This window comes from Ambystoma mexicanum, chromosome 6p (assembly GCF_040938575.1).
Source record: "Ambystoma mexicanum isolate Mex_15411 chromosome 6p, UKY_AmexF1_1, whole genome shotgun sequence".
Classification (NCBI taxonomy): domain Eukaryota; kingdom Metazoa; phylum Chordata; class Amphibia; order Caudata; family Ambystomatidae; genus Ambystoma; species Ambystoma mexicanum.
The window spans coordinates 643,743,332-643,887,510 of NC_090935.1; the positions used below are offsets into that span (position 1 = coordinate 643,743,332).

General features: G+C 44.9%; 1 protein-coding gene across 1 annotated transcript; it reads right to left on the reverse strand.

The window, feature by feature from the left end:
- Positions 1 to 8,872: 8,872 nt before the first annotated feature.
- On the reverse strand, positions 8,873 to 111,328 carry TMEM174 (transmembrane protein 174). Its single transcript, XM_069627503.1, has 2 exons — positions 110,670 to 111,328; positions 8,873 to 14,957 (listed from the first exon to the last, which is right to left on the reverse strand). Exons 1-2 carry the CDS (start codon positions 111,302 to 111,304, stop codon positions 14,846 to 14,848), a joined length of 747 nt encoding a protein of 248 aa, XP_069483604.1. The 5' UTR covers positions 111,305 to 111,328; the 3' UTR covers positions 8,873 to 14,845.
- Positions 111,329 to 144,179: the final 32,851 nt, after the last annotated feature.

Consider the following 144,179-nt stretch of genomic DNA (forward strand, 5'->3'; position numbering starts at 1 on the left):
TATTTAGGGAAACATGTGGCAATGATAGATCCATGCACCGTGCTGGACGCAGTCAACAGGATGCACCAAAACTGTAACTGCGGCCAAGGCGCTGCGCCAAAACGCTGGCACCCAAACATGTGCGCCTAGATGTCCTGCTCCATCTGCAGGCACTTGTAGGAGACACCTACTCGTTAAATAATAGACCTCCTAGCATGAGCTGGTGCAAATGTAGTTAAAATATTAATGATTAGAATATTTTTTCATCTCAAATAATACAATGTGGAGGCGACTATGTGATCAAAAAGCTTTCTGGCTAGAAATTTCAAATGGATTTCAGGCATCATTGACAATAGCTGACTTGAGGTGTACTGAGGAAATGTGTGTGCACTATTGTAATCTTTCCTTTTTTATAATAGCATTTATTGTTATAAAGATAACACAAAGAAGCAATAAAAGATCATTTACATCTTAACACCTAAGTGTAAAACATACATGAATTCATCTCAGCGAACATGTTTATGAAAGGAAAGAAGGGAAAGAGGAGAGGAGAGGAGAAGAGAGGAGAGGAGAGGAGAGAAGAGGAGAATAGAGGAGAGGAGAGGAGGGTGAGAATAGGAGAGGAGAGGAGAGGAGAGGAGAGGAGAGGAGAGGAGAGGAGAGGAGAGGAGAGGAGAGGAGAGGAGAGGAGAGGAGAGAGAAAAATACAAAAAGGGGATGTAATAAAAAGGGGGGGACAAATCGTTATTGTATGTACTGATGTATTACTGAAATATGTTTCGCAAGTCTTTTGCATGGATCAATTTATCAATTTTACTTTGAATATGTTACACATTTTATAATTATGTACCTGTTATAAATAACTAATGTGTACGGTTATTTGTTAACCAAAAAAACCAATACAAATAAATGGGAGCGGAGAGTGGACGAAAAGTGATCTGCCGTGAAGCCGTGATCTGCCTAATCTGCTTGCTGCTATTACTGCCTGGAGGCGTGCCTGGAGGTGTGCCCTGTCCCTCTGCTTGCAGTTGTGAACTCTTAAAACGTCAATTCCGCCGCAGAACGCGGACGAAAAGTGATCTGCCGTGAAGTCGTGATCTGCCTAATCTGCTTGCTGCTATTACTGCCTGGAGGCATGCCTGGAGGTGTGCCCTGTCCCTCTGCTTGCAGTTGTGAACTCTTAAAACGTCCATTCCGCCGCAGAACGGAAAGTGGACGAAAAGTGATCTGCCGTGATCTCAACGTGATCATGACGTGTGAGCGCTGTTGGTGTCGGCGCAGCTGATAGCAGATTTGTCCAAACTCACACAGAGCGGATACCTGAGTCTGGATTCATCCACTCCTCTGGCCGTATAAGGTGAGCTGAACAGTGCCTCAAAGCAAGCCGTATCCTTGGATCCTTGGATACTGCCAATGGTGAATGGCAAACTGTGAATTTTGACCATAGTGTAATACTGCAACAGCCGGGTCCGGGAGACTGCGGGGGCTTGACGCCTTTGATCCCTTTGAGCCCGGTGAGTGCAGTGGGCCTAGCCGAGCCAATAGGATTAAACTATCGATCAGAACCGAACAACTGAGCACATCTGAGCTCTCACGCCTGGAAAGGGTAGGCGTGGGATGTCTGTAATACATTGGAAAACCAAATGCTGAACAGTCAGCACGCGGCAAACAGGTGCCAAATGCACGACTACAAACTGAAAATCAAATATCAAATACACCCACAAACAAGATTACAGTTGCACCGTTGGAATTCGCTAGTTCCTTCTAGCAAATCCTTACGCGCCCCTTTAAGTAAGTCAGACTGCGATTGTAAGGGTGAGAGAAATAGCTTAACACCTGCCTGTGCTTTCGAGCATGGACTATTTACAGTTTCAGATCAGGTGCAAATTGGGAGAAAACACTCAAAACAGGTGATGACATCCTCACGAGTGAAAAGGAGGCTGACACCCTAACCAACACTAATCAGCAGGGCAATACTCAACCACATGCTGCAAGCACAAATCAGATGGTGAGTTGCCCTGCCGACTTGTGTCCCGTCAGCATAAATCCTGAAGGAGCCCTCGAAGGAGACTTACCTTGTGAGTGTGAGAGCCAATGCGATTGTGATCGTGAGCTAGGTCCTCTTGGGTCCATCTGCAGGTTGCCTCCTGAAGTCGGAGGAGGGGCGAGTTTGGCCCCTAATGAAAGTGGATCCGTGTCTCCAGACTGTCAGATCGAGGAGCCTACACGAAGCTCGCCCATGACGGTAGACAGCCTCACACAAACAATTCCAAAGAGCCTCCTGGCAAGTGGAGTGGAGGCTCTCTGTATAAATCCCAAACATGGACATGGCGTTGAACGGCCTGTCCCAGCTTCTATGCTCGCGAGGTTACCCCTGCGCTCCTTTGATCAAACTTAGTTGCAAAGAAACAGCACTCTCCGATGCATCGCCAGAGAACAAGAGTCTATCTTGTGAAGCTACACCAAATGACGACAAAGTATTTCTCCAAGCTCATCACTCCACAATAGAGACTTTATGTTGTAAGGAGCCTACTACTACGGGAATAAACAGAAGGAACTCGTTGGAGGTTGTTAATAAAATACTAAACGACATCTCTTCTATAAACAAATTACGCAGTTCTGCCATTAAAGAAAATGTGGAAGCCTAGTGTCAAAGAGGCTATTGAAAACATTACAGAGGTAATGCAGGAGTCTTTGGGTGCATCGCCTCTGCTGGAATGGAAAAACGCCTATGGGAAACACAGGCGTATTGATCACAGTGAATCCCCTACCTTGCCGTGCTCACAGAGGAAAGGCACGAAACCACCTGACCTGCCACTAAAGAGAACCTCAATACATTTTCAAAAGCAAAGAGGCGTCCATAATGTGAGAAAATCATCTATCTCATCGTCTCGAATGCAGCAGCTTTCCCGTTTGAACAAATAGTATGCATGTCAAGCCGAAACTACGATGAGTCTGACACAACGCTACCTCCTATAGACCTAACCAAAGATGAACCCATCCAGCGGGAAAAAACACAAGAGGAAAAAAGTCTGGAAACTCAAAAGAGAAATTAAGTACTGGATAATCCAATGGAAACCAATCCACCATGCACCATTGCACCTGAGTCCGTTAGAAGAGAGGCTTCCGAACAAAAAAAATGTCTTGTTTTGTAAGTATGCTGGAAAAAACGAGATTGTCAGTTAATCCAGCTTCTCTGGATCCACAAACACCAACTACCTCATCTGACACGAGTAAAAGTGGAATCCATCAAGTCAGTGAATCAATGAACCTTGAAATAGAAGAGGAAAGGAACAATGACATCTTTCCAATCTTCAAAGGAAACACCAATCAATTGACTGAAACACCTAAAAACCAAGTTAAAAAACCGCCACAAGTAAAAAAGTCTAAAAATCAATACAGCAAGAATTTTCAACGCTGTAACAATTCTAGAAAGTTGTTACGCAACATAAAGACAGTAAATGTTACTGTAAACCAAAACTTAAGAGCGGAAAATCAAAACCTAAGAGCGGAAAACCAAATCCAGAAAAAGAAGATCTCTGAAACGGCTATGGCAGTTGAGCTCTTAGAAAAAAGATCTGCGGAAGTCAACAAGGACGTTGAGCAAATTAATGATTTATTGAACCTGTCCACTTATGAGGAAGTTGATGATTCGGAAGCACTGGAATCTGAGTTGTTAACTGGGACATCGACATGTCACAATGTTCCTCTCCAAGAGAAGGAAACAACAAATATCAAATCGAAAACTATGACCCCAACGATGGCTCCTATTGAACTACTTTTCCAAAGAATATGCTCGTTTATACCAAAGTTTATAAAGGCGGTAGAAGACACGCATTTGGAGGCAAGCCCGATCTTTCTCACAATGAAAGAAAGAAGAGAAAAGCTAATCATGAAAAATGCTGACATAGAAAGAAGGGCGACGGACGCAATTAAAAACATTCCTCAACCGGAATGTACGACGGAAACCCGAGGGGTGCTCCACGAAGTTCGAAAGTTTGTCCCCAATAAGTACAATGGGAAGGGGCCCTTTGCGAGCAAGGAATCTGCTCCTAAACAGATGTTCATGGAGCTAAAAGCACAAGCAACACATCAAACAGAAAAAAAGGTGGTCAAAATTCTGTTTTACTTTACAAAGTGAAACTGGAAAGAATCGAAAGCCAAGACGACCTGATCATGAACCGCAACAATGTCCTACACCTTTTGCAGTGTGTACCATGTATTATACAATCGTACGACATTCAAACAGTGGGATTTCCTCAGGAAGGCCAGAATGACTATGTGATTCTACATCTGAAGTCAAAAATGATATTTAATATTATCTTAGAGGCAACGCCTGAGTTGATGTCACTAGGGTTTGACATCTCGGAAATAACTAACAGAGACAATTACAACAAATATACTCATAAGCCTCCAGAAGTTTGGTCAGCTTCGTCTGACTGGAAGAAATCAACCGAGGCTCGGACAGCGGAGTTTACGTGACAGGCCCCCTCGCACCAGCAGAATCGGGACTCCGAAAGTGAACATGATTAAAACAATGTGGCATATGATGCCAGCGACCTGGGGGAGCAAATTCAAATAACATTTGCTAGTAATCAAGCCACCAACGTGAAAATGAGTACAAGTGAAGAGAGAAACATCGAGAAGGAACTACCTGATAATTGGGGGTGGCTTGCCAAGGCTCTGAATAAGACAACTCAAAGATAATGCCAACCTGAGCTCAGGATCCCAACGGTTAAGTTCGGATCCTGGAATACCAGAGGATTCTCGCATCTGTTCCAAGAGAGTTGGCTTCTTGGGCTGGATGTTGTTTGTCTACAAGAGACATGGTTGGACAACTGCCCTATTTCTGGTGACTATGAGATTGCATTTAATCCAGCAATCAAACAAACGCTGGGTAGACCCATGGCAGGCCTTTTAACCCTGGTGAAAAAAATTTCTGGATATTATACCATCAAATCCGAGAATGTGTCCCATTACATTCAGACAACGATAATTGCACAAAAGAACGCAGGAAACAGGAAAATGCATATTCTAAATCTATACTGGAACCATAAAACAACAAGTGGCATTAGTTACATAGATGAAGTCACATCGGTCACAGACGAATGGTTAGAGGCAGACGCTGCTGCCGATATTGTGATATGTGGAGACCTGAATATGAACTGCCTAACAGTAAATAACAACCTAAAAGTGACTAATTCTAACAAAATACAACTTGTTAGACAATGGTCGTTAGAGATGGAGTTAAGAAATCTGGTGTTGATGAACGGAAACATTGCAGGTGACATTCCGGCTAAACCAACGTGGTCCAGAGGCAACCAGTGTTCTATGCTAGATTACTTCTATGTCAGCGAGAAAGTACACCAAAAGTCGATCTCACTTGTGGTGCATCCCACGACCCTTAGTGATCGTGACTTAATCATATTGTCACTTGCCACAACTAATGGACCCAAATCTCCAGCATGGAATTTTCCTCTAATGATTGAATCTAACAGAGTTAGATTGAGGCTAAAGAAGACGGACGTCAAACATATCATAACCTCATACGTGGAAGAGCAAAAAGAAATCGAGTATACCCATCTGCTAGCCTCTTTCAAAGAGAAACAACAGGGCTCTAAGGCTTGTGGTTTTGTTGCAAAACATAAGTTTGATGTAGAGGTGAGAAAAAGGAAGAGAGAAATGAGAGCGCAAATAAGACATCTGCCAAAAATGGATCACAACTCCTACCTAACCGCGAAAAAGAGTATGCAATCAAAAATATAAACGTTGGCTTTGAACTCACAAAGTAGTCATGCTACAAAAAGACTCAGAGCTAATAATAGAAAAACTGCAAAATAAAAATCCCTCGGAATTCTGAAAGTTAATTAATAATGAAGGAGCTCCGCCAAATGGCATTGCTGGCCAATGTAATAACTGAAGCTGAATGGGTAAAACACTTCTCGGAACTATACAGCAAAAGAACAACCGTAAGAGAGAGATCACTACTCAAACTTGAAAATTGGAAACTAAACTTTGAAAAAAGTGACATTGAGGAGGTAATAAAAAAAGCTAGCTCCTCTAGAGCTCCAGGACCTGATGTCCTAACAAACCACACCATCAAAGAAAGCCCGGAGATGTGGACAGAACTATGCTACGCTTTGTTTAATAGAATATCGGCCAACTGTAGAAGTCTTGAATCGTGGAAATGCGCGATAATTATTCCAATTTTCAAGAGAGGGAACCGCGCTGATCCAAAGGACTATCGACCAATTGCGCTCTTAGATGTGTTGGGTAAAGTGTATGCGACCCTGCTACAGAAACAACTAGCGAAATGGGCAGCCGAATCAAAACATCTCGACCCACGTCAGACTGGTTTCGTCAAGGGAATAGGATGCGCCTTGAATCTACTTTTGATAAACCTACTCAAAATGGAATACATAAGAACAGGAACCAAGGTGTATCTAGCCCTAATAGACTTCTCCCACGCCTTCGACAGCATAAATTGAGATCTATTATGGGACAAATTGAAGACGTGGGAGTGTCCCGAAAACCTGATAGCGGCCATCCGAGAGCTCCACACTGGTACAAGTATCAAAATTCGCCTAGATCAAAAGGGCACCTTGTCCGAAGCGATAAACACCTTTTGTGGGGTTAAGCAAGGCTGCCCTTTGGCCGCCATTATATTCAATCTATTTCTATCGGATATGGGAGCAGCGATTGATAGTGTTCAATCTTTCTCTCCGAGAATACATGGCTCCCCAATAAGCTGGATGTTGTAGGCAGACGACCTTATATTACTGGATGTCACACCAATAAGTCTGCAGCGAAAGATGGACGCCGTGGACCAGTATGTAAGAGCTAACGGTCTACAGATTAACAAAAAAAAGTGCGAGGTGCTAACACTGCAAAATCTGAAAACATCAAAGCAGAAAAAATTTGAATGGCATCTGGGGAAAGAGTGCCTAAGTAATATAACAAACACAAGATATTTGGGCATGCAAATTAATGCAAATCTGAATGATAGTCCCTGGGAAGAGGTTGCCAAAACCAAATGCCAGCAATTTGCATGTCAAGGAAGCGTCTTACATAAGAAGTACGGAAAATGTTCTATAAAACCTGTAAGGAACTTCTACTGCCAAAAGGTAGTGCCTGCACTCATATTCGGCGCAGAAAATGCATTTGGATGCTCCTCTGACGTTCGGTCTACCTTAGAAAATATCTTCTGGGTACGAGTCCTGCAATTACCGAAGGGAACATCAACTGCTTGTATCAGATATGAACTAAATCTAATATCAAGTAATGCACGAGTCAGTTGGAACCTGCTGAGTCTCTTTCGGAAGGTGACCATGAAAGAACTGGCCCTGCAGTTTGAGATACTCCATAATCCAAGCAAGGGAAACCCTGAGTGTCTTCTGTCATTATGGAACAAACGTTGCGAAGAAATTTTGGCTTTTTATGATATAGACCTAAAAACTCTACAGAATAACCCGAATTCAGCAAAAAGCAAGGTCTGGCGCTTAGATTGGATTCTGACTGGGGATCTAAGGTCTTCTAATAAGCTAATGAAAGACGTCCCGAATGAAGCCAGAAATTTAAACATGCTGCAGAATCATGTTGAAATGTATCCAGATAATGGTACCAGATCTTTGTACATAAAGTTTCGACTAAACGTTTTTAAAACCAAAGAGTGGTTAAGAGAGCTACGCAAAACAGAAGACAGCAATGCAAAGTGTAGATTCTGCAATCAGATGGAAGAAACTTTAAAACATCTGACACTCTTCTGCAAGGGACTGTACCGGCAAAGATCATTGACATTGGGGCCACAGCTAACAAAATATCAAACGCCAAGTGCGGAGGCGTGGTGGCAAGCCCTGTTTGATAGCTGGGAGAAGCAATTGAACTATGCCTTAATCCGCTTTTTGACACTGTTGGAGAAACTGCTGACGTAACAACTAAATGAAGAAAAAGTGTCGACAGGGCACATAAGAAGGGGATAGTGGATTAAGGTTAGAACATGGACTGTGAGCTATTGACGACAAGGCTAGGACGGCGGAGGGACACATGACGAACATATGAGGAAAATGTGAATACCTGTAATGTGTATTTGTTTTTTTTAAAGGCTAATTTTTGCCAATACAAATAAATAAAAAATATATATATTTATCGTGTTTACTGCGACTATTTCTAGGCAATGTGATAACAGGTGTTATAATCACCTAGTTGTATGGAACTTAATGGATCAACCTCAGAAGGATGGAGAGCTGCGTAGGACCCGCCACAGGATTCCAGCTTTTAGGGTGCAGCCCAGCCGCATATATGAGGCAAGCTCTTAACGTGTGAGCTATCCAAAAGATAATGAGGCCCCGGGTTTTGCTGCCTTTGTTCAAACTCAGTTTATGAGTGTCTTAGTAAGGGTCAAGAAAACATTGGCGGTGAGGGTTTAGTTAATGTCTTATCAGCGGGCTTTTGTAAAGAGTGCGCTGCCAGCAGGACATAATACCATATGGCAGTACAGCAGGTATATTGATGTTACTCTGGTAAATGATGGAGATCAACAAGCATTGACACCATACGCTATTTCCCCAACAATGAGAACTAAAGGCCTGCAATGCAAAATGTATCAATTTTTCTAGACCTAAAACTTCATGTGTAAAGCGCAAAATGTATCAATATTTTGACATAAAACCCTATTCAGGAGATAAACTCCACTCCCCTGTTAAGTGAAAGGAGACTGCAATACATCTGATATGACATTTATCCGAGCATAATGATACAGAGCATTCCTTGTGGAGAATGCTGTCGTATGAATTAATTTTTAATTGAATTTGAAGTGTGTAAACAAAGGCCAGTGCTAGGTTCAAGTACAATGAATACTGACAATGCATTAAAGGATCTACTAAGAAAACACAAACTGAGACATGGCACCGTTTATTGGCAATCAATACCAAGAACAAGCATTCAAATAAATTCAACACCACTCAGTTTGCCAGACATTGCAATAACCTAAGCCCCCAAGTATTTCGGCAATATTGGCATGCCCCGGGGGTAAATAGTGATTTGGCTGAACACATCACAGATACAACCTCAGTTATATGCAGGAAAGTGCAGACCTTGAAGAAAATAACCAGTGCAGGTATTTTAGCTGGGCAAGGAGGAGGGCATTGAAATGTGGTCATCTGCTCCATTCTTTACACATGCATCATATGCCAGGCTTGCTCGTATGACATGATTTCAGCTTCAGATCATCCATAATGCAACACTAGTTTGTTTTTGAACAGCTGCTGAACTTTAGTTGTTCATGCAATATACGAAGAAAGCACCATCCGATTCTCTGATGGATGGGATCTTAGAGTATGTTCCGGCCCTTACCATGCCTGATCCCAGATCAAAACTTGCAATGCATTGTGGGTCAGCACATCAGAACCAGGATCTGAAACAATTCAAATTCCTATGCATGGCAAACGTACCCATGATCCTAAGAGCTGAGGATGGAACAACAGCACCTGTGGGAACATGTGGGGCACTGGATAGTCCAGCTTCGAGCAGTAAGAGCTGGCTTGATCCATAGCAGAACATGGAAATCTTTCTGAAATATTTTGCAAGGACCTCCGACTCAGCCACGTGGCTGAATGAGTTTCTCACACAAAAGTCAACAATGCTTTATTGCTGAAAGGCTGAGCGTTTACACCGTGCATGTTTAAGAATGTCAGAGCTACAACATGAAACTATTCTTCTCAAGCATGAGCCTTGCATTTTTTTTATATAGAGATTTTAGCCTAAGTGTGATAGAGAGATGATATATGTATGCTTATCGATTTGAAGGGCACCTGTATCATGAGGCAGCTAAGTTTGAGAGTCTTTCACTTTAAAGGAAAATGATGGCTTGAACTTAGTCATTACATTCTTTCCAATGAGAATGCTAACATAGGTACTTTGATGAGTGGTGAACACAGCTGTGTCGTTGTATGCCCCGTAGAATCCTCTCCCAGGGAAAGACGCGATTGCAGCAAAAAGAAGCTTTCAGGTACTCCAAAGGTCCCCAGTGATACAGCAAACCATGCCTCAACACACAAGTGGCAGCCTGCAAATGAATCTTGTAGATTTAAAAGGGGAGATCTCCCAGCATGCAGTGTCCATGTTGAGTGGCCCTTTCCAGTAAACATGCTGTCCATTGTCTTTTCGGAAGTGTATCATTATGTGGCCGATTTCTGTGTAATGTGTCGTTGTGGACTCACTACCAGTTTGAAGGTAATAACATGTGTTCCCTCAACAGAAAACACTGGTCATGTGTGCTTTGAGAACACACGAGTTACAGAAGGCCGCTATCTGTTCGCGCTCAATTCAAATTCGTGCTCACATGTTCTCCAGCTCAAAAGTGTTTTGGCACAACATCATATGTTGTCTTTTTTCATATATCACTACATAGCAACAAAGATCGCAGATGTGTTTGAACATTCAATACTAAGTTAAACCAAGAATTAAGACCTAGTCATTTAACAATGAAAGCAAGTATTAAAAACGTGTCACCTTACCCACTGTATTGTGGAATCATCTAGAAGGATTGCTTAGGTGTGTAATCATTGATGTTAAACCGCAGCCTCAAATGGCCGCTTCTGCACTGCTTTTCTCAGATCGGGGTTGAAAGACCGTGATGGAAATGTTTGAGAGAGAAAAGACGGAAGATTGGTCTTTTATCCCCTGAACATTTCCGACTTGGACCCCGCTCCCAGCCTCATCCCCCTACTTACCTACTTACCTTGTGGCGGCTGCCGACTAGCTGTGTCCCTGCAACCCCTGTTCCCTTTAACTTCCGTGATCGGGAACAGACGCCGTAGGGTCCTTTCCTTTTTTGGGGGGGGGTTTGGCTGCGGGGGACCACACGCAATCCTTGCTCACAATATAGTGAGCACGGGTGCGGGAGACACCCTCACAGCCCCCGGCACCGAATGCGTGATTTGGTCGAACTTTTCGGCAGTGGTGGAAATGGAAATAATTTGGATGGGATCCCACAAGGGTCGTGTGGGGGCAGTGTTTGGAGGAGGGGGGCAGAGTTCAGAAGGGGCGCAATTTTAAATTTTATTTTAAAAATTGTGCAATTTCTTTAATTGCTTGAAAAGTACACAAACCATAGTAAGCGTACCTTGCTATGGTGTGTGTACTTTTCAAGCCAGCATCGACCGTGTCAAATGAATTTTGACATCCTAAATTACAAATACCAGAATTAATTTGGGAAAGGCAACGATCACCAACCCACGAAGCTGGGGCCTCGGTAATCATTGTGTTGTCCAAATGGATTCTGTTTTCTGCTAAATCACAGGGTCTTTGACCCCGGCGAGCCTGGATGCTCGCCTCAGTGATGTAATCTGCTCTGTGTGAGCACACTGTGCACAGTGCGCTCGCACAGAGCAGATTAGGTCAGAGAGGCAAGCCCCCAGGTTTGCTGAGGGTCTGCCTTGGCTCCTGCTGCCAGTGACATGGGTGATGGGGTGGAGCCAGAATGGCGCTTGCCAATGTGCTGTGTGCGGCTCCATCCCCCACACCCTACCATAGGGCGGAAAGCATTTTTTAAAATTGTTTTAAAAGCCCTTTATTTTGTTATGGGCTATCTGGCGTTGAGGCTGGCCAGATCCCGAGATCTGGGTACACATCTGGTTCCGAATCTCGGATCCGGCGAGAGCCGACCCATTGACCAGCGCTGCTTTTGGGCCATTGGGAATTTTCGAATGGCCGAAATTCGGCCAAATCACGCACTCAGCCTTTTATTATCAGTCATTTTGGATGTTTTCCTTTTCTCAGTTTCTCCACTAAACCAGGGGTCTGCCACCTTTGGGGAGGGATCATGGGAGATGCAGTACTGAACATCTGAACAGCTGCAGGTTGCAGGCCCCTGCACTAGAGGCAAGAGTGTGTTAATTTGAGCATACTTGACAGTAGAAGCCACAATTTGGAGAAGGCTGCGGAGAAGGCCTTCTGTGTTCCCTTTTTTTCTAATAGTAGTTTCTTATTAGATCTTTTATGCATAGTTCAACCAACATGTCGGTACCACCGTGCTCCAAGCTCGTTCTGCCAAGTGCTGAAATGCAAGTAGTGCGTGCAGGTGACTGCTGGGAACGAGCACGCGGGCCGTGCAAACGCAGTGGCAGCCGCGACACACAGGTGCCTGTTGATTACTTCATTCCGAATGATTCACAGGTACAGGAAGGAGAGGGCTCCTCACCACTCTTAACCTCAGCACACTCAAGCACCTACAGCTCGCAATTGTGAATAAATCCAGATCTGCACAGCAGAAGGCCGTACATGTATCTTTTATTTACAGGCACACTGGAATGCAAGTCACAGGGTCCGGACATAGAGAGCATACGTGGCAATTAAGCGGGCAGTCCTGAAAGAAATGGCGTGCTGAATATTACGTGACAAGGGGTGGAGCGCAGGGATTGGGCAGCTACTCAAAATGGCAATGGATATCCAGGATGCTTGAATATAGGAGCTGCCGGGGGTGAGGATGTGCTGGCCTGGGTGGTGTAGTTCCTGCTGAAGGGGATACATTTTGTCAGTGAGGAATGGGGGATTTACTCTCTCTGCAGAGGCCCCTCTGAATGGTACTGCTGTATTACAATTGCTGATGGGACCGGCGGTGTTGGTGCTTCCGGTGCGTGGGACCAGCTTTTTGACTGGTGGTGATTTTGAAGAGTACACGGATAAGCAGAACAGAAGAGTACATGCCACTCCTGGGGCTTTTCTTGTAGATAGACCTCTGTTGCATGGGGAAAATCAGAGGCGGAAAACTAGCCTTGAAAATGCGTTGATATTTTACAGGTCAGTTAGTAACTACTCTGGTTTGCTGTCATTACAATGTATCTGGTTGATTGGCATCAGTGTCTGGATGAAGTTGATGCAGTCAAGAATTTGCAGAAACATCAGCGTGGTGGTTGCATACTGTATGCTCAAGCAGGCATTGGCTTGAGCTAGAGTCTTTGCAGGTCCAGTGCTGGGCTCCTGTGTTCAAGGAAGGTTCTCACCCAGTTAAGTACTTTTTCTGACAAAGGAAGTAGATTATTCAGGACTTGCAGTAACTGGGCTTGCCCTAGAGATCAAGGAAGGACAATAGGTCGAGGAGGATAAGCGCCACAATCGTTCCCAAGACACAAGCACTGAAGGCGTGTCTAGGACAGCCTGAGAGACGGTACCTTTGCTGTAGAGTAGAAAAACAGTCAGCAAGGTACTTATGGTTGCGGTGTCAGTGTGATGCCCTTCTACAGTATTTACCAAGGAGATGTGTGTTAAACCTGTGCACGACTTGTTGACTTGAGAAGGATAAAGTGGTTGTTTTTTTAAAACTGTGTTTTACCAGTTTGCCAGTGGAGGGGCAGTTGTTTAGGTTTGCAGCGATGTGTGGGCCACGCGTGAGAAGGGAGCTCTTGGAGTGGTGGGAAATGCATGCTCCAAAGCAGAGGGGGTAGCTTTCATAAACTAGATGGGTTTACTCTATGCCAGTGTACAGGAGGAGGGCCATGGAAGAGGTAAGTAGTTTACTGTTGGCGTTAGGTGGGTCTGGCAGCAAGGGCTGGTGAGGGCTGGTTTGCTGTCATGTTTTTGAGGTTGGTTGTGCCTATTGGTGGGTTTGAACGAGATCGTGGAAGAGATAAGCAAACATTGTTGGTGGCATGGTGTTGGAAAGAACAAGCCAGGTGTGGGTTGGGTTTGGCACATTGTGCATTTTCTTTATTGAATAGACGTCTTTGGGTACAACTTTCATCCGGATGCATCTTTTATTTAAAGATGTTATATTGCATATGGTGCATGCCCAGTTTTGTGGACTGCTAGCTTGATGGCCTTAAGGCCAGTAGTGGACATGGGAGACCAACTACTGAGTTTGACGCTGAGTTGTTGCTAGTTTATGAAGTGCAAGAACAAGCTTGTGGTTGTAATGATAGCCTGTGCTCTTCTAGTACTTAGGGATGGGGAGGGGTGGGGTGATCAAGGGCAGGTTCATTTAATGAACTAGAGTTAATGAAGCATGGTAGTTTCTTTGGCTGGGTGGCAAACGCCTCTTGCTGTTGATGGCTTGAATACTAAGGGAAGTCATCTTTGATAAGAAGTTATGTATTGCTGGTATTTATATCTGAGTATGTTGTGGGAACAGTACTTGGGAAAGAATGAACAGAGTGTGAGAATTATTCAAAAGCGGATGTTCTATTGTAGTTATACAACTATTTAGACGTACAGTGTGCTTGTCTTTTTTGGTCAGCTGCAATGGTGGACTATGATGTTTGTTGGTACAAGGCAGGGTCTGTCATGAAGTGACCACAGAAACTATCCCTGGCGTGAGTTAGGCACTTTAGTCGTTGTGCATGAGCTGAACCACAATTGCCTTGGTTCTGTTTTCTCGTACAAAGCCGTACATCACCGGTGACCTGGACTCAGGGAACAGAAGCAGCTTTACTGGGTTGCTCCTTGAATACGCGTACGGCAAGTACTGGTTAAGTGCAGCATCTGTGTTCTGGTTGCACAAAGCAGGCCACTCTTCGCTGAGTGAGATCGGTCTTGGGAGGCTGGTCAATCTCCACGGAGCCCTTCATTTTGGAATCTCCTAGTGCACCTGCTACCAGACAATCAGGCAGCAATGATTCAGTACAGGTCATGCGTATGGCTTGACAGGGCCCTGAGTGTGGTGTGGGTCCCTTCTGGAGCAAGTGGATAAGGGCCCTTCTACTCTGTGTCGAGCTGAGCCGGTGCCACTCCCAGGAAAGCAAATCTTTTCATGTACTCAATGTATGGTTCAGTTCAATATTATTGCTGACAGCACAAGTGCCTCCATGGGAATAATTCTTACAAAGCGTCTAACGCGTCACTGGAAACACATACATAAATGTCAGCCTTGTTTTTAAGCCAACACCACTGGATAGATTGCCTCATATGGTGGCGGGGGGCAAAAGTCGTAGGTATCTTCGTCCAGCAAATCTTCTGGTGGCTCAAGAGTCTCCACTGTACTGAGGCTGTGGAAATAAAAAGAAGGGGGTTAGTGAAGCGGGTCTGCGTGTGACGCACATGCTAAAATCCAGACAGGGCTCGGAGAGCCTGGGAAATAAAGACATGTATTCAAAGAAGCGGGGCAAACGGGGCAAGACTGGCTGCAACCCTTCCCATCACACACGGTTAGAAGGCTCCTGGTCAATGCTTTATGGAAGCGTGATCAACAACCAAACACATGCATCACACATGGCCCGCTCTTTATCGGATCCAATGACTTACTATGTCTTTGATAGACTTGACCATCACATTAATCACGCCTTGGGCCGGTCCTTACTTTAAAATACCTGTGCAAGTGTTAGACCACACAAAGAACAGCATCTCTCAGACAATAAAAACACAAACAGTATGAAGACAGGACTCTTTATATTGTAACTAAATAGTATTACTAAAACGCTCTCTGGACAATCTTCTAACCCTGCACCATAGCTCAAAATGAACATTGTACTGTGAGGATAGCTCAGGGCCAACGACAAAAAACAACACAGGTTCGATCCCCGGGTCAGCGCTTATAAACCGCTGGGTAATAAGCATGTTATAAATAACCAGTTACAATTAAGGGGGTGTCGCCCCTGCGTTGGAATCGTTAACGCCATAAGAGACCGTTTTTAACATTTTATTTAAACACATCAGGTCAAATAGAATGCAAACGAGCTATACAACGACCAAGATAATGCATTTGGAGTTCAAGCACCGCAGATTTGCACCGTCTTTTCGTCATAACCTGTCTTTCGTGTGATGTGGGGCCACTGGGCTGCGAGCTATGCAGGACCTGATAGGCGGGACGCGCGTGGGGATTGCGCGCAATGAATGACACTGGCACGTTAGCTCTGGGGTCAGAGCGACACTGCCTTTCGTTGGCTTTATTCCTTCGCTCACGTGTTCCATGTCACGTGGACATCACATCTCGTGTCTTAAAATTACATCACATAGAGCTGTTTGGTATGGTAGGTGTGGTGTGTTTTCACTCAAGAATGGAAGTGTGTTTTCTATGTTCCCATGAACAAATTACTATCTGAAAACTCAGGGCAAGATGTATTTTGAAAGTACAAACAGCAATCACGGGTTGACTCAATTTGGAGTTCGGCAGTGAAGGCAAAAACATGGGATTACGAATGCCTCATGCTTTTACTGTCTGCATAGTTATGAGGGTCAGCTTCACCTCACAGAGGAGGCCTCAATAATCCCAAACAGGCGCCTGGGGTTGCTGATGGTTCGCAGGAGATTTGCCAGAATGCTGGTGCTGGACTGCCCGTGTGGGTGCAACAAGGCAGATATACAAATGGGTATTTCTCCTCTGTGAAGGGTGCACCACGCAATCTCACATCCACTCTAGGTGGATACATTAAACCCAAATGGACGTGTAACAACAGGCCACTGTTTAATGCTGTGCTCCCAACCCTCCTCCCATCCATGGACGATGCCCCTATCATTCAACGTCATGTGTCCCACCATCCAACAATAATGGCATGTAATATTCACAAGGCATCAACATAGGCCTAAGGCCAATCTCAATTGATTATTTTGCTCCACAACAATGAAGTTACAAATGGATTGGAATTCTGCTTCTATGTTGCATTTTAATCAGCCTGCTTAATATTAGCAGGATGTTCAAGAATCTCCATTACAGCATTTGCTAATTGTGGAGCTTTTAAGACTTTTTAAAAATAATTATGAACGTGCACAGGATCGGGATTCGAACCAGTGCTGCGCTGCGTTGTCTTGTTTCCAAGACAAACGCATTGCCCCTGAGCTATCATCCCACTCCATGTTTTTCCAACAATGCTTTAATGGAGTAACATTCAGATTATTACTCAAGGGCTTACCTGCCTATATATTCTTTTCTATTCTCATTGACATCTCTCAGCAGTCTGTGATGCCTGCATGTCGCCCCTTCTTTCCCAATGTTCTCCTTATTTCCCTCTATCATTTTCTTTTTTAAATTTCCTTATAATCTCTGTTGTGACACCACCTAAAATGCTTTTATTTCACATCCGATTACAATAAAAAAAGAAAAAAAGTACTCTGTGTATTTTGGGTGAATTGTTGCTGGAGTGGTATGGTACTGGTTTGCTTGATAGTTGTACTTGGTGCAGTATATCTGATGTGACCCTGTGAATGCTGCCCATTGCTGGGTGTGTGACACCCCCAACCACCCTCTCCCCTTTTCATGTTGCAAGCTCCTCTGTGTGCATTCCCACACCGGCTGTCCCTTCCCACTACCTAGGATCCCACTTTTCACCTGACCCTGGAAGGCTGCAGGCTTCACTGCCTGCCCCCACAATCCTCCACCTGCATCATCCTATTTTAGAACCCTGATGCCTTGATTGCCTGCTCCCCTCACCTGGGTGCACTGCCACTCAGCAGCTCAGCCATTTGCGTGACATTCTTCAGACACATGGCCTTCAATTGCTATCTAATTTAGCCACCCATATTGGTGGACATTGTCTCGATCCGGTTATCTATCGAGACTCAGTTCTGGTTGTCGGAACTATAAAGTCGGTCAGCTGGTCCGATCATTCACTGGTGAGCTTTGTTTTATGGACCACCTGTCATTCCAAGCTACAAAATATTGTCCCAAATGTGCCACTATGTCGTAGGAAAAGGTATTTGGACCGCATATCCGACAGTGATCTCGTTCAGAGTCGTCCACCTATACCACCCACTATGGATTGCTCAGATTATTATTCCAATTTGATGTCGGGGCTGCAAACAAATTGTAATTGCATTGCCCCGTTAAAAGCTATTGAAGAAAATAGGAGGAAGAACAACCAATGGTATAATGAGAATCTCAAAAGTCTACAATTATATAGAAAAAAGGAAAACATCTGGCATAAAGCCAGAGATGAAATTTCTCATCGGGCAGTCAAGACAGCTTTGGCCACATGAAAGAAAGACATTTTGTTGGCCAAATCACTTCTATCAATCTAAGGCTCTGTTCCTAAGAATGTGAACCCTCAATCTGTAGCCTCTGTCTCCTCGGCTAACAAATTAAATCGTTTTTCCAGGAGAAAGTCAATTTAATCAGAAAAAATATGCCTGTATGTTCACTACTTATGGAGGCCTATGTAAGTATTTCCAATCCTATATCATACTCCGGTCCTAGTTTCTTCTTTTCCAGTGATGGGTCTGACGAAATTCTCAGATATTTGGAAAAATTTAAACCTACAAACATTGCCTAATACCCAATTCCGGCGTACTTGGCTAATCAACATGACTCGGCTCTTAGTAAACCTTTGTCGTCCTTCATAAATGCCTCTCTACCACAAGGCAGCGTTCCCCTGGAGCTAAAAAACATAATTTCTTACACCCTTGTTAAAAAAGCCAACATTGGACCATAAAGTTTTGGCTCGCCCAATATCTGGCTTGTTATGGCCTGCAAAAATTCTAGAAAAGGTAGTGACAAACCAACTCCAGACATTTATAGATAAATATAAAATTATTGACTGCTTTCAGTCATACTTTAGACCGGCCCATGGAACCGAGACTGCCCTGGTGATGGTCTGGGATGATCTGCTGAGGGCCACCGACTAAGGTACTGTTAGCATGCTTATTATGCTGGACCTGTCGGCGGCCTTCAATACAGTAGACTTTGACATTCTCATTACCAGACTGTCATCAGTGGCATTTGTCTCGGACGAGGCCATGAGATGGTTTGTGTCTTTTCTTCTAGATCGTACTTAGCAGGTAAAAATGGGCGACTGCCTCTCTGAAACTGTGTTGGTTGAGTGTGGGGTAGCCCAAGGGTGCTCACTGTCACCTCTATTATTTAACATCTACATTCTCCTTTTGCTGAATATTCTAGCAAAATTTTGTTTGTCATACCATTCGTATGAATGACACCCAAATTTACGTGCGACTAAACCAGCCAGCTGAGGCAGTAAACACCATGTCATCCTGCGCTACCAGGATCAAGGAATGGATGCTGGAAAATAAATTGCAGTTGAATCCAGCAAAAACTGAGGTCATAGTACTGGGCGCAAGGAGGAAGGTACGGAACATGACTGACATTGTCCTGTGTTCATCTATTTTTGACACTCCCACCAAGTATGTAGAGGTTGTAAAAAACCTTGCCTATATTTGGCAGCACAGTATGGACAGCAACCTACAAGTCAATCAGATGGTGAAATCTGTATATTTCCAACTAAGTCTGCTAAAACCAGTGATGCCCCTGATTGCGGTAAAAGATCGTTTGGCTGTGGTTGGAACACTAACCAAAGCCAGGTTGGAATATTGCAATTCCCTGCTTATGGGGGTGCAAATATTTCAGATCAAGAGGCTACAGGTAGCTCAAAATTCAGCTATTAGGCTGATTTTTCTCACTGAGCAGAAAAAACCCAATCTCTCAGTTTCGAAGACATTTACACTGGCTTCCGGTAACTCAAAGGATTCTCTTTAAGGTCCTGTGCCTGGTATTTCGGTGTATCCATGGGACAGCACCAGTTTATCTGAGTGCTAAGATTCAGCTGTACCAACCTCGGAGACAGCTGCGCTCTCTGGACCAGCGACTCCTGCATATTTCAAGGATTACAATGGCTATTTGGGCGAGCGACGGTTCTCCGTCTTCAGCCCTCGAATGTGGAATGCTCTTCCATTGAACCGTCGAATCCTTGAATCGTTAATAATTTTCAGGAAACAACTAAAATCGTACCTACTCGTTTAATACAGAATCTACGAGTAGCTCACCACACGCTTGCAACACTGTGATAAATCACTGAAGAACATCCTGCGCCTAGATGCATTTGTGCTCGGTCCCATCAAGGGTATGCACGGTATAAATATACAAATCAAATCAAACTCCCCTGTCCCCGTCCACACCCTACCCTTTCTGTAGAACTGAGATCTTACCACCCTCCTTCAAAATGGCAACGTAGCTTGTAGCAGTCATGTATTTCTATTCTTTATGCATGGCCATACTCAGTGAAACTTAGACTCCTCAGTATGTAAATGATTTAATTAAGATATGTTCTGATTCACTCTCGCCCCACTTCATCCTTTTATACTAGCGATTCGTTGAGGCCTGGATGAGTACTCTTCCTGATTGGGACCTGATCCACTAATTATACAAGCTTAAAAACATGTTACTTCCTTTGCAAGTTGTGTGAACAATTCAGGGCTGTTTCTGTTCTTTGTCCCTACATGGCGCTAGCCTCCGACCTCTCTTGACAAAGCCTGTTGAGTTTTCAATGACGTTGTATTTCTAAATATGTTGTGTTCACCTTTTTGTATCATATCAGCATTACATGTGCACGGATGTGATGCCACTGCCCTATGAAACCACTATAATGTTCACTCTCCCTCCTCGCCCCCTAGAAGAGACCCTTTCTTCCCTGCCAGTGCTGCCACACAACCCTCTCTCTACCCCTTCCAATATCCCACACTCTCTTGCACTCCTGTCCCCCTTGCTTGCCGCCAAGCAGCCCGGCATCCACTTCCTCAGGCACCCCTATCAGGCATAGCGGGTCCGATTCATGGACTTTTTAGCACGGTGCAAAGTGACTTTGCGCTGCCAACAAACACCCTGATTCACAGAGCGGTGCAAAGTCACGTTGCACTGCGCTAAATATTCCATGGAACATGCATCACATCCCCATGTCTTCACAGAGTCTTGTTTGTGTTACTCTCTGAGCATTCAGGAGTGTACATATTCTCAAACCGCCAACCCTGCATTTCGGCATCTGACGCATCATCCTGATGACTGCAGTGGTGGGCAGGTGCCTATCCTCTGTGCATTATGTGTCTGCTCTATCAGTTGACATAAACATGGGAATGTGTATGATGGATCTTATATGGTTATGGTTATGTCCCTTATGTTGGGAATTTCATAGAATGCAAGTAAGTCCTCTTGAGTGGTGTGCACGCAGTCCCGTGTGTGGGATGCACACACTGGCACACTGCATTTGAGTGATTGTCTATAGCACCTTCAAGCTAGCTGGGATATGCCTACACGCTGGACAACTGTGCTCTGGACACTGCCAGCGGCTAATATCTGGAGTGCAAATAAGACTGGTAGTGCCTGACCCATCTCGATTATGACTAGTATCTCTTGCTATAGCTCACCCAGTATGCAGTATCTCTTGAAACAGCTCTCCCAGTATTTAGTAGCTCTTGCTATAGCTCTCCCAGCATGCAGTATCTCTTGCTATAGCTCACCCAGTATGTAGTATCTCTTGCTATAGCTCACCTAGCATGCAGTATCTCTTGCTATAGCTCACCCAGCACGCAGTATCTCTTGCTATAGCTCACCTAGTATGCAGTATCTCTTGCTATAGCTCACCCAGTTTGCAGTATCTCTTGAAATAGCTCACCCAGTATGTAGCATCTCTTGCTGTAGCCCACCCAGCATGCAGTATCTCTTGCTATAGCTCACCCAGCACGCAGTATCTCTTGCTATAGCTCACCTAGTATGCAGTATCTCTTGAAACAGCTCTCCCAGTATGTAGTATCTCTTGCTATAGCTCACTCAGAATGCAGTATCTCTTGCTATAGCTCACCCAGTATTTAGTAGCTCTTGCTATAGCTCTCCCAGCATGCAGTATCTCTTGCTATAGCTCACCCAGTATGTAGTATCTCTTGCTATAGCTCACCTAGCATGCAGTATCTCTTGCTATAGCTCACCTAGCATCCAGTATCTCTTGCTATAGCTGACCCAGTATGTAATATCCCTTGAAATAGCTCACCCAGTATATAGTATCTCTTGCTATAGCTCACCCAACATGCAGTATCTCTTGAAATAGCTCACCCAGTATGTAGTATCTCTTTCTATAGCTCACCCAATATGTAGTATCTCTTGCTATAGCTGACCCAGTATGCAGTATCTCTTGCTATAGCTCAACCAGTATGTAGTATCTCTTGCTATAGCTCACCCAGTACGTCCCCAGAGATGTAAATATGTACAGGGTTTACACACATGTTCTGTAGAGTCCCAAATATGTTTGTCCCCACCCTGCGCTGCCCCCTTGTGAATTTGGAGTTGAGATTTACATAATTGCATAATTGCCCACTATTTCTTGCCCTCTCTCTTACTGTCTCTTGCACGCTCCTACTGCCTATTTCTATTTCTAATTCCTCTCTTTGTCTTTCGCTGTTACTTTCTTTTGCTCTCTCTCCTTATCCCTGTCTCTTCCTCTCTGTCTCTCTCTCCCTCGTCTCTCTGGCAACCCCTAACCTTCTCTGTCTTCCTCTATGTCTCTCTCTCTCTCTCTCTCTCTCTCTATCCACTGCCCTCCTTTTCTTTGTTTCTTTCCCTCTTTCTATCCTCCATCTCCTCTGGGACCAAATGTCAATCGGTACAAAATATGATATACATATTATGGCCAATTCTCATTTCATTTTTGTGTTTTTCAAGTACATGGCCATTTACAGACCCTGCCTGTATTGTAATGGAAGCTTGAGGGAAGAGTGTGTGTCAGTCACTGGTATGGGTATTATTCTTTTCAGTATGTTGGTCCAGATCGTTCTTCTGTTCAGTTTCTGGGGTCACTGGGTTTTTCTAGGGGAGTGGCAACAGTTTATTTTGTCATGGCCTCTTTTAAGATTAACTTAACAGTGTGGTAATTATCATTCATGTCCAGCAGCTTATTTTATGCAATTGCCTTCCTAGCATTGTCTCTTTTGCACCAGTTGGGGCTTTTCCTGCTGGGCGTTCTGTAAAAATGTGGGACTTGTTTTATGCCCCATAACTTGTGGATTTCATCTTATAATTAGACTGATTGTAAGGCTAGCATTGTTCAACTTATTTTACTGCAGTGGTGGTTGGTGAATTGTTTAATTGGACGGCTTAAACGTTTTCTACAAATATGTCAGAGCAACCGAGCATAGTGTGGGAGCCTGAACCAACCAAGGAGCAGTTCGGGGAGTGTCGTCCTGCTGAGAACATTTGTTCAATAGTAAGTAAATTTGGTGCATTATAGAGCACACTTTCTGTGAAAAAGTGGGTAAAAAGCCAGACAATTTGTAATCGGTTATGTTGGGTAACTTATGAAAAAATTCAATAGATGAAAGTCACAAACAGTACACCTTTTCAAGATGCCTTTGCCCACAATATATTCCAGTATATAAACGTTTTCACACTTGCTGTGCCCATGCATTTCCATGCTGGCTGCACCAATATATGCCGGTATTCCTATATAAGAACATACGCATAATGCCAGTAATGATACTATACGACAACATGCGCAACCTGGCTGTGCCAATATATGCCAGTATCCCCAATTAAGAACATACTCATGTTGGCTTTGCAATTAAAAATGTTACACCACAGTAAGAAAGCATGTCCAAACTCGTTGTACCGATGTAGGCTTCTAGACAGGTAATAATATTTGCTTTACCCTTGAAGCCCAGTAAAAAATGCCATGGCACAGTAGAAAATGATATCTATTCTAACTGCAAAAGCATGTGCCACTCTAGCCAAGTAAGAACACTTATCATGCTTGATTTATATTTGATTCCCAGTACAAAATGCATTGCTCTGGTAAGACATTGTAGCCATACTAGCTGTAAAAATATATGCCTGTCTAGCCACATAATAACACTTATCATGCTGTTTTATCACAGATGCTGAGTAAAAAGTACCATGCCACAGTAAAACATTATAGCTAGGTTTGTTGCATCAACATATGTCATGCTAACCATGTAGTAACACTTATAATGGTTACTTTATCATAGATACCCAGTAAAAAAAAACACATGCCCCAATAAGAAATTGTACCAAAACTGGCTGCACCAAAATATGCCTGTCTTGCCACTTAAACAAACACACGCCCCAATAAGAAATTGTAGCAAAACTGGCTGCACCTAAATATTCCTGTCTTGCCACTTAATAGCACTTATCAGGCTTGCTTTATCAGAGATGCCCAGTATAAAATGGCATGCCATAGTAAGAAATTATGGCTAGACTGGCAGCACCAAAATATGCCATTCTAGACACTTATAGACACTTAGCATGTTTGCTTTCACTTAAATGGGCAGTAAAAAATATGAATCCACAGTTTGAAATTATAGCTAGACTGGCTGCACCAAGATATGCCTGTCTAGCCACTTAATAATATGTATCAAGCTTGCTTTATCAGAGATGCCCAGTAACAATTGCCATACTACAGTTAGAAATTATAGCTGAACCAAAGTATACTAGTCTGGCCATTTATTGACACATCATTTTTGCTTCATCATAGATGCCCAGTAAAAAAATGCCATGCCTAGTATCCTCCACTCCCACTCGCTTTACTCCCTTCCCCAGCCAAAATCTGCACACCACTGAGACTGTACAAACACAAGCACACACCCATTGACACAACATTTACTCTGTAATTCACACACAGCATTCACTTGCTCATTCACATGCGCACCCATCCACCCATTCATCATACTGTCACTCATTCACACACGCATACATGCATAAATACACATAAAACATGCATTAAAGTATTTTTTACCTTCAGGCCAGTCCAGAGTCTGCTCCTCGCAGCCAGCACATCCCATTAAAGCCCTCCAGCTCCCACACAGCACGAACAGGAGTCAGAAAGCAAAGAAGGATTCCTGGTTTCTGCAAATATGCAGGGGAGCAGGAGTGCTATAAACACACTAGGCCATCTGAATGTGTGAGGAGGTGAAGGAGCACCCCCTGTGCACATTCAGTGCTGTAGTTCCCCAGCCTGCATCCCTAATGGGTTATGCAAGCCTGGGGATCAAAACTCCCCCTACCTTGCATAGTCCTTTAGACATGTGCGCTGGGGAACATAAACTATCAAAGGGAAACCAGATTTCCCTTTGACAGTTATAGCCTGCCCAAATGTTTTTACTGGGCTTGTGCAGCTCTTTCAGAATGGTTGGTCATTTTGGCCAGTCGGTGCCCCGACGCCCATTATTGATAAGCCGCACCTGTTTTACTGCCTTTTCGTTAATATGGGCCAAAGTATTTAACATAAAAGATTTTAAGTAGAAAGATCAACAAGGATCTCATCCATTATATCATATGTTTCCTAGTGAAAATGTACTTAAAATATTTTGGATAGTCACATTTGGAGTCTTATTGTAAACAAGAAACAATGCAGTATTGGTCCACCTTTAAATCAAAAAGGTGCACTCAATTTGCAGATAAAAAGCAGGCTGCGTTTTAAAAATGCATGAAATGCAGCAAAATTTGAGCACTGAACAAAGTCAAGCAAGCTGCCTCCTCATTACCCAATGTGCATGGTTCCTTACTGTGCACTAGACACCGCTTATACTACCCTGCTCCTGATGGTCTGCACAGTGGTGCCTGTAATCCATCATAGAATGAGCAGCTTAGTCTGCTGTGCGGGCACACACTATGAAACTATGCAGCACACCACCTTGCAGAACCACTCAGATCCACCTTATCTATGTAGCTCTGGCAGTGCTGCCCAGATCTCCGCCCAATGTGACAAAGTCCCAGGGTGGAAGATGGGTGCTGGGGTGGACCGGCGGCTGTGTGCATCCACTCGCTGCAGGAAGCAGACCCCAGAGAATCTTCACAAAGGACACTGCAACCTGCCCAGCCAATCATCAGACTCAATGAAAGGTTTGAAAGCAGGACTCCTCAACCCCTCCAGGATAAGGAAAATCTAAAATCTGCATAACCAAAAGGGCAGGGGATGGGGGTCACAAAGAAACCACAGGTGTCCTTAATGGTTTCCTGGCATTCAGGAAAAAGTAAAACGAAGCCTGTATTGCACTCATCCCACAAAGAGAAAGTGACTCCAAAAATACAAATTGCAAAAGGCTTAACAGATACAGCACTGCCAGCCCTGGTCAGGACCCAGTGGGCCTCATTCCGAGTACGGCGCTAACCAATGGCGCTATTAACGCCTTGGTTGACGCCGTACCCGGACCGGCAGCGCCTTGGTGGTTGGCGGAATTACCGCCCCATTCCAAGGTTGGCGGGGCGGTAATTCCCCAATCCCCATTTACCCTTCCCCATTCCCATTCTTGCCCCATAGGGCATAATGGGAGTGGGGAAGGCGTCAATTACGCCACCGTAAATTACGGTGGCGTAATTAACATCAAGGTCCCTTAGCGCCATGGTATTTAACGCCTGCTAAAAGCAGGTGTTAAAAGCACCATGGCGCTAAGGGAACTCGGAGTATGGCGGTAAGGGATTACCGCCACCGCTCTCGTTAGCGGTGGCCGCTATCCCTTAACGCCATACTCGGAATGAGGCCCAGTGTATTGTGTACAGATCTCTACAACCCAGCTGGGAATCGATATTTTATCTAAAGGCCACTGGGGCCTCCCCAGAGTACACTGGACCCTGTTGGTTGTATGTTGAAACCCCAATTTATTATTTTATGTAAGGCGCTTGTTTCAAAGCGCCACAGGACAGAGAGAGGGAGCACGTTATAAAGGCAATAGAATACAATAATGAACAGTGTAGAGGTGGTACTACTAGGCCTTGTGAGCATTCGGATTGTGCAAGTGCAGAGAGAGAGGGGGGGAATGAAGGGGAGTAAGTACTAAGGAGATTCCCCGGGTGTGCCAGGGACTAAGTTGCCGGTTACCGATTAAGTGCTAGGCAGAGGTCGCATAGAACATTATGGCATCTGCCGATACAAAATGCAATCCTGTGAGGGAACACATTCCAGGGGGTGCCCAAGGAAGTGCTGGGAGCGGGAGGGGCTGCAGGCGATTGGAAGGACGGCCATGACCCAGGCGGACACATAAGGGCCAAGACCACTAATCTCAGCCACTGAGGAGGTGGGCACGTGAGGGGGAGGAGGAAGGAGGAGATGACGAGGAAATGGAAGGGTGCGATCCCGGCAAGTAAACACAGTGGTTTATCGCTTCTATCTGCCCATGAAATCTCTGGCACCAGTGTGCACAAACAGCTCTAGACAAATGAAGACTCTTGTTTCACCTGGAGAGAGTGTGTGTTATCTGTGCCAACGTGGGCAGCTACTCTCCAGCTTGCCTCACAGAGTCCTATTGAGCGCAGGTTCGAGCAAAGAAGTGGTTGTGTGACAAGGAAGATGATGGGCTGCCAGCAGCAACAAAACAACCTGGTCCACGGACACAACCAAATGATTCCAAGCTGGTGGACCCCAAAGTTAATACCTTGGGCCACAGACCTGTGCTCGAGGAAACAGCAACAGCTGCGGGTTTTGCCATCATACAGTCAATCTGAAGACCTACCTGCAAAGGAACCCCTGCTGAATGTAATTAGACCATTAGATCCTCGTCAGTTGGCAAGTGTTTTGGCATGGAGTGGGAGTTAGATGTCTAGAGGGTAGGAGTGGGAGTAACAGTGAAGCAAGGAGTGAGGGAGAGAGAGTGAGAGATTGAAGACAGTGACGAGAAGCAGAGAGGAGGTGGCGGAGAGCAACAAAGGTAGAGAGAGTTTGGAGCAGAGTTAGAGGAGAGAAGATGATGGGGTGAGGAAGAAAGGGGTAGAGAAGGCAGAGAAAACCAGGATGTGCTATTAAGGTAGTATGAGGAAATAACTCAGGAGATGATGGCGGACAGGAACAGATTAAAGCGGACGAGGAAGAGGAGAAACCCGAGAGGAAAGGAGGAAAGAACTGCAAAGCATGGGGTAGGGAGTATTGATGGAGGGTTGATGGAGGGTGTGAGGAGCAACAGGAAAATGAGGCTGTCAGAAACCGGAAAAGGAGGATAGGAGCTGGCCCAGTGGTGATTAAGGAGGTAAGTGAGGAGAAGACAAATGAGAAGAGAAGACCTCGACAGGAGGAGAGTGGCACAGCATGGCAGAGCTTCTAGGAGGAGGAGAAGCTTATAGGTGAGGAGAGAGAGGAGAAGGAGACTAGATCCCCATAAAGGGAGAGAGCAATAAGGAGGAGAAGATGCTGAAGCCAGGGGGCAAACCATTGACCGGTAGTGGTGGCCAACATTCTAGAAGAAACTGTGGCAGGATCTATGACCAGCAACTTGGGGTTAAGTCTTATAATCCCAGGACCCAACACACTCAAGAAAAAGATACACAGGATTCTGACAACTAGCTCGTGTGCAGACGTCCAAGGCCACCATGGCTGGTGTTGTTGGTTACAGCACAAGGAGAGAATGGCATCCTAACAATTTGTCCGAAAGCCAAGCAACCAATCACAAGAGTTAAGAAAAGAGCACTTAATCCCCAAAAGATCACAAGTGATATTTTGACTAACATTAGGCAGAGAGTAAGAGAGAGGGGGGGGGGAGGCTGACTAAAATCCGCTGCATACTTGGAGTCTCTTGTGTCATTGTTGTTCATCCGGCATATTGTTTAAGTTCCAGTAAACCCCTTAAGGTTTCTGTTGTTACAATAACTCTGGAACCTTGAAAACCTTGGCTCCGAGCTGTCTGTTGATTCCTCGACTGTGGCACAAATGTAATTGGTCTCCAAGAGGACCTGCATTGTGTGAGTTATCTACAGTATCCCTCTGGGCCAGTGTAAGCATAGTGAATAAGGAGTGAAAGGGGAAAATACTTTTTTGTGGGAAATAGTATGAGTGCCCTGACCTATGGTGCAACTGAAGTGAGGTAAACAGAAGTGGGCCTGCTAATTGGGAAATGTAAGGGCTTGCTGATAGGAATGGCAGGCCAATGTTACATGCCATGCCAGGTGAGTTTGAGCCCTTTCCATACTGCCCTTTTTATGGAAAGTGTCCATTGGGAGGTGAGATTGGCTGAGAGATGAGGCGACTCTCTGGGTCAAAGAGAAAAATAAAGCCCTATATCAGCTGGCGCGGTGGAGGAGAGGTACAAAAGTGAGCTAATTAGAAAGAGCAATAGACACCTTCATCGTGGTAAGTGATGCTGAGATGGGGATGGGGTGTAAACACAGGTGTGCTGTCCGATGGTGAATGAGAAAGTTGTCACAGCAGACAGATGCCTCCTTAAAGCCGACAAAGCAGAGGTGGAGTCTGTCGCGCGTCAGCGTGACTCATTGCTGACACCGCTGAAGCTCTATCAGACTCTCATGAGAACCTGCCCGTTTGGAAATGTCTAGCTCCACCTGGAAGGCCATTGTGCTGCAAGGGGCAAAGAGAGAGAATTGATGGGACTTTGTCATTGTGGCATAGAGGGTCCATCTTCAGCCAACCACACGACTATTCAGCCAAATGCAAGATGGTAGGTAGGACTCTCTTTTCCACAATAGTAAGTAAATAAGAATGGGGCACCCAAATTCAATTAGCTCTATGCTTGAGATCTGATAAAACAAAATGTCAACATTTCGGACACCTTTATAGCATAAATCTAGCAACGTATTTCCATAAGCAAGACTCTAAAGGTAAACCCATCTGTAGGTATTGGCATTAAGCAATAACAGCATATAGCCAACCCACCCAAAATAAGCATATGCATGTGCACTGGCAAGAACGAGAAAAGAACCTACTAGGGGATAGCGCGTAGCAATGGTCAATCAGATGCCAAATTCCCGCACATTACTGAGAAAACTACAAGCATCAAAATATCAAATCACACTACCGTGAATACAGTCATTCTAATCAACACATACATGTGGATGTAATGACACCTGGAAAACGACGGGGGAAAGGCAGACACACAGTGCTCTACATAGCATATATGCACAGAAAAGTAGCCAAACAGATCACACAACCATGTAACAGTGTGTCACGTGCGGGGATATGCAGCTCCGAGGCAAAGACAAATGGAAGACCAGAGAGGAGAGATCCGACCAGAGCACAAGAGGATCTTTGGTGAGATTTACATACTGAAAGGCAAGGGGGAGATTTGTGAAGAAGCACCATGCGGGAGATACAAAAGGTGCCATATCCAGCAAGGTGGCTGGAAATTCCTGGGGTGAATTGTCACCTGATGTCTGCCTTTGAAGCCTTAAGCAATGGTAGCTAGCTAGAGCCAGCGAAGCAGAGGCAGCACCAAGGGGTGGCAAACGGGGGCCACACCCAGCGTTATAAAAACGCAGGCCCGTCTGCCTCTTATGAATGCAACTTTGTGTGCCACCCCAAGATTTCCATCAGTGTAAACATAAGGAGATCAGAACTACCCCTTTCTCAAGCCATCCTTTTACCGAGACTTAGGTGAGGTATTAAATCTGTTCCACATGAATTATAAAGAGAGATGAGATTTCCATGGCACTAAATAGTATTCAATCACATATATTTTTATTGACTCAAAAACAGTCTAAAAAAGATTTAAAAAAAACAGATGGAAGAACAACCATCTTCAAATAGTACAAATTCATTTCATAACAACAAATGTTTTTTTGTGAGGTTAGTAGGTGACAGAACCACTGTTTTTTCTTCAACAATTGGTTTTTCTAGTTTATATATTATTATAATATAAACTATTTTTTAAGATACGTCTATATATGTATATACACATATGTTTCGGCCTTTCTCAAAAACACTTTAGAAACCATCTCTGGCGTCATAGTTTGAACTTTTGGCCATCTTCAGGACAGGAATAGGTTTAGTTTTCAGCTGCCATCTCACGAAAACTATGATATCGGAATCGTGTGATCAGATTTCAGAACTTCAATTATTTTTCTTTTCGACAAACTTTACTTCTTGTCTTCAAGCCACTTCTAGTTCTCCAGATAACAAATTTTGGATTTTACTCAATGTTTCAATCTGTCTTCTTTTGTTGGTCTGGTTGTGTATGTCTTCCTAATTCTTTGGTAGGTTCTTGTTTTTTAACATTCCATATCGTAACGTCCTTGTTTCACTCGGCGTCTATATACGATCTCCTCCTTGATCTCCTCATCAGGTCACCCCTATGAAAAAATGTCTGGGGGCACCACTGCAGCGAAGAAAAAGGGAGTAGAAAAACAACAGACACCTGAAAAGGGGGATGGTGGTGGTGTGTCACACAATGAAGGAAGGAAAAGAAGACCACTGACTTGCTCATAACAGCAGTGAAGGGTTTCAAACCTGTATAATAATGGAGAAAAAGAACAAAAGGCCCACTGTATCGGGAACCCCACTGGGGGAGGGGGGTAGAAAGAAGGAAGAAAGAAAGAAAGAAATAAAGAAAGAAAGAAAGAAAGAAAGAGAGAGATAGAGAGATAGAGAGGAAGAGAGAGAGAGAGAGAGAGAGAGAGAGAGAGAAGACAGTGGCGAGGAGCAGAGAGGAGGTGGCGGAGAGCAACAAAGGTAGAGAGAGGGTGGAGCAGAGTTAGAGGAGAGAAGATGATGGGGTGAGCAAGAAAGGGGTAGAGGAGGCAGAGAAAAGCGGGATATGCTATCAAGGGAGGATGAAAAAATAACTCATAAGGTGATGGAGGACAGGAGAGAGAGAGACACAATTGTGCTATATCCAGGAACCTGGCTGGGAAGATTATCAAACATCTCCTATGTAATTGAATACACAAAGAGAGAGAAGGAGAAACCCGGGTGCCTGTTGGAACTTGTAGTTTGAGAAACTGTGACCACCCTATGAACTTAAATTCCCGTTTTAATCTAGTTTTCAAATCTGGCATCATTATTATTGGCATGAGATTGCAACACAACACTGCATCCTGGACGATACCTTATATGGAAGTCACACACTGTCACAAGCATGTAAACAGACAAGACAGGCAAGGCAGAGGTTTGAACTGGTGGGGCATATATGTTTTCCTCAGATTGGGGCCAGCGAGACCAAACTCACCTCAGAGTTTTTTGAGGGAGGTGCCTACCCCATAGGAACATTCCTATATAACAGATGTCAATTTCAAACTGCAACACTTAATCACATATTGTGAATGTTATGTAATGATACGTTACGTTATGTTACGCTACGTTATGAGGATTTGTACAGGTCACTGCTGCCGTTTGCATGTCATGCCAATTGTCACTCTTGCCCTAGTGAAACAAATCATGCTGGTTTCTGCATTGCCACAGAAAATTGGGATGCCAGTCTCAGCAATACTATGATTGTGTGACCCTGAAATGCATATTCAGGGCTTGAAATCCGCCACTGCAAAAAGGAAAGGACCACAAACCAAGCCTTCTCTGCCTACGCCCCAAGACTATGGAACCTCCTCCCTGTCAGCATCAAACTTGCTCCTAAAATTCAGAAAAGAACTCAAGACCCTCCTCTTCAAGGAGTCTCTCCTCCTCAACACCTGGGCCATAACATCACCCCCGTGCCACCTCACTCACTAGATGCCGCCCTCCCCTCTGCTCCCTGCCACCCTGTACAGCTGTACCCCGCCTCTGTGCCCCTCTGTATCCTGCCCCCGCTATATATCTGTTCTGTTGTTACCTCTGTAAAGCGCTCCGTTGCTTCCGAAGCTAGGGCCACGCTCAATAAATACCATTATAATAATAATAATTACCCATTGCTAAAACGACTCTATCACGGGGTAATGGAGAAATGAAATCTCTGCAGGCCACGGTAAAATGATACATGCCTAATTTTTATAGTGCTTGATAACCTGCTTTGCAGGACATGTGTAATTAGCACTTTAACTGTACACAGTTTAACCACCAGAAAAAATGACTTTGCCCTTCTGGGAGTTGAACATTTGACCTGCAGCGTGAACAGAGATCTGCACAACATAGTCCTCATTGACTACAAACAATGTCATGCTTTGCAGTGTGGTCCCTGAAAGTACATTCTCAGGCCTGCTTCTAGGATGCCCCAAGAAACGTATTCCATTCCTAACAAAGCCATCATGCCAGTATCGCCGAAAGAACAAACCTTCTTACACTGATGTCTATTCTACATGTGTTCCATAAAACGCTCATGACAGCCCCAACATTTTAATCAGTGTTGCCCTTGGTTAGAAAAATGCTGTTACTTACACAGAGCCCCTACCAAATCACCCCCTTCTATTTGCACCTGCTGCAGTCCTCGACATATGTTAGGTAGAGCCATCGCTGCCAAGCCACACCTCTCACACACTACCAAGCATGTGGGTGTGTGGGGTTCCTGAAGGTCCGCTAAAGCCCCCCAACCCTCAAAGCAACTTGATATGCCTTTGGTTGTGAGTGTGCTTCTGAGCGTCCTGTTAAGGTTGTGCTTCAGGTATTATAGTCCATTATTCTCACAGCGGTCACACTCTGGCAACCGACAGTGTTAAACTCAAACTCGCGAGAGGAACTAACAGTAGTTACACTTTTACAGCAGACATTGTAAACTCCCTGACCCCCTACTGTTGATGAAAGGCTGCCTTATTCAAGGCACGTCTGCTTTACAAATTAACATCATCTAACTTCATTTAGAAAGCGCCTTTGTGTTTTTCAACTGATCTTTTTCTTCTCCCCTCTCCTTTCATTTACGGCCCCCCTTTCCTTGCACCTATTCCTTTTTTCATCCAGGATGTTTTGTTCTCCCCATTTTGTCTCTCCATGTTCTTTCTCCTTTCCTTCTGTTTTCCCTCTTTCTCTTGATCATGCCTACCACTGTAGGACCAAATCCATTTCTTCTTCTCTCTTGTTTTCCCAAACATCTCTATTCTCTTTTCATAACCTTCAAAACTCCAACTGTGTTAACCTTTTCTTTGACGTATTTGCTCCCTGTTCTCTGTTCCAGCACCTTGCTTTAGCGACACCTATACCCCTGTACCATCCCCACAACAAGGACACAATAACCATCAGCAATAGTTATGTATGGGTACGGCCCGTGCCTTGTGTCAAGACACCCCTCACCTCAAACATACCCTCCCCCTTCTTTCTATCTCAGGGTGGCAGGAGGGCTATTGTGGCCTCTCCTTTACTGCTCTGCCAATTCCCACGGCCCGGTGTTGCACATCTCCGCATCTTACCTCCTCTTTTTCCCACAATGACCCTGTGGGCAGGATTGTTCCTTCCCACCCATGGGGCCCTCTTTGTGGAAGGTTGTTTCACATAAAAGTCCCTGGCCCCTGTAAATGTGGCCCGCCCTGAAAAGTCCCAGGGTTAGCGAAAGAGATAGACCGGGAAGTCCTGCACCCAATAACTGAAATACTCAAGGTAAATGTCAAAGGCCTGTTTTATTAATAGAAATCAAAAATACATCACGATTAATGTCACATCATAACCTTGTTTACAAAAACCTACAGGGATTTTGGATTGGCATGGGGAATTGTCTACATATGGCATGCATAAGTGTTCGTATTTTAATTGGCTATGATTATCTGATAGCCCCACCTCGGACCACCTCTAAACTGATAAAGGTAAAAGAGACATCATCATAACAACCCATAATTGGCTGTTGCAACAATTGCAAACGACATCACTATGAGAGTTGTGATTGGTTGGCACTGGTCTCACCCACCTTGGAAATGTTGGCAGGTCATCAGCACATGAACAAAAATAGTGGTAGGGGGGAGACAACAAGAAGCTGCTTCTTCGATTTTAAATGACACTATCCCTGGTTTCCTAGGCCACAATCCAGGACCTTTGGCTTTGCACTTGTCCTTGTCTGTCATCTTTGTTCTGAGAACTCGAGGGGAGTGAAGGCATGTGCCTATCTATGTCCGAAGATGATGAATAGGCACTGTTTTCTAATTATAAGTCACGTGTGAGGAGACCACGTTTTGAATTATTCAGCTGGACTTGCATTAGGATTTTAGCCCTTATTAATGCAGGTGTATTTACCCTCTTTGGCCACTGGAGGCTTGTTCGAGCTATTCTTCATCCAGTATTAAGCCGTGATTAATGGACACCTGGCTTTCAAAGGTTGGTTGTTCTTTAACCTAATCTAAGATAAATATTCTTAATGCTTGGGAATTATTATTTTCAATTTTTGTCAGAGCTATAAAAACCTTCCTGTTCACAGTAACCTTGAAGGGGGCTGTGTGTCATGATCTCTGCTTCCAAAAGATCAGGACTTGCCCGACTCCCTTGGAAGCAGACCCATAACCCCGGTTCCGAGTGCCAGCCAGTCCCAATTGGGACCTTTTGGACCCTGTCCTGGCGCCAGTGGCACCAGGCTCATAAAGATGCCCAGTCCCAGCGCTGGAAGCGCCGGGCTCATAATGCTTGGGTGGACTTACCTGCAGCAGACCATGCTGCTTACTTACCTGCCAGTGGAACCCCTGATCCTCTTCTGTTTGGGACTACTTTTCCTTTTGGGTGGGGCAGGAGCCACTCCCTAGGTTCAGAACACTGGAACTCTTCTGGAAAGCAGGAACTCTTGTCTTACCTAGGCGTGGCTGTGGAAGGAGACACCTAAGCACTACAGGAGGCTATTTAAACCACACCCGATGGATGAATCTTGCTTTGTGTTATTCTGCATTCTCTGCAGCAGAACGCTCATCGTGTCTTCTGCTTCTGATCCTGGGCCTAAGGGAACAAAGGCTTACCATCCTGGAATCCAGTCTTCAGCAGCACCTGTAAAGACAAAGAAAGAACAGGTTAGCACTACGGTCTTCAGTGGCAGCACATCTCTTACCTGGTCCATCGGCTGTCACCAACGCCTCGCGCTGCATTCCGGCATCTGAAAGACAAAGGCTTACCTACTCTTCGCATGCTCCGGAGGTCTTTGCACTGCATTCCGGCATCTGAAAGACAAAAGCTTACCAGCTCTTCGCACGCTCCGGAGGCCTTCGGCGCTGCATCCCGCATCTGAAAGACAAAAGAAGGTGCGTTTAAAGACATTGGGCAACTTTATTACTCACGTGCCATTCCTCCTTCCCACGCCGAATCCAGTGGGTATTCCAGCACCCTTCAGCTTCTCTAAAGCTCCGAACTTGTACCTGCAAGATAAAAGGGACAGTTAGTGCGCATCGTGAAGCAGGCTACAAGCGCTTACTTACGTGCTTCCAGGCGCTTCTATTCCCCACACGGGTTCGATCCTCAACTCTCATCAGCCCGCCATCCTCCATCGCCGGAACCCTGCAAAACAAGAGATATCATTACAAAAGACTTTTAAGACATTTGAAGTGCCCAGAACTTACCGTTCGTGCAGTTAACGACGGACAGCAGTCCTCTGAGGTCAAGAGGCCTGCACCCTTATCCAGGGAAGAAACTGGTTACGGCACCCTGCCCCGAGGCAGATGGAGAGCTCGGCGTTCACTTACCTAAGGTGAGGGCGTTAACCTTTGGGGTTCTACAGGAGAAGAGAAAGGGAAGAGGAGAGAGGCACCCAATAACCCCAGTTCATTAATCCCATATTTTCTATCTGCAGACATCTTACTCTTCGAGTCAGACATACAGTGCACAGAGGTCCAGCCCAAAGAGCCAACCGTGTGTTACACATCACCTTTGAAGATACGGCATTCACCCAGTCAAGATCGGCGCCTCTGCGGGAATCAGGTGAGCGTTACACTGTGCAGCTACTGTTTGGTTTGCACAGGTCTGTCTCAGCAATTCGAACCTGTCTGCGGCTTTGGGGCTTCTTTGAGATTTTCAATTCACTTTTTAACGTGGCGTTGCATTTCTGCGTGTAGAAAGCTTTATATGTATTCTCATGTGTCTTGCGTTTCAGCGTGTACATTGATTATGATATGTTTTTAGTGTCTATTGGTGCAGGTAACTTTCTTCATGTCTCAATGCAAGTTTGACCTACTGTCTGAGTTTCTTCATGGTGAGTGCAAATCTCCTTCATGTCTAGTGCATTTACGTTTGTCAATTTGGCAGTGATGTCACTCTCGCCTTCTTTAAATACAGCATGTTAATTTCTTCCAGAGTTTGAAGATTAATCTCTTCTTTGATTGTTCCAGGATAAGATCGGTAGGGTTGTCTTAGGAAGTAGCATCTCTCACAGTTGCAGTATAGCGGCGGGGAAGGGGCAGACACCATAAATGATGTACGTCTCTCGTTTCTGCGATATAGCGGCAGGGAGGGGTCAACGCCATGAATGATGCATTAATTTGCCTCTCGACAGCCCCATTCTATTGATGAAAGGCTGCTTTATTTTAGGTAAATCTGCTTTACAGATTAACATCTTCATCCTTTTTATCTCCCCTATCCTTTAATTTACACTCCCCTTTCCTTGCACCTCTTCCTTTATTCTCCCTTGCTGGTGTTTACTGCCCACCTTGTCCATCCTTGTTCTTTCTCCTCTACTTCTGTTTTTCCTGCTTTGTCTTGATCATCCATTACGGTTGTGCTTTTCTTTTGTTTTCTGAAACCCCTCTATTCTATTGTTGTAAGCTTTTAAAACTCCAGATTTGTTAACCATTTCTTCGATTTATCTGCTCTCTATTCTCTCTTCCGCCACTCAGCAAGACCATCCTAAGCTGGTGTCCCGATGCCCCCCAAGGTATCACCCTTCATATTGCTTGAAATCCATTAAGTTCATTAGGTATATTCCCATCCCCAAAAATAACTAATGTACTCCATCCTGTCTAAAGTACACTGGTTTCTCTAATCTAATGCCATCATGCCCGACCAATCCATGCCCCTGCAAAGATCTGTCACTGCCCTGTTTATTTACCTCCTGGCTTTGTCAATAGCCACTGGTTTCTTTAGACCAATCCATATTCTCCTTATTAACAACTGTGTTCACACCACCTTAGTCCCTTAGTCCCTGTCGTTATGATACCCAAATTCTTTTTTCATAAGCTTTGTTATTTACAGCTCAGTTCACTGCACCAAGTCGTCCTTCCTGAATGGATGATGACCAAGTCCTCTGCCCGTCTCTTGACCCCCCCCGTTCGAATAGCATGGATAGCATCTGCCCCTAGCTCATAGCCCCCAGCCCAGACTGTACCAGTTCTGCATTGCTGTAGGCTATTTCAGGTTATGCACTTGTCTCCTCCTGCCATCCGGTCCGCTTTACAAATGAGTCCATAAATCTGCATTTCTTTTGGGATCTTCAGCACTAAATTGGTGAAAAGAGACAGTAAGCTCTCATTACTTTTTCCTTTCTCTATGCCCTGACTATCCTCAGAATCTTTGAGACTTACATCTACCCAGCATTAATCCCCTTTCCCGCCAAAAAACCTAACCCAGTCCCTTCTGTTGCAGCTCCAACATAAAAAGAGTGGGTGCCAAATTGGGCCCGTTCTAGATCTGCCGACCTCACCCTTTTTCTCAACATCACCAGCACATGCCACTATTTCACAACCTCGCCAGTCTCATGCATAAAGAATGGTTCCCCTTCTATCTCGGCCCTTCTCCTTCCAAAATGTTGTAGGGCTACCACTTGGCAAATTCTGTGTGTCCCTGACCTGTGCAGCTGCATGGCCACCCATCTAAACATATGGTCAGTTTTACTCCTCATTATCGATAGCCAAACACCATCTTCTATCCAATTCAATGGAAGTGGCAGACCTTGGGTTTACCCTCTGACAAACTGGCCTGCCACCATCCGCTCCAAGAAGTGGGCCCATATTCAAGCCTGCATCTCTGGAGCCACTGACAACACGGCCAAACTTTTCAAAATCTGCAAGGAACTCGTCAATCCAACTGCAGTCTCCACCTCTCTCCTTCCTTCCCAGGCTCTCTGCACCACTCTGGCCTCCCATTTCACATCAAAAACTCAGGACATCTAGTCCTCTTTCTCCTCCACCCCCATCCCCAGTGGTCAAAGTGGGCGGGAGCCGTTGGGAGCGATGCTCCTCTACTTTAAACATTTTTACTGTATTTATACTTATATTTTATATAGAAACTTTTCCGGAAGGTATTAGCATATGTGACCCTAAAACATTTGACCTAAAACATTTGCTCATTTTTTTTTAGCCTTTTCTTCAGGTAAATTTAATTAAATATATATATGGGGGTGGGTACCGGTATAGATTAGGTTGAGGGAAAGTGGGCAGGCGGTTGTTGGGGGTCTCCCCCTGCATTTTAGACCAAAAAAAAAAAGGTGGAATAAAATCGACTTAATGTCATTAGGTCAAATGTTTTAGGTCAAATAGACCAGAACCTTCTTGAATGGTTTACTTTTAAAACGTACGTGTAGGAAGAAGTTTAAACTTGCACTTCAGTGTTCTGCAATTAATATTAACTTAAACAGCAGGTGTCTTTATTTGGGGGTTTGGATTGTGTGTGGGAGTGGGTGTGGCAATGTTTTCTTTTTTTAACAGCAGGGGCAGGCCAGCAGGGAACATAGTTCCACTACTTCTGCCCGACAAACTATCGGCTGATCTCCACTGCCCACTTCCTGGGTAAACTCTTGTAGAAGCTCGTCCTTCCCCAACTGGCCCTCCACACTGAACTTGTTGGTTGCCTAAATGACCATTAATCTGGATTCCGGGCATCTAGATGCACAGAAACGGCCCTTCCCAGCTGCAACTGTGCCCTTTCTCCTCCACCACCACACTCTCTGCCTGTGGTGTCCCCCAGGGCTCTATCCTATTGCCATGGCTCTTCAATATCTATCTTGGCCCTCTTGCTCACCTGATCTCTGCCTTCGCTCCTCATTTCCTTTGTTATGCTGATGACACACAGCTTTCCTTCAAACTTCCATCTACTACCTCCTCTTTCTCATCTCTCATCCCTGACTGTCTGTCCGCCATTCAGGCATGGTGTGCAGCAAACAATCTCTTTCTTAATGCCAGTAAGACAGAGATCCTTCTCATTGGGACAACTGGGCCCTCTTTTCCTCCTACCCTCTGGACCCTCTACTCCCACCATCCTGTGAGGCCAAAAACCTTGGGGTCATCCTCGACTCTGCTCTCTCCTTCACCCCTCACATCATAGACCTTACCAAGAAGTCCCACTTCCAGCTTTACCTCCTCAGAGGCATTATCCTTTTCCTCACCTTCCCAGAGAATCTCAATGTCTCCAGAGCCCTAGTCCTCTCTAAGCTGGACTACTGCAACAGCCTTTTGCCTCAATCTCCCTCTCCCCTCCTGAGGCACCATCCAGCTAATCCAGAATAGGGCTGCAAGACTTATCCTCGGCCTCAAGACCAGGGACTGTATCTCTCCAGCCCTTAAATCTCTACAATGGCTCCCGGTGGCTGCAAGGATCAAATTCAAGACCCTCTGTATCATTCACAAGGCTTTCTGTGGCGTGGGACCACGCTATCTCCAACCTTTCCTCCCTAAATACTATCCTACTAGAGCCCTATGCTCTTCTAACTCCAATTCTTTACTGTCAGTGGGGGAAGGTCTCTCTCCTCGGCTGGTGCCTCTCCTTGGAACAGCCTCCTTCCCTTCTCAGACTTGAACCGGACCTCCTTAAGTACCGGAAACAGTTCAACACTCTGCTTTTCTCTACATCTTTCCCTTCCCTTTTAATTAACCCACTGCCACTGTGACCGGCAGCCTGATCCTCATGAATCTCACAGGAGACCAGGCCCTTCTTCCCAGTCAATACCAGCACCGCTCTCCACACCCCTACTGCACAGCCCTTGGCTCTGCATCCCACCTGCACTGGCACTTAGCCTGAGGCCTCCTCCCTGGATCCCCTTGGCACTAACCTCCCGGGCCCTCCACCAGCACTTGTCCACTCCCCTCTTCCCATCCATATCTCCTGCACTTCTCTTCACTGCACTTGCACAGCCGAATGCCAAAAGTCCTAGTAGGACCACAACTGTATATGTACTGTTTTTGCCAATGTTATTCTTTCCCTTGTTCCCTTCCCATTTAGCCTTGTGGTGCTTTGAAACACAATTCTGCTGCAATAGGTGCCTAACAAATGCTCAATAAAATAAAACATTTAAATTGCCCCCATCCAACTCAGAAACCCTAAAGGCCCCAGAAAGGCTGAAAACATGGCCAGGAACAAATAAGTTTCCCAACTTGAATCACATACAACTCCAAGTGCTGCAATCAACAATTTTAGCATAGCCTTTCAGGGCTTATCGCCACTGCCCAATGACTTGGTCACTATGATAATGTTGGTGTCTCCGACTCCACACACAACATGGCGGGCGACGCTGCATCACGTAATGCGTAACGGCACCTATAGGGTTACGTCACTGCCAACCTCGGAAGCAAGGAACACTGAGACTCCTTCAGTACTTATACCATGAAATCCAGGTGCATCACTACGTCGCACCGATTCGATTGCCATGACGCTGCCCAAACTTTGTGTCCTTGCCCTGCGCTCCTTGTTCCTTCATTCTTCTCAAGTGTCCTGCTTGCTGCTTGCCCTTCTCGCTTGCTCTTCTCCGATCCTCCTCTTGCCTTCCTGCTGCAGGTCCATGTGTTCTCCTTGGTTCTTTGTCCTCCTTGCTGCCCCCCCCCCCTCTTTGGACTTCTCATCACGCTATGCTGCAGGCAGGGATTTTCCCCCTGACAAGGTTTTTTTCCTGCAATTTAGGTCTACATACCCTGGGGTAGAGTAGATGTCTAGTATCAACCTTTAGGCCGCAGTGGCTAACTAGGGGGAGGGAAGCAATTTGCGCCCACACTTTGCCTCCTCCATCGCTCAGGTAAGGAGTGATTCTGACAAAGCCACTGAAAATGGTTTACGGAGATCAGTACCTACTTCTCTCTTTCTAACCCATCCTTTCAACATCTTCCTGCCGATTTCACCAGCTGTGGGCTCACACCGTGGTGACAGCCCTTTTTCTTTACTAGTCCCATTATAAAGAACACTACATCATCTTACCTCTCTATTTCTGTCCTGATCCCCTTCCAACATCTTGCCTTTGCCCCACTTTCCTGAAATTCCTCCCACTCCCTCTTTTATAATGCCATTGTGGATGTTGCCAATGAGTTTTCTATTATCTCAAGTACCATTTCCATTGGCACTGCTTCTGGCCAAGCATCTGCAGCAGGTGCCAGCCCATAGAATCTCAAACCATTGTGAATGAGTCAGTCAGTCAGTAAAGCTATATTCTGCAAATTTACCTTTAACACACACATTCAAATACAACATTATTAAATACGTTGATTACATACAAAAAATAAGTAATTCACAATAATGATAAAATATACAGTTCATACAATTACACTAAGAAAACCTACTAAAAAAGTAAAAGCCAAGAAAGAGTAATCAGTGAGACCGGGGGTGGCATCCTACGGAGCCAAGCGCAGTGAATAAATTTGGCAACAATGTATACATCATTCACTGCAGCAATGGATTTGCATACATTAATGGCTTCTACAGTGGTTTTGACACATGCTTTTCTAAACAGTGGCCTCAGTATATTTTACTCAGGTCGCTATAGCACACACAAAAAAGCAAGAAATGGGTGACAGACTCAGGATCCAGGCCACACATCGGGCATGTTTCAGATTTGCGAGTAAGGGTTGCGACCTGCAGGGTGCCAATCCTGAACTCCAAAAATAGGGTGCACTGACGGACTGTTGCTATTAGGTCCAAATATCTCTCTCCTCTTAATACTGATTCCGAGGACAGATAAGCTAGTCCTAATTTCAGGTTTAGGCATGTAGTTATAAGGCGTTCTTGGGTGTCATGTTTGGCAATTAACTTAATGCCTCTTTTAAGACTACAAGGCAGGTTGTGAGCGTTCTGCCATATTTCGTCCAAACCTGCCAGTTTGAGTTGTTGCCTAAGGTGAACCGACCATTGCCTGGAACATCCACCGGGCTGGTTCAAGAGATCTAAATATGCTTGCTGGTACTTTGCAAGCTAAGGAGACCCCAAAGCCTAGTCCAGTAAAAGACAGGTTTCCAAACCAACTGATAAGTAATAGGATCAAGCCCACATTCCATTAATAGTGGAGCACTTGAAAAGCTACACAGTAGTCTAAGTAGCTTCTTCAGAAATGTGTTCTCCGCTACTCCCAAATTCAAACAGTTGTTACGGCCCCATATCTTAGCTCCATAAAGTACTCCAGATGTGGTCTGAATGGAGTAGATGTTAATAGCGGAGGAAACACCTTGCTCTGCATGGGAAACAAAACATTTCTTTAGGCCCCCACTATTTCTTTCCAGGATGGTCTGGGACCTACTGGACTGGGCTACCCATGAGCCTGTATCAGTAAACCTCACTCCCAGGTAGTCATAGTAAATAACTTGTTCCAGTACAGTACCATCGACCTCCAAGCGGAGTACCACAGGCTTAGATCTCCTGGCCTGAACACTAAGGCATTAGTCTTGCTAGTGTTGAGGGTCAGGCCTAACTGCGAACACTTGGAGACAAAACGCTTCAAGACGCGCTTGATCCCCATGGGAGATGTAGCCAACAAAACAGAGTCATCAGCAACAAATTGTGCCGGGTAGACATTGGCAAATAGTTTTGGAGGGTCCAGCTCTCCCCTAGAGCATTCTGCCACCAGATCCAAGATGATCTCGCTGATATAGAGACAGAACAGATGTGGGGCAAGGACACAACCATTCCGCACACCTTTGTCAACTGGAAACTGCTTGGTAGATTCCTCTCCCGGGCCCCACCTCACTGCCACCGTGTTGTTAGAGTAGAGCTCAGCAATTGCAGACACCAATTGAGCCCACGCCTCAGAAGAACCTACCATAGCTGGGTCCTTGGTACACTGTCAAAAGCAGTCTGTAGATCGAGTAACACAGCGTAAACCTGCATACGTTTTAGCAAAGTACATTTCTGCAAGATAGTAGACAAGCGGAAACACTGGTCTACTGTGCTCAGCCCTTGATGGAACCCAGCCTGTAAATGGGAAATGAGCCCCTTCCTAGTCACCCAGTCCTGCAATTGTTGGAGGACCAGTTTAGCAAATATTTTCCCTGTGGCGTCAAGTAGTGAGATGGGCCTATAGTTGCCCGGTTCTTCTCTCTCCCCTTTTTTGTATATGGGGACTATCTCCACGCAATGCCATGATTCTGGCATACCATTGCGGCTGACCACTGTTTGAAATTGCCTTACTAATAACAAGGCCGAAATATCAGTCTCGTCCTTCAAGAGGTCAACTGGAATTTTGTCTGGGTCTGAGGCCTTCGATAAGACTCTTTTACAGCCGCCATGGTGAAAATAATGGGCGGGCTAGTATAGTCGAATAACATCGGTCCTTTCTCGGCTAAACCCACTGAATCAGTACCTTCAGGGAGAGCCTCGTCTTTATATAAACCGCAGAAATGAGAAAACCATTCTGCTTCAGTGATCATGCAGTGCAGCCTGTTGTCATTGGATTCCTTCTGGTCGGCTACAAGAGGCCAGAAAGCCTTGCTATCCTTGTTAAGGGCAGCTTCACTAAGGGCTTCGCATTTAGATTTCCAGAATTTAATTTTCCTGGTCTTCACTGTGTTTTCTATAGTTGCTCCTCTTGGAGCGGAACACCTCCTTATTCATCTTTGCATCAGTTGCAAGGTAGAGCATGAGGTCCTTCTTAGCCTGTCTGCGAACATTATCAAACTATATGGATTTCTACCCACTTGTCCGCTTAGGAAGGGTTACTGCGCTGGTAAACCAGGAACAAGCTCAGAGATCAAATGGTCATTCGGCCAATACATCTGCATCCCTATTGCTGTAATTACATAAATGCTTAATAAAAGGGAGGACTGAGTGGTAAATTGAGTGTTTTAACCCTGCCATTAGGATGTTATCCCATTTGATGACTCATCTGGTATTCCCACATATCTCGATCGGCACGGTAGCCACCTTACCCACGTCTGGCTTACCCTGCCACCTGAATTTTAGGGAGAGGGGTTTGTGATTGCTGTCCATATTATCAGAAATAAAAAAACTCTTCCACTTCTCCACAGTCACCCATCGCAAGCAGAGTGTAATCTATCCTGGAGGAACATTCAAACCCCAAAAAGTTGTCTTTCCCTGGCCTATCTTCAGTGCACCTTCCATTGCATGCCCTTAAATTTAAGCCATATCGGGGGGGGTGCTATTGCGTGGCTGTTGAAATGGCCACGGCCTGAGATGACTCAGTCGGAGGCAGAATATCCTCCAGTCCTATCCAGCCCTTCTATCAGAGATTTCTAAGCTACATTACTTGAACCGGAGCATCCTGTGCCCACCTTGGTATCATTTCGGGGAGAAAGACACCTTCCAGGAGGCGTCCCATGCTGCACTCTCAGCGGCCTGCACGACTGTGGCACAGACAAATCACGCAGTGCCTTGGCGGGCTCCTCAGCAGGGCTAGAGCCCCATCTGCACATTTCCTTCTGGTGACAATAGCGGGAACTCCCTCCTTGACACCCGCCCTCAGTCACTGCTGGCACCACTGGCACTCACGGACCCCAGCGACCCCAGAGGGGCTTGTGAAGTGCATTCTTTGCAAGGCCGGGACGAGTGAACTGCCCTGTACCCCGACATACTTACTGGAGCACAACACGGCCGCAGAGATAACCACTGTGGGGACAACCCGTTTCACGGGTCGGCACATCCACTCCTGCCTGCTGGAGATCAGTGCCATGCTGAGCTGGCACCGAATGTGGAGGGATTGCGTCCCTGTTGCGGCTCATCCACGCCTGACTGCCCGAGATCAAGGCCATGCCGAGCTGGCAACCAATGTGGAGGGATCGGGTCTCCGGTGAGGACGGCTAGGCCCCCTCCTCCCCTCGCCAGCTGATCCTGGGGGGCCTGCGGCAGGCCGTGAAGATCGCTGCCACCACTGCATATTCGTGGGGGTGCTCCTGGGGGTGCCACCCTTGCCCCGACATACGTGGAGTTGATGCCGGATTCTGCCGGAACTGGAGCTGTGGGCCGGTGGGCCCAGGGGTGAGTCTACACTGTGGGGCAGAGTCGGGGGGTACACAGTGTCCACTCCCCCACAGCGGGTGACCTATAGGGTGACCTAGCACAAATGCAGTGGCCCCAGCCTCCTGCGACAAATGTACTTTGTGGGATGTCCCAATAACACTGCCACAATAAATGCGCCCCATAGCAGCCTGCCCACGCCTTTAAGCCAAGAGAGTTCCACACATTGAAGCTAAAGGACTGCACCAGAAAACAGGAAAGCACTCAGAACTCCAGTGGACCACAACCTGCTATGGCTGTCCTGCCCCCTGGACCAAAAAGATTAGTAGAGGCACCACATCCATGGCACAGGCCTGGCTCCTTTCCCTGTCAAACTAAATCTCTCAGCTGCTGGACACGAATCGGGGAAAAGCAGGTCATACCTATCGCCTCAAGGGGAAGGTGCCCATAACAAAAGACTGCTCCGATCCTTCTGAAGATGCTGGGATCAACTGGGTAGCTGCCCCTAACGCTCCCCCGTCACGGATGAATGGTGACACACGAGGACCAGCGGTAACGGGTGCCCCCTGTGCCCAAGCAGGGGGGGGGGCAGCTGCTCTATCTTCCCGCTCACCCGGATGTAAGGAAAACTTGTCAAGACTACAAAATATTACTTACATAAAGCTTCTGTGATGCGGAATTGGGCATTATACCTGGGGATGGGCCTCGGTTCTACATAGGTCTGGAGTGAGGGACTCAAGACCTTCACACACGTGACTTAAACACCTCTGGAGGTCACCCTCTCCATCAGACGTCCCGCAGCAACATATCCCTCAAGTCCCTGAGGCCTGACTATAACCAAGGTGGACCCCCAGGGAACGTGGAGGATAAATGAGTATCCACGAAACCTTAAACTAGAACTCCACCGTCCTCGTGCTCCTTCGGCCGGCCTGTCCTGTGGGTGCTGTGGGTCCGTGGATTTGACTAGCAGGTGGTCCTGGTGCCCAAGCACGTACAGACTGTCCACCAAACCACCCCTGATCCCGGTACGGAGGGTGCTTCCGCGGACCAACTTTGTGACAATAGACCACTGCCGTCAGAATATGGGTAACCCCAAGAAACCAGCGAAGATGGATCAGTTCGCTAGGGCCGACCAGGGACCCGCAACACCGGGGGAATGCGCCAGGCCCATCCCACCTTGACGTCTCAGCCTTGAACCAGACACTGTTGGCCCTGAAGAGCACCACAGACAATCTAGGGGCAAAAATGGATGCCCTGACCTGCAAAATCGACGTATCCGCGATCCAAATTGATAAGTTGTGTGGAAGAATGACAGAGGCCGAGCAAAGGATTGGTGAGGGGGAAGATAAAGTCACAGTGCTTCAATGCGAGGTCGCCTCCCTCCAACAAACAATCAAGAAGGTAGTGGCAGAGAACGATGATGTTGAGGGGAGATCCAGAAGGAACAATATCCGTATAACTGGAGTGGTGGAATCCACCCCCATAGACAATATGGAGGAGTTTGTGGAGAAACTGCTTAAGGAGGTCCTTGATAACCCACCTGTTACAAGTATGTTCATGGTAGAGCATGCACACCACTCCCTGACCCCTAAGCCAGGTGCCCCGGAGAGGGCTATAATCGCATGAATTTTTAACTACAGGGATAGAGACATACTACTCCAAGCAGTCAGAGAAAAGAGAGATTTACAATGGTGATCATTGACCATACATCTATTTCCGGATTTCAGTCAGCAGGTACATGATCAAAGAAAGACCTTCCATGCAGTGAAGAACATTCTGAGAAGAAAATAGATACGCTATTCAATGCTATTCCCCGCCAAGCTCAGGGTGGTGTACAATGGCAATGACAAGCCACTTTCTTCACATCTCTGGAGGCGGTTGAGCACTTCGCCATGGATATCCCAGAGCCGAGAGCCTCCCCCCATGGGTCCCCATGATGCCAGCGTGACATGCTTAATGGCCAGTGTTGTGGGATGGAACGTATCAACGCTGCAATAAGATGTGTTTTCTTGTCAGGGCACAATGTGGTAAGCCCCCTGTTTAGCTTGATTATTGTGCAAGAAATTTGGTATTAGGTCCTCCAACGCCATGGAGTCGAATCAGCCACCGGCAGCCCCCCAAGCCCAGTGGCATTAGAAAGTTTTGAGTGGGTAGTTGACTCTTTGGCAAGGGTGGGGGGTGGGAGAGTTTTGCCGGTAGGTTTGAGTTTCTGGCATGGGTGGGGGGGCATGAGGGGCATGCGGTGTTCACAATAAGTTGTGTTGTGAGATTCGGGATGGGGAGGGAGGTGTTACCCAGGGAAGCATGAGTGTACTGACTCACCTGTCACGAAACGCTTTAGGAGCAATTAGAATACCACATAGATTTGGCCGGGCTGGCTCAGTGATAGAACTCAGGCATAGCAGATACCGAAATTGGCGTTCTCACCTGAACGCAACAACCAAGGGGTATGACACATTTCCAAGTATGGATGGACCCCGGAACAATGACATTACACTTCTGACCTGGAATATACGTGGTTTTACAACGGAAAGAAGGCACACTTAATTGCTAACTTTGCCAGAAACCATAAAGTTAATGTATTGTGCCAAGAGCAGACACATCTGGATAAGGGGGGTAGGCACCCCAACCTCTCGGGATGGGGAGTTCTCAAATACTGCTCATCATTCTCCAACCACTGCTGGGGAGTTGCCATTTACATTCATAGCACACTGGAGGGGAGGGACGGTTCCTGCTGGTGGCTGGTGAGGTTGCGGGCTGGCGAGTCCTCTTCATCACGGTGTATGCCCCCAACCTTGATGACCCTGACTTCTTTCAGAGATGTGCAGACCACCAGCGCACTTTCCCAAACTATGAGGTGGTATGGGTGGGGGATTGCAACATGGCTCTCTCCCTAGACCTGGACAGGTCCACCTCTGCCCAGGCCACCCTTACAAGAGCCACCCAGAAATGGGCGGCCATAGTGGACTATCACGACCTTATTGATGCATGACGTTTTCCCAACCCTACCAGTAGAGAGTACACTTTTTACTCAAGGGCTCATGGTAGCGCCTCCAGAATTGATTACGTAATGCTGTCACCTGAGCTGGCCCAGCGTGGCCCAGCGGGCCCAGATTCTCCCCAGGACCCTATCTGACCATTCACCAGTACTGGTGAGCTTTGCAGGCCTCTCCCAGGCAACTTAGGTGGTGATTTAAAACATGTACCCTCAAGGACATTGTCTTTCACTAGGCAATACTCCAAGATATCGCCACTTTCTTCCAGATGAATGTGGGTTCAGCCCCAGATCCTGGGGTTGTATGGGAATCCTTCAAAGTGTACCTTCGGGGTTGCTGTATCTCCAAGGAGGGGGTCCTAAAGTGTATCTGTAGGTCCATCTCCTCTCTGGAAACAGAATGTAGGCAGCTTGAGACCCAACAGGGGGTCCGGGACACCCCGAGATACAGACCCGATTGAGGGAAAAGCGGGAGGAAATGAGTGTATTTACCGACAGGGAGGAGCACTTTTTGGGAGACCCAATAGCCTCTATAGCACACGGTGAAGGTGACCGCCCAAGTAGGACACTATCATGGGCCATAAAGCGAGAATGTCAATTGTAGTGTAGTGGAAATCGAAGGGGACAATAGGGAACCAGTTTGAGATAATAGTGAGATCAATGGGGTTTTCCGGGACCTCTACGATAGGCTTCATACCACCCAATCTGTCGCGAGTCATGAATCAATTACACAATACCCAGACAGAATAGTCCTGGGCTGGTTGGAACCGGAACAGGGGACAATACAGAATGCCCCCCCGACAAAGAATTCCTTAAGGTGATCCGGTCGCTCCCCAACAGGAAGGTCCTGGGCACGCAGGGCATCACCGCTGAACTATACAAGGCATTTCCCGATGTATTGATCCCCCAACTACAAGAGATGTATGAGGCTGCCCGGTCCTCTGGATACTCCCGAAGTCCACTAGAACCGCTTTGGCCTCCTATAGACCACTCTCCTTAATCAACACTGAGAATACGATTCTAGTCAAACTTCTAGCCGATAGGCTCTTCCCAAACATGTCAAGTCTAATCCTCCCGGACCAGGCTGGCTTTATACCCGGGCGCTCCACCCAAAACAATCTTCGCAGATTGTTTATGCTGATGCATAATGTGAACCCAGAGATACTGATAGTAGTAGCTGCACTCGACGCCGAAAAGGCGTTTGACTCAGTGGAGTGGCCGTTCCTTTTCGAGGTTCTGTGTTCTGCTTCCCCTAAAGCCCTTCTATACACCAACCGCATGGAATCAGAGGCGATCTATCCCACGCCGGGCACCCGACAGGGATGCCCCTTCTCCTCTATACTATTTGCTCTAGCAATCGAGTCCCTTGCATGTGCGCTGCGGGAATACCAAGCCCATACAGCGGTGAAGATTCACTCCTACAACTCAGTGGTTTCCCTTTACGCAGACGACATGCTGCTGTATGTTAAACACACCAAGACGAATCTGCATCCTATGGTAGAGGAGATCTCACGCTTCGGAGAGCTCTCGGGCCTGGGCATTAACTGGGGCAAGTCTGAGATCCTTCATCTGACTCACTGTGTCGCCCAGGGCAATATTGATGACGCCTTCAAAGTTTCCACATCCCCGGGTTCGCTGTATAGGGATAATTATATTGCTGCCTTGGAGGGCCTGGAGCATAAAGTGGATGCGTGGGTCCACCTACCCATTTCACAAGCAGCCAGGATTTCACTGGCTAAAATGGTGATCCTTCCAAAATTGTTGTACATCTTCAATAACGTCCCGATCTGGACCCCCTTGAGATGTTGGGTGCGGTTCAGGGTTCTGATGAATAAACTTATATGGGCGGGTGGTCAGGTCTGAGTGTCTCTTGATACTATGTGCCGCCCATGCACGCAGGGGGATTGGATTTCCCAGATCTGTACCTATATTTCCTGGCTGCACAGCTCCAGTACTCAGTGTGGTGGTGGTCCCCTACGACTGATCTCCCGCATACCCACGTTGAATGGCAGTCACTTCTTCCCAATGATGTGAGAGGGTTTTTGTGGGGTGCCCCAGAGAGGCAGGAGAGATCCGAAGTACAACCCGTGGAGGTGGCACTTAGGGCCTGGGACGACCTGGCTCACCTGGTGCGGCAGCATCAGTGGTACTCCCCTCACTGAGCGATATATGGAGTCAGGGGTATCCCCCTCACGATTGAGAAAGTATTCAAAGAACACTTCCTTTAATTAAACATTCGTACTCTGGGAGACATGGCACCAGGTGGCAGGTTTATCTTGTGGCTGGAACTGAAGGACAGGGGTGAATGGACTCCTAAAACTATGCTCCTTTATTACCGACTTTGCAGGGTAATACGCTCCAAACGGCCAGACTTCCCTACCGCCCCGCCCACCTCCCCAATACTGCAGGATATTACCTCTCCTCAAGCCATTGGTCTCATCTCTATATAAAGTTTTCAGATCAAACAATCCCACTACTACAAGTAGTTCAGGGATAAGTGGGAAAATACATTAGGGGAGACACTATCCGGGGAGCGATGGGACATTGTGTGCGCGCAAACCAGATCTATATCGATTAATAACCGGTTCCGCTTACTACACTTTAAGTTCTTGCACCAAGCATACTATTCCCCTGCCCGGCTGCACAAATACTACCCTGACAGATCCCCGAACTGCCAGAAATGCGGTCGGCAGCCTGCCGACTTTCTTCACATAGCTTGGTCCTGGCCCCGGGTTCAGACCCTTTGGAATAAGGTGGCGGCTGCCGTCTCTGAGATGCTAGGTCTACAACAGAGCTTCTCCCCGGAATTGTGGCTCAGGCCCTGATGGAGGAGGGCCTCTGACTAGAGAAGCGTCTTACGGCAATGGCTTCCACAGTCGCAAGGTCACTTGTTGCGAAAACCTGTGGTTCAAACAGGAACCCTACGTTTCACGAATGGCTTAATAATATGTCAAGTTGTGAGAGGAGAGAGTCACAGTACGTACAGACACTTCCAATTAACAGCAGACCATTAGATTTCTGGGCCCCCTTTAAATAATATATGCTGTTGAGAGCAGGAACACCCTTGGCCTCGCCCTGTGCACGGGGCGAGGCCCCGGAGTGACAGAGAGGCTGTAGACGGTAGAGAACTCGCACGGGAGGGGTTAATCTTATCTCTGACTGCTCATGGTCCACCCTCCCGAGTCGGAGTTGGGGGCTGGGAGGTCAACCTTCATAAGCCTTACCGTCTGGTTATAGCGTCCCGGGCTGAATTGTGTTTATGTGGCCATTTTGTACCTCACTTCTTGACAGTTATGATAACATTGCATAAGAAAGTATGCCCGCATGGTTTTGTATCTGCTCAGGCTCCTAAAGGTATTCACAGGAAGGGTGGGAGGAAGGGATTTGGGGGGTAGGGCCTGTTGCCCTTTTTCTTATTGCGGATTAGTTGTTGTTGTCTAAGAAAATGCCATAAAAAAACAGTTTAAAATTTAGGCCATACAATATTCGTGCTGTCTCCAGGGCATGTTTATGTGTCCGAACTGGGAAAATGGGCTCCAGGGAAGGGATCTCCCAAGCCACGTCCACGTCCTCCTATAGTCCCTCCAATTCTCAGAGGAGCTCAAACTGGAGATTAAAGTCTCCTCCAACAATAATGTGAAGTTGGCCAGGCACCCTAGACTTCCAGCTGGTCCGAGGTACTTTCACCACTCATTTTTGTTTCCCAGCCTGATCCTACTTCCACCAAAGTCCACAACCCCCACCCCCACGGTTTTCCTGAGGGACCTTTAACCACTGAGAGATTAAGCGCCTTGAACCCCTACAACTCAATGGGTGCCACAGCCCATGTTTCCTGGATGCATATTATCTCATTTGGGGTTACAAAGGCTAATCAATTGGGGTCCGTCAGGTGTCTAGCAATCCCAGCAATGTTCCAGAAAAGCACCTGCATGCCTCCAGGCCCGGCTGGGCTTGCTGGTGGGGGAGGGGAAAGATGTTAATCCACCTCATCCATTCCTTCACACTTTTCTGGGAAAACCCGGCCAGCATTTACTAATGTTAGACCTAGGGGACGATTGTGCCATACAATAGGTGGAGAAGGTCTCAGGGAGATTAATGAGACCCGTGGGGGGTAAATTCTTGACTCTATTGCCTGTAACCCCTCTACCAGCTTGGGGTCCCTCAAGTCCAGTTTTATGTAATCGCCCTGCTTGAGGGCCATGTTCCCTCGGCCAGCCTGTACAATGCCTTCTCTAATAACGGATGTACAACCACTCACATGACAAATTCAGTGGATGCTCTTGTTGATGTGGGTGTCCTCACTTTCATAAGCACAGGCTCTTAGTTTGGGAACATTACAAAAAAGATTGAATTGTAATTATGTGAAGTTTGACAAGGGGTTTGCCCACCGTGACCTTTTGTGTTTGTGGCGGGAGGGGGTGGGGGGACCACATGCTTACTGATGATGCCAGTTTCAGGTTTGGCCCACTGGGGGTCCTTCATAGTTCTACTTTTTATGGTTAACGAGAAAACCCCACTTTCCTTGGGGCTACTGTTCCCACCCTGGTGCTGCTGCTCTGAGGCCCCTCAACCTCTGTTTGTGGCAGCAGTTACACTGCAATCAATCTGAGGGTTACATAGAACGGGAGGATATCCTTTCTGGGCTTGTAGGAGCTGGTTCCCCTGTTCTGCAACCGTTTTGGTTAAGCTGGAGACCAGATCCTTGAGTTTGCCAACATCCATTGTTAATTCGCTAAGAGTGCTTATACAGTGGCATTTACACTCAGTACATGGGGTGTGGCATTGGGATTGAATTTGTGGGTGCAATTATACTCTTATGCACTTTTGGGGAAACCATGCTGTCCTCTGGATGCCCTAACTTTTGGCTTGGTCTTTTACTCGCCTATAGGGTGTGGGAGTGAGAGCCCCCTCTCATCGCAACCAACGCTCTGCTCAGATTTTCATGCTCCAGCAGTGGTGCAACCACCAGGGCTGAAAATCTATTGTGGAGAATGACTTCTGGGGGAAATAATTGGGATACCAAAGGCATCCATGTCTGTCCGACGATTGTCTGAACTCGTACTGGGTACCTTTGCCACCTCTGGAATACGAGACTGTAACTAGCTCAGGATTCTGGTCAGTGTTATTCACGAGGTAAGCAGAGCTGTTAGGGGGTGCTACGAGGGAATGCACATTCATCATACTACTCGTTTGACAGCCTACGCGGCCCGATTGACTGGGGCAATGGACCGGTAGACGATAACATTTCATTTCCCTCCTTCCTTATCAGTGGTGTTGTCTATTATGAACTTAGCTAGTGGGTCCACTTTAGCTTGCCTCCTTAAGCCACTGGATACTTATGTCTTGTTCTTATCTTTTGTACAAGCAGTCCCACTCTCATCCCACAGCTCTATTTCACCTGTGACGTTACAATCCTCATCCTGGATTGCACAGTTAGTGTTGACCTTTGTTTGAACCGGAGCATCCACAGCCCCCCACCCAAGTCATACAAAAACCCTTTAATTTCAGATATCAAGACATTAACTTCCTGAATAGGCTCAACAAGTTTATAAACTCTCTTGGGGCCCATGCCTGGTGAAATAGTAGAGTTTGCCTTACGTTTCACCATCCTCCTTCCTGGGTGATCCCAAGGCTAACAAGGATTTATAAACCCTGGAGAATATACAAGTGGGCGGCAAAAACAAAAACACAGGGGGAAAGGGCCCGATTAGGAGTTGGGGGCTAATTGCACCGGGATACCGCCCAACGCAATTTGCGTTACTGCAACTCGGTCCGGCGCAATTTGCACTAGATTGTGAGTAGTGGTAAGGCTGTAAATCCCTATTTCCCAATGGGTCCACTGGACCCAATGGGGTTGGGGTGGCGCTATTAGTGCCGCCGCTAATAGTGCTGCGCTAATAGCACTGGAAACACCCCGAAAATGAAGATTTTTACCTCCAGCAAAGGCTGGAGGTAAAACTCACATTTTTCACCAGAGTCATGATTGGGCCAAACCTTAAATGCGGCAGTTATAGCGTGATGAGGCCCACAGTACTAGTTAAAACCAAGTCGGGCAAATATGCACTTATCAGTTCAGATAGCGAGTACAAGAAGTGTGCAAATGCTTCAATTCGGTGCAAACTACAAGAGCAAAATGCAAGAAGATTTGAACAATGCTGAAAAATAAAAAGCAGACCATCCAATGTCAGAGAATAAAGATAAAATTCCCAAAAAACTGTTTAAGAGTTCAAAAAAGCTATTTAAAATGATTTAGAAACTGAGAGCAGCTAAAATAATAGCCGCCCCTGTTATAAAAAGAAAGTGGCCAAAAAGCAACCAGAGGGGCCCTGTGAGCCTTGATAACCAATAAATTCAGGCTAACAGTCACAGTTAACCTTCATTAGTATGTGGACTCAAAGGCATAGTAACCTTGCCGAGAGAATCAGCGGGTGGGCAGGGAACGTCCGGCGGCTGAGGGAGCTGTCATAGTCCTACTCTCCCCCTCTTCCCCACCTGGGAATCAAGTGCTTTTGGGCCTGGCTTGTGGTTGCTTGTAGGGTGGAGCCCAATGATCCCGGGTTGGACCTTAGCCACTTGCGGTGGCGGCAATACGTCGAGCCACACCTCCAAGACACAGGACCCAAGGCAACCAGCGTGTGCAAGCAACGTCGGCCAGACACAGCCAGTTCAGCTCCAGTAGGGCCGGGAGTAAAAACCAAACACCCCCGCCTCAAAACGCCATCCAAGCTGGTCACTCCACCGCATAACTGCACAGGGCAAATGTTCAAGCCATCAGGCAGTACACAGAAACCTTCAGAGTTGCGGCGTCCACCTCTCTCCTCATGCAGGTGAGCAAAGCAGGGGGCTGGGGCACTCTTAGTCTTAGTCTTGCTGTGGATAATCTGTGTAACTTGGGGCTGGAGTTTCCCTAGACCAAAACGACCAGTAGTCAGATAAGGCTGGGATACAGAGGTGTCCACGAAAATCACAAAGCTCAGGTCAAAGATGTAATCATGGCCACATTAGCAGGGAGCTGGATTTTTTACCACACTCTTGGGACACACAAGCTTACCGGTTGGCCGCATGGTCAGAGGACCCTCTGTCTCATCCCCAGCCATCCCACCGCGAACCACCAATCACCACTTCTGGGCCACTTCTTGTCTGCGCCATTTTCCGCGCCGGACTGGCCTCTTTATAGGGAAAGCAGCAAAACAGGTCACAGGGCTCCTCCTCCCCTCGATGGAAGTGGCAAACAGACTGCAGTAGCCCACCAATAACCACTTCTGTGCCACTTCTTGTCCATGCCACGCTACGCGCTGGACTGGCCCCTTTGTAGGGAAAGCTGCAAAACAGGTCACAGGGCTCCTCCTCCCCTCGATGGAAGTGGGAAACAGACGGCAGTGGCCCACCAATAACCACGTATGGGCCACTTCTTGTCCGTGCCACACTACGCGCTGGACTGGCCCCTTTGTAGGGAAAGCAGCAAAGCAGGTCACAGGGCTCCTCCTCCCCTCGATGGAAGTGGGAAACAGACGGCAGTGGCCCACCAATCACCACTTCTGGGCAACTTCTTGTCTGTGCATCAGCAATACTATTGTCTGACCCAGTTCTATGGCTTGTTCTAAACATAATATTCCACTTCTGGCATAACAGCCCCAATCTCCACAGCAGCCTTAACACCAGCATGTCTCTAGACCATCTATTCATTCATTATCCACCCTGAACTCTGCCCTCTATCTTGTTAATTGGGATTCTTGGTGCGTTTATGAAGACAACCAACTGGTATACAACCCCTCTCAAAAAGAGTGTTGGAATAACTCTGTTATCAAAATCCATCTAAATGAACCTACGCATCGAACGCAGAGTTCTTCTAAGACTCACAGTTATTCTCATAATGTGGAAATAGATCAGTATAAACTTGTCAAGAATCGAAGTCTTAGATCATTACCCTCCTTGAACTTGAGCTACTCAAAGTATAATTAACTTAAACATAGTACGTCAGGAGTACAGAAACCATCTGAAATGTATTAAATATCAGCTTCATCTTAATGATAACCAGAGGATGATGTATTTATTGTGAAAAAGAGACACTTGTAGTATATTGTTATTGTTATTGTTATTTTGCATTTATATAGCGCCTTATATACCATTGGTATGGTCTGAAGGCGCTGGTAGGTTGAACGCCCTTGGGAACCGAGGTTCGGGTCATTGGAGAGATTAGAGAGGGTCAAGGGTGCGTGTGCGCACCAGGTATGTGTGCAGCTGGTGCGGAATTTCTGTGGTAGCTGCTTCCTAGCGATAGGTGTGGTGGTTGAGGAATCAGGAGTATGTGTTCGGTCTGGCAGGATTATCCAGTCCGAGTGCAGCAGCGTTAGGCCTGACGAGAACGCTTATGGTCGATACTAAGAGGAAACCTCTATACTGAGCAGTGTAACTTAACTTCTTCCATTTCTTCTAATAGCTGGCAAACTTTCATTGGTGTGAAATTCCACTTACCTGCTCTTTATCAATCCTGTGACTCTGGGATTTTGCATTCAAGAATCTCAGAGCATATTAAATTCTCTGTGGAAGACATCCTCTGAGCTATTGAGAGGCTGAAAACATTGAAAGCGGCAGGGCCGGACTGAATCCCCTCCTGCATCCTAACCTTAGATCCTCAATTTTGGGCAGCAATCCTATTTACTAAATTTTTATTACATTCTTCAATTTAATAAAATCGCTGCTTCTTGTCTAAATGCTATTATAATCTCCATTCACAAGAAGTGTGATCCGCACGATCCTGCCAACTTTCGACCAATAGTCCTCATGGATGTGGCTGCAAAGGTTTTTGCAATTTTACTTCTGAAACATCTAGAAAGCTTCATTTCTAATCATGATATTTATTTAAAGTATTATGTGAGCTTTCGTAAAGAAATGGGAACATCTCTTAATGCCACCATTGTTACCCATGTGTTGGCAAAGTCGAAATTAACCACTCAGGCCCTATTTGTATTTTGGCTTTAGACTTGACTTCTGCTTTTGATTTTGTTATCAGGGAATTGCTATGGCAAAATATGTAGATGCTGGGTTTCCCACGACATCTTGTGCAGTTAGTAGCAATGCTTCATACAAACACCACATTTCAAGTCTGTGTCACTCAAGACGGTGTTCTCACTCCTCCTATTCGAACTATGATAGGAGTAAAGCAGGGGTGCAATCTTGCTGCTACATTATTTAACCTTTATATATGCGACATGGATATTTTGTGGACAGATCCTTTTATGTATTTAGCGAGATTGGGCAAGTTACATTTTCATTGGATGTGTTTCGCAGACGACATTATCCTCTTTGATAGGACCCCGTATGGTCTTCAGTGCAAGTTAAATGAATTTCATGAACATGCCAATAGACATAACTTGCAGGAAAACGCTTTGAAATCCAAAATTATTATTTTTACCAACAAAAAGAAGATAAAGTGATACCAATGCAACATAGCTGGCTCTATAATCCACGGTGTGAAGTCTGCGATACTTAGGCTACTCTTTATCTGACCTAAATTCAGTCAAATCTTCGACTAAAAACCAAAGATCACCCTCTGATCTCCAAGATGAGAATTGTGTTTAAAAAAACACTGTAAGTTCTCACTGTGCCTATTATTGATTTTTACCTAATGAAGGTGGAGCCCATCCTTTTGTTTGGTTTGGATACTTGTCTTCTGGACTTGGACACAGTCTTGAACAGTATCCAGGCCCAAATTTGGAAACAAACCTTAGGACTGCCATATGTCGTTCCTAACGCAATTAAACGGCATGAAATGGGACTTTTATCTCTGTCATCGAGATTTGCATGGCGTAAATTAGCTAGTTATGCCAAAATGTTGGTCCCTCCTCATAACTCACTCTATCAAGACCATAATGGTCCCATGTTAGATGGCAATCCTTCTTCAATTGTACTGTTTGAGGATCAAATGAATCAAATTGTAGCGAATATAAACACTACCGTTGAAGATCTTATTCAAGGTTTCCCTAGTGTCAAACGCAAACTTTATGAATTAAATTAAAACAATTGATTCCAATAACACTTATAAAATTATACTGAGTATGCATCATTCCCTAGAAAAAGAGAAGCATGTTCACCCTATATAGTAAAGTTTCCTTGCAAAAAAGCCAGAAGAACGTAAATATGGTTCAAACTAAATCAATTCTCTACGCTTGCATGTTCCAAACATGGGTATAATTTACCACTAACCAATGCTGGGAACAGCTGTCACTTTTGTGTAATTAGGGACCAGTATGAAATGCTTAAACATCTTGTATTATACTGTTCTCATTTTGAACAGGACAGATGAATCTATTGGGTACTTACTATCCAAAGTCTACTGAATTAGCGCAACAATCTTTCTGGGAAAGATGCATAAGGGGAGAAAACACCCGCCTCCTTTTAGCACTAACCAAATTATTGTGTAAAGTCGAAGATTCATTGACTAAGGTAAACATTATAACAAACTAAAGATTGTTTTTTTGTTTTTTGCTGGGGCAAAAAAAGTGAAAGAATTCGAAGTCTTGTAAATAGCTTGAGTCTCGTAAGAAATCTAAAGGCTGAAACTCATTGAACATAAGATTAACTTCTGTTCTCTGTAGCACTAAATGGATTGTTTCAATGCTGCAGTAGTTTTACGGATGATCTGTGAGGTTCTGGGATGAGGTAGTCTTCATGGTTACCTTATCTCAATGTTACGTGAAGTAGATTTGTAGTTTCTCTGATGCTAATGCTATTTGAATTGTCGGTCTGTTCAAAATGTGATGATCTAATGTTTCTGAACAGTGAGTTCTCCATGGTTTCCTTATTTCAATGTCACGCAAAGAGGTTTCATATTTTGTTTGATTTAATGCTACTTTAATTGTTGTTCTGTCGAAAATGTGATGATTTATTATTTTTGAATAGTGATGTTAGGCTAAATTACTTATGCAATGTCAAGTACCTTGGAATGGTTCATTCTAAGTCATTTTTTATCTTGCTTTTATATGTTGAGATTACATATGAATGTACCCCGTTACTGTATTGCATTTTAATGTCATTTTGATAAGTATTTGTAAAGGTTTCATTTGTAAACCCAAAAAATAAATATATATATTTTTTTAAACTCTGTCCTCTTGTTCTTCCAACGTTGTCTGAAATGTTCAATTGCCACAATTCCCAGGGAAAAATTCTAAAATCATAATGCTACGTTTCTCAGTCCACCAGCCACTTTAATGTCCCATTGAACCCTATCAAAAAACACCTCCACCCTTCCAGGTCCCTGTGTATCCTAGCTGTCACTCTGATCCTTTGGTGTGGCCTTTTTCAAGTAGAGCCAATGCCATCGGTCTGCACATGTCTGAACAGCTGTTGTATTTTTCACCTCAGATGTTTCTCTTGAGAGCACCTCTGAAATCCTTCCTCTTTATCTCTGAATTTTATCTCTGGGCAACCTCGATTCCATCCACACTGCATCCAATTTGATTGCCAAGAAAATCAGAGCCAACGCCAGCAATTCCATGTTGTCAGGGGTCAAAACGACACCAAGGTCCTTTGCCAGCCATTAAACCTCTGCCAGTAGTTAGGCACATTTCTCCTCACTCCTCGCCACCAGCAAGAAATCATCTAAATAGTGTACCATATGCTGCAATCCTGTGCACTGCGTGAATGACCATTACATTCTTACCGTGATCCATTAGCCCTACCAACAGCAATGGAGTTGTTCACATCAAAGTAAGTCACTGTACAATCAGCTGGGTCTATATAATCATTAATGGACAACCCTTCTGACCAGGACAGGTGGCATATCCTTTCTCCTTTTTGGGTACAATGCCGATTAGTTATATGATCAGGTTTGGAATTGGTATTTCATTAAATGGACCTGACATCCTCCCTTCCTGCATTTCCTTTCTTAACTTCTCCTCCATCAAATGTGTGTGTTCCTTTATAGACCTTAAGTTCTCTGCTCACCTGCCAACCCTCGAGCCCTTGCAAGAGACCCTAAAGCCTTCCTCAAACCTGCCGCGCATTAAAAGAGCCACAGCTCTATATGGGTACAACTTTAGCCAGTCTGTCAGCTTGAGGAAGAGAACGTACCTTTTCCCAAGAAGCCCCTGTTTCCATCAGATCCTCTACCTCTCCAGCTTTGTGTGGCAGGATGCCTCATAGTGCATTTTGGGCCTTTATGTTTATAGATACATGCCGCCCTGGGTCATGTGCCCCTGTTGTATGCCCAGCATGCTCCTCCATTTCAATACCCTCCTCTCTGCTGACAATACAATGGCCGTGTGTATGCCAGCCACTGGCCTGGTGGGGGCCATCCACTGCAGCCATAATTGCGTGTCATTTTCTCCCCGTTCTCCCCCTTCATCGTCCACCATTCCTGACCTAAACTTTCTTCATATCAAAGCCAATGCGAGTCAACACAAAACAAATGACGCTGTTCTGATTACAGCAATATGTTTGAGAAAGGCCATGCTCTGCTCTGGGACCCTCTCGCAGCACATATATGAGCACACATGAGAAAAGCTGATCCCCAATTCTCGATCGTCGTCGGCACTCTAGGACTCCTGGCTAAATGGCTACAATTCATTCCTCCTCCTTCTAACCCTCCTTACATCTCACCCAATACTCACCGCTGTAATTACCAAATACCTCTATGAACGCTTTCTTTCCTTGCTAATGTTAGGTGTGAGCCCCAATGGTTCAGCCACTCCCATATATCACAGTCACACATTTTTCCTTTCTTTTCTCTTCTTTTCTCCCTTTCTGCCCCACTTCCCTTCCCCCTCCACTTCCCTTCCCCCTCCTTCATCTGCTTTCTTGTCCCGCTCCAGCCTCTTTGACTCAACTCTGTCTGTCCCCGTTCCTATTTTCTCCCCCCCACCCTGCCCAACATCCTCCTTTTCTCCTCCCTTCTCTGTAGCTCTTTTTCTTTTGTTCTTCCTCATCAGTATTCCACCCTATTCGTTTTCTCTTTTCTTTCAAAATCCATCCCATGACCCGCACCATCTTTCTTGCCTTTCCCATTTTCTCCTCTCCCCTCCCGTTTTCTGTGCCATGATAATTATTCCTTTTCACTCTCATCCTTGTATTCTTCTTGGTTCATACCAGCAGTTTACATGCCTACCGTACCAGGACTGCACCACGTGTGTGCTTTGCATGCTGTCTTACCCTCATCGAGGCCACCTTTCTTCAAATCTCTTCTATCACCACATGTAGAGTTGCTCCTGTCCTGCCCATTGTTGTCTTGCCATTTTCCATTACCCAGAGCGTTACTCCACACTCTGTCCTCCCCCTCCTTCCACATTGATCCCATTGGGGACCACGCTCCCCCTCCTCTGATGTATCGCAGTGCAGTCCCTTCCCCCTGCCCGTTCTCGCTTGTTCCTAGCAGATCCCATGCCCCTGTCACTCTGTTCCCTTCCCTCCAGCAGTTATCCTCTTCCCTATCACGCCCCCGCCCCCACCCCCATCCCCGCATTTACACTCCATCATTGCCCATCTTCGCACCAGGCCCACTTGTCTTTTGGAGCTGCCACACATCCACATTGCTGCCGCCATGCCTGCCGACGCAGCACATTTTTTGAAGCCTCCTGCTCTTTTCTTCCCTTTGTCCCTTCTCCCCTTCTTCCCCCCATCCAACCCGAAGCCAGCAGACGCAACTGCCCATGCTACTATTGCTGCATCTATTTAGTTGTCCATTGTCTTGAAATAGGACATGGGTTCTTCTCTTTCCTGCCACAACAGCCTGCAAATTATGCTCTCTCCTTCCTCCCACAATGCCCCCATGGGCGGGATTGTTCCTTCCCACCCACGGGGCCATCTTTCTTTCACATCTGATGATTCAAGCAATAGAACCTGGGGGGGGGGTGACCGGGCATTACCGGCCGGTAATGCCTGATGCCCCTGGCTGAGGGTTCGATTGCTATTACTACCTCGGCACGTCGTACCGAGGTAATAATAGCATTTTTTCATGAGTTGACAAACGTCATTGAAACCGTTTCTCCGTTTCTCAACTCGAGAATAAAAGGAAAATAAATTGCTGCCAGGGATCAGGAAGAAGGGACTACATGTAGTCCCTTCTCCCTTGCCATGGGGGCCAGGATGTGGACACAACCGGCAAGAACAAAGGCTTTGTCTGGCTGGCTTCGACCCAGCGAGGACCAATGAGCTTGCTTGTTACAAGCTCATTGACCCTCGCTCGGTACTAATTATGGCATCAAAATCAAGACGAAGGATGTAGACTCTAGTCATTATTTCCACGTAGGCACCTGTCACAGAGGAGATTCTCTAATAACACACATTCGTTTTTCAAGAGGAAAATAAGCAATTGATAGTAAATAAGTGTAATGTTATACTTCTTTGCCCCAGCTGTTTTCTACTGGGTCCTATTTGACCATGAGCTGAAAGCTCCCTCAATGAGTCAAGCAATTGTTGAAATTGTCCCCTTTTCCAATTTACATTTGGCAAAAGTAGGTTATTTATTTTAACTGTCCAGTATGGAGTATCCAAGTCATGTGTGCACTGATGCTCGGGTATAAGAGGAATTTAAACCCCATAGGTACCTTTCTGTTACCATAAGGCTTGTTCACATTTGTGCTTCCGTAATGGTGTTTTTTTTTTCTCCCCTTCTCTTCAATATGTGTGTTGGGATACTGGGGATAACGCTCAAAGGTATGTTGTGAGATGCCACCAGCCTGTAGCACTTTGATTCAGGGTACTTTATTTAGTACTCTTGAGACAAGGTTCCTACATCTGCCTGCCGATTTCTTAATGGGTGGTGTGAAAGGGTGGGTGAGGTTAGATTGATGTGGGCGGGTGGGTGGGTGGTGATAGAAAGGGGTGTGGATTGGGCGTTGTGAGGGGTGTTGAAGGGTTGGTTTTATGCAGTGGTGGAGCCAGGGAGACGGGTAGGGGGTGGCCACCCGCTCTTGCTAACCCTGGTGGCCAGTGCACCCCCAGACTTCCACTAATGCCCTATTATCCACATCCCCTCCAGCACCAAAACATGCCTACGCTACTGGTTTGGTAGGGGTAGAAAGGGGTGTGAAAGGGTGGGTGGATGGGGGAAGAGAGTGGAGTGGAAGGGTGTGTGGGTGGGGTAGAAATGGGAGTCGAAGGGTGGGTGGGGTAGTGAGGGGAGTCAAAGGGTGGGTGGGGTAGAGAGGGGAGTCGAAGGGTGAGTACTGAATGAGGGTACAGCATGGAATAAAAGGGAGCATGGGCGGGTTGAGTAGAGTGGGGCAAGGATGGGTGGGGTAAAGAGGGGAGTGGAACTGGGTAGAGAGTGGAAGGGTGGGTGAGTGTGGTAGAGAGGGGAGTAGAAGGGTGGTGGGAGGTTGGTGGTAGAGAGGGACAGTGGAAATATGGGTGTGTGAGGATACAGATGGGGTGGAATTGAGGGTACAGAGAGAAGTGGAAGGATGGGTGGGTAGGGGTACAGAGGGGAGTGGAAGGATGGGTTGGGGTAGTGAGTGGAGTGGGTGGGGGTAGAGAGTTGTGTGGAAGGACGGGTGAGGGAAGAGAGGTGTGTGAAAGGGTGGGTGAATGGGGGTAAAGAGGGTTTGTGGAAGGGTGGGAAGTGTGAGAAACCAGAAGGTATCTCACCCACTAGTCCCATAGCATCTGTCATCCAGGTAGCCAGGGCACGGCCATCGCTTTAGGATACAGTTCCTGGGGTTGGAACAGTGCGGTAGGATCACCTGGGTGAGGGGTATTCGGGGAGTGTGAGTGGGTCACTGGATGGTGAGATGCATTATCCCCTTACTTGTACACCTTTATCCAATCTTACCATGTAGGATAATTAGGGACTCTACCTCCCCCACTTTACAACACAGACACTTTCTCACGGACAGCCCGCTATGAGTGAAAACAGACAAACAACCAAGCAGTATACCTGACGTGTCAAAATAGAATGGTACGGCAAGGTCAGGCTTAGTGCAGCAGTTTTGAGACAGCAGCTGAGCAAGAGAGGAAAGACGGCAGAACCGAAGGGGATCGCAAGGTGGGAAATTCCCGTGACCTTTTCGACAATCAACTGTTACTTTCCAGGGACCCCGAAGATAGAAAGTGTAAGACCAGTAAACCAGGCTGAAGAATCCTGCATTGTGTGTCAGAGATACCCAGGGCCCACCTGGGCCAATAATCAAGGTGGGGAGAATTACCAACCGCTGTGGTACCGTCCTTGCCTCCAAGTACAAAGCCGCTTCAGTGAAATCAACACAGCCAGTGAGTTGGGGAGACCGATACAAGGCCTGTCTGTGTTGAAGGCAAGGTTGCAAGTAGCAACATTGTATGGCGAGCACTAGAACAAACATTGTTAAAACGCGTGTGATAAGAGAGGCAAGTGAAGTTGAACTGCTGATGAGTGATTGAACTTTAAAGCAAGCTACAATACCTTTGACAGAGTGGTCCGGCACTGTGTCAGTGCACAACTGAAGGTCTCTGTAAGGTATCCAGCTGAGAAGTGACAAACGTAGCTAAGTTTGGTCCGAACCCCGCAGAGGGAGACCAAGTGAAAGAAAACAAATAAATGTGAATCAAAGTGGTCTTGCGATGGGTCAAGCTAAATCCTGCGCACAATCCAAAGTCTTCGATTTTGATGAAATAGAGAAAGTTTGGAAATGTACCTGAATTTGGTCCGAGCCTGGAAGAGGGAGAGCAATTGAAGATTTTGTGTTAAAGGGGGTCTGAGCCCGGCAGAGGGGGACCTAGGGTGAACGGTAAATCACCCGAGAAGTTGTATTTGGAAAGAGACTTTGAATGGCAAAGAGACTTTGGCACAGAAGGCCATGATTTTGAAGTCTTGAACTGCATCCTCCTGCTAGAGAAGCAGAAGAGTGTGCTAAGTTCGAGTGTGCTGCCTTGTCCAGTGCTGAAAACGCAGGGAACAGAAGCCAACGGCTCAAATATCCTGACATATTATTTCATTAACACTTTTCTTTTGTACAACATTGTTTCCCACACTATTTGTATTTAGAAGTAAGGATTGGCAATAGGTTTATTAATATAGGCCCTTTTATTTTGACAGACTCAACTAGGACTGTGTTATTATTATTTGTTGGTCATAGCTTGCTCCCATCTTTAGATTTAGGATTAGATTGACGTTTTTCAAACCCAATTGAAGTTCAATAAATACCCTTGAACTGTGATCACTTGTGTCTGTTTTACTGTTTGAGAGGTAGAGAGGGGTGTGGAACAGTGGGTGGGGGCAGAGAGGGGTGTGGAATGGTGTGTGGGTTGGTGGGGCAGAGAGTGATGTGAACGGGTCGATGGGATAGAGACATGTGGTGTGGGTGGGTATGGTAGAGATGGGTGTGGGTGGGTAGGTATTGTAAAGATGGGTGTGGAAGGGTGGTTGGGTGTGGTAGGGAGAGATGTTGAAGGGTGGGTGGGTCTAATAGAGAGGGGTGGCGTGGAGAGGGGAGTGGAAAGGTCAGTGGGTTGGTTAATTAAGGTAGTACAAGGGTGGGAAGGTGGCCTAGAGAAGCGTGTGGATCTCTAGAGAAGGCTATGGATTGGGCCAGCTAGAGAGGGGAGTGGAAGAGTGGGTGTGTGATGTAGCGTGGGGAGTGGTAGTGTGGGTGAGTGAGGAATATAGGGGAGTGGTAGGGTGGCTTGGGGGTCAACAGATGGGAGTGTAAGGTGGGTGGGTGGGGTAGAGAGGGGTGTAGATTGGGGTAGAGAGGGGTGTGGTTGTGTGTGTGGGCAAGGGAGGGGCATGGAAGAGTGGGTGGGGTACAGAGGGGAGTGAAAGAGTGGGTGAGCGGTGTACGCAGGGGAGTGGAAGGGTGGGTGGAGTAAAGAAGGTAGTGGAAGGGTGGGTGGGCTAGATGAGGCAGTGGACATTTAGAGAAGAGAGTGGAAGATTTGGGCTACATATTGGAGTGGAAGGGTGGGTGGTTGGTGTAGAGAGTGGAGTGGTAGCTTGAGTCAGTGGGGTATAAAGGGGAGTGGTAGGGTGGGGTAGAGAGCACAGTGGTAGTGTGGCTGGTTATGTAGATGGGGCTTGGAAGAGTGGGTGGGGTGGTGAGGTGAGGAATGGTGGGTGGGTTTTGTAGAGTAGGGTGTGGATGGGTGGGTGAGTTGGGTAGAGGGTGATGTGGAAGGATGGGAACGTAGGGAAGAGAGGTGGTGGTAGGGCAGTGGAAGGGTGGGAGGGTTTTACAAAGCGGGGTGTGGAAGGGTGAGTGAGGTAGAGAGGCATGTTTAGAGGGGTGTGGAAATGTGGGTGGGGTAGAGGAGCGTGAAAGGGGTGTTAGATGTAGAGGAAGGTGAAGAAGGATGGGTGGGGTAGGGTGCAAGGGGCGAGGAAGGGCAGGTGGGTGTGGGTAAAGGGATTAGGAAAGAATGGTGGGTTAAAAGGGGTGAGGAAGTGTGAATGTGTGTGAGGGATGAGGAAAGTTAGGTGGGAGTAGATGGGTGAGAAAGGGTTGGGGTAAAGGGGCGAAGAAGGTTGTGTGGTGGGTGGATAGGGGTGAGGAAGGGTGGGTGTAGTAGAGTGGGGGCAGGGGATGACAGGAGTGGGAGTAGATCGGGATGGGGTAGAGATGGACAGGTGTGGGGGTAGTGTGGGTGTGGGGATAGAATATGGGCAAATGTTTGAGTGTGAACATTGGAAGAGTGGGGGCATGAGGTTAATTAAAGTGGTGGGTTGAGAGTGAGGGTGATAGCTAGAGTGGTGTGGAGGATTAAGTGTTGAGGTGGGGTGACGTGGTGCAGTGGGCTAGTGTGGTTAGGTGGGGTGCAGTGACAGAGTTGTGTGGTGTAGTGGAGTGATAGCATTGAGTTGTGTTAAGGTGTGGTGTCGAGTGGAGCTGTGTATTGGGATGTGGAGTGGAGTGTAGAGTGATGTGGGTATGTGGTGTGGTTTAAGATTTGTTATTGAGGTGTGTAGTCGGGTTGTGGTGGTATGGTGGTGGTGTGAATGTGTAAAGTGGAGTGTAATGGTGTAGAGTAGTGTGGAGTGCTGTGGGGGGTTGATGATCTGAAGTGAGGGTGGTGTGTAGTTGGAACATGGAGTGTTAATGGGCAGTGGTGGAGTGGAGTAGGGTTGTGAAGTGGCAGTGTTAAGTGGTGTGGTGGGGTCATGGAGTGGGGTGTGGGGTGGTGATTTGGAACGGTGGGGTGGTGTGTGGAGTGTTGGTTTCGCAGTGTGCAGTGGTTGGGTGGAGTGCTGGTGAAGTAGTGTCAGGGTGGGGCAGAGGGGTGGTGGTGTGGAGTGTTTTTGTGGCATGGTGGTGTGCTGTGTTGGTGGTGTGAAGCTGTGTGTTGGTGTGGCATACTGGTGTGGTGAAGTGGTGTCTTGGTGTGGAGTGGTTTAGTGATGTGTTGGCTTGCAGTGTTAGTGCTGTGGTGGTTTGGAGTGGTGGAGTCTAGTGAGGTGGGGAGCAGGGTGAGATGGTGGAGCGGTGGTGGAGTCAGGGTGTGGGGTGGGGTGGAGTGCTGGTGTAGTGGTCTGGATGTGGTGTAAAAGGGGTGTCAGGGTGTGATGGAGTTGTGTGGTGGAATGGCAGTGAGATATGGGTGTGTGGTATTGTAGGGTTGTGGTGTTGTAGAGTGGTGTGTAATGGTGGGTGGGTCATGTGCCTCTGCTGGCCCAGACCATGCCGCAGCATGCCTATAATTAGAGGAGCCAGGCATTTTAGAAACATAAGAAGTTACTTCCAATTTTATATTTTAAATATGTCTGTGATAGTGATTCAATCATTAAACCCTTCTGAGAACGTAATGCACACTAGCTTCTCTGCTCATTTCATGTTTCACAACACTATCCCTAACAGTGAAATGTCTATATACTCATTTGGAAAGTTTGGGCTGTTGGATGAGAGGTTTTCCTGGGTGAGCAGTGGGGGACGTCTAATTTCCCGAAATGGTCCACAGAGCTTCTTCATTCACTCACTGCATTGGTTCACTCTAAATCATGGGTCTGCTGAAGTGCCCCTCCTTGAACAGGCACATTGCACAGGCTGCTTCTGGGATACAGAAGGAGCCCAAGCCCATAGTTATGTTTAATTGGAAGAGCTGGAGAAGGCAGAATATTTCAGGAGTGGTCAGGCCCCCTTGCACACTGTCCAGCAACCTGCTCTTGCTCAGAGGTCACCATTGGATGAAGAGGAAGCTTTTTGTCGGTGACATCAGCTGCAGATAGCAAATGAATCCACCGCATTCAGACAGTAGGCCTTGTCTCTCTCTCTCTCTCTCTCTCTCTCTCTCTCTCCCTCCCTCACAAACACCCCTCCATAGTATTTCCCTACTGTACCTCTCACCACCTGCCAATTAGACATGCGTGTCTATCAGGGACTCTGCCAATGCCTCGTAACCTCTAATGGCCATTATTGAACAGCTGACCTCAGGAAATGAGTTCAGGAGCGTAATTGTGAAGCATGAGCGAACTCTTTGGCATATACAATCACATCCACAATTTCCATCTTGTGCAGATGGATCCTTCAGTGATCTAAGATTTCTGGTGAAGAAACAGCAGCTGTTGGTGGGGGCTAGATAGAGAAGTGACACAGAATATGTTGAAATGTATGTACATCTGCTGGGATCCAGAAATGACCTCTGTGATTATGCTTCTGGGTAGTGCCCCACTACATTGCTCCTGGGTGTTGCCCAGTGCCTTCATGCTGCCCATTTCATGTACCCATGGTTTGGCCATGCTAACTGACTCACCTCTGCATCTTCCACCATCTTACGCTACACAAAAAAACCTCTCCAACCACACAGCGATCTCATTCTTCCGAGCACAGCAACATTGGTGAAGCCATGACAAAACTCACGTTCTTCTTCCTTAGCTCTATCACACACTCACACCCAGACCAGTGGCTAACATAGTCTCACAGCACAATAACATTTTGCACCATCCCCTACGGATCAATTCATACGCAAGTGTTGCCACCAAACCCATTGAACCAGAGTGACGGACCAAATTTGAATACTTCTGGCCTGAAATCATCAGCATCTCATCTTTCGCACCTGCCACCCCCTCTATCGGACTACCAATCCCCCAATTGTATTGTATTGTATTTATTTTGTTTATATAGCGCTTTACTCCAAAGCGCTGAACATTTTAACAACTTGATACATATAAAAATATAACGGTAGAAGCAAATTACAATTATGAATCAGTCCAACAAAACTGTAAGAAGAGCAATTAAACTGAAGGGAATAGGGCGAGTAATGCAGTAGGACTGTGAGGGACAGGAAGGGGTGAGGAGGAGAAGGAGGAGGGAAAACGGAAGGGGAAAGGGTGAGAGTGGGGTGGTGCAGCAGGGGAGGGAGATGATCAAGGGGAAAAAGATAAAGGAAGGAGGGGAAGCAAGAAGGGGGAAGGGGTTTCAAGGCAGGGAATGGAGAAGGAGAGATTTAAGGGAAGTGCGGAATGAGGAGAAGGTAGGAATAGAGCGGATTGAGAGAGGTAAGGAGTTCCAATGCAGGGTGGCTAGGAGCTGGAAGGAGCGGAAACGGGTGGGGGAACAAGGGGACGGAGGAACAGTGAGAAGGAAGTGGTCAGCAGAACGAAGGGAGCGGGCGGGAGTGTAGAAAGAGAGGAGGGAGGAGAGATAAGGGGGAGCAAGACCATGGAGAGATTTAAAGACTAGGCAGAGAAAGTGAAATTTAAGTTTGGAGTGAAAAGGAAACCAACCAAGCGAGGAAAGGGAAGCAGAGATGGAGTCATGGGAGGTAAGGAGACAGAGGGTACGGATGGAAGAATGGTAGATAGATTTGAGGGGGGCGAGATGAGAAATAGGTAGTCCAAAGAGTAAGGAGGAGCAGTAGAAAAGGCGAGAGAAGATAAGGGAGGAGATCAAAAGTTTAGTAGCATGGAAAGTGAGAGAAGGGCAGACTTTGCGAATATTGAAGAGGTGGTAGCGACAGGCACGAGAAGTGAGAGAGATATGGTGGGAGAAAGAGAGAGAGGAGTCAAAGTGAATGCCTAGGTTGCGAGCGTGGACAGAGATAGGGAGATTAGTAGGAGGAAAGTGAATGAAAGGTGGAGGAGAGGGAGGGGGAAGAGAGTTGGAGATGAAGAATACGACTTCAGTCTTGTCAGTGTTGAGGGAGAGAAAGCAGGAAGACATCCAGTTCTTTACGGCAGTAAGACAGGAAGAGAGTTTCAGGTGGAGGTTGGTAGAGAAGGAAGAGAAGGAAAGGAAGAGCTGCGTATCGTCAGCATAGAAATGGTGGCAAATGCCGAACGAGGAGATAACAGGGGCAAGGAGTGAGGTGTAGAGTGAGAAAAGGAAAGGGCCAAGCACCGAACCTTGGGGTACGCCGTACTCCAGGGGCTGGGTTGGAGAAGACCGGCCTCCCTAGGAAACAGTAAAAGAGTGGGAGGAGAGGTAAGAGGATAGCCAGTTAAGAACAGAGCCTTTGAATCCAAAGGAAGAAAGAGTGTTGAGAAGAAGGGGGTGATCGACAGTGTCAAAGGCAGCAGAGAGGTCAAGAAGAATAAGGACAGAGGATTGCTTAGAGTGTTGAGCGGAGAGGAGGGAGTTAAGGATGTAGGTGAGGGCAGTTTCAGGAGAATGTTTAGGAAAGAAGCCAGATTGATAGGGGGGTAGGAGAGAGAGATTGGTGACAAAGGATGAGAGCTGAGAGTAGGCAAGTCGCTCGAGAAGCTTAGAGAGGAATGGGAGAAGCAAGATAGGACGGAAGTTAGAGGTGATCAGGGTATCAGCAGAAGGTTTCTTCAGAATCGGAATGATAGTGGCATACTTGAAAGCAGAGGGGAAGGTGGCAGAGGAAAGGCAGGTGTTGAAGAAGGAAGTTAGGTAGGGAATAAGAAGAGGGTAGATCTTAGGGATAAGAAGGGAAGGGAGAGGGTTGGTTGGAGCAGACCTGGGGTCGGCTTTGGAGAGGAGGGTGGAGACATCAGAAGGGAGACAGGTGAGAAGTCGGACATGCAGGATGAGGGGGAGGGGGCAGAAGGAGAAGAGGGGGAATAAGAGGAGCAGTTGATTTTTTGCCAAAGGGCAATAATCATGGAGGAGAAGAAGTTAGCAAAGTCAGAGGGGGAAAGGGTAGAAGAGGTAGAGGGATCAGGGGTAGGAGGGGAGAGAAGTCGAGAGAGAATTTGGAAGATGCCCCTCTCTTTTCAAACAGGGCCACTAGCAGCAAAGCCACCAAAATGGCAGTTGGTCATAATACAATACCACTTTATCTTTCATTTCATTACATTGATGAAGTATAAAGTATCATTGTACGATTTATTTTCTCCTGTAATAAGACAGGCAGCAGCATGGAGGGTAGTATTTAGAGGGGCAAGCAAAGATTTGGGAAGGCCTGGTAGTATGCACTACCTGCGCATAGGCACCAGAATTTCCAGGGCTTGTACCACAGTACCAAATTCTTCTGGCAGGTAAGTAGGTTGATCTTCTGCAGGAGATGCAGTTGGCAGTGGGCTGTCTGATTGAGAATGCATCAGTACATTGAAACTATCCGAATAGATTTCCAATGAGGCGGGTTCTGCAAGCCAGCACTGGATCGGAAGAAGAGATCCTGGTAGAGCAGGACAGATTCTGATTTGATCAGATTTAGCTTATGTCAGGAGGTCTTTGGGTTCTTCAGGTGGTTGGTGGTTCAGCTGGATTTTCTATGCACTGATGTTGCACGGAGAAGAAAACCCTGGGTTCATTTTGGTTTGATCCACATATTTAATGTCTAATTCTCAATTTCATGCTAGTGCCATCGCAACATCATGTGCATGTAAATCGCATGAGTTGCAGAATCTAACCCTAGGGTACTACACACGATGGAGGGTGGCTGGTTCACTTGAAGGACTAATTTTAAATAAAGTCATACCTTCCCGACAAGAAGGATACCTCGATGCTCCGAGACAACCTGTGTTATTCTGTCAGCATGTTCTATTCTGTCCCTTATGTGTGGAAATGGGTGCCTCAATATATCTGTGTGTGTTTGTGTGTACAACAAATAGATTACTGCCCTCCAAAAGTGAACTGCCGGAACTTGAATGAAAGAGAAACTCAAGGAATGCACATTCAATTCAGTGTGAAGTACTCTTGGCATCCACTTTACGTCATCATGGCGGTATGCTATTCCCGTACTGCTAAGCAACCTTTGCATTTCAACCACAACGGTTACCAGCGGGCCCTAGCCTTGTACATAATTCACTTCATGTACATCACTGCTCCTAAAGCTCCACTGAATCAGAGAAAAGAAAAACACACACTTGGCTACCTCAAAAAGATTCCCCCGTCATTGTTCACCACACAATACTCTCCAGCACAGCCTCCACTTTCTGTGCGGCCATTTTTCCTTGTCCCCATTCATCGCACTACAATAGGGTCCAGCATAGCCATCCGCTCTCTGTCCGTACTACAGTATTGTCCAGCACAACCTCCACTCCCTACGGGAAAGGTTTCCTTGTCCTCATTCACCCTGTCATCATTGGGACCATACTACTGGTGAAGGGCGCAATACAAATGATGGAATAATTGAAATAGCCTCCACTCTCTAAGGAAAAATGTCCCTGTCCTCATTCATCTCACTACAATTGTGTTGAGCATAGGCTCCACTCTCTACTGGAAAATGTCACTGTCATCATTCGCTGCACTGCAATAGTGTCCAGCATGGCCTCTGCTCTCTATGGGACACTTTTCCCTATCCTCATTCACCACACTACAATCATTTCCAGCATAGCCTCCACTCCCTACTGGAAATGTTTCCATGTCCTCATTCACCGCACTACAATAATGCCCAGCATGGCCTCCACTCTCTATGGTACACTTTTCTCTATCCTCATTCGCCACACTACAATAATGCCCAGCATGGCCTCCACTCTCTATGGTACACTTTTCTCTATCCAAAGAAAGAATAGAGTGGGCACTACGTTGTAAGTTAATTCAGTAATTTAAACTTAGTAAAGTATTTGGTCCTGTCGCCAGATTCCTCCCCGTTGCAAAGGGAGGTATGAAATAATGTTACGCTGTCGACTGGTTAAATTGCACCAGTCTGCTGGAAGGACCTTTGTGAATATCTCACTAATTTGCTTTAAGTAAATGTTCAAAATTTTCCAAGAATTCTTCAAAAATAATAATAAGTTCAATTAGTTGTAACCAAAAAATATTTTATTTAGAAATCTGCATTTGTCTGAGGCCTTTATCAAGCATTATATTGTCCAATGCATTTCGGTCTGTGCTAGACCTTCTTCAGGGACTGTATTAAACGATGCTTCTAATCTTAGGCCTGTTTGTATTCAATTCCTTATTGGAGAATTATCCAACTCTGCTTCACTCAAACATGCTTGTTTATATTTTGTTATATGCCCTTTGTGCAGCTTGCTTCTGTTCTTGATAATCTGTAGTAAACAGATGTAGAAGCAGCCCGGCTGCACAGACCGAAATGCATTGGACAATATAATGCTTGATAAAGGCCTCAGACAAATGCAGATTTCTAAATAAAAGATTTTTTGGTTACAACTAATTGAACTTATTATTATTTTTGAAGAATTCTTGGAAAATTTTGAACATTTACTTAAAGCAAATTAGTGAGATATTCACAAAGGTCCTTCCAGCAGACTGGTGCAATTTAACCAGTCGACAGCGTAACACTTTTCTCTATCCTCATTCGCCACACTACAATATTGTCCAGCATAGCCTCCACTCCCTAGGGGAAAGGTTTCCCTGTCCTCATTCACCGCACTACAACAGTGTAAAGCATAGCCTCCACTTTCTATGAGAAACCTTTCCCCGCCATCATTCACCGCACTAAATAGTGTCCAACATAGCTTGCACGCTTTATTTATTTATTACATTTGTTACACGCCCAGACACAAAGGTATCACAGCGAGGTTACAGACAGCTTGGAATAATAAGTACAGGGATTACAAATAATACAATGATCATGATAAAATTATACAGTTATATATTTACAGTAATACAGTATTCATTCGTACCACATAAGCATTAGTCATTATTAACAATTTATGGAGGTATGATTTTCTTGATGTTGGTTGAATAGCCAAGTTTTCAGTGATTTTTTTAAAGGCAGTGGGAGATTCTTCTATGTTGATGCTGATCGGGAGAGAGTTCCAGTGTTTGAGGGCTAGGCATTTGAAGTTCCAGAACAAGCACTGAATACCTTTGTACCTTTGATGGCATTAGAAACTACAAGGCGTGTTTTCAGTAGAAATGCCACGGTCGCCCTCCTAGACCTTAGTGAATTCGGATTTATTGTATTTGTAACTGGGCTGTTTCTTCCCATAAAATTGCTTGCAATCGTCTGATAATAGACAGTGGGCAGAAATCTCTTATATGTTGAAATTGGATGTCTGCTTGTGCAGCTCTCGTGTTTGAAACCTGTATTTGGGTGTCTGGTAGAGGGAAACAAAATGTTTGGAATTGTTTTGTCTATAATGCTGAAACTGCCTAATAGACCACTTTCTAACAAGCAGAGAAGCTGTATTATTAATGAAAAATGCCATGAAAAAATTATGAAAATAGAATTGTTATGAAACTAAATTGTAAATGGCCCCTTAACTTAAAGGTGCTTGCCTGCCCTTTGAACTACGATGCTGAATGAAAGTCATGCTGACACAGCAAAAAAAAAAGAGGTAATGGCCGGAAGGTTTAGAATTAAGCTTAACCTCTAGCCTCGCTCTGGGTAACCCTTCAGACCATCGTTACATTAAAAAAGGGGAAAGACCATATGCAAATCAGGCTTCGTCCCGTCCAATAGGGGCAGTACAGCCCAAACTGCTTGGTCACATCCCTTCAGCAGGAGACCACAAGCATCTCCAAACATGTTTCGACCTTGTTGGGCCTCATCAGCAAGGAGTAGCTTGTATCTTTAGACCCAGAAGGTACCGAGCGCACGTCAGGGCATACCGTCCCACTCTGGCTGAATACACCAAAACAAAAGAGGTAATAGTCTGCTATGACTGACGAATTAATGAGTGAACAAACCTGAGCAAACCCGAGCACTTACAACTTGACTCTGAGCAAGTCAAGTCATAGTAAGTAGTAAGTGCAGCCACTGTTATTTTCCTTGATAATTCGCAGTCCTTGTCAAGCATGGTCAGGCAGCAGCGTAACATAATGGGCTGGCATATATAAGTAAAAGTAAAAGTCCATCTAGTTATAAGGGGAGTAACTTTGAGTGTCCAGTCCTACATCCAAATGAAATAAATATATGTATTCTTCTAAATACCAGTGAGATAGCCGTATGTCTACTTTGTAAAGAAGTAATAGTAAAACAGGCATAGAATCAATGTCTAAGTGCGCTTCCACACTCAACCTTAGCTCATAAACTTTCTTCCTCTCTGTCCTGTGGTGTCCTCCCACGTCATGACGTGGGGAGGCGGGCATAGGGTGGCCGGAAGGAAAGGGAAGCGATGGAGAGAGGCAGGAAGCCTCCGTTTATGAATAAATGGAGTTGGGACAAGGACGCCTCTGTGTGGGTCTCTCATTATTGCAGTTTGCACTGCGTATTAACCTGGTACCCCACATGGTGGCCGCCAGCACGTCAGCTGGAAAGTTGACACTAGCGATTAGCAGTTCGAACCCGGCGGATGCCGCTTCCTGACGCTGGCCATGGGGGCAGCCTGCATCTACGACAGTGCCTGACTCATGCTGCAGCAGTGACCCATTCATTGTCGGATCGAGAAGCACTCCGGTCCTTTAGGACCCTGGCTGCAGCAGTGATGAGACCCGCCGCAACATGGCCGTCTAATCATGCGGTGCACGTGCATATGTCCTGAGCTGTGGCAGTAACTCTGGCAATTCCTGGTGCACTCGACCTTTCACCTGAGAGCTAAGGAAAGTACACGGCACAGCAATGGAACACCAGACAAGTTGGAAGCGTGCATTACAACTCATGCGGAGCACAGTGAGTACTTTCATCGCCCTCCAGCACCCAGCATAGCAATAATCACTGCCAAGGCTAGTGGCCGCATCCTGTCGCTACAGGGTGAGGAGGGACACCCACGAGGCACAGATGCCAGCTGGACACACCTAGCCCCACCCCAGAGGGAACCAACTCTCCACAGCCACAATGTCGGGGGAAGACATCCCAGCCACTGTACCTGCCAGACCATCTGAGGTTTTCCGGATTGCAGAGGGGTCTGATGACCCACAGAACGCACCCCTTCTGGACTTCCTGGTCCTTATCGCGGTGGGGCTTGCATTCATTGTTTCTCCCAACATGGCCGTATCACGTGACACGCCTCGCACCAGCCTTCACAGCGGACGTAGTACGTCCCATAAATATGCCACGCCACGCGGCCCCACGCGTCTCAACACTATCAACAGGTAGTGACTAGACGTGTACTTGGCAGCTTGGCGAACCCTTCTGTTATCCAAGTTCCTGAACCCTTATTCCCACTCCTTCCACCCTCTCCTTTCCACCCTGTTCCTGGAATCCACGTATCCTTGCGACCGCTTCTTCCTTCCTGGACGTCCTGAACCCACGAGTATCCTGGAACGCTGAATCTTCCCGCGGATCCCTGCAAGAAGCGATCTCAGGTGAGACGGGGGAGATTCGCGACAGTTTGAGACGCTGAACGACCGATATTGAAACCAATATGGAAAAGGCTGTCCAGGATCTCATGCGTGGCATGCAAGAACTAACAACCGAGGTGCAGAACTTAAAAGCAGAGAATGCTGCATTAAAGCAACTTGTTTTGTCTCGCGATTCCGCTACAAAAGAGAGTGTGTTACTGGGTGGTGTCGTAGACAAGTATGAAGGGTCTGCAAAATCCCTTCGTGGATTCCTGGACTCCTGTTTGGTGCATTTTACCTTTAAGCCCTATTATTTTTCAACTTCCAGGGCAAAGTTGAGCTTTATAATCTCGCACCTCGCAGGAAATGCATTGACTTGGGCTACTCCCTTAGTCAATTCTGGAGATGCCCTCCTAGATGATTATGACAGATTCATACAGGCTCTCAAAACCATGTTCGACCGCCCAGAACAGGTTTATAGTGCCCAGGAACGCCTACTTGACTTTCGGCAAGGATCCCAGGACATGCTAACGTATGTCACAAGATTCAAACAATTGGCCAAGGAAGCAGATTGGTCCACAGAAGCGAGTTTCACTCTCTTCCGTAGGGGCCTAAATTGGGATATGAAAGATGAATTAGCCAGAGTGGCTCATCCTAGCTCATTCCAGGCTCTTATGGATTTAGCCATGCACATAGACTTTCGTATCTAGGAAAGAAAGGCAGAGAGAAAAAAGACCAAGATACCCTTCCAGAAAAGTTCTCGTGAGACTTCAGTAAAAACCGATCCTGTTCCAACCCCTGACACTGACCCAGAACCCATGCAAATAGGAGCCTTCCATGGACCCATTTCCCCACAAGAAAGAATGAGAAGGATCCACACAGGCTTGTGCATGTATTGTGCATCGGATAGACACCTGGTTAGAGAATGTCCTCTAGCCCCTCCACGGCGTTCGGGAAACGCCAGCTCCCGATCCTAGATGGAGCGAGGTGTCGGGAGAGAGATGTTTGCTCCACATCTATTCCATCCTTGAACTCTCCTGGACAGAACAACCTAGTGGTTCTACAAGCCTTCTTATCGTCATCAAAAAAGGAGACCTACCCCATTCTGGCCTTGGTGGATTATGGGGCTATGGGAGTATTCATTGATCAAGATTGGGTCTTTAAGCACCACATTCCATATGAAGCCCGGGGTGTAATGCAACCTGTGGAGGCAATTGATGGAAGACCCCTCAGTTCAGGACCCATATCCTTGCAGACCAAGGAAATACAACTTTCAATAAACCATCACCAGGAATTGATCAAGTTTGATATTATCAAATCAGCCCACTACCCCATGGTACTAGGCATGCCCTGGTTGCAGAAACACAATCCATACATCAATTGTACAGCAGGATCCTTGTTTCTTGGTTCAGAGTATTGTCTCTCTCATTGTTTATCCCTGGATCCCTCCTCGATATCGTCTGAAGGTAATCCAGCAGATCAACAGGAGGCACTTATGGTTTCTAATATCATTCAGGTCCCAAAGGCCCATGAAAGTTATGCTGATGTGTTTTCAACTGCCATAGTTCAGGCTCTACCCCCTCACAGACCTGAAGACTGCGCCATAGACACAGAACCTTCAGCAGTGAATCCCTTTGGGAGGATGTTTATCCTATCCAAACCTGAAAAAAAGGCCCTCCAAGAATACTTGGATACCAACCTTGAAAATGGCACCATAAGACCATCGAAATCCCCAGCTGGAGCCTCGCTGTTCTTTGTTCCCAAGAAGGACACCAAGGAACTTAGACCTTGCCTCGATTACCGTGGATTAAATCAATGCACCCTCAAGGACTGCTACCCCTTACCCTTGACCTTGGATATCCTGGAAGCGGTGAGAGGAGCTGTAATCTTCACGAAACTGGATCTCAGGGATGCCTATCATCTGATTTGTATCAAGGAAGGAGTCGAATGGAAAACAGCCTTTAGAACACCTTTTGGACACTTTGAATATCTGGTCATGCCCTTTGGACTTGCTAATGCCCCTGCAGTCTTTCAACGATTCATGGATAGGGTGTTCTCTGACATGCTGTTTCTCTTCGTCATTGTCTACCTGGACGATATCTTGATTTACTCCAAGGACCTTTTAAAGCATGAAGAGCATGTAAAGGCAGTCTTACAACGGCTACGTGAACACAGACTCCTAGCCAAGCCTGAGAAATGCCTGTTTCACATTACATCTGTTCATTATCTAGGATTTGTCCTTAGTCCAGAAGGAATTGGTATGGATCATTCGAAGGTAAAGGCCATACTATCTTCCGTGAAACAAGTTCAATCCTTCCTGGGGCTTGCCAATTTCTACCAAAAGTTCATACCCACCTTTTCTGAGATTGTTCAACCGATCATCGCTCTCTTGAAGAAAGACACTCCCTTTCTCTGGTCTGCACCTCAAGACAAGACATTCCAATGCCTAAAAGCAGAGTTTACTCAAGGCCCCATCCTAGCCCAACCCGACATTAATCGGCCATTCCTAGTGGAGATGGATGGCTCTAACTATGCCATAGGAGAAGTCTTGAAGCAAGAATTTGAGGACAAGTTGGAACACCCCATTGCTTACCTTTCACAAACCCTGACTCCCAGTGAGGCACATTATTCGTCTTGGAAAACGAACTGTTAACCATCCGCCAAGCCTTCACAGAATGGCGAGATCTACTCCTGGGAGCTAGACATCCAGTCCAGGTTCGCACGGACCATCGAAACCTTCAAGTTCTACAATCCTTGGAGTGTAGGAACAGTTGTCAGGCCCGTTGGGCCTTCATCTTTGCCCAGTACCAGTTCTACATCGGTCATGTTCTTGGATCACAAAACATAATTGCTGACGCCTTATCTCGACGTCCTGATTACGAAACTATTGAAGATCGGGCCTATCCCAAGATGTTTCCCCACACGATTTTTGTAGCTCAAGCAGTCAGTCTTTTGGAAGAAGTCCGGATGCAAACCCAATCCTCTGAGCTCTGGAAGAAAATTTCAAGGAAGAATCCATGGAATCTGAGAACCAAGGACGGATATTTGTTCAAAGATAACGCTCGAGTAATTCCCACACAGAAACTACAACAAAGGATAATAAACTTCTGCCACGATACCCTCCACTCCGGACATCGTGACATCACCAACACTCTCCATCTTATACAAAGACAATTTTGGTGGCATCACCAACACTCTCCATCTTATACAAAGACAATTTTGGTGGCCTAGAATGAAGACTAATGTACAACTGCAGTCAAAACAAACATGATAACAAGAGACCGGCGGGTCTCCTACTGCAACCTACACTACCGACAAGGCCATGGGAATTCATCGCTACAGACTTTATTGTGGAATTACCACCTTCCAGGGGATACACGACTATCATGGTCACCATTGACTTGTTCACTCATATGGCTCATTTTACACCCCTGTTCAAACTACCATCTTCATCAGAACTCGCTGGAATCTTCCTGGAACACATTTTCCGCCTTCATGGACTTCCTTCCAAAATCATATCAGAACAAGGACCTCAATACGTGTTACAATTCTGGAAACATCTCTGTCGCATTCTAGGAATCCAACGTGCTCTTTCAGCAGGTTATCACTCACAAACTAACAGAGCTACGGAACGTGTAAATCAGACCCTGGAACAATACCTTCGTTGTTTCGCCACCAAGGTACAGGATGATTGGTCGCTCCTTATACCTGTGGCTGAATTCGCCTACAACAATTCTGATCGCTCAGCAGTCAAGACCAGCCCCTTCTATTGCAGTGAAGGATGCCACCCGTCAGTTTTACCTTCTGTTCTTCCACATCCTACACCAGTACCTACCGTCGACTCCTGGATCGAAACTCTCATCAACATACACAAGGAAGCCAAAGAACATTTAGAAAAGGCCCAAACACACACTAAGCGTTATGCAGATTCCAAGAGAAGACCAGGGCCTTCTTATTCAGTCAGTGATCAAGTCTGGTTGTCCTCGAAACTACTACCACAACATTTACGACCAAACAAATTGCCCCCCCGGTACTATGGGCCATTTTCCATAAAAGAAGTCATCAACCCAGTCTCATTCCGGCTGAAGCTACCAGACTCCTGGAAGAAAATTCACCCAGTTTTTCACACTTCTTTATTGAAACCCTACATCCGATCTTCCTGGAAATCCTGCAGACCCAGTCCCATGGTTGTGGACGACCAACTGGAATATGAAGCATCCAGAATATGCGATTCCAGGTATAAACGGGGTCAATACCTGGTTGAGTGGAAAGGATATTCTCCTAGTGAAAGAACCTGGGAACCACTTTCTAACCTGAACACCCCTCTATTTCTCCAAAGATATCATCTCATACACCCGGGCAAACCTGGTGGAACAGGTTTTCGGAGGAGGCATGCTGTCATGACCCACAGAACGCGCCCCTTCTGGACTTCCTGGTCCTTATCGCGGCGGGGCTTGCATTCATTGTTTCTCCCAACATGGCCGTATCACGTGACATGCCTCACACCAGCCTTCATGGCTGACGTAGTACGTCCCATAAATATGCCACACCCCCGCAGCCCCGCGCGTCTCAACGCTATCAACAGGTAGTGACTAGACGTGTACTTCGCAGCTTGGCGAACCCTTCTGTTATCCAAGTTCCTGGACCCTTATTCCCACTCCTTCCACCCTCTCCTTTCCACCCTGTTCCTGGAATCCATGTATCCTTGCGACCGCTTCTTTCTTCCTGGACGTCCTGAACCCGCGAGTATCCTGGAACACTGAACACACGCTGGAGTCGGAAGAGACTCATGCCGGCCTGTACAAAACCTGATCCGCCCGCAAGAAGAATCTTCCCGCGGATCCCTGCAAGAAGTGATCTCAGGTGAGACGGGGGGAGATTCGCGACAAGGGGGAGGTCTCAACATGGCAGCTACCTGTTGCGTTTGATCTCCCTGTCACCATTAAACTTGGCCCTTGATGGGTCAGGTGGATAAAGGAATTTAAGGTTTACGTAGGGGCAATTGGGCTCAATGGACGAGGAGTGCAAGAAGAACATTCTGACCCTAGCAGTGGGGGCATCAGTAGAAGATATTTTATATGAACTGGTTGATAAGGAGAAGGCAACCCGTCAAGAGCTCCAAGAGGTCCTCTCCTCATATTTTGCCCCACACACAATTGTGGACTATGAAAGACACATTTTTCACACCACCATGCAAGAGAGGGGCGAGATATTGGACAATTTATTTATGAGACTTTACATACGCATCTAACATTGTGCATTCCACTGCTACTCGAACGAAGAAGCCCTACGTTCGCAAGTCATTGTGGGTTGTGTGTCTCCTGAATTTAAGAGGAAATTATTTCAGAAGCAGAGGTCGTTAGATGAGATCCTGGCCATGGCACGTGCCGACTCTGTGGTGTCACAAGAGATTGTCAGCCTGGGCAGGGTGACGATATCAACAGCACCCAGGGACCAGGAGACAGTCAGGAAACTCGAACCAACTGTGCCTGACAACACCAAACACATCAACAAATCGTGATTCAGATGTGAGTATGAGTTTCCACACAAGGGCACGTGCCCCGCCATAGGCCAAAGATAAGCAGCCTGCGTAGGCGAGGACCATGTCAGAACAGTGTGCAGAAACGCCCCCTCGCCGGTCAGCCATGAGGCCTCTCCAAAGAGCAGCAGGCGATACATGAGACACTGCCCGGATGACAAGAAATCTGGTTGTGAACATCGAAGACTCTGCCCAGAGAGTGAGGGTGACAGACAACACCCCCCGAAAGGCACACTGGTCCCAGGATAGGAGAGGTGCTTACAAACCACGACAGAGCATGCAGTACGTGGAGGTGAACTCCCACTCCGGGAGTGACACATTATCCTCCCAAGACAGCCAAAGAAAAAGGGGCTACGTGTGGGCGCTGGGTAATGAAACTGCAAAAGAATACAGCCCCATTTTGACCCTCCAAGTACACACCACACCAACATAATTTTTAATCGCCACATGATTTTTAATCGGCAACGAGTGAGGAAACATACAACAAGCTCCCTCTCCCACCAAAACGGAGACACCTCGTGGTGGACATATTCCCTTATGGCTCAACACGTCTTTGCAAGGGGACTTTCACGACAATCTGTGCCCACAAATCGCACACGGCCGCATCCAGTTGTACATGCTCTCCACCGAAGCCAAAAGCGCATGCACCTGGAGTTTCAAGACTGCAATTGACATGGACAGATTTTGAAGGAACTTTTGGGTTGATATCACTTAGAACCCTCGCGACCTGATTAAATGCAAAAATTTACACTGTCGCATTGGTGTGCCATAGAACGGAGACTTCGAGTTCCTCAACTCCGTTTTTTTAATTAGGAAACCAGGCTGCTGTGGTCACACCTTATTACTGCGCCAGAAACAAAAAATTATGCTGGAGACTAACTCCAATTGCTGTTGTGTGATAAGAAAGTTTAATTGATCTGCCCTATGGATTACACGTGTTTCGGCAAGGTGCCTTTCTCAAATCAGGGCTTATCTAATTATGACCCATCATAAGTGAAAATAATAAATGCACCATTCAATCCCCATGTACCAAACCACGTCGTAAAAATCAAGGTAAAACGGAATATCCAGAAAAGAAAGTTAAGTAATTCAATCAAACATTATTGAGAAGAAAACAAAAGCAAATTGCATTTCTTAAACGTATGCATTTCCATTTCAGATTCCCATTCACAGAGAGAGAGGGTAGGGGATAAGGGATGGATGTTTAGGTTTGGAAAAGTCAAAAGGAAAAAAGGAAAACACATTAGAAATTAATAATTGGTGAGTGGTTGTGATTGAACAAACTCGTGCTAAGTGTGCTGTAATGTGAGAAAAGATTTCTTACCCAACTTTATTTCTCTTGATCATTACTGGAAGTGTAATAACGGGGATCAATCCCAACTGTGAGGTAAGGGCGTGGGAGAGAAAGGAAAGAAGGTGGCGGTTTGTGAACACTTCTATGCACATTGTCAGCTAAAGTTGCAAAAAGGCGCTTTCACTTTTAATGCGGGTTGCATCATGTTAAAAGGCTTGCGCTGCCCTTGGTTCCATTTTAATAGAAGTTAAGACTAATTTGCTAATATTTGCGGTTGTACATTAAAAGCCACAAATGGCGTGTGTGCTGTCAGTTGATTTAAATAGCTTAGACCCGATTTTTACATCACATGTGGCAATAACTGTAGCTGATTCAACAAGTGCTGCTCTTTGTAATAATTTGAATATGTGCTGGAATTAAGCGCATCCTGATGCGATTGGTCCTGAGAGCGGGTGGGCTGTCAAGGACCCCAGGGCTTACCTGCAAATATCATTGCCGCGTCCCGCGTTCAAGCGAAGTGTTGCTGTGGTCCCTGCTTGTTGCCATGTAATGAGGGGATGACTTGGCAACTAAGTCCCTTGTTTGTGTCATTGCCGACTGTCTGTTTGTCTACAGGTTTAGGGTCGGCCATGTTGTAATGTACGTTGTGATAACCTCTTCATGGGAGACACGAACTGAGTGCTAATCACAGCGTTCTATTCCTTAGCTGTGTGGGAATCTTATGTTACCATTTATTATTTGATTCATACAGGAGTATTTGAAGCTCGAAATGCATTAAAACTCGTAGTCACGTTCCAATTGTTACTAGGTTTGTCTCATGGGATTCTCAGTGGTGCATTGTGGGAACCGTAGTACTGTGTTGGTTACAGTTCTGAAGAGTTAGAATTTGCCTGAAAATCACTTGTAAAGAGTTTTGCAGTAAAACTCATAGTCACGTTCCAATTGTTACCAGGTTTGTCTCATGGGATTCTCAGTGGTGTATTGTGGGAACCGTAGTACTGTTACTTTCTTTAAACCTATAAATCTAATGTTTCCTCCCAATAATGTTTGATTGAATTACTTAACTTTCTTTTCTGGATATTCCGTTTTACCTTGATTTTTACGATGTGGTTTGGTACATGGGGATTGGATGGTGCATTTATTATTTTCACTTATGATGGGTCATAATTAGATAAGCCCTGATTTGAGAAAGGCACCTTGCCGAAAAACGTGTAATCCATAGGGCAGATCAATTAAACTTTCTTTTCACACAACAGCAATTGGACTTAGTCTCCGGCATAATTTTTTTTTCTGGCGCAGTAATAAGGTGTGACCACAGCAGCCTGGTTTGCAATTGACATGGGACTCGTTCATATTCTATATCACATGATGGCCCATAAATATCTAGACCCCGATGGGGACATCACAAAAAAGTTCTTGAACCTCTTCAAAGGCCAGGGCAAATTAAGAAACTGCAAGGTATGTCTTCACATCAACCCAGCCATCAAGCCTTTTGCCCAATATTACAGGGGCATCCCAATCAATATTCAAAAACAGGTGGAGGAAGAAATAAGACGCCTATTGGACCTCAACATCATTGAAACAGCAGTGGAGCCCACCCCATGGGTCTCTCCAATCGTACCCATCCCGAAGAAATCGGTAGAAAATCCATCCACCATTGGATGGACATGCGCCACCGAAACATACCCATACAGAGAGAGCGTCACCATTCTCCGAGAATAACGGACCTGATCCACCTCCTTAACTGAGCGACTGTATTCTAAAAGTTAGACCTTAACAAAGGCTACCATCAGCTGGAGCTAGCCCAGGAGTCATGCTACATCACCAACTTCGTGACTCACATGGGGCTGTACCACTACAAATGTCAAAATTTTGGTACATCTTCAGTGGGCAACATTTTCCAGGAGTAGATTCACCAAGTAATGAAACATATCCCAAACTGTCTAAATTACAGCCATGACTTCCTAGTGTTTGGGAAGATCCCCAGAGAACATTAAGACACGTTATTTAAGGTTTGCATGGTGTTAGACGCGGCCTGTATGATCCTCAACAAGGACAAATGCGAATTTGGCAAACAGACTAAGATTCTTCAGACACATGTTCTCGGACCAAGGAATGCGCCCCGACCCAGACAAAGGTGAGACCTTGCAAGGAACCCATCGTCCAGCAAAGGTATCAGACCATAGGTCATTCCTAGGGCTTTCAAGTTATTGCTCCCGCTACCTCGAGTACTTTGCAAGGGTGAGTGCCCCACTCAGGGAGCTAACCAGAGACAAACAAGAATGTGAATCCAGCTTTGGGAACATCCGAGCACACATTGCATCAGCAACGGACATGGCCTATGTCAGCTCTACCAAGGACACTTCCACCAAGAACACTGAAGTAACTGTTGACGCCATCCCAGTGGGGTGTGGTGCAATATTAGCACAATCCAATGCCAGGACCCCACACATAAAAAAGGTCATCTCCTATGCCAACCGCAGCCTCACAGCCACAGAACAGAAATACTCACAGGCTGTGAAGGAGGGCATAGCAGTTATCTGGGTCTTAGAACATTTCCATGTATTCCTCTTCGGGAAAGCCTTAACAGTAGTGACAGATCATCAAGCTCTCCTCACTATCTATGGCAACCCACAAGCCCAAATGCCACCACGAATTGAAAGATGGGGTATTCGTCTACAGGACTACAAGTTCACTATTCGTCAAAGGCCAGGGAAGGACAATAACCTGGCCGAACAACTTTTGCGACATCCGAGGGGGCCTCCACAAACTGAACACTTGATTGCTGATGCATACCTACATTATGTTATCTATCAAATGAAGCCATTCCCTGTGGTGTGGAAGACCGGTCAGCAGGAAACGGCAGCTGACCCGGTATTGGCCATTATCTCACGGTGCATTGGTCAAGGCAAGATTAAACACACAGGGGAAAGGGCTTAACATCTTGCCGAGATGTCGCAGGATGACATCAAAGCCATGGTGCTTGTTCAGAACAAACTCAACACCACTGAAGACCAGATCGCCATGAAAGGGTGCAAGATCGTGCTACCCAGATCACTGCGCCCACAGGTCGTAGACTTGGCTAATGAGGGACACTGTGGGGTTGTATCCACAAAAAAGCTGCTGCTGCAAAAGATATGGTTCCCGGGGTTGGATAAACAAATAGAGGACACTCTGAAGAATTGTACCATCTGCTGTGTAATAGCACCACCCTCATGACCAAACCCCCTGAAGATATCCCCGCTTCCAGATGGAATATGGTAAGAACTGGCTGTAGACTTCTTCAGACAACTCTGCGGCAGCTCCTATGCGCTGGTTGTGATCGATGAGTACATGAGATATCCTGAAGTGCAAATTGTGACATTCACCATGGCGGCGGCTGTCATTCCGGCATTGGATCGCAAACTTACAGCTTATGGCATCCCCAAAGTTATGAAGTCTGACAATGGGTCACCGTTCACCAGCACAGACTTTGCACATTTTGTGCAATACAGGGGGTTCAAACATCGAAAGATCACATCCCTCTGGCCCCAGGCCAATGGCATGGTGCAGTGCCTCATGGGGAACATAAAGAGAGCATTGCAAATAGCCCACCTGTCCCACAAACCACTTGAACAGACCTTATACCAACTATTGAGGGATTACCGTCACACTCCCCATAGCACCATGGGCAAGTGCCTGATGGATCTCCTGTTCTTCCGCAGACTACGGACGCAGCTGCCACAATGCCTCCCACCCCCGAGGAAGGTTCCACACAATCTGACCAAGAGGTCAGTGAAAAGGACTTGAGGGAAAAACTTAAATTAAAGGTGAGAGCCGATGAGAAAAGGGGTCGCTCGAGAAGCCACTATCGAGGAGGGTTAAAAAGTAGTGGTACGCCAGACCTAAGAGTAAAGAATACTCCAGGTTTGCTCCAGGGCCCCTCAGAGTAACAAGAATTAAAGGCACCATGATCACAGCAGCCAACACTGACGGACGTGAAACTACCCGAAATGTGTCTCACTTCAAAGAATGCAGAGGTACCTTGACGTAAGGGTTGACACCATGGGATAATCCCGCTGATACATGGTCCTGCAATGATTCTGAGGAATCCTACTTAGGAGATGGAGAAACATCTAGTGATGAAGGTGAGGAAGCATATTACGGCTCTTCCGGCTCTTCAGCACCTTCGTGGGGAGGCCGGCTCGTCAGAGCTAAGACTAAACCTGTAAAACCCATTGAGGAAATGGACTAAAGTGTTCAACTGTTTAGCTAAAAAGGGGTGATGGTTGTCATGTTGCGACCTCCAACGTTGTGACATGGGGAGTAGGGGTTAGGGTGGAAGGAAGGAAAGGAAAGTGACGGGGAGAGGCAGGAAGCCTCCATTTATGAAGAAAGAGAGTTGAGACCGGTTGCCTCTCTGTCAGCCTCTCATTATTTCAGCCTTCATTGCGTATTACCTGGTACCCAGCATGGTGACCGTCAGCTGGCAACTTGACACTCTCCCCTTATCAAATCCATTATGTGGCATCACTACTTCTCTGGAATTATAACAAACCTCTACTAGGATAAGTAGAAATATGAATGAGCAAAGTTTGAGTTCAGTGACTTAAGAGCAATATATAGGCTTTGCAGTAATCACATATAATAACCAAACTTCATATCACTCTTGGTGATCATCAGCAACATATAATCTGAGACCCCTCATATGTCATGGTTCATGCCTAAGGAAACTCTTGAATACAACCATCAATGGATATTATATGAACCAACAAAAATTACCCTACATATATTGTTTTACTCTGCATTTGTGGCTGAGACCTGAGTTTCTAAGTCAGCTCACAAGCTTCTCAACACTAGTTAGAATTGTTTGCTCTTCTCAGAAAAAATATTAGCTTAGGTGCCTCTTTAAATGTTCCTTCTGAATTAAGAACAATTTATTTTTTCTATGCAAAACAAGTAAATGTATTGACCACTACCTCAGCAGTTTGCAACCACTCAAAACAACACAACTAGATATGTTTGGCGAGAGTAGCTGGCCTGAAGACAGGGCTAGTCCGCTCTTTTCACTATCCTGGCATGGCTAGTCTGCATCACTGCAGAGACTGAACTTCCCAGTGCTCTCAGTGTCTAGTAGAAAGACCGACGTCCGCGACAGGAACCGCTGCTCTGCCAGCGGTGTCTGACAGCCAGGGGCTTGGGAGTTATTTTGGGGGCATGGCCGACTGTCTTTAATATTTCCAATTGCTGAATTTATTTGACATTTGCTGTGAAGTTGTGGCCTGCAGCGGCAGGGCCCTATGGCGGCTCCTTTCACCTGCACTAGACTTGGTAGTCAGCTCAGTGTTTTAGGGTCTGTTGGGTAACTGCAAAAGTGAATTCCGTTGGCCAGGTGGGCTCCACTCCGCTACTAACGATGGGAAGCGGCGCTCCTTTCTGCTGTAAGCCAAGAAATACCACATGTTGTGGGACGTGCCACTCTGTTGCCTGATGCTGCCTGGGATTGAGTGGTTTGAGCGGGCTGCTGCTCCTAGATGATTCCACTCACACTCCAAGACATTCTGACAGCATAATCAGCATTAGTACACACGTGCACTGCTGCATCCTGGATTTATTTCCGTGAGTGGCCGCCATGGAAAGGGGCGAAGGGACTAGGTGTATATTGCTATTAGTACCCTGGTACGAGGTGCCTGCGAACTAATGGCAATATAACCCCCGGAAGGGGGCATTACCGAGAAGGTAATGCCCCCAGGGCTAAGTTAAAGCCCTTGCTTTGCTCAGGCTTCTAACTATGGACCTGGGGGCATTACCCAACCGGCAACGCACCCCATCTTGGGTTATATTGCCTAATGAATGATTGGGTGCTCTCCTGTTGTCAGTCCCTCCAGGAACAGCGGCTTCTTGACATGATCTGAGACACCCATTCCTTCATTATCCGCTCTAAAGTTACTGCAGACCTGTTTCCTGATTGTTTCACAAGTGTAAATGCAGCTACTTCTAACATATAGCAGTTTAATTTTGATACAGGCTAATCCACTCCCTGGCCTGTTCTCTGCATTCTTAGGAAGTTACATGGCAGCAGTTGGTATATTCTTTGGAAATGGCGTACTAGTCCTTGACTATAATAGTATTTATAGTCTGACTACATGCCCATAGACAGGAATGGCGACGAGGCCACACAAGTAATGCAAATTCGAGAACAGAAGGGAAGAATTAACAGGCTATCTGCAATGTTGGCTCTAATATGTCTGATTCCTCATTTACACAATGACAAAGCCTTGACAAAGCCCAGAGGGCGAAACTGATGGCCATGCAGTCGGTACAGTTCTTTTGCTATAGTTGTTTCCCTTAAGTATAGTTTTCTTAATTTCAAAATTACTTACTTCACCGATACTAACCTACTGACAAATATGTATTTTGTGATTTATGGTTTCTAATACATAACATAAGCATCTTTTTGACTTTGAAATTTGTTATTTCTGGAGAAGCGCTCACAGGATACATTTTTTGAATTTCATATGGTCTGGGCTCCTGGTTGTGGGCCATTTTCCTCTAGGAACAGCTCTGAATTATCATAAATATCCAAGTGGCGCAGTCCCACTTACCCTGACAACCAGTCTCTTAATATAATATAGAAGTATTAGGGTAACATGGCATTTGAGTGTGGAAGCTTTGTGCATCCCCGGATCAGAGTTTTTTCTCAAAATACCATAAAACTGGCAATTGGGAAATACATGAAGTCTACATGTATTAAAGATATGCTTCAACCGTCCAGGGTAACAAAGGGGCCCTCCCGCTTTCAACACTGTCTACATCTGGATCTTCATTTAATAAGAATGTTATCACACCTGGCACCACTGCGCAGTAAAGTGGGATTTGATGGTGCAATATCCCTGCGTGAGCAATCCAATGAACAATCTGAAAGAGCCCGCAGCGTCCTTATTCTGGAGACACAACAGCAAGCTCTGGTGGAGAAGACCGAAGATTTAGAAACTGGTTTGATCTGTAGTTTCCAGACTCAGGGCCTGCTCAACCCTGCAATACTCGGTTCCCTTTTTGTCACCTTCTAGGTTATTGATTCCTCCTTATCAGCCAGTGGGCGCGAGGTTTGTTCACCCCAGTTTAGAGTCGTAACACTTTTGTGGAGTTTTGAGTTTTTTAACCCCAGTGGGTACTGTGGTTTCCCAGCCCCCCCCTGTGCACTCTGGGCTTTCTCAGCCCGGTTTAGTGGATTTCTTCTATCCCCTTGTGGGGTTCTTGATTTTATCAGCCCCCAGTGGACACTAGGCCTTCTCAACCCCATTTGACATTGGCCGCATCACCCTCCAACCATTTCTCCTTCTTAGCCACATACCTTGTGGAGGGGCTCACAGTCAGCATCAGGATCTCTGGCCCTGGTGGTTCTGCAGCATTTCATTGGTCTGTGCGGTTGCTTTTCCTGCTCCTCCTCTTTCCTTTCGGTACCTCTCTGTTTGGGCTTTGGCACGCCGGTACCTCGGGTTGCATTGCGGCATGCTTCCTGCTTCAGCGTTCCCGGACTGACTGGGGTCCTCACCTTCGTTGAAGCAACTGCCGTCCTCATGGAGTTCTTACTCTCCATGAATCACGTCCTCTGCGTGGTTCTCCTTCCAGTGCAGGTTTTTGCTCTGGACTTCCTGCTGGTTTTTCTCCCTCTGGTTTGTTCTTCTCTTGTCCTTAAGTTCCTCTCTGGAACTAATAAAAAAAGTCCATTGTTCAACGGCTTGCACAGGAGCCGGGAGCAAGCAGAGGTCAGTTACCAAGCCATCCACCTTAAAGGAGCCCTGCATGTTATCAACAGGTTCACTTCCCATGTAACCAACAAATACTGAGCTATTAGGGGCAAAGAGTAGTGGGATGGAACCCTGACTTGGGCATTCCTTGTCCCCAGAGCAGAGATCGTTGCGTACCGTTGCTCACCTTCATAGCTCCAAAGGGGGTGCTCCCTCTTGGGGAGAAGGGACGAATTTTCTGGATTCGTCACAGATCCTAATGATGAACACAATATATTTTTTAAAGAGCGATTCCCTAAGAAAGCCACTTTTTGACGTGGATAACTATTAATTGGCAGTGTTTTTAATGCAACTCTTGATGTACAACTTCATAGAACTAAATTAACCACAATTTAGTTGCCAAATCCTGGTCCTTGCTTAAAGCAATTTCAGACCTTGACCTGACAGATGATTGGTGTTATCTCAACCCATCCAGTAGGAACTACACTTTTGTTCTCACATGTTTCCGAATCCTACTCCAGGATTGATATGCTCTTTTCTGCCAGAACTCTGCTACAGCAGATTGATTTACAAGACATAGGGACCATTTCTGTTTCAGATCATGCCTCAATATTGCTTTAAACCAGCCTTCAAAGTTGCTTTCAATACTCATTGCTGGAAATGAAATGATGTGACACACTGAGATTCAGTGAGATGCAGGTCGGTTGTGGATGGTATTGCCACATTTTGCGCTGAAAATGAGGAGAGTATCTCTAAATTTGGAACAGTTTGTGAGGCTTTTAAACTTTCAATTGGGGATAGATATTTGCTTAACTAACGCTAGATATAAGGCCCACACTTGCCTCATTCCCTCATGCATAAACGTGAACAACAAATTAAAGATCTGGAAGAGAGATATCAACTAAATGGCCATCTCTAAATGTCGAGGGGGACTTAGGTGAACTCAAAGCCTTCCAGGCAGAGAAAACTGTGAATGACCTCCTTCGGCAAAGCAACACTTCTTCTCTCATTTGAATAAAGTGAAAACAACTCTTGGCCTAAATGTTGAGGTCTGGGAAAATTAAGGATATTAGAGACGTCAGTGGTAGGGTGCATGCTGATGAGTAAACAACATTATCTATGTTCACAAAATACTATGTGGATAGCAGCAGAACCAATTGGCCCAGAGGTGGAGTGGTCCTGATCTTTCCTGGATGGGTCCCTGCATCTGTCATTCTCACGCATGCCTATTCCTCCTTTGAATGCCTGGTCTGCAGGCTCTCCATCTCTGCTGGTCTCTATCTAACTGTAGCCAACATCTACAGGCCACCTGGCCAAGTCACATTGTTCCTCTCAGAATGGGTAGACCTCACCACTTCTACTCTTGTCTCTTCCTCTCAACATCCACCTGGATGCCTCTGACACCGCCTCTGTGCTCTTTGCAACCCTTGTGATTCTCTCTGCCTTTCCATTCTACCCTCTGGTCCAACACACTCTCCCAGACACACCTTGGATGTTCTCATCTCCTCAGACATCGTCCTTTCAAACCCACTCACTATTCCTCTCTCTTGGACTAACCACTTTCTGCTTTCTTCCCACCTGAAACTTTCTGTCCCCAGCACTGCCACCTTCCTTCTCAGTCATTCACCCCATAAAGTGAGTGTCAGTGGCCGTCTTTGCCTCCACTTTCTCAGCTCCTCCTACTCCCGTGGCTGACTCCCACTCTGACATAGCCCTCGCCAACCAGCATCTTGCTATCTCCAATGCTCTGGACATCCTGGCCCCTGTCATGAGGATCTGTCTGAAGCCTACCTCCAAGAGTAACTTTTGGTTTGACTCTGACTTGGCTGCCTTGAAATGTAAGTGCAGGCTAGCTAAGCGGAACTGAAGGGCATTGGGCGCACCCTCTGACAAACTGGCCTGTCACCTCCTCCAAAGGCAATACAGACTCTCTGTCTTCTCTAAAAACATGGTCCATATTCAAGGCTGTGCCTCTGTAGCCTCTAGCAATACAGCCAAACTCCTTAGAATCTGGAAGGAGCTGGCCAATCCTACTGCAGTCTCCAACTCCCTCCCAGGCCCTCTGCTCAGGTTCCTCATTTCACCACTAAAACCCAGGACATCCTGTCCTCACTTTACTCTTCCTCTTTCTCTCTCTCCCTCTACCTATCAAACGCCCCCTTTGGCTGCCTCTCCCCTTCCTTTCCCTCTCTCTGACAACACCTGATGATGTTTCTAGACAAGCCCGATCTATGAAAGGGTCTTCCAAACAGGTGCTCCCCTGCTGCTCCAGAACTATCAAGAAGCAGATTGCTTCTCTTGCTCCAACCTTGGCTGATTTCTGCAATCCCTCTTTCACCACTGGACCCTCTCTCCTCAAGCACTCCCTCGTACACCCCATTCTACAAAAGCCTTCTGCCAATACCACCTGTCCGGCGAACTATCATCTGATCTCCATCACTCCTTTCCTGGGCAAACTCCTGGGAAAGCTGCCGATCTCCCAGCTAACCCTCCACGCTGAATCTGTTGGTTGTCTCCATGACCCTCAGTCTAGCTTTAGAGCAGCCAGAGGCATGGAAATTGCTCTTCTGAACACCTGTGAAGATTTTCTCTCTAACCTTGACTCCATCTCTCCTACTGTCCTCATCCGGCTAGACCTTTCCTCCGCCTTTGATACAGTCAATCACGCCATCCTGATTAATCGACTCTGTGAGAACTTAGGCATCACGGATCAGGCTTTGGCATGGTTGACCTCCTTCCTCTTCGACTGACCTTCCCAGGTCCAACTTGGGTCCTTTCTCTCCACCACCCCTCTTTTCACTTATGGTGTCCGCCAGGGCTCTATTCTCTCACCTTGGCTTGTCAATGTCTACTTGGCCCCTTTGGCAAACATTCCTGACTGTCTATCCACGATCCAGAAATTGTGCACTTCCAATGATCTCTGCCCAATGCCAACAAGACTGAGATTCTTCTTATTGGGACCCCTGCTCCTGCTTTCCCTCTCGCACTCTGGCCAGCCTCCTTGGGCCCTCTACCCTTGCACTCCTTGGAGGCTAGAAACATTGGGGTCATCTTCGACTCCACTCTCTCCTTCTCGCCTCCCAGCACGGACCTTGCCAAGAAGGCCCACTTCCAGCTGCACCTCCTCAGAGGTATTCTATCTTTTCTCACCTTACCCCAGAGCTCTGGTTCTCTCCAGGCAGGAGTAATGCAACAGCTTCTTTCTCAATCTGCTTAACTCTACTCTTCGCCCCCTTCAACTAATCCAGAACAGGAATGCGTGACTTATGCTTGGACTCAAGCCTGGTGACTGCATCTCTCCAGCCCTGAAATCTGTGCACTGCCTCCCGGTGGCTGCAAGGATCAAGGTCAAGACCCTTTGCGTTGTCCACAAGCTCTTCTGGGGCAGGGTTCTGCACTATATCCACCTCTCCTTGCCTAAATACCTTCCATCTAGAGCCCTCCGCTCAGCTACCTCAAACACTCTGAGGGTCAGACGCTTCTCCAAACTGAGAGTGGGGGGTAGATCTATTTCCTCTGCCGGTGCCTCTCTCTGCAACAGCCTCCGTGCCCCTCTCAAACTTGAGCCGGACCACCTGAAGTTCCGGAAGCTGCAGAAGACCTTCCTTTTCTCCTCCGCCTTCGCTCTCCCTCATCCTTGCTAACATTCCTGTCTGCCTGCCCTGACTGGTTGCCGGGTACCCTCAGAGTCTCATAGGGTACCAGGCCCATCCATGACCAGTCTTCCTGCACCGCGTCCGGGCCTACCGCGCACTTAGGGGCTGTAACTGTAATTACCTACTGCCACCTGTCTTCCATGCACTTACCCAGAGCTGCGCAGCCCTGGCTGCAACTTACTCAGATCCATGGTGCCTTGACTGCACTAAGTTCCTTTCTCCCCTGCACTTCCCAACCCTTTCCACTTGCACTTTTGTTGTCACACTTGCATGAACAGAAAGACACAAGGCCTTGTAAGATCGTTTGTTCCTGCCTTCCCTCTGTCTCGCCCTTTGTTGTCTTGTGGCACCTAGAAACACTTGTGTACAGGCACGCTATAAATACCAAATCATATCCTATCATATCATATATTTAAAGATAGAGGATTGATAAGGATGAACAGAAAGAATATTTACATAATATTAATTTACCAGATGAAGAACGCAAAGCTACTGAACTCCCAATTATACCTGAAGAAATATTGGCTGTCGGCTCTCATCAAAACTTTACCTGAAAATATAGTTGCTGGACCGGGTTTTGGCTCTATTTTTTAAGATATGTGCAAATACCCTAATTCCTCATCTGGCTAAACTGTTCAATACTTTCTCACAACAGAAGCCGGTCATACTTTTTACAAAAGAAGTACTTACTTCTTTATTATTGAATCTCGATATAGACCCTCATTTATGTGCATCGTATTGTCCTGTCGTCTTTCTCATTTCTAATTGTTTGGTCCCATGGCGCCAAAACTAATTCCCCAAACCAAACTGATTTCAGTATGGGTCAACAAGCTCACGCTAATTTTCCCAACAAATTAGAGGTTAGCCAAATATTCAAGATTCCCTTTGCTCTTCTTGAATTAGATACTCCTAAAGCATTTGATGCACGGATTCGGCATATTTGGATCAATTACTAATGAAATGTCACTTTGCTCCAAACTTCAAAACCTGGGTTATGGAAAATGTCTCCACCTCATATATGAAGAGTAAAATGGACTCACATGTATCTCCAAATATAGAAATGTGAAGTAGTATCAAGAAAGGTTGCTGCGCTCTTCCCTCCAATCTTTGCATTATCTATGAAACCACTTGCTCAATTTATTAGGGACAGCCTAAACCTTCGGACCTTTTCTATATGCAGCACAATTAAGCTCACCCTTTGGCTGGATGTACTTGCACCACTCAAAGATGTGGGTAAAATAGACACAATCATTTCTGGGCCTTTCATTGAGTAATTTACCCGGTAGATAAGATCGCTCTTATCACTTGAAAATACTAAGATTTCTTTTTTTTGGGTACTGGGGTGAAGGGGGTAAAGAATTTGGTATGTTATCTTTCCCCACTGTTCTTACTATGAAACTAAATACTCCAGATTTGTTTTGCAATTCTTCGCTTGGATAGCAGGGTGTCTTGAGCGGATATGCAAGATGTTTTATATAGGATTTGTGAGGCCTGTAAACAAGCTTTTGCAGTCACAGAATCAGACAGAGTTCACTATTGCCAACTGAGACATTGGACATGCCAACCTGACGTGAAAAAGGGACAAGTTGAGACACATCCAAATTTGAAGATTTAAATCTGTCACAGGGCTTGTTTGTAGATTTTCAATTCTTTATAAGCCTTTAGAGTTTAATTCTGGCCAGCATAAACATGCCTATAAGTCTCAATGGGAGGCTGACCTCCAGGTACCAATAGATTAGTCTACCAGGGATAATACTTCAGCTAGGGCAGGTAAATAATACTCACGATGTACTTGGCGGGAGAGAATACATATAAGTGCTGTTTCTGTTAGTTTTGCTCCCCAAGTTTGACAAATCGTACCCCTCTCAGTTACCATACTGCTGGAGTTGTCTTTTTGCTAGAGGTAACCGATATGGCAGCAGTGCTGTGTGATTGAACCCTCCTGGAAGGAGATACTTTCACACATGAAGAAAGTCATTGCACCAGACCTTCCATATGGCCCGCTAATTGCTCTTTGAGGGGTTGCAGATCAAAATGAATCTTATCATCTAATTGGAGCCACTTTGCAGCTGGTGGCAGGCTGTTTAGCAGTAGCGAGGCTCCAAAGAGCTAAAGACTGCAAGTTTCCTGGACCTCCTCATATAACTGAATGGTGGCAGAGGATGTGTGTAAAATCAGCCAGGTACCATGGATACGATTTCAGCTCTTTTGAATATTGCATTGCCTAGTTTCCATAAAGTGTTTCTCCCTTTATGGAATTCATAACATCTCACGATTTTCCTAATGCTCACCATGAACATAAATCTGTGATGCAGACCCTCCATAACTGATCTACATTGCGTTTGGTTTACTGATGCTCTTTATCATCACGTGATACTATGCCATGTATTTGAAGCTCGGTTCCTGATTCCTCATATTTAATAATGTGAGAATTGTTGGTTTGTAGACATCTTTTCTAAACTCTGTGTGCCTTCCACATGATTTCCGTGCATTGTTTTCAATGTATTAACTAACACCATAATTCCCTTATAAAACTTCCAATAAAATGTATGTTAGAAAAATACCACAACTAAAAAATAAAACAGAGCAACACACCCACAATAGCCAAAAAGCATCCAGGCTCTGACAACCAATCTACTGCCAAAACCAGCAACCTCACTCTGTACTGAGGAGCTTCAACCCACTATAGAACAAGCAATCTGGTACACACTGGTACCGCAGAAATGCGCAATCAACATACACAACATTGCATGAATCGGTCACCCTTGAATTAGTAATATTGAAAACAGATCTAAGGCAATGAGAATCCAAGTCGCTGAAATCACATTCAGGTACAAGCAAACAGTACCTAACCACATACTGAATGATGTTCAGGAAAGTTATTCCACAAACCATGCATCACTGCTATATAAAAAATGCAGAGGTGGATCCTTCCATCAAGAAAAGCTTTACAATGTTACAGAAATGAGGGCCTATACAGTGACCAGTTCTAAGCATGTCACTCACATCCGAAGACGAGGTGGACAAAAATGTACGTCTTCACGAAAGAAACAAAACAATCATGATGAACTACATGAGCGGCCGAGCCAACACATGCAACCCATGATGTGTTCACATGGTCCAGTCAAGCTACCTCTGATTAACTAGGTCTCGTGAAGGCAAAATGAGCCTGGGGCCGCTTTTTGCCTCCCGCAGAGGGCATGCAGCCTAGAAACGTGGGCTAAAATATTCCTTCTGGGGAAAAATTGGGGTGATTTGCATCGATTGATCACCTACGGGAATGACACAGACACGCTAGTAAATCCTGGGAAAGGCAGAAAAAGTTATTGCAAATTGTTTGGAAAAGTGATCTCAAGCATGGCCATCACTTTATTGGTTCCCTTGCTCAGAGGGCCCAGAAACCCTTTCAGCACCTCATTCACGAGGCCTTGCTGAATGTAGGCATTAGTGTGATCCACCGATTGAGACCAAACTGGTCCTGTTGGTTATAGCTAGAATGATAAGTTGTGTTACTTTGTGTAATAGCACATGTGAGTTATAATTGAAGATAGCACTGATATTAAGTACTTCGGAAAGAGGAAGGATTAGCTACATCAGTTCCATCACACTGTTGTTCTCCCTCACCCATGAAGCTTGGTGTCTTTCTGTATTTGCATAGACTAAAATGCCACCCAAGACTATGCTCCTTGATCAGATGCATCAACTGTGGACACTTGATATCATGTTTTGCTCCTCTTTTCCTCCCAGTGAAACAAACAGGAAATGCAACAACAAATAACTCAGGGCATTAGCATCACATGCCGCCCCAGGGTGCAGTGGTCTTAAAAAATGATTTAAAGGTGCACAGCCACGTTAACACATTAACTCAGACTGTTCCTCCAGCTGGCCAGACACCCAAGTTCAGAAACCCCAGAAAAAGCTTATCTCATTTCCGAAATCATTTTAAACATTTCAGTAATAGGTTTTTTATGCACCTATAGCTCCACCCTCAAGAAGTCCAGCTTCCTTCCTCTAAGTCGAGAAGAGGGCTACACAACACAAGATCTAGCCGGGAAGCCACAGAGTGCTGTACACAAGGGATGCGTCCAGGGCGTTACAAGTAAAGGTTCAGGCTAAAAAGGATTTGGAATGAACAGGAGAAGCAGGGAAGGGAATCTCTGGGGTGGCGCGTTCAGCGGCTGGCAAGGTTTTCTTGGAAGAGTAGGGTCTTCAATTCCTTTTGGAAACATCGGATGCATTGTCTTCTACAGGCAATTAATTATTTTTTTATTTTACATTTTTAAAGCGCTCACACCGCCCGCAGGCATCGAGGCGCTGTTAAAGGAATTGTTTGTATTTTTTGGTTGCTTTTCATTTTTGTCTTAGTTGTGTGTTTATAATGCGCTTAAACACCTGGAGGTTTCTAAGCGCAGATCCGGGGATCGAACCTGTGTTGCTTCCTGTCGTCTTGCTTCCAAGGCGTGCACGTTGCCGCTGAGCTATCCTCCTGGGACTGCCCTTACATGCAAAACCAGGCCAAAACGAGAGTCGCATTGTAAAGAAGTTAATTGCAGTCACCTGGAATACATGGAAGCAACACACAACTCGACGGGCAGAAGCAACACGAATATAGTGTAAAAGGCATGGGTTGTGGTGTGTGCAGATTCAATGACAAGGCAATCAGACAGCACTGGGGCGGATGTTGTGGGATGAGTTCCAATAAAAAAAACAGCACGATCATATATTTCCATACATTCATTATAAGTAATCAAATGTACAGGGTGTGAGTGAGGGATGCATGGAAATGCAAAGAGCTTATTGTATTCCTACTTTTTTAAATTATTTGTCGCTGGCTATTGCTTCCTTAGCACTACCAAAATGAAGGTAGGGCCAAGCCGTTGTGTCTGTGTTCAAGCCATACTATATATTATTTTGAACCATTAATAGCTATCATCCCTCTCTAGAGGCTTTTCTGGGCGCTATCAACGTTAAATGTGGGCTTCACCTGCTAGCCAGCAATCCGATACCGAAACTGACGAAAACAGAGAAGACAGACATTTACCCTAACAGACAAAGTAGAAAATGAGGCTGTAAGAAAACTACCGGGAAATGAACTCATCTTAGACCTGCAGAGAGAGGGGGAGCTATGCTTATCATTGACATGGACTATCATGATGAGAGGTTTTCAAGCAGATGGGAAATCAAAACAGGTACAAAACCTTAAATTGGAATCCCACTATTGAAATTGCACCAGAAATCAAACGGAAAGTTGACAAATTACTACAAGATTAATGGATTTGTAAAAAGCGCACAGAGTATATTATGGAGAAAACCTAGAACTCCAGTCTACTACCATACGCTACGAATACACAAAGACCTGAATGAGCCACCAGGGAGACCTATATTCCTGGATATGAAATCTATCTTGGAACTCCTCAATACATATGCTGATGTTTTCCTACGGCACAGAGAGGGGTGATGGTTCCAAATTGCAGACCACCTGTGACCCTCATTGGTGAAAAGTCCAGGACCTTTATTTTACACTCTAGAAGGTACATGCATTGAGACTAGTCACTGGCCATGAGGCCATCCTCATCCACACAAGTGCAGGCACAACTGACACTGCCAGAACACTCATTCAATCCATGCACCCAACATTCACCTGTAACGTACCTAATACACATGCACCAACATTTTACATGCATGATGTCTTGTAGGACAAGTCCCAAGTATTCAAACCCAAATCACAACATCTTCCTTCCTTACAGACAAAGAAGCCAAAACAGAAGCAGGAAGTCTGAAAAAAAGGATGTCGACTCCGAAACACCCACATTATTAGTGTGGCTCTAGCATCCTTCTAACCAAATTCTGCACCAGGAATCTTTCTGAGTTTATTAGGCATTTCTGGAGGTACCCAATTCTGTTATAGTATGGTGTACCACTATCACCCCCACATGGAACTCTTTACAACACAATTTTGAGATTAATGTTAGGCCAGTGGGAGCCAGGATAGCACCCAATGGGACTGATCTGTACATACAATATTCTGAAGAAACAAACCATACATATACTCAGAACCAAACCACTTCGGCGAACATGCCTGGTTCTGGAGGAGGTTCATCGATGACGTCTAACAATATGTCAAGTTTTCAGTGATGAAATGGATAAATCAACAAGACGAACGTTTACATTTCATGATCAGTATCAGAAACGCAGAGTTTAACTATCTATGTCTCACAGTATATGTACAAGCAAAGAGACTCCCGGCAAAGATAACACAAAAACTGGCAGAAAGAAGCGCTCTATTAAGATGTGACAGTTTCCATCTTTAATCATTGAGAAGCAGCTTTCCCTTTGGACAGTTTTTAGGCATACATGTCAACTGTTGCATAAGTAGCGAGCATGAAGAGGAAAGTTATGTGTTGTCAGACAAGCTCAGACCAAACAGATATGCGAAGACACACATCAAAAATGTGAAGGAAAGGGCAGCCAACAAACATCGGGATCGACTCTTGGAAGAAAGACAAAAAAAACATGGAAAAGGAGGGAACGATGGTATATTTAACAACATACTATAATCAAACCCGGCAAATCCGAAAGGTTATTTCAAAATGTTAGATTCTCCTAAACATGAAAAGGGGATCCAATGGTTACCCTTACGAGAAGTACAACTCTTTTAGAGAGGTTTACTAAAACTGATATTCATGAGAACAATACCCTGGAATCCACAATGCCTTTAGCCCCAGCACCAGGTAATTCTGCTTGTGTATCATGTTCTGCCTGCCAACAAACAAGACGAACAAAAGATGTATCCACAGGTGAAGACAAAATGTGGCAACAAAAACATTGTACCACACATTGGGGTCTATATAATAGAGTGGCCACGTGGTCTCAGATAGGAGGGCAACTCAACACAAAGAGGTGAAGCAATGAATAATAGAATATAAAAGATGCATTATGAGTCACACATAGAACACAACACTAGTAAACTATTTTTCAGAGAGAAGAAAAAAAGTAATAAAATGCACAGTGCTTCAAAAGATAACACAACTGTTTTGAAAAGGGAAGAACATTTCCATATAGTTGAACGAACTTAGATATTCAGGTCACAAAGACATGAAAGGGGAATCAATAAGTACATAGAAGGGATATTGTTCTGTCAGGATTAATAACGTAAAGATAAACTGATCAGTGATTGTCAGGCTCCATCAGGCTCCAAGGTCCATGAATGAAAAGTAAGAATATATGGTCACTCATTGGAACAGATATATAATCTACAGGGTGTGCGGGCCATAGCACACAGCTGGAAATGCACGTTATATTCAGACAAATAATTCGAAGTCTGGGAATTGTAAATATGTTTGAAGAAATACATGAGTATACAATATCAAAGAACTGGGCACCTGTGAAAGTGTGGCAGATATTGCTGCTAGAAGTAGCACAATCTGACCAAAACATCTTAGGCAAAGACATCACACAAAACATTACTACTCTGGAATAGTCCTAAGTCCTTGAATAGACAGAAATGCAGTAAGAGTGAAGGTATCAAATATGGTCATAGGGAGAAATATAGGGAACATTCAAACCAGGCTAATGGGATTTATCCCAAACCAGACACAGTTTGAACTGCTAACGATAGCCCTGCACCCCAGAGTAAAAAAGGAACTTTAGTCGTTTGAATGATAATCGTTTGGTATTTACATAGCACTTTCACCAAAGCTCTGTACGTACAACATATTTACAATTATCACCCACCAGAAGTTGGTACTCATTTATTGGCCTCGGAAGGATAAAAGACTGAGTTGGTCTTGCTGAGATCCGAACCTGTGACCTGCAAATCACACACATATTGCAGCGGTGAGTGTTCAACCCACTGAGCTGTCTTATAAGCATGATAAAAAAAGATTTAGCTGAATAGTAGAGTCACTTAAAAAAGACATTTGCACAAATCACTCATCATTTGAGAATGTGAAAAAATACTAGGTATATGTGGGTTGAGGAATGCAAAGAGGCTTTTCAGGAGATAATATTAAGTGTGTGTTGCACCCGTGATAGGGGAATTTGAAATTGGGATTTCATCCATTAGCGCTGCAAAACGAAGGGGAATGGAAATGTATGATTATGTCTGCTAAGGAGTGATTGCTGGCTGATATTTAATCAACATTCTCTCTAATTGAAAGTGGCGGTGTGCCAAACTTCGGCTTTGAGTAAGTATTCAGCCCAATTTTCGTCTAAAAAAATAGCTATTCGCCTTTAGCCGAATTCTTTACCTTCTCTTTTAAAATGCAGTGTAACAATTCAGAGTGGCATTTATGGAGTGGCGATTGCACATGGGAATGGGATGAGTTGTTGGCTGAAAGCATTCCTGGTTAGATATAAGACTATGTTGCATATGTTGTTATATTGTTGTGTATTGGAGAGGAGTGGTGAGAATGAGTGAGAAGCGAGCATGGTTCGTTCCTATCGGAAATGCCTATGGAGAAACTTGATTTCAGAGCAGGCTGTGGAGGCGAGTAGGAGTGAGGTAGTCAGTTGTACGTCAGGCAGATTGACATTTCCCCACCTGCGAGGCCCTGCAAATCTTCCTGTTGGGAAAACTCTCCAGATCCCCTGCAGGCGAGTCTGCCAGAGGGAGTAGAGGAAGATGAGGACACTCTGTGGAACATAGTCAGAGAGCTATGCTCTGTTGGTGAAATTGATAGGAGAGGAGGGTGTTTTAAAAGCAGAAAACTTCCCAATGGGTGAGCTGCCTCATCTACATCAGTAAGTGCTGGGAATGAGTCAGTTGCATGTCAGGCCATGCAAGATGCGGCCAACATTTCCGAATCTATATTGGCCTTGTGAAATAACATTTTTAATGAAAAATATCTCAAATAACATGATAGGCCAGTCTATCCTGAAAGGAAATACTTGTGAGTGAGGGCCAAGAGTGACAGAGAACTGGTGCTGTGTAATGGAGGGTTGAAAAAGCCACATAGCCTTGCATCCTCTAGTATGATGGACAGCAGGTGGGGTGAGTGGACATATATTGAGATTTGGTGGAATTAATTAACTACCCAGATGCACGTGCTTTGTTATAGCTGGGAGTATTTGGGAAGATTCAGTCACATGTCAGGCCTTCCTATGTGTGATTACCCCTGCTCCAACCCTGTCTGCCTGTCTGTGAGCCGCCTCTCCCATGTTTGGCATGTGGGAGAGGGAGTCCACTCTAAAGATAGTTGTGAGATGGTGTCCACTTGCCTGTGCAAGTCGGAAGGAAAGCTTGAAATTCACTTTCCGCATAATACCTTGCAATTCACAAGAGATTCCCAAAGGCAGTTGGAACGTGCAGTATTCATTTTGGTCCTTGCAACCTAGCACTTTGCCTTTGTGAAGCCTCCCACTTTGAGCATCACTGGTTTTGCACACGCAACATCCTTCTGTACATTTGGTCCCTGCTTTTTTGTTAATCTGTTCTTTTCAGAATTGTGTCCATTAAATAAGAATTACATTTTGATTAAAATAGAGAGAAGTAAATGAATCACGGGAACACATTTTTTTAAGGTGTTTTTTTATGGTTGGCGCATGATTTATTAAATTAAACAACTATTTGGCTTCATATTCGGCTATGGCCAAATACTTGACAAACTATTGAGTATTCAGCTGAAAACTAGATTGGCTTTTGGGTAATTGAAAGAATGATTTTAGTGTGATGCTGGTAGTAAAGACTTCTGCCAGCTTGTGTGGGGAGGGAGATTTACATTGCCTACTCAGCGTAAACCACTGATTGAAGCCTTTACTGTGAAAATGCTTTCAAGGGCATGTTCTCAGGTGGTGGTCATGAGCTTGAAATTACTAGAGTTTGCATCTCAATTGCAGTATCTTCCTGGGATGGACATTTTCATGTCAGAGCACTTGCCCAGACTTAATTTGGGCAACAAAAAAAAGGATAATGGAAATAAATATTGTTGTTTGTGGTGAGCAAAGAGAAGAGTGTACCAAATGAAGTGTAGAAGAAACCAAATTTCTCTTATGACGTTGCAATCGCAAAACGTGGGTGCAGCTGGAATGGCCATATTGCTAATTTGGCACATGAAGGACACACAGGAAGGACACACATGAAGGACACACATAAAGGACACACACGAATGACCTGGACTAAAGCTAGGTTAATGTACACGGATTCCTTGCCTGGGATGGATTGATCAGTAGAAAGGAAAGTGTTGGGATGTGAGGGTTGCCCAAATGGCGACAATAGTAAAATAATTTGGAATAAATCTTGAATGCCTCTTCCTCTGTCTGTTAATCCTTGGCAAAGGGTTGACATTGGCATCATGAGACCTTAAGGTACACTTAGTGGTCAGGAATGTGCCCTGGTGATGATGGATGTCCACGCTATTGTAAATGGCCTGAAGTAAGAATCTTTTTTATCATAAACAAAATAATTGAGTGAAGAGTAGTTCTCCGATGTTATCTTTATAAAACAAAGTACTTGGGGAATGTGTACAATTAGTCATGGAAAACTATCTCAACCAAAAACAGTCACTTGCTGCAGAACTATCGAACTGCACTACAAATGACCCACTGGTGTTTCTCAATTTCGATTAATGAGTGGCAGACAGCCTTGTACCAAATGTAATCAGGATAATACTATCAAGATTCCACTAAGCTACATTTTGTATACGGGACCATCCAAGTCTGGATGGCTGCCAACTCCCTCACAACAAACTCGTACTTGTTGGCCTCCCCTCAGTCCTAAAAACCTGAATAAACAATAATCTTCCTTCCCAACAGACGCATTAACCATCCAAGTTTCCCAGTCAGTGAAGACACTGGGCCTCATTACGAGTCTGGAAGTAGCCATGCTGTTTTTAGCGGCATGGCTACCCCCAAACCGGGTACCGGGTCCGAGTCCGGGTCCCAGAAATAGGGAATTACCGGGCCATTCCGACCTTGGAGGGCCCGGTAATTCCCTTTCGCGGGACCCGGACCCGGTGCATCCCCATTCTCATTTGAGTCCGCATAGGGCTCAAATGGGAATGGGCAGGATGCTAACAACGGGCCCGTTAATGACGGGCACCTTGTTAGCATCCTGGTCTGCTAGCGGGTCCAGCTCTGCACGTCTGGTCTGGCCAGGCATCCAGAGCGGGACCCGCTGCAGACCTCGTAATGAGCCGGCCCGGAATGAACGGTGCCGGTCCCTTACCAGCACCGTTCATTCCGCGGCCGCACTTGTTATGATGAGGCCCACTGGGTCCATCTAGACGCCACTCTCACGCTTCAACGACAAGCCAACGCCCTCTCCTCATCTGCGCCATCTCCTCATCTGCAGTCAACACCGTCAAACTCAGCAATGCCGGCAGACCGTTTTTGTCTGCTGACAGTAACCTCACCATCGCCTGTGCCATCATAGGCTTGAGTCTAGACTATTGTAACAAACATTTCACCAGCACAGTCAAGAACAACATTCACAAACTGCAAGTAAATCCAAAACGGCCTTGTACATTCCCAAGCGTGGTCACATCTCCGAGGCTAGGAGGAAGGTACACTGGCTCCCAATTCAGGAATGGATTACATTTAAGGCAGAGTCAGGCTCTTTTAACACGAGTAGGTGGCTCTACCATTCCCATACGGCCCACCACGGAAGGCGTTTTTGCCAGTCTCACCCCACAGTAACATATGGAGTGGTAACAGCACTCTTTGGAGTGGGAATATAAACCATTCACAGCTTGACTGAAAGAAAACTACAATTTAGAGATTCATCATGGAAATGGCGGACGCGCACTCAAGGAAAAAACCCTTTTCCATTTCTATGAGTGTCAATGAGAGCATGCGGAGGAAGCGGATGGCAGATGCAGGTACAGGTACATTTTGTTGGTTAAATTGCAAAGGCTGGAGAAGGGAGATGGGAGAAGAGGGAAGCCAGCCCCACTTAGGCTGCTCGGAATGCTGGCTTGTGCAGTTAGATCAAGACCCCGATTCAAGCAGCCTGAGTGACTGCTCCGCCGCCGCCTCAGGTGATACTTCTACATTGTTAGGCTGTAATTAGAAAGTTCTAGTTTGTGAGCAGGATCCAGAGAGGAAGCTACCTTTCAGTGCAGGGATTAGGATGCTCATAATGAAGGAGGTTTTCTGCATTTCACATGTTTCTCTTTGCGCATTAAACAGAATACATTTTTTGACAATGACAAGGTAACCTAAATGTGTATTTTAAGGCAACCCCCTACGCTATCCTTTTACACCTTTTGGGAATCTATGTTAGAGGACATTGAAAAGGTGGTGTTAGGTGGGGAATTTTGTGTCAAAACTGTGTCCTGATTTTCTTCAATTACACTATGCTATTATAAAATAAATATACTGTGCGTTTCAGCACATACAGGATGCTATTTATATAGAAAGGTCCATATACCCACCAGGCACAATATACCCTTAAGGCTATGTCATGGCGGTCAGTCAGGTTGCAAAGACTCTTGCTTGGGTCAATAATATCCTACCGCCTGACATACCTGCCAGAGGGCAGTACGCGTTATCCTGGCTGTGTGACTCTCCTCATAAAAGGGCACATCCTGCGCCTCCATGAGTGCTAAAAGCATTAGAGCTTTGCTAATAGAATGTAGTGCAGCGCGACATGCGCAAAACAATAAAAAAAGAATGCAAAGCAACACAACATCCAAAACTGAGCTGTAAGGTCAAAGAGAAATGCTGTCAATCATCCAGAGGGACAAAATGATACTTCACTGTCACTTCGTCAGATAAAGGATCAGCTTCCAGGCTCTCGTCATGTTTCCCATAACCTTCTATACAAGTGGCCCTGCCTACACCTGAATACAATGTCACAAGCCTGGCCCCAACCATTGAGCCTCACCGAAGGCCAAAAATCCGAAAATAGGATCAAAGCATCTAACCTACCAGCAGGGCCCTGTGCCACTGCTTCACAACAGCACAACATGCTCAGTCCTTTCTAACAGCACAGTTTATTGCAAGCTGTAACATGTGATAAACACTCCCTGCATACCCCAAGGAACATATCAATGACCACCTCATCTCAAGCTGACCATATGCCACCAGCAAGGCCACACAGCTGTGACAGAGATACCTCCGATTCCAGAACCTTCCTGTGGAGTTTCTTAGGGCTCCTTAATGATCACCGTGCATCACCCAGAACAGGTCACCAATCAACGCCAACTACAGTTTCAGATGTATGTGAGGAACACACATATTCATCTCCCTCTTCGGAACTGGTCTGCAGCCAGTCCCCTGGCTCAGATAACCTGAAATGCATCGTCTAAACGATCTGAGGGCCGCTTCAAATACGAGTTCTCCTGGACACTAACAATCAATGCAGTGATCACGTGTACAAAACTGTACATTCAATAGGTGCAGGATTGTACTCAAACTTATACACTAGAATAAGAGAGTAGCATTGATTACAGCACTTGTCAAAGCATAACTGGAATACTGCAAAATCCTAGGCGCATGCCTTCCAAAAAAACAGGTCTATACATGCCTGAAAGATAAAGAATCACCACCTCAGACAGAGAAGTCAACAATATACAACATCAGCTTTGCAGTCTCGAGGTTTATTGTATAAGTGTGCATATTTGTACAGTACTCCTCTTTAGTCTGAAGCACTTGCTACCCAAGGTTGACATTTTTGTTTTGTCCCTAGTCTTTTTACACTTTTATACCACCCTCAAATTCTGACCTCACACTTGTTCTCATCTTTGTGCTTTTGTGCAGGCACCATTTTGCTAAATGCCTCCGCCATCTGTAAATGTGTTATTGTAAGTCATTTCTGAACGAAACTGACATCCCCGTTTTTCAAATAAACAGACATCAGAATAGTTACAAATCCCCCTACTGGGTCTATGTGGAAAGCAGCATATCATTCAAAGCTAAAGGCATCATGCATCATGTCTAATGAGTGAACAGCCCAAGAGACCCTGGGCGAGCTGCTCCTTCTGCTACACCACCATTAGATGCCACTGATCTCGCTGCAAAATGGCAGTCTTCCAGATTCAGACACAATACACATGCAGGCTCTCAAATGAAGGTGCAAGCTTTGCACTCCATCCCCAAGCGTTTTCTAAATAGACACCAAGAGGGACTGAATGAGGTTCCTTACCCCAGGTGCACAAGCACACAAAAATAATGCTCATTTGACTGAAGTTATAATAGAACATGGGGTAGGGCTACATAAGAGCTTCCCCCTAACTAGTGTAGGAAGGGATATGTTTACTGTTCTAACTCCAGTTGTAGTCATTCAGAGAAAGCTTTTTGTTTTTGCACCCATGGGGTGCGGCCGCATGCATACCAATCGGGGGGAGGGGCTGTGAGGGCTTTACTGAGAGCTCTTTGACAAGGCTCATGCTTTGAGATGTTCTGGGAAAGTCTTATAGTGCTCAGGCAAATTATTTACTGTTTAATTGGACCTGGCGACTGGTGGTCGGGCTTGATTATAAAACGCAAATTGTTGGCCAGCTTAATTAACACCAGTTTAGAAACAACTAGCAACCCCACTATGTTCATGTAGGCGTTGTATCGAGACTCAAATCTGCCCCCTTTGAGGCGTACACAACTGTACTGGCCGTTAGACGGCATGCTGGTGTTGTCATTGAACAATGGAATGCATGGCTAGGTACAGAAATGAAGACATAAAGTCACGAGCACTGGGCACCTTCTGTGAAAACCTTAAGATCTATCTCTTCCCATAACAAGCTAACACCAAAGACCTTCAACTGATGCTGCGGCCTCATGCACCCAGGTTTCAACTGGAGGAGTGCACAGTATCAATCCTTCACTCAACCAACCCATCACAACACACAGCTAAACCAGAGCAAGGTATGCCCTTAACGGGCAGTAACATCCTCATTTCATGAGCCCCTGCTAGCACAATCCACCATTGTAAACAATGTGTTGGATCAATTATTTTACTGAATATCTGAAATTAAATGCTGAAATAAAAATATTTCTTGTTATATTCTTGTACCTTAGTGCTACATCAGCAGCAATTTGCCCACCCAAATTCATTATAGCCACATTTCCTCATACACGTCAGTTCGGGATGTCCGGCCAACCTGAATGAGACATATTATTCAGTGTGCCAGGTTTCCTGCTTGGCCAATGGAAGCTGGTCCAATGGCATTTGCCCAAGGCACACAGTAGAACTTGAATTACTTGTATGTGCACTAAGGTTTCATCTGTTCCTTGAAATCAGGCTAATAACATTTGGTAGTGTGCATAGCCTGGTCCAGCATTGGGAATACACGTGCTGCGTATGGCCCTCTGCCATGTCCTCTAAATGGAGTGATGATGTGAGAGGCGTGCGTGTATCAAGCGGCATGGGATATTGTCAGAGTGCTCTATTAGTGATAGTTTTGGCCAGGGAGCTGGATCCGGTGAGTGTTTGACGGTTGACTTGCATCCAAAAGAAGTAAAGCAAGCGTGACCGGATACCTGCGACTCCACTATCCTTACAACACTGCCATTCAAAGCTATAGTGTGCCTAGGAACAAAAGTATGGGCATCATAGACCTCTAAATGGGTGGTGTCAGTAAAGGGGTGCTTTTTTCACAGAGGTTCCGCTTGGCATCATAGACAACTGGCTCTTCACTTTTGTCGTCTATGATATCAGTCGTTACCCAGTAGTTGACGCATGTCCATGTTTGAAAGCTAACCATCTTCAATTCTTCGCATTTAATGGCCACTGCCAGCCTGCAAGTCATAGACCCATTACCATACCTCTCATTTGCAATGCCTGGGACCTGGCATTCCGCGTAGGTCTCCTCCTCACAAAAGGCTGGATTATCCAAAGGAAATATAGTGTAGTACTGAGGAGGGCAAGTGGTGGTAGCTGGGGGAATTCTGGATGAAGCAACATTTCTGGGCGAGCTTCGCACCGTCTGTAAATTGGCTGGGTTCACTGCCATGCCTTCTTGAGCTGCATACGGTGGCGGGATGTACTGCACCACGGTGGCACCGTGGAAGGTAATCGGCTGGTTTATTCCGGTAAACACAAAGGACTGCCCGCTGGGAGCCTGCTCTCCTTCTAACGGCCTGTCATCGCTCTGCTTGCAGGATTTGCAGGTCAGCATCTTAAACTTGCACACAGCGATCAAGGCAAAAGTCACCCCGACCGACAGCAGAATCGGCCCCAGCAGCTGAGTCCATTCAAAGTTAGCAATGCCTTCATACTTGATCCATCCCATCACCGTGAAGGTAATCCCAACCAGTCCCAAGAAGACGCCTGAGAACAGTAAGGTTGCGCCAGCCTTATCACCGTCCGACACCTGGATGTCAGGTCTTCCGGGCGGATATGGAGTGACGGAAAAAAGATTCACAGACAGGTTATCCACAGTGTTGTTGGTCTGCTCCATTACTATTCAGCAAATGTTTCCTGCTTCCAGCTGGAAAGCATTAAGAAGACTTTCTAAGTTAAGATTAGTTACTGTATACATGGACTTTGCCCTCATATGCTCGATGGAGTACATCGCGAGAAGAGGCAGACGTTGCTGAGATGGCTAAAGTTCTGTGCAGTGAACCCGAAAGGTTGATGGTTCTGCCGTCTGCTAGTATCAGTAACACAAGCTTATTTGGATTTTCCACATTCTCTATTGACATTGGATGACTTAATGTCCGTATATTTGTTTCATTCACCTTTTGCTAATATTATCTTTGTTGCCCTGTTTTCTGGATGGCGCATAGGAGGGTGTACAGAATATATTAGGTCGCATGTACTATCAGTGCCTATGCCATACATGGTTTGTCGACCCATCTAAGTATCTGGCTTATGTGTATAGGGTATGATGGAGGGGAGTCCTGATCAACTAGGCTTAGGGCAAAGGCGATTAGGCTTGGAAGAAAAGCTAGGTCTTATGGTCTCACCAGAAGCTGGGGCGATCATCGCTCATTATAAGACTGTGGGGAGAATGTTCAACAACTCCCTGCAACAGCCCTGCTTTTTGAGGAAATAAATCGAAGTACTTTTGTGAGGATGAGGTTGGCAGATAAACCACTTTTATTGAGGAGACTTTTTTTGGGTGTTATATTGGGCTGGTCGCATGAAGGCTCTTTTTGGCTTTTGGATTGATGACTTTTCAGATTCTCGGTAGCCACCCAATGTGCTGCTTTTAGGGATATGATGACCATGTCTCGTATTCATTTATTTTTCCTATTGTTGAAATAGAGAAAATAATAACCCAGCTGTGTGATTGCAGCCGTATGCGGTCTGGAACTTGCCTTAAGTCTTCCCGTGTGTTGTGGCAGAACACCATCTGCAAGATGGTGGCTGAACACGTGACTGCGAAGGAATTCAAATGTGAAGGATGTGGGATTGTCCCACTTGCGCCTGTCAATACCTGCACGTCTCCCTGTCAAACCTGGCTGCTTCATGGCTACTGTCCATTTTCCTTTCACATATGCACATTATGAACCTGTTTTCCTGTACCACACATGTACTGTCTTTTATAGCCAGATTTCACCACCTCTGGAAAATGCACAATTTAGGCTACGCAGCAAGCATAGTCCTGAGAAAGCCGTGCTGAGGAACACACCGGTTCATTATGCGGAAAGGGTCTCGTCCCCCATCTGAAAATACCTAGAATAAACAGAGATATACTAACACTATGAATGACCCACTGAAAGAGATGCAATATCGCATCTGATAAGAAGGTACCACAAGACAACTGTAAGCACAAGTCCCAAGTCAAATTAAAACAAGGCAATCCTATACATCACACTATAAAAGCAAAAAGTGGAAGGAATGCATCTAGGGCCAATCAACACTAAATCAGCGACCATGAACTTGGCCAAGAATCCCAACACCATGGAAGAGTCCAATCTCAGCATCACGGCAACATGGTTTATAAACAACGTTCTACACCTCTTCAAGAACAGCCAAATGGAGTGACCTCCCAGTAGGTCGCATAACACTATCAGGCACCTGTCTCTTCCTGATAGCGCCATTGTGATGTAGTGTCTCTTCTTGGTAGTGCATAATTACCACTAACGTCACCTTTGATGACCTACTACAGTCAGTCTACACCATTTAGTGCAATAACATGAATCACAATACCAGGAGGAGTAGCTCTGCTCTTCCCTAATGACAAGCTCACCACCAACTGCACCATCATTGCCAGTACAGCATTCACCACTTACGTAGTACACCGCCGAAGGGTGCAGGACCGATCTGTTTGCCAATCATGACAGCACAAAATAGCAAATAAAGTACTAACTATGGGGGAAGGGGGCTTAGTTTATGAACTGATGTGACCAAGGAAACAGAACACGAGTTAATGAGTAATAAATTTAAGTTGGACTTTAGTTAGCTGATGCAAGGTCTCACTACCTTTTAGAATCTCCGGAGCACTCATTTGCCCTGCCATTCTGGACAGCGGCCAGCTAACATCCCCATTTCCACTCCACCCATTATGAACAGGCCTCGAACGACAAGGGCAATCTGCTTGTCCATTAACAAGCTCATTCAAGAAGCTACACATTGGGAGTGAAGCCAGCCGCGACACCATGTTCTACAATGTACACCCGGAAGCCAGTGACCTTTAGTCACACCAGCACCACTAGCAAAAAAAAAGTGAATTCAGAACAAAAAACAGCAGATAAATGGCTCCACTAAGAAATGGCAGACTAGCAAACAGAGGTGAAGAATTTTGACTGGAAATTCAATTCAGCTGCGACGCCCAATAAAACATCTGAAATAAGTAATTTAAACAAAACCTCCACAGCTAGCCAGGGAAAAAACAATGTTTTCCCATTTCCAAAACTAGCTGACAGCCTGCTTCCTACTCTAAAAATAAAAGCAATACCATAAAACAAAAGGTTAGTCCACAACGTACCATTCCCTACTCGCATATGAGAAAGCCTCATCCACAAATCAAATCCAGTTTCCGCATTGGATCTTAACAAAAATGCGAATGGCATGACAGCCTCCTTAGCACAAAGACGCCTCTGCCGACTACTTTCACTCCACATCATGGAAGACGGAATAATACGTATACCACTGGCGAAAACTGTATCTCCTCTCTTCTGAAAAACCATAGTGTGGACTCTTGAACCTTACAAAGTACTGACCTATTTGAACCCATCCAAACCATACCAAAATGTTGCAGCTGAGAGCACCGTAACAACTCAACTTCCAAAATATAGCACACAACCCCCGCTCCATGGTTGACAATCAGATTTTATTCCCAAGAGGGGAACTGAATCTACCGTGTTCGACACAATACAAGAACTGCTTCAATTTTCGGACAACAATCAAGCTATCAAGTATCATCCATTTCAACCTATCAGACACCTACGATACCATAAACAATAATGTCCTATTACACCACCTCTGCCATACCAGATAGGTAATCCGGGGAAGGCCCTCCAATGATACACAATTTACTACAAGAGCGATCGGATCAAGTGAAGATCTGCAATGATTTCAGGCACCCTTCGCCTTACATAAAGGGTGGCAAAAGAGTCAGCACTGTCATAGTGCTGCATTCAGAACAGGGACTGCGGGAATTCTGTGCCCAATGACCGCCATGCAAAATGATATGGAAACAAGTAGATGGCTGAAATAAATGCACAAATGTGGAACAATTTACTGGACAACCTGAGTCAAAAGGGAGCCCTCTTAAACTTCAGAAAATATATATTTAAACGTGCCTTATTCCAACAATATGTATTTATTTATTTATTTTTACATTTATATAGCACACATTCAGCCCAAGGGCATTGCGGCGCTGTTACTTGTGGCTTGGTTACAGGGCAAACTTATACATGTAATTCAGTTAGACATTTCAAATGAAAAACAATCGTGAGATACATAGATTCATAATACATTGCAAGACAGGTGCTGAAGGGTTTGTGAGGCAGAACTAGTCTGTGCTTATGCAAAGAGTAATGTTTTCGTTACAATCCTTCTTGAACTGTAGACACGTTCCACCAAGGGCTACGCCTGCTTTCTAACCACTTTAAAACTCTTAGTTTAAACAGATGTTAAATACTTGAGATCAGCTACTCAACCTCCCAGGCCTCCTCCCCTTTCTTTCCTCATCCGCTAAGGAGGAGTTAACTGACTCTGTGTAATTGGTGACATCATTTACCCACTTAGGTATTGCCTGTTATATGATTTTACTTTAGTTTGTATTATGTGCTTCATAATCTGAATCTTCCCATTTTTGGACAGCCTCTCTTGACTGGTAAGCCTGGACTATTAGGGGGGGTCTGAGGGTGTTCAGCTTGATTCGGGACATCTTGGCCTTCAAAGAATGACACCTAAATATGCCATTAACTGAAGGTAGTGGTTTGATTTTGTTTCATCACCAAAAATATTAATTTCCTTACTACACATTTTCTTTTTTTCAAAAGCCATACATTTTAAAATGTTTCAATAGTTCTGTAATTAACACCTTTTGAACTCCAGAATGCAATGGTTCCCTTACACAATAGTAATGTGTTTGATCAAGTAGGGGTGGTAGCAATAGAGAGGGGCGTTAAGACAAATAACCAGCAGGCTGCGGTGAGGTGGTGCAAGAAGATGGCCACCAACTAGGTCCCCTTTGTCTAGATTGGCATGAAGCATCCATACCCTGCGGTTTGCCATGGAAAATTACATTTAAACAGATGCAGGGGAGAGGAGGAGGTACCTGCCACCAGAGGAAGGATTTCTGTAAAGCATGTATGGTATGCCTGGAAAGCAACCTTAAGCTGGTAACTGACGCTGCCTGTAAGGGAAGGGATCCCTAAGATGGAAGACTCACTTCAGCACTTAGGGATGGTGCCAGGACACGAAAGAGGACATATGTTACAGGCCCAACACCCTGCCAGAACATAAGAACAGTTCTTTGAATGTGATGGACGGGCGAGACTGGACCTGCTGAAGTCTGTTTTCAGTGTTTGCTGCCACATGAGCCTCAAGTACAATATATTACAGTCCTCTTCTACATTGACACCTTTGCTGCTCTTGCTACCACTAGAGGATCTGCCTAGCTGCTTCCAGTTTGCCTGGACATGTGCTCTTTTGAAATACATTGGACTTCACAACTGTGCTCCAATAGTGAGAGTATTTATACTGCATTTCAGCTATTACTGTTTCCCCCTTTGCGTCAATGTTTTTTTATTAGAATGTAATATATACAATAGTCCTTGTCTTTACTGACACCATTCTTCCTCCTGCTGCCATCTGAGGCTCCACATGGATGCTTAGGATTTTGCTCTTTTAAAGTAAGTTGGACTTTACCACTCTGCTCCAATAGTGCAAATACTTATATACTGAGCTTCAGCTAGTACTGATTCCTTTTTTGTTTTTGTTTACAAACTATAAGCTCATGATGATGGTAATGCACCGAAACATGTTGGGCATGTTCTTGAAGAGTTTAGCCCTCTCCCCTCTGCTGTGCTACAATCAGACTTAATGGAACTGTATATAATCAAAACTGGTTGTTGTTATCCATTATCAGGACTTTTCTGGATATTTGTTTGGATACAGATTTGAAAACCTGTGTCCATACTATATTGCACCATGGTTCTAGTTTTCTTTCTACGTGGCATTCCTTGCTCTCTGTACAATACGTGGCCCGCACATGTTTTCACACCGTTGCATCATTACATTACTACAGACTTTGATTACCTTGAGTGTAGCAAAGTCTCACTTTATCTTTTCATCAAATTAAACTGGAATTACGCCAGAAAGATGTCTTGGTATCCCCCATGAACTTATCCAAGTTAGCTAAAATCATAGTCTGTGAAAGGCACCCTGTAGGAAGCATACACCTACTATTGGAGGTGCAGGAGTTCCTTGGAGCTCAAGCGCTCCCTGTCTTTTTAACCTGTCTTTTAGTATTTCTTGTATTTTATTTGTCACTTATATAGTGCTTTACACCAAAGCACTGCACAAATCAAACTTACAGTACAATATAATTAGGATAGAGAGAAGTACACAATTTAGAAGATTTCACATCAAGACTGGAGGAGATGTTCTTAATCGTAGAATGAAATGAAGAATAAGAAGTGACACGGCGAAGATGCAGCAAAATCGTGATTGGGTACAGGGGGACTCGGAAGTGATAATCAGAATACAGATTGAGAATGGAGAGAACAAGAAGATACGTCAAAAGAAATAAGGGATGAAGCATAAGGGGGAGCAAGACCATAAAGAGTTTTAAACACAATACAGAGAAAATACATTTTGAGACGAGTGAAATGATAGCCAACCAAGGGAAGATAAAGAAGCTGACATAGAATCTCGAGGAGAAAGTAAATACAGAAGATGAACAGAGGCATTAAAAACAGACTTTAAAGGAGCCAAGAGAGAGGCAGGAAGACCAAAACGTAAGACAGAGCAATAGGATGAACATGAAAAAAACAAAAGTTTAGTGGCATTAAACGTAAGGAAAGAGCAAGCTTTACAAATATTGTAGAGATGATAACGACAAGAGTGAAACATGGTAATGAAAAAAGATATATCAGTGTCAAGATATTAGAAATAGGAAGTAAAGATGCGGGAAAGGAAACAAAAGGAGGAGGTGAAATAGTGTTACCCAAAAGAAAAGAACTTCAGATTTGGAGGCATTGAGAATAAGAAAATTATCCGACATCTGAGATTTGATAGCAAGAAGAGAAGAGGAAAGATTATCTTGAATCAAAGAAGTAAAAGAAGAAAAAGACAGAAAGAGTTGGATATCATCAGCATAAAAGTGATGAGATATCCCATAAAACAAAATAATAGCTGCAAGAGGGGACGTGTAAAGATTAAAAAAAGAAAAGGACCTAAGGCAGAGCTTTGGGGCACCCTGTGTGAAAGAGGTAAACTATACAGTCCCAGTCCAAGAAACTGAATATGTTCGATTAGATAGGTAAGAACAAAACTAGGATAAAGCAGAACTAGTAAAGACAAAGGAAGCAAGAGAATGTAACAATAAATTATGATCCACCATGTCAAAAGAAGCTGATAAATCCAATAAGATAAGAGGATTTTTTTTTTGAGTATTGAGCAGAGAGCAGTTAATCAGTGCCAAAAATAAGAGCAGTTTCTTTAGAATGAAGAGGACAAAAACCAGACTGAGCGCAAGAAAGAATAGAGTTACCAGAAACAAAGAGAGAGACCTGAGAATAAACAATACATTCAAGAAACTTAGAAATATAGGGAAAAAGGTTGGAAATTTGAAGGAGTGGAAGGACCTAATGAAGGTTTTTCAGAATAGGAAGACTAGCAGCATGTTTGAATAGATAAGGAAACGTCAAAGTGCAAAGATAAATTTTGAAAATACAGCTAAGATAAGAAATCAGAGAGGGATTTACTTTTGGTATAAGTAGTGAAGGAATTGGATCACAAGGAGAAACTGTAGGATGGGCACGCGCTAGCAGAGATAAAGTATCAGAATTAGAAATCAAAGAAAATAATGAAATAACTGAAGTTGGAGAAAAAGATGCAGAAGAAGAAGAAAAAGAAGGGCAGGATGGAACAAATGCAGCGCGAAGAGTAGCCACTTTAGTGGAAAAATAAGTGGCAAGATCAGACACAGATACAGTAGAGTTAAGTGAGTAGTCAGAGCAAGATTGAGAGGGAGTGATTAGAACGGACACCTAGGATAAGCAGATTGAGAACCTATATTATCAGAATAATATGTTTTTTTTATTTTATTTTATTTATCGTGCCATAGCCAACATTTGACTTTAAACACATTTCACGAAAAAACATACATCAAAAAAATAAGATTACAACCTTAAAAAAGAATTATGACCATTCAAATTCCTAAATTATTATCTTTAAATGAACAAGCAATTTCAACACAGACTATACAATCTTAGAAAACAGCACATAGGGGAAGTAGTAAAAAAAGAAAAACAGAAAATGGAGGGTGAGCGAACAGGAGAACACCTATTTTCTTCCACAATAATAATAATAATAATAATAATAATAATAATAATAATAATTTGGCATTTATATAGCGCTACGAACCCTCAGGTATCTGAGCGCTGCTTATTATTACCCACGGTGTGTGGTGCTCATTTATCGACCTCGGAAGGATGAAATGCTGAGTTTGGCGCTGCCGGGATTCGAACCTGCGTTCGCAGGCTCTGCACTGATGTCAAAGCAAGCGCTCTACTCGCTGTGCCACTTGACCGGCTATCAATATAAGTCTTAGGTCTCATAGAGACTAAATTTAAATAAATGACTCATTGGAACACATCTAATAAAAAGAAAAGACTTAAAAGTGGGAAAAAACTGCTCCATCCCACCGGTGCATCCAATCACCCTTCACCTCCTTCTCTCCTCCTTTCAAGTCAGTCACTAATCAAATTAAGTTTCCTCAGAGCTCTAACAAGTTCCATTGAGAGAGCAGACTCATGACACGAGGATAGTCTCCCCCAGAAATCAATGGTATTTAACCATAACGGATGATGGACAAACCTACCAAATCGTGTTACCCTCATACTCCAGGTGCCTGGACACTCCGATAATAAGTGTTTAGATGTCTGATTAATGATATTATCACACTTATCACAGCTCCGTAGTATTTTCCCTTCATTATCCCTTGTAGCCTGAATCTCAAAGGTTGGGAGAAGATTTAGATGAAATCTAAGGATAGCTAAACCCAGCCGCAGATCTGGAGATATTTTTAGATAGGCAGGGAGCATTGATAATCGTTTATCAATCACTGTAAAAGAGGCAGATCTCTTAGCCCTCCTCATACTCACTATGGTATCAATCCAGTCCCGCTGTTTCATCTTATCCTTCACCCAGTCCGGATTTCCCAGCAGAAGCTCAACATCACAACCTGCTTTCGCTAATATTTCTGAGCATCTTCGCTGGAATTTATTCAGGAAGCCATTTTTACCCATTTTCAGCTCTTGCGCTACTTCCTCAAATAAGGAATTTTTGGGAAAGTCTAGGATCATTCTATACAGGTTCAGCCATTTCCATTGGAGCCATGATCTAAGTGAGGCAAGAACTAATTCATACCTTAGGGCCACTATTGGAACAGAGTCTGTTAGCCCCAATGTGTGTTTCCACAGTTTGGCTTCAATTGTGTCCCATTCAATATTTAGACCAAAAAGAATTATAGGAACGACCTTGCCTATATAAAATCTCACTAGAGGAAGTATCGAGAATTTACAGAATTGAGTCTTGATTTTTTTCATTTGCGCTCCCAACTTTACTAATTTTAATTCAATAGATTGCAACAGATCGCATTTTGTTGGAAAGGAGATTTTTGTTGCTCCCAAGTATGTTAATTCCGGCACAATCTCAATTGGTAATTGGTTCAAGCTCCAAACACAGTGCTTCACCACCCTCCATGGTTGTTTAAGTCTTAAGATCTTAGATTTTAGAGGATTAATGATGAGACTATTATTTTGTGCGTAATTTTCTATTGCAGACAGAAGACGTTGCAGCCCTACCTGAGAATGATCGAGGACTACAACGTCATCTGCATACGCCAACCAATTTATTCTTGAATTTCCAATTATGGGGGATATTAGTCCTATACCTTTCAGCCATCCCGCTAGGTCTGCCATGAATAGAATTAACAGAAAAGGAGCTATTAGGCACCCCTGACAGACCCCTCTCTGTATTATAATCGGATTTGTGAGTAGGCCTGCTCTAGTCAGCCTTACCCTCATGAAATTATTGGAGTGGAGTTCTATCAGGATAACTAGTAGGTTGGGAGGAATACCCTAGGCATCTAGTTGTTTCCATAGCAGATTCCTATCAATAGTGTCGAAAGCTTGTGAGAGGTCCAACCAACCCCCATAGTGTGGAGGACCTCCTTTTAGGAAGGATGATGCTGTCACACAAGTCAATACCAGCCCATTAAGTGAGGTTGGGAGGCCCTTTCTAAAGCCTGATTGGTGCCTTGGTATAATACCCATTTTTATTGCCCAAGCTTCCAATTCCCCTGGGATGGGACCAGCAAACATTTTGCTGTCAGCATCCAAAAGGGAGATTGGCCGATAATTGGCTGCTAGCAATCGATCCCCCTTTTTGTAGATAGGAATAACTATAGAGTTTTTCCAAGAATCAGGAAGAGTCTTCCCCAAAATGATATTTTCGAACAATTTTTTTAAGACCCTTGCCCACAGAGGAGGATCCATTTTTAAAATTGAGTTACTCAACCCATTCGGCCCCGCAGCTCTAGATGTTGAAGATTTCCGTATCAACAATTCTACATCTGCGGCCGAAAAGTCCAGGAACTAATTACCCAGTTTTATTCTCCCCCCAGAACTAGTATTCGGGCAATCATAGACCCTTGCAAAATGATCACACCACACCTGTTCTTGGATAACCAAATCCTGCTTTTTTGCACAACTTATTCCATTCATTCCGACCAAAGCCCAGAAGTTTCTCGCGTTTCCCCGGGATAGGGCAGCTAGCATTTTTTCCCCATCTTGCTGGAACATAAGACTCCTATGAGCTCTAACCCAATTTCTGTAAGAGTTATTCAGCACTCTCAGGCCCTCCTTGAGACATTCTGTATCTTGACAGTGCCTCTTTAACCAACCTCTTTGAGTTCTGAATTGCTTCTTTTGACCATTATATTAACATTAAAGGAATGCTTGAAAATCCCATGTAATTTCTGGATGTTTGATTCTTTTGGGGCCACATTAGATAAGAAAAGAGAGAAATCCCATGGGTTATAAAAGTTAGATAGTTATTGGTCCGAGAGCTGCTGAGCCAAAATCCTCAGTTAACAGTTTAACACTTTGCCCCCCCCTTTGAAATCTTGTTACAGCATTACCCGCTCCATTCGTAGACAGCTCTTGGTCATAGAACATTGCATCGGGATCCCCCTCTAACCGTAGACTTGCAATTAACATTACATGATCATCGTTATTGCCCTCCCCCAAATGAAAATCAAGAAACATGTCAAAGATGCCTTTTGTGGCAAAAAGGTAATCAATTGTTGAAAAGGCCTCCCCTCTTCTCCAAGAGGGAGCATTTGGGATATCTCCCTTGATGTTACCATTAAACATTTGCAAACCCCATTCTGTCAAGAAATATGTCCAAATGTTGCCATTAATTGTCTTTTGATGAGATCTTCCCGAACTGGGGTCAACCGTTGTGATACATTGAGAGTTCAAATCACCTGCAAGGATAAAGTCATCTAGCGGGAACTGCTGAGAGGATTCCACTAAACTATTAGACAGACTAAGCAGAAAATCGTATAGAGAGATGATTTTGGGGTTCCAATAGGTATTAATATAGGTATTAATAATAATCCAGTCTTTACCCCCGCTTGCCCCTCTTTTTGTTGCTCGCACCATTAGAATACCTTCACTTATATCTGATACACTCTTTGATGACTCAAAAATCTCATTACTACATGCCACCATCAAACCCCCCCTTGCCCTTCCCTCCTCTGAACCCAGAGCCAACTGTTGAAAAATAGAAAAACCATTAAACCCCACCGGACAGGTTAACCAGGTCTCTTGCAATAGAATTAAGTATGCTGATTTAAAGATTTGAGTTTTCCTTGGTTCTTGAGAGAAGGAATTATATCCTCTAGTGTTCCACGATAATACTTTTAGTTGATTCTTCCCTAGAGTCTCTGTTGGGAGATGCCCATTTTATGGATGACCTGGGAGATTATTTCTGGAACCATTTCCCATATGTTTACTGTGTTTGTAGAGCCTCCCTCTTTATTCTTGGTTAAAGTCTGTTGAATCTCCCACTGCGGATATCCTGTGTTGACAGTCGGCGGTAGTGGACATACGTTGGAGATAAACATACCTCTTTGATCTCATGCCTCTATCTCCCCCAGAATTAAATCCACTCCAAGTCTTGACTTCAGAGTTAATTCTGCTGTGTTTGTGTCTGGGGCTAGAGGAAAGCTAACTACATCAATATCCTCTGTTGTAAAATATTTTAGGGCAGGGATCATACTCATTTCCCGTAGAATTGTAGATCGATTTAGAGGCAAATTCTTTTGCATTACTGGAGATTTTCTTGATAGGAAAACTTTACAATTCATTTTTTTATTTTGTTGGTTGGTTAAATTCCGTGAGGCGTTCACCACATTGGTATTTATCGTTAAGGGAGCCACAGTAATGCTTCCATTGCCACTCACTGGCAATTCCTCCACCTGAGGCCCTTTCGGGTGTCTGCCACTGAATATAGTCTCCATCTGCTTATTATCCAAATTTTTCACCTCTCCCGCCTTAGGTGCCCCAGCTTTGTTGATCTGATCCACGGGCTTCCCCAGACTTGAGATGACAACATTTTTCGCTTTTTTCAGAAAAATCTGGGCAATTTTTACTGAGGAAATTGCTGATTTATTTTGACGTTTTCCAAAAGAAATATAGGAGCAATTTTATTTGGAAGCTCTGGTATCTCCGTCTGGCTTCCCACTGTTAATTTCTCGATCGTGTTTCCTTTTTCGATTTAGTCATTTGGTCATTCATTATTTACCTTCTTTATCTTCTTTGCATTATTCCCTTGATCCTTTTTCTGGGGATTTTCGTTCTGGATTTTTTCAACCTTTTTCATACCCTCCTTTAACTTTTTCAAGAAAGTCTGCGGACCTACACTTCTTTTTTTCTTCTTTCCCTGAGCACTCAATTGAGGATGAGGCTACGATATTGGTTTTTCACTTCTTTTTCTCTTCTTTTTCATCTTTCCATTCATTTTCTTACTCTGTGGGACTGCCCGATCAGAGTCTCCTGAGGAAATATTAATCAGACACTCTTTATCATCTAGCAGGAGATCATTATCTACCACAAGAGCCATCCTCAGAAACTCTTCGATTACCGAGGCTGAGAGTGGAGTGTCTTGCGAGAAAGGTTCAATACCAGTTTTTTGAGGTGAAACCTTCTCTGGAATCTCAGATCTTCTGTCATTCAGCTCTAGTTGGTCTGTTATAGTCGCCAATTTTTTCACAAGATCCCCACATAGTGCGGTCAATAGATCCAACTTTCCTGATTGATCCTTAACTTCTTTTTGGAGACTCCTCATCAGTTCACCCATAGCCTCAATGATTGCCAATTTTAAAGCAACCATAGATGATTCATTTATCTCCAGTTCTTTTGTGACCTCCAGTAAAATGCCCGTACGTTGTTGCACTTCCTGCTTTAAATTTTCAAACACTTTAACCAGTGATGTTAAAACAAAATTTAGGTCCATTATTGTGGGCGGTACCAGCTCCTGTGTTGAAGTTCCTGGGAGGATATTAGAGATTGGTTGCATCTCATCAGCACAATAACCAGACTTTTGTAGGTCAGAGTTATTATCCTCTGACCGATCTACACCCTCAGTAATTTGCTTTTGCTGACACGGTCCCATAGCGGGTATCTCCATTACCAATTCCAAGATGTCTTCATCTCTCGGATCACTAAGAATACCTGGCATTGGGAGTCTCCAGATTCCCTTGGGGACTCTCCTTGAATAAGTGGAGCAACCACACTCCCATTTTTCTGCAATTCGGATGTTATCAGTAGGTGATTCGTAATCATCTTTTTCATGGTGGTTGCCCTTAAAGTATAGTCCAGGTTTCCTTGAAATAGTGCCCGAATCGGATGTTTTTTTGGGGTAGATTCACTTCCTTTACGTCTGGGAACTACTGATTCTTTCATTAAACCAGAACCCATCGGTGACTGATTGTCCACTGGATAAATGCTTGAAGGAGGGACAAAAATACCCCCACCTGTTTTATAGGGCTTAAAAAAGCTTACGGTTGCCACCTCCTTTTCGATACATTGAGACTTCTTGCCCATTTCAGTACTCTTCGCTTGTTTGCAGCCGGTAATTACAGCTCCTTGAGCCGAGCTCCGTAGATCATACATATACAACAGAGTATGGGTATGATCTTCGCACCTGGGTCAAAGGCCAACACAGCATGCAGTCCCCAAGTACCAAGAAGATCAGAAGGTAGGGTCTAGAAAGTGCAGGAAGACGGTCGTAAGAAGAAAAACTTAACAATTCACGTCGTCCCTGCTCGGGTCAAAGGCCCAGGCCCGCAGTCCCCGAGTCTTTAACTGCACTTAGACTGCCCAGAGGAAAGAGAGAAAAAGGTAGCTTCCTATGGTGATTTCTGCTCAGAGTACTTCTTATACACTAACAAAATATATATAAATAAAATATAAAGACTCAGAGGAATCCCTCCCTTCTCTGTGTCCCAAACAAATGCCAGAGGTGATTCTGTTACACTCTTCACCTCAGTCTTTGAGGCACTTACGTGTTGCCCCCAATGGAGCAGTTCTTGCCACTGTTTAATAAACAATGTCAGACCAGAACATTAGACACCCAGGCAGGCAGATAGCTGGGAGCCCACTGGAAGCACTGTGAGCATACTGCCCCGAAGAATTAGATTTCTAATGATTTAATGATTTAACAGGCTCTGCCAAAAAGGCTTGCAGCACACCCGTGGAAACTACAGTGCCGCCACTTATGTGTCAGGAAAAATAATATTGGGGCGGCCCCCCAGCGCATGAGCTAGAGCACCTAGAGCACATTTTACTTATATGCTCTGTGATCTACACATCAAAGACCACTGGGGTCTTCCGCTTTCCGCCTCCATATTATTAAGGCTTACCGCCTGAGAGTAGAAACAGAAGCAGCACCTCCTGCGCCTGAAAGCAGAAGTAGGAGCAGCACCTCGTGCACTTCGCGCCCGAGCCCGTAGAGCAAAATCCCTGCCCACGCCACGATTCTTTCCAATTTTCGGGGTTATACGACTCCAAGCTCGCGGCTTTTCAGCTCTCAGCTTAACTCTGTATTTCGGGTCCGCAAGGGGGCTCAGGACAGCTCAGGACGGCTCAGGGTGGCTCCGGACGGCTCACTGCCGCGTCTCAAATTTGAGAGAAAAGGATCTTCTAGGCAACGAGTCAAACCGCACTGTGAGACACTGTCTCAATCACACAGCCGCTTCTGACTCGCTCTTGTTTCAATGAATCGAGTAACATTAAGAAGCATCATCGGAGTAATATGACCATTTAGCAGAGAGAAGTGCATTGTCATATAATGCATGATAAGAAGAAAAGGGCACACGATCTGCATCAGAGAAAGTTTTACGCCAGCACTGCTCAAGTGGACGGAGAGCTCGCTGCATTGAGCGAAGATAGGGAGTAAGCCCAGGTTGAGGTGGCTTCTGAGAAGGAGAGAAATCAGCGGCAGTATATAAGGAATCAGGAGATGAAGAAAGAGAAGAAAAGAAATATTGAGGCTGTGTCGTCGGCAGAAAGAGCAGCAAATGAAGAATGATAAGGGAGATCAGAAGTACAAGAAGATACAAACAAGGAAGTATTAAAAACATGAAGGTCACAATGAGAATATGTAGATAATTCAGACGAAGATTAATTAGTTGATAAAGTAGAAGTTGTTTCAAATTCATTCTGGATTTCTTAAATGGCTTGGGCTATTCCAAGGAGGAGATCAGCATCTTGATTCATGTTAAGATGAGGCTTAGCAACCTGTTAGGATCACTCACAGTCATCAACTCCAGATGCCAATCCTTCTAAACCTCTGCAGAACTCAGCTTCAGAGACTGGGAGTACACGTCACCTGCAGCAGTGGGATACCCAGGGAGACAGGGGAACAAAACAAGGGAATGCTAAGGTCAGAGTTCTCCAAATGATCCCTGGAACGAAATTAAAGGTTGGTCACCAGTGAAAACTAGCACAGGTGTAGGTAACGATAACTCTTACCAAGGAGAGAGCTACTGGCCCACTCCAGTCTGGCTGAACTCTCATAATGTGACACTGAAGACCCAGTAGGTAGGTGCGTTGCCTTCAACTCGAGGAACGCGTTCCATGAAGGAATGAACACTAACAAAACAAAGAATCAGAAGAGGAACATGTCCACCGGGCACAAGGGCAAAATAATACACAGCCGCCAAGGACAGGAGCAGCGTGGACAAAGGGTAAAGATACTGCATAGTGCGGACGCGGGTGCTCTGTGAAGACAGTGAAAGCATAGGGGAAGAGGTAGGCAGAGGAGAGAGGACATGATGCAGGCATGTAATGGGATGCAGCACAAGGATGACAAATGGGGGGAAGGAACAAGAGATGGAGAGGAAAAGACATGCCAGAGGAGACCAGCCCAATAGAGACCAAAATAGAGGAGCACCGAGAGAAAGAGAATGAAAGCCAAAACAAACGGAAAACAGTGAACAAAAATCCAAAAGCCAGACATCATGAGGAAATATTAAAACACTGTCAAGCATGGAAGTCGGAGTCCTTTCTCTATTTCAAGCATTCCCTATCATTACCCAGGTATTACCCACACGACTTCCTGTTCCCTTTGCTGATGCAGCACTGCATCTTTGAATTGTGTTATCCCTTATTTCTTATGAGATATTCGATAAGCCTAATAAGCCTACACCTGCTTTTTCATCATGTCTGCACTCTCCAGGCCCCATTCATTTCCCCACAAAACCTTACAGAAGGCACTAGAACATGCATGACTACCCAACTCTGCTGGTGCCTCCAAATCTGCCTCCACCTGTGTCAGCTTCTCTATGTCTGCTTCTGCTCCTGGCATCACAACAGCCGCAGCTTCCTCCAGTCGGAATTGGATCCACGGCTCTACCTGCTGCTTCGGTTTCCCTCACTTACTGCTTTGCAATGTATGCGATCTGCCCTGCACGCCTCATCATGGAGAGGCACCACCTTTAACGATTGGAAGGTCACCATAAACCAACACAGTCGAGCCTGCCATCTTTAAAGTTTTTGTTTTTTAAGTGTCGATTTTTCTTGACCTACTTACTATTTAAATGTGGTTATTTATGTAAAAAAAGAATAAAGAAACAAAAGAACGAAACTAATTGTTTGATGTATTTTTTTTTGTTGTTAATTGATAAATGTTTCCACCCACTTCCTACCAAGTTCGCTACCCCCAAAGGTATTTTCACACCCAACTCTATGAAAAACTGTAATGATCAAAAGTTAAAAGAAAATTAATATCTGAGCCTTTTTCAAATTATTTCCACAGAGATTTATTGTGGGGGAAAAGATCTTCAAGAGAACACCCCTATTTAGCCTTTGTTTTTTGGTAGAAATGTTCATCAGGCTTTTTCAAACTGTTGAATGCCCTTCGACTCCCATGGAAATTATGAAAATCACTAATTACACTTTCGTTTTTTTGTGGAAGTACACGTCAATTACGTTGCAGAATTTTTCAAATCGTTCCTCGCCCTTCTATTCCTGTGGATTTAATCACAATGGAAACTCATCGACAATAAAATGAAAATGCCATAACATTAAAAACGGTTCCCTCAGCCACATTGAAACTCAGCATGAACACCCCCTCCTCCATTTTAAATGCCCCTCCTCCTTCCTATAGAAAATGTCCCCCTATCCCTCTCCTAATATCCTTTCTCTCTCCTAATGTCCTTTCTCTCCAAATACTTCCCATGGCGCAATTCAATGCCTGCTTAAATTTAGCTTTTTTCTGTGAAATGTCTGCAGGTTTCCGATGGGGAGACGAACATTATATGACCAGAAAGGCCTCTCTAGCCATTTCCATGGTATCCAGCCCACCATTAGGCCCTCTTGTATGCTCCCTATGCCCTGCCCAATGTCAAATCTCCCCTTGCCCTCCTCCAAATATTGGTTAGTTATTTTGTTGCTTGTATAGCGCGCCGAACCAAAGGGCATCTGGGCGCTTTCTTACATATAAAGGTTGCAATGTTACATTTGTTACACAGGTTACGTATATGTATAGCTTGTTTACAGATAAATGTTACATTGTTGTATTAGTTACACAAGTTACATGTATAGAATGGTCGTAAATCATAACAGATGCTAATCCAGGGCGAGATAAATTCTTTACATGGTCACTAGAATGAATCAAGGTGAGATGTGTTAGTTCCCCGAGCTTTGAGTAAAGAGATACGTTTTGAGTTCTTTGCAGAATATCCAGAAGGATTCTTGAGCTCTCAATTGGGCTGGCAGGGTGTTCCATTGCTTGCTGGCAATCGTTGGAAAGCTACTCCAACCCGCTTTTTGGAGCTTGAATCTAGGGGCGGCAAGGCGATGCATGCAGGCTGCTCGTGTAGGGTGTGTCGGGTGTGGTTTTGAAATTTTGTCTGAAAGGTAGGCGGGAGCCAGCCGGTGAAGACATTTGTGAGTCAAAGTGTTTTGAACGTGATGGGTTCTTGAATCCGCAGCCAGTGAACTTTCTGTCTAGTTGAGGAGATATGAACTGATCTGGGGATGGTGATTGTGGCTCTAAGGGTGCTATTTTGCAGTACCTGGAGTTTTTGTATGTTGTGAATCTTTGTTCCGGCATATAAGGCATTGCAGTAGTCGAGTCGGGTTAGGATGTGAGCTCTGGCCCTACATATACAGCTGTTGGGAAACAGAAAGTGTCTGCATGCATTGATTAGTTTGCACATGTAGGTTGTAGCTGACGTGGTAGTGTTTACTTGTTTTGAGAGCGTAAGAGACGAGTCTAAATAAAAACCCAGTGTTTTTACTTCTTTTGAGACTTTTCTGGTGTTACCAACAATGTTAAAGGATTTGAAGGCGTCATTTAGTTTGGCAAGCTTGAGTTGCGAGCCTATGAGGAGCAGCTTGGTCTTGTCATCATTTAAGCACAGCCCGTTACGCGCCATCCAAGCTTGGGTGGTTAGGTAAATGGCATTGAGTGTGGCGTTGTCAGTGTCGTGGTCCCCGGTGATGGGTATAAGGAATTGGGTGTCATCTGCGTAGTTAGTGTAGTCAAGACACCCAAGTCATCAAGGCAGTCAAATAAGTGCTTTGTAAAGATATTCTACAAAGTTGGAGCTACACATGACTTTCATTGTTCTGTGTGATAGGAATGATTTTATCAATTGGGTGGCATTGGGGGAAAACTGTGCTGCAGAGGTCAAGTGTTTGCACAAGATGTTGTGGTCCACAAGATCAAATGCGGAAGAGAGGTTCATTGAAAAAAGTAGGGCTAACTCCCCTTTATCATTTAGGTTGCCCATTTGGACTTTTAAGTCCAGGAGAGCGGTCTCCATCCCGTGTCTCGCGCAGAATCCAGACTGTCGTAGTCCTAGGATGTAATTGGCTTCAAGATATTTCTGTATTTGAAGGTAGGCTACTCTGTCTAGAATCTTCAGGCGGAATGGAACTGTTGTTATTGGGAAGTAATTTAGAGTATGTTAGGGTCCCGGGTAGTTTTCTTTAGTTAAGGTAATACTCAAGCGCTCTTTAGGTCCGTGGAGACGCAGCTGTTTTTGAATGAGGCATTGATGAGGTTAATGATGAACGGAGTGAGTTGAGGTGCGCAGTCTTTGATGACTGTCGAAGGGCATGGGTCGCTTTGGCACCTTGAGGGTTTTAGGGTAGAGATAATATTGAGGACTTCCGAATTCGTGACCTCAGTAAATTCAAATTGAGGCATTTCCTTGATGTTAGGGGTGTTTACATGGTGACTGAGTGGATCAGAGGGTTTAGCTAGGGTTTTCCTTTTTGCTTCGATTTTTGATTGGAGTTGAGTGATTTTGTCTTGGAGCGCGTTCTGAATGTTCAGACACCAGCTAGCATCCTCGTTGCAACTTTCCAGTGGGGGAATCGAGGTTTCTAGCCTCTAAAGATTTCCTTGGTTTTGAAGCTAGCCTTAGCGATTCTATCATTATACAGCAAGCTTTTTGTTAGTAGGACTTGTCGTTTGTATTCACGGGTGGCACTGTCAAAATCATTTTTGTTTAGTGCTGTGGGGGATCCTTTCCAGTGAGATTCGACCTTTCTCTTTGCATTTCTTAGTGTTTTAAGGTGGGAGTGAACCATCCATTTAAATGAGCAGGTTGTTTGGCTTTGCATAGGGCAAGAGGCGCTAATTTGTTTATGGCTGCTAGTATAGTGTCATTATACTGTTTAGCCATTTTAGTTGGGTCAGGGTTACCAGTGTTTTGAGTTGCTAGGACGGGTTGTAATAACGGTAGTAAGTTATTCGTTGTGATGTTTCGTTTGGTTCTGGATGGGTTTTAGTGGATTGGTTTGAGTAATCTTTGTGTCAATGTTGAACATGTGGAGGCTTTTGGATCCTATGCAACAGACCGAGTGCTGATATGGTGTTTGGTGATGGAGAGAGCGTTTTGTGATTTGGGTTTGGCGTTGGAGGATAAGATTTGTGTTACAGTGTTCTCGAAGGTGAGTACGGGCCCAGGCGGCCTATAGATGAGGTGGATATTCAGTGTGGTGGTAGCTAACAAGAACATTTTTACTGAGAGGAGTTCTCCTGACATCATGGGAGTGGTAGGTGTCTCTCTCAAGTCCAGGGAGGTTTTAGCAATGATGGCTACGCCTCCACCTTTGGCTATAGGTCTGTCCATCCTGCAGATGGAGTAACTATCTGGAGCTCCGAAGGCTAGGGCTGGGCCCGCAGCAGCATGGAGCCAGGATTCTGTAATGGCTAGGAAGTCTAGATTGTGTGATGTGATTATGTCTGCAATGTCTAAAGCGTGGGCTGGTAGAGATCTAGTGTTGGTGAAGGCACCTAATAGGCTGTGATCAGGTGTGCTGATATTGGTGTGGTGGCAATTTGGTATGTGTGTGTATAGGTGCAGGCAATTCTGTGTGTGAGGAGTGAGTTCCTTCTTAGGATGGTGGGGGCATTGGTGTTGGTATTGATTCTTGTGGGCTTTGTTCTGTTAGCTGGGTTGTTATTTCTGAATGATAGCGGACAACGGCGGCTCAGGCATTGGCTGAGGTGTTGGTGTGTTTCCAGGGATATCGGGCTGAACTTGTCAATGTGATTGATTGATAATGTTTCAGAAAAGAGCCTTCTGAAACATTATTTCCATCACAACTCTCAGACAAAACGGTCGAAGATATAGTGGATCTACTCAACTTAGAAGAAGATCAATATTATACTAAAGAAATGTTCTTGGAGGAGCAAAAGATTTCAACATACCTTACTGAAGAAACAAGTATTAAACCAAAATCAACCTATATACCTATTCTTTCATCAGAAAACGTGATAGACTTCTTTCACAAAGCAGTTAGTGGTAACCTAAGAAAGAACTATTTGAGTAACAAGCATTCTAAACACTCTTACAACCTAACCAAGGATGAAAAGTTGGCATTAAAAGAATTAAGAGAAGACAAAACAGTGGTAACAAAGGCAGCGGACAAAGGAGGAAAAATCGTTCTATTTAACAGAACAGATTATACGAATGAAGGTTTCAAACATTTGAAAACACCAGGGTGTTATGAAAAATTAACCAACAATTCTTTACAAGATCTGGAAAAAATTTGGAACTCTATGCTGAAGTCATGGCATGAATAAGACCTACTTAGTGATAAGGAATATCAAGGTTTGATTTGTAAAAACTCAATCATGGCAACAATTTATTTTGTACCCAAGGTTCACAAAACATATCAGGAACTTCCACCGCTTCGACCAATCATAAATGGTATTGGCTCTTTAACTGAAAAAACTTCTCAATATATTGATTCACATCTACAACCATTGGCAGCAAGTTTACCCTCATTTGTCAAGGACTCCAAGCATATTATCCAACAGATCAATCTTATTCCATGGGAACAAAACTATCTATTTGTTACTCTAGATGTTGTTCAGCTTTATACGAGTGTACAACATGATAAAGGTCTGGAAAGCACCATGTTCTTTCTCAAAACCAGATCTGTCTCTTTTCTTGAACAAAATAAAATGATCATGGAAATGCTACAATTCTGTCTTCACCACAACATTTTTGTTTTGATAACAAGATCTTTAAACAACTTCAAGGTACCGCTATGGGGTAAAAATGTGCCCCGTCTTATGCTAATCTGTTCATGTTTTTTTTTTAAATTAAACATGCCTGGCAACACCCTCTTTTTCATAATAACATACAATTTTGGAGTTGATTCATAGACGACATCTTCATCATCTGCGATGGCAACACCCTTGACTTAGACATTTACTTTACTTATCTAAACAATAACTCTTACAATTTATCTTTCACCAAAAAAGCAAGCACAACTAACATTGAATTTCTGGACTTAGAATTATTCGTGGAAAATACTCAAATCCAGACAAAATTGTTCACCACAACCTTCGGCGGGCAATAGTCTCCTCTTTGCCACATCTCATCATCCCAAACACACTATCAACAATATTCCATATGGGGAGATCCTCAGAATTAAAAGGAATTGCAGTACACCCTTCACTTTTCAGGAAAATTTGAAGCATACTTACTGAAAATTCAAACAGAGAGGCTATGGATCCAAGATAATAAAGACCGCTATTAACAAAGCAGAGAAAGTTACAAGAGACTCTTTACTTATGGATAAACCTAAAACGGGCATTTCAAAACCAAAAACCCAATTCATTACAACGTACAGTACAGAAACCAAAGTAATTAAACGTATATTAACAAACCATTGGAATATACTTCTTACAGACCAAAGTCTGCAACGACATTTGGACAAATCCCCAAGTATTTGTTTCAGGAGAGCACCAACCATCAGAAATCTTGGCAGCCCAAGTTTTTTGAGCCCGATACAGAATGAAAGTAAAATGTTTTTTCAGACCAGCATGAAAGGTACCTTCAAATGTGGACATTGTAAACTATGCCCATTCATTTATCAAGGAAAAAAGGAAATCCCTCTCCCTAATGGCAAAACAAAACTCATAAATCAAATGATCAACTGCAATTCAACATTCGTGATTTATGGTATTGATGTACATGTGGAAAACTCTATATAGGGAGCATGATCAGAAAGTTGAAGGTGAGAATTTTTGAACATTTACGAGCCATTCGAAACAAAGATCTTCGATCCCCCATTTTCACACACATCAGTATGGAACATCAGATTTTTGACTTGACAAAACTCTAAATATTTGGCTTGGAGAAAATAGTGCCATCACCAAGAGGAGGAAATAAAGAAGAAATATTACAGAAACAGGAAAGTAAATGGATTTGTAGTATGGACACATGTGTGACAGGATTAAATAGTGATACAGAGATGTTTAATTGGTTATAATATGGAACTTGTGTTAAATTCATTTAAGAAGCACCTTTGTACAATGTATGTCTTTACTTTTATAGGATCCAATGTGAACCAAATAGATAATAATTTGGACTTTGAATGTGGTAAAACGTGCAGTTAGAAATATTACAAAAAACTTCTGCAAAAACTTTTAGTACTTTAGATAGACACAAAATAAAATAATTTCAGTGAAAACTACAAAATAACATAACCAAATGAAAAAGAAAGGAATGCACCCGTTCTCTAATTTTGAATATGTTTGTTTTCAACTTTACTCAAAAAAAGTAGATAATGATTACAAAATATACCAAAATTTGAATCTCCACCACGAAGCAATGTTTTCATTGCTTTTTCGTAATCAAAAATGGCCGAAAAACACGTTAAGCTGCGTGATGATGTCATCGCGCAGCGCGAGATCACGTGGGACGTGGCGCGATGACGTCGTCACGTTCCACTTCTGGTTTAAATAGCAAGCGCTTTATTAACAAAGCGGATCACTCGCATTGGAAACCCTGTGCACGCTTATCATGGCCTAAATAGGTAAGGAATCTTTTTATATTTTATATATTTCTTATTTTGGATGCTGAAAAAGTGTTAAACCTTCCTCCAAGCCACTTGAATCCAAGAAATTTTTAATAAATTATATAAAAAATTATCTAATTTTTTTTTAAAACTCCCCTTTTTTCTTTTCTCTTCTTCTCTCCCCTTGCCACTATAGATACTTGCAGCATAAGCTATGCTCTATATGAAAAACCAATCTCTCAATAAGAAGAACAGGATACTCTAATTATCAAAAATTAACAATTGGATATTCAGTGAAATCACCATTCTGGGTGAGTCAAAGATGTCCTTACTACTTGAACTAAGTTAAAAATAGTCTGACTGAACATGTATCCAGTAAAGTATATATGTTTTTCTCTTTTTTTTGCATAGACTAGAAAATACAATGAGTATGTGATTTTTCTTTTTTTTCTTTTTCAGTTTTGTTAGTTAGAAATAAAGTTCCATCTCCTGAAGGACCACTGCCAATAACAGTGGGGAAACACGTGTCGAGTTAGGAATTACGATAGAAAAACTAAACATTGAATTACAAAATCAATGTGTCAGAAACCAAAACAAAGAAAGTAATGGATTGTCATTAAAGCCAAGAACTAATGATCAAAATTAAAACCAAACCAAAAGTTAATGAACCAAAACAAAACTATAAGTTAATGTGCCAGAAAATACAGCCAATGAATGGATTGTTATTTGGTGTGAAAACAACACTGAACCATCTTTTGAAATTTATGACAAGCAAGAAGTGAAAATCATACTGTACCAGCATTGTAATTCAAAGTGAAACAATGATTGAATTGTTAAGGTGTGAAAATAACACTGAACTTGTTTTGTTTATTTGAATAAAAATAATTAACGATTTAGACTCACCTGTGAATATTTGACCAAATAGGTTGGCGAATTCGAGTAAGCTATTCCCATTTCTTTATTTTTCTCAGTGAATCTGTGTAGCAGCCACACAGTAATTGGGAAATTACTCATTCTGACAACAAAAAGATATTAGACAACTGCTATCTTAGTACGGATCTTTAACAAAAAAGTAGTCGCCAAGGGAGTGTTTTTTCTAAGGCTGTAATTTCTTTTATTTAAGTGATTGGACAGGTGGTTGTTCTCTTGGTGTGATTTGTGGTGGTGGATGATAGCTGCCGGCACGAGGCAGGTCGGCTGGATGGAGCGTAAGTCTGGAAACTGTAGAGACATGGATAAGGACCAGGATAGTCTGTGGCTAGGCAAGGTAATAGCATGACTTGCATGGAGGACGTGTTTGAGAAGTGATGAGGACATCTTGGTCGGTTGGGTTGGCAGTCTTGTGAGTGAGGTGGTGATGCCTGCTCACCTTCTGGTAATTAAGGTCCTGTAAGGCTGTGTGGGACATGTAGTTCACAGAATATCAGATGGAGTCACACTAGGTGCATAAGTGGCTACATGAATTGGTAGTTTCATGTATAACAGTTCACCTGGTAGATCGTGGGCATAAGATACAAGTATAGGCAAGAGGTTTGCAAGTGTTTTGAAGAGTTTTTTTTACATTCACCTAAGATTATCACCGAAATGGCATGTGTATAAAAAAGGGCGATTTTCATTTCTGAAAAGCCACTGGGGTGAAATGATTCCTGATGTGATCTCATGTATGTGCTCATGGGCTCAACAGCATTGGGGGACTCAAAGGTAAAAAGGTTGTCGCTTCATAACCCCTCCATCAAATTACCTGTTTTTTTCTCTGAGGAATCATCTTAACTCTGTTTTAACTACAGTTTTTCACTCAATTTCAAGGTTTTTGTTATGCTATTTCTTTTTGATGGCCAATGTTGGATGCACATGCAGCTTCCATGCCCGGCCAAACGATTCAGACTAAGGAAAATCCATTAGTGCATGAGAAAGTGAAGGTGCACGGCAACACATACATGGGGAGCACAGTTGGGATACGTTTACATGATAAGTTTGTTAAATATATTTTTAAGGTGGTCATAGAAACTTAGGTAGCCCCAGGTATAGGGTTCGGGTGAAATTTTGTAGCAGTAGTGAAATATAAGGTGTAACACCGATGGTGCTGACACAGGGCCAGGTGCAGGAAATACTGAAGCATCGCCATATTGGAAGTGAGGCCTAGAATTTTGTATTCCCCTTTGGAAGGGTAGTAGCCGGGAATAATGAAGAGTTCAAATTATGTTTCCTTTGCCAAGCCCCACGAGTGAAGCTGAGAATGGTGACATTCATGCCGAATAGATATGGTTTAATTGTATCCAGCTGTAAGTCTGTGGAACAAGATTGGAATGTGAACGGCAGAGCGAGGGTAGGGCTGCGGCCTTCCCGAAGGACACATCCATGGGATTCAGGTTAGAGGTCTGGAGCAGCCAACATGCTCGGTTTATATTTAGGGCACTAGCGCCCCCAGGACAATAGCCGTCCTATTTGAACTTCCAGACGGCTCAAAATAGAGTACATAAATTGATCAGAATTGGGCTGATCAATGTGGTCCTCAAGAAAGCAAGGAGGTGTAACACAGGTGGGCAACTAATAAGGGGGAACGAGGAGTAGAACTTCCTGTGATTTGTGATATGAAGTGCAAGAGGTGATGGCAACAAATATATTCCAGAGCCAGGGAGGTGTGGCTGGGGTGATTGCGTGTCTGGTATCAAGAGGAGCGCCTTATTATTTCATCATCAGCCAATTTGACCTCCGAGTTGTACACTGAGCTCATGCTAATGACCAAGTGCACACCATGCGACAACACCGATGGGACAGGTAACATCCCAGGTAACTCGCCATTCCAGTAGCTGGGAACCAAGGTGACGGAATAGGGGAATCACGTGTTAGAGGGAAGAAGTAGATTAGGATGTGGCCAATTGGTCAAGGGGCTGGAGGGGACTGGTAGTATGTATATAGGTTGTAGCCAATGAGGGTGGGGGAATAATACAGTATATTGTTTACGTCAAGATTGAGGATTTCCTTCCTTAAAATCCATGTACCTGCTTTGAACTAACAGAGAGCTCCATGGCAGTTTGGTTCTATGGAATCTTGTGAAACTTTTTTCCGTTTAGCATACAAAATAAATCTTGTTTTCCTTGCAAAGCAGAGCACCAAGCCTTTTTCCTTAGAGGAGTGTTTTTACTGTCTGGTTGTGTGGAGGTCTTGCCTTACAAACTTGATGACCCCAACATGATCACAGAACCTCCACAGTGGCAGGCAATTGCTGGTCGCACACCCGGAGGGGCACCGACCACCTGCAGTGACCAGTCCTCCGTGCACAAACTGAAGAGGTTTATAGGAGCCGTGTTGCCTGAATTCCTGTCTGCTCTTTGGAGCGGGCGCTGCTCCTGGATTGGGCAGGCCGTTGATGGGACCCTGTGACAGAGGAACTTGGGAGAGCACATAGATGCAAGTGCACCTTTTCAGGAGAAAACAGTAAGGAGAAGGGGTGTGAGAGTGTCGAGGAGTGTGCGTGTTGATGGTGAAATCGATTTGGAGTGGAAAGACCATGTTGCATTATATATGTATTTAGTTATATCGATTGATGTCATGGTATATAATATGAGGTAAAAGGATGATAAGAGAATAATGGAATCTTCTCAGAATACGGTTAGAGGGACAGAATAAAGAGAGGGCCTGGGATCCCTCTGCCTGGTATAAAAGGGGCGAGAGGACAAATAGTAGTTTTTTGTGTGTATTTATTGTGGTGGTAAGGACTGAGGAGGGGTCAAGCTTTGTTGTATATATAGTTTTGTAGACCGACAGTAATGTGTGCATGGTTGGTGTGAGAGTGTGTGGATCAGTGCTTAATCTGTAAGAAAATAAGTGCCAGAGCCCAAATAACTTTTTTAGTACACTGGTGACCCTGCGGCCGGGCAGTTCTCCACCACTGCTGCCACCCCCCACAGCTGATCCAAACAGTGTCGACACATTTGGAGTTAAACTACAGATTGCACCTTCTCATTGGGGTTAATGGGTTAATGAATGCTCTGGCTATCATTACTTCATAACCAATCTGAGTCTGAGACAATAAGTACCGGGACTCTGAAATAAGTGCCAAACACCCCAACATAATCTTGCTCAGCCAGGCAATGACAGCGTCAAGAGAAAACATAAAAGTTGAAAAGCATGCTTCCAATGGAGCCAAGAACTATTAGAGGGCAGACAAATGGCTTGGGCCAATGAAAAAAGGATGCCATGGGTGAATGTTTTAGAAGTAACATGGGGAGTTATCTGATTAATTGTGTTGCAAATTGTTACATTTAAAGAAATATGTTCAATAAAAAATAATTGCTAGCATTTTGGGCCTACGCTTCGTCAATTGCTCAACAGGCCAGTCCGATTCTCCAAAGAACACCAGCTGCAGATATACACCTCTCTTCTGGCTTTGTTTCCTATGTACCTACTTAGCGCAAATGATTTTACATTTACATTTACAACATTTGTAGAGTGCACTGTGGACCCTCAGGCATAAAGACGCTGACAGTAGGACAAACATTTAACCAGGTGGATGACGCAATTATTCAAAGAGATGGGTTTTCAGTGCCTTCTTCAAAGCAGGTAAAGCGGACAGTAATCTTAGCTCTTTTGGTAAATTGTTCCAAAGTTTTGAAGCACAAGAAAATAAAGCTCCCTTCTCTGCTTTGGCGGTTCTACATCTTGGCTGAAGAGCAGATTTTGTCCTTTAGACCTAAGACCTCTAACGCTTGGTTTTTCAATGATAAAATACTGCAGGGAAATAGGCATGGTGCCTGTTCTGCACTTGAAAGTAATGGCGAGAAGTCTAAAAGCAACACAAGCTTCACTTGGAAGCCAGTGAAGGGATTGCCTGGCCCTCGTAACATGGTCTCTTCTAGTAAGACCCAGGACTACTCTAACCGCTCTATTTTGTATCATTTGGAGCCTGTGCAGATCGTTTTTATTGATACCTGCGAGTAGACTGCTGCAGTAGTCCATTTATCGCAATGATCTCGGCACTGCCTTGAGCGATAAGTGGTTTGATGTGATGTAGAAGTTTATGTAGTATACAGAAGCCACTATGATGACTGAAACGTGGGATTCCATGGTTAAGGATTCATCAAGCGTGCCTCCAAAGATTTTACATTTAGAAAAAAGAGCAATTGAATCAGATCAAAGTCTGAACAGGCCATAGTTATTGTAAAGTTTTCTTTAGGGCAGCAGAACTCCCCACTATCATAAGCTCTGTTTTGCTTTTGTTAAGAGCCAGGTTGTTTTTGAGCATCCAGTTCTCAATGATAGTGAAGATTCTGTTGAGTTCTTGCTCATCCTGCATGTGGATAACAGTGAGTGGGACGACACATTGGGTGTCGTCTGCATAGTTACAAAACATTATGCCCTCCGCTTCCAATTCAGAGAAAAACTGTGTCATAAATAGTTTGTAGATACAAGGAGACGTAGTAGCACCTTGAGGTACCCCAAAGTGTACAGGAATTGGCGAGGCTTCTGGTATGTCAGAGCATACTCTGCTAACTGCTTTCCAGAAAAGAGAGAATTCAGGACACAGCGAGGGGGGCGAAATTGGCAACGTCTGCGGGTCTATGCTTCAAGATAGAATGATCAACCAAATCAAACGCAGCCGATTGATCTAGTGAGACTAACAGGGATAGTGAGCCATTATCTAGTCTCTTAAGCAAGTTGGATTTAAGTTTGAGTAGAGATGTTTCTGTACCGAAACCACTTTTGAAGCCTGATTGATGTTCATTCAAAATAGGATGAGATTTCAGATGTTCAGCTATTTGTGCATAGGCAACTCTATCAAGGATCTTCAGTAGGAAGGGTGTGTTAGAAATGGGTCAGTAGTTCAAGGGATTGTCTCTGGCTAGTCCGGTTTTCTTTAGGATTGGTGTGACCATAGTTTGTTTTAAATCGTCTGGTACTATGCCTTTGTCCAATGATTCATTAACAAATTTACAAATTGCTTTTGTTAGAATGGGAGGGCAAGTTTTTATCATCACGGAAGCGCAGGCATCACCTTTGCAATGAGAAGGTTTTATTTTCTCAATTACTTTTTGAAGAGTCTCCTCAGTTATAGGATGGAAATTGAATTGGGGAAGGGTTGGTGGACATCTATAAGATTTCTGAGGTTCAGTTGGGAGGATAACTGGGAGTTTCTTCTTCCTTTCCTACATGCTTGCCATGATGCCCAAGAGTTTATTGTGCAGGTGCTCCTGAATTTTCTGACACCAGGCAGCATCCCGAATCTCCAGCTAATCCGCGGGAGGTGGGGCTGACTCTGGTTCTTTTTAAAAAAAAAAATTAATTCTTGGTATTAGAAATAGCGTTATCAATTCTTAGATTATGAAAGTTTTGTTTAGCCTCTAAAATTGCTGATTTGTATGTTTGAACTTGGTTCTTATAAGATAACAGCAGAAATGGGGATGACGTAGACTTCCATAAGTAAAAAGCTTTGAGAGCTGTAGTCTTTAGCTTCCTTAGGTCTGTCGAAAACCATGGTTGAGTTTGTTGCTCTAAGTTCTTCTGTTTTTTGGGTTTCAAGGTGGCTAAAGTTTTTCGAAATCTTGGCTATATTAGTGGCCAAGTTGTCTGACATAGTCAGTAGAGTAGAATGCGGCAAGAAGTTTGCTTCAAGGTCTAGAAAAGGTACGATGTTGGCCGCTGTGAGATGTTTTGGACTGCGTGACAACAGGTGTCCGTTGGATAGTTTTTTTAGTTTAGTGGGGAAAGGAACTGTTATTGAAAAAATTGATAAGTGCATGCTCTGACCAGGGGCATGGTATGATGTTCAGATTGTGACACACTATGTTGGTGGTCACTATCCAATCTAATGTGTGATGCAATGGGAAATACAACTGTGCTAATATTGGGGGACAACAGTGAAGTGTCAATAGAGAGACAGGACACAGAAGGATGAAAACATATATACTGTATGAAAATGACCAACGTGGTACAGAATTCAAAGCACTAGATGCATGTCTGGGCCATTTTAAGTAACCAGTCACACTTTTATAGCCAACTTCACTTCCCATACTGGGACATACATGTTAGGCAGAATTATATGCAGTACCCTTTGGGAACACCACACACAATTAAGACTACAAGTGACAGTACAATTTCACATTTGGTACAAGGCTGTACTACACAGTTAGAGTGGTAACAGTAGCGGAGCAGCCAGACTTATCTCAAGAGTAAGCGGGCAGTACAAGATAGTTACACAAAGGACAGCAATTACTATGATTCAGGCAAACACTGACTCAAGGTTTTCAAGTAAAAGAATATACATTTATTTCACTCTTCAGTTGTATAACTTTACACTATTATAAGCAGTCTAAAAATTACTCTCTTAATACACCACACAACTTCCCTTAAATTCCAGACAAGATAAGCTCACAAAATGAAGTGGAAGCAAAATGGCACTCCAGCAATTTAAAAGGGAGGGAAAGACAAAGGTTAACAGAAATAGATCCACACCGACAGGTAAGTACTCAGGGCAAGCGAATAAGAGAGACTACAATGATAAAATCAGATAGAAAAGGCTTAGGGCCAAAGTCAATGGTTCAAAAGTCTTTTGTTCAAGATAATACAGTTCAGGGTAGTTTGCGGTAAAGTTCGTGGCACGGTCGCCGGACGAGGTTGGTTGGTAGAAAAGTTAGTTCGAAGAGAAGGACAAGCCCTCGGATTGGAAAAAGATTTCAAACACTTGAACGGCTGAACGAAACGCACAACCAGATTTGCACAATACCTTAAAACTGAGAGGTAGCTGTAGCTGATGCAGAAGTTCCTGGTGGTTCCTGCAGGCTCACGGTTCCTGAAGCGACTGTCGGACTGATCAGACGTAGGAAGACTGGCGGGTCATGCACTACCTAGGGAAGAAATCAGCAGCAGAGCAAAGCAACAAATAAAAGGTGCGCTCCTTAAAACCCAAGCAGTGTCCGACCTTCCTGGCTATCCGGCCCACTGTAGCTCAGTACAGCGAATTCGACCAGAGGAGGGGTCCTGGCTTGCAGTTTGGGTTAACTGGTTGGTCCCACCAGCTCAAGGGAAGAGGTTTCCTGGAGAATCTTCTCTGTCATCGGATCCTGGAGATTCGGACCTGCAGCAGGGCTTCACCGGGCGGTTCAGTCGTTGTAGGGGTCCTCTTCTTCCAGTTCCTCGTTGGTTCTTTCATTCCAGTGGCGACTCTGCTCTTCCAGTCCCAGAGACCTGCTTTTTATGCAGTTTTCCCCCATTCATACAGCCTGGCTGTCAATCACACAGCAGGGTGGCTGGCCTGGCAAGGCCAGTCCCGTTAGCCATTCAGACAGGAATGCAACTTGGGTTACCAAGGGAACCCATGGCAGGGGTCCTAAGACCCCTCCCTCACATCCTGCATACCCAGACTCTCAGGCGCCTAAAGGAGGGCTTCTGTGTGGAAGCCCACGAAAACGCGATGAACAAAGGGACCAAACCTGGTTTGGAGTACAGCGTAAAACCCGAGAAAGACTTTAACAAAAAGAAATGGTGAATACACTCAGCCGGAGCCAAAATAAAATGTATTTGGTCAACCGGGTTTATGTTTGAGGCTGATATAATAGCCTAAAACATTACCACGTTTATGTAAGATAATCGCGCTAGAAAAGTTAGGGAAGATACCACTGCCACCAGCAAAGTCTTAATGTAAAGGAAGCGAAACAATGCCCCAAGAGACACAGACAAAAAGGGATAAGAATTAACCCTTTCCAATACTCCATGGAAGATGGGGTGTACTGAGTCTGTGGTTTAAAGTGACTATGGTAAAGTTAATGGCAACTTTACCCTTTTCTGGGGGACTGTAGTCAGCCCCAGAAAATGGAGTTGGTGGGAAGTCTTTAAAAGAAAACCCTGTGTCACTGCACTGAAGGTGCTGTGTAACACACATGAAAAATATGGTGTCCTGGAGTAGGTGAGGCTCCAGTTCCCAAGATCACACAAAAAGTAGAAACACACGTAGCAAAACACAGAGTGGTAAAAAAGACTCACACTCTTACCAGGTGAAAAAAATAAATCCTAGAAATCCAGCAAATCTACTGAGGGACTCAGTAGGTAAGGGAAATCAACCATTTATGAGAATTCTCCCTAACAATACACTTTGGCTTTAAGATGCCCATTAGTGACTAAAGCGACCATACGAGGTGGAGTGCTACGAGATGTTAGCAAAGAAAACAGAACTAGCATAATGCATCATGTTGATAGCTAAGTAAAGAGAAATAAAAGCCTTGTTATCGTTCACTATCAGTTATAAAATTGTCTTAAATAGGTATGTGATAATGTTCTCCTGTGAGAAAGTACTTATAACAAAATACTCAATGGATAAAGCATGCTCTCTCTCGCACCCTCCCCTCCCCCAAAGAAAAAAAGCAACACATGCAGTAACTGCATTAGGCGCTGCAGCCATCCATCTTCAACTAGCGCTTTTAGCTTTGTAGGCCTGCAACACGCTTTAAAGTTGTAGAATCCCACTACTAGTCCACAATACAGGTGTTCTGGAAAAGAAACAAAAAACTGGTAGTCTAAGGAAGGCATATTGCCAGACAATTTCTTAGAAAAGTTTTCCTGCTATCTACATAAAAAAGTGACTTGTTTTTTGTTTGTTTGGCAGAACCACGCTATCGAAGCCTAGTCAATGTCAAGTGATATGTGTGCCGTGGGTTTGAAAAGAGATGTTGGTATTTACTCTCTGACCTATCTGAAACAATGTAAATAAACTCTACACAAACTCACCTTTGGTGCAGTCATCCATTTCATGCCCGCACTCAGGCGCTAGGTGATTCTGCAGCTTCAGCAGTCACTCTCCCAACTCAAAAAGAG

Bases quoted from the DNA above. Each gene is read 5' to 3' on its own strand.
- TMEM174 (XM_069627503.1), bottom strand. From the start codon at position 111,304: ATGGAGCAGACCAACAACACTGTGGATAACCTGTCTGTGAATCTTTTT. The intron at 14,958-110,669 runs GTATGGTAATGG...TTATTTCCACAG, and splicing joins CCAGGCATTGCAAATGAGAG to CCTCAGTACAGTGGAGACTC.